This window comes from Phoca vitulina, unplaced genomic scaffold (genome assembly GCF_004348235.1).
Source record: "Phoca vitulina isolate PV1807 unplaced genomic scaffold, GSC_HSeal_1.0 scaffold3, whole genome shotgun sequence".
Taxonomy (NCBI): Eukaryota; Metazoa; Chordata; class Mammalia; order Carnivora; family Phocidae; genus Phoca; species Phoca vitulina.
The window spans coordinates 49,082,737-49,226,915 of NW_022589706.1; positions in this window are offsets into that span (position 1 = coordinate 49,082,737).

Consider the following 144,179-nt stretch of genomic DNA (forward strand, 5'->3'; position numbering starts at 1 on the left):
ATACTTTCATTAACTAAGTCATCTTTACAGAAGGGGAAAGCAGAAAGAAGATATAAATTAGAGAAAATAAAGCACAGTATCATTTCTGTGCTCCAATGGCACAGAGAAGCCAGTTGAAAAGGATAATACTATTAGTTGATTAATTGTAGAACCCAGAAAGTCAGCACACTTTTATTTTAGTTAAGCACATTGTTCTAATAAGTGTTTTCTGGGGATATACTTTATAGGGAAAAGAAGTCAGTCTTCAAGATACCTTGTTTATCTATAAGCTTCTGAATTCCTTTTTTCCTTCCTCTTAGACAATTTGAGTAGTTGATATTTTTCTTCTCAATCCAAACCTCTTTGTTTAGATGCCTATACATTACTGTCTTCCACTGGGGAGAACTGGAGTCAACACATGATAACACAATGTTTGCCACCAAAGTGAGGGGGAAAAAGGGATAAAATAGTTAATGGTGTGTGTCTTTCAGAATTATGGTAAGAGAAAACAAAGTGTGAAACACTTGTTTAATGCTCCTTTGTACCCTTCTCCAGCCAACTCTGATTGCCCTGCAAATTTACCTGTGGAACTTCTTCAAACTATAGAAATAATTCTGTAGAAATAAGGTATAGAATAATTCTGATTATACAATAGGGCTGGAGTAGAACACAGATGTGTATACCCTTTTTAAAACTCTACAGATGATAATGACATGAAACTATAATCATGGTTTGTGAAGGGAACTTATGTGCCTAATTATATATCTAATTCTTAGACTAATAACACCCTATCAAGTTGTCCAGCGTATTATTGAACTCCCTCGATGACAGTGAACACACTTTCCAAAGCAACCTTACCCAACTTTAGAGAGTTAGGGTCCAAGAAATTCCTTCAAAATGAGTCTTATGACGACTTTCAGAAACTGGTTCCATGTCTTTCCAATGAAGCCATTTAAAACAAATCCGATTCACTTCATCCAAGATGGCCTTTCAAATTTTTCAAGTAGGTTCACTTCTGAAACACCCTTTTCCAGACTTAAAACCTTCATCTCCTCAACCTTTTCCTATATGGCAACATTCCCAATCCATTCCACCAGCTCTGTTCTTGCTATCTGAACACATTATGGTTTGTCTGTATCTGCTCTTTTTTTTTTTTTTAATTAACATATATTATTTGTTTCGGGGTACAGGTCTGTGATTCATCAGTCTTACACAACATCCAGCAGTCAAGGCACCTTTAGAACAGATGAAATCCTTCATATGAAAGCTCAGAATCTAGGAGATCAAAACTAGTTTTCTCTCAATCTAGATGCTATCCTTCAATGAATGTATTTTAATATTTTATTTGTACTGCTCTTTGTGGCATCCATATCACACAAATAGTTCACATTTAACCCAGGTAACCTAAAATTCCTAAATGGACAAACCACTTTCCACAAATTCATACTTGCTGCCAACTTTTGGCCCTAAGAAAAGGATGTTCCACTTATTACTAAAAATATCTATCATATTAGAGTAGATCTACTGTTACTACATCACCATTTTGGATTTTGTTTCTCTCATCATTTGTAGTCACTGTTCCTCTCTGCTTCAGTGCCATCTCTGTATTCACTCACATCACTGATAAAAGTGCTCAAGAGGAGCAAAACTCCGATGGAGCTCAGGGCACTGACATCAGGAATTGTCCTCCAGATGGTGACATGAGTTAATTGGTTGAACAGTGCTGATTATTTCCTTTGAGTATATTTCTTCCAATAGCAGTTAATTTCTTTAGTTGTACTAGGTTCCAGTCCACATTTTTAAACTATTTCCAAATCGCCATAGTAAAAACTTTCCAAACATTCTGGTCCAAATATTCTAAGCTTACCATATTATCCTGATTACTCTTTCCATGAAAAAAGCAAATGAAGGCCTAACTTGGGCCCACTAATCTTTTGATGGTTTTTAGCAAATGCCATTTTCCACTCACAGTGCACCAAATCATTGCTTTAATAATCTCTCCCAGAGTCATACCCAAATTTGATGATAAAAACCTACCCCTGTCAACATCAGGCATACATACCTAGGCTATCCCCATGTTTCTTACAGTTTCTCATTATATTTTATTATAATTTTTCATGTATCTGTGACCAAAGGCAAGAGCTGTATCCAAGGGACAGTGCCAGACATATGAAGTACTTGTTGAATGAAAAAGTGAAAGAAAAAAAAAAAAAAAAACCCTCACTCATTTATAGCAATTAAAATTGGAGGCATTGAAAAGATTTTAGATAACTTGTGTGGTGGAAAGACTAGTCTAAGGTGGTACCCATGATGCCCACCTTCTGGTATTTACACCTTGATGTAAGTGGAATCTGTGACTTATGTCTAACCAAGTGGATACAACAAAGGTGATGGAGTATATTTGTTTACAAGCATACAACTATATTACATAACATTGTAATGTTCATCTTGTAAGGGACTCCCACTTCCTTGATGGTTTTAAGGAAGTAAGAAATCATGCAGGGTAGACCTACATGAAACTGAGGGCAGCTCCTAATCAACAGTCAGCAAGAAACTGAGGCCCTCAAGCCAATAACCCACAAAAAAATTGAATGCTGCCAATATCATGTGAGCTTGGAAGCAAATCCTTCCCCAATCAAACCTCAATTGAGATCTCACCAGTTGGCCTCTTGACTTAAGTCTTAGAAGTGACTCAGCTAAGCTGTGTTTTGACTTTCAAGCCACAGAAACTATATATCTAAATCATCCAGGAAACTTTGTAATTATATACATGTACCAACCTCAAACTTCAGAGTACTTTGAAAAAAAGCCCCCAGGGGATTCTGATGTTTACCACTGGTGGAGAACCCCTGACCTAAACTAACAACCAATTTTATTATAAAAATTAAAAAATGAAATTATGTAAGAGTAGTACCTTTCTTAGTATGACAGTGCTAATGACTAGCAGTCAGGACTTACTCTTCCCCTTTCACACTAATACCTTTATACAGACCCTATGTACTGACTACTCTGTTCACAAACACATGAAGGATCTCACACCTTTAAATAAAAAAAAAAAAGTGGGGGAGGACTTTGTCACAACTTCCCTGTATTTCTATTCTGTTCACTCTTTTCAAAGTTCTAGCCCTGTAACTAACTGCCTTTTTACCACTCACTCCCATGCTCTATGCCTTTTGATCTTACTAAATCCATTCACTAAGATACCCATAACCTCTTATGATCCACAAGATAGCAGCTCACCCTGCTTTTTCTTCTATTATGATGGCACAGCCCTAAGTGATAATAAAGAAAGAAAAGATGAAAAGATAAAGAACAAAGATTACTGCCCTAGACTTTCCTTGGTTTTGGCTGGTTTATGCAACAGGATACCACTGAAGGGGGCAGGAACTACCATCAATCCCAGCGTTTACTTAATAGTTGACTTTACCACCTAGCCCCCTTGCCTTCTAATGATTAGAGAAAACTTTGTTTTTCTCAGCCTTACCAAAGAGTAAGTGGTCCAGAAGCTATTTTTTAAGAAACGATAAATACTATAGAAATAAAACTTTGGAAGGGCTGGGCTAGGGACAAATATTCGGGAAGTCTCTTTCCCAACAGGCCAGGCCTCTTATTTTCCTATCCTGAAGCATCTCTGTGGTCTGAGGCCTGCAGCAGGGAGAGGTGAAGGATGGTTCAGACATGCCTGGCAGTCTACAGAACCCATGTAAAGACAGTATTCCTGTTGGTACAATTTCTTTCTTTGGCTAAAAAGGTCATCTCCTCTTATTTAAGTGGTAAGTGGTAGAAATTGTTAATTTGGGTTTGGTAATATTACATTAATTAGAAGGGAGGGAGTAAATCAAATCTAAGACTGTAACCAGATCCCTCCTATAGCCAGGCAGGAACCAAGAGAGAAAGCATCGCCTAATGAATGAGGTGCTCTAAATGAATATAAAGGGCAGAAAAGATTCTGATTCTAGTAATGTCCAAGCAGAGTATTCAAGGTATGCTTTATTCTTAACCAGTTGTGCATTCAGTCTTTGCTTTTCCCTGAAGACTCTGCAAGTTGTACTGAAGTATGCCTATCAGTATTCCACTAACAGACGCATGTCTCCACATTTTTGCGATTTTGCTCACATTTATCATAAGAATCTTGGTCTCCTAGGCCCATCTGTGACCTCTTGGTCTTGATTCCAGAACCACCTTTCTTATCTGAGATTATAGATTTTGAGTCCATCTAGGTCATCCCTGCTTATCATATAATACCCTTGCCTCTGGCATGCACCTGCCTTTCTTGTAAAGCAATCTTTTCTTTACCTTCCTTAGGTCCCTTTTACATGGCCCCATTTTTAAACAATTCATGCCATGCATGTTAACTCCATCTTGCCAGTGCAACTCGTACCCTTTTACTCTGTAAAAGCCCCTTTCTTATCCTGAAGCAAGAGGCTCAGAAGTTAACACTGACAAAAGTTTCTCTTATATCAGTGTCTGTGGCTGCAGTGATGCATTCTTCACCTAATCTATCTGATATCTGTTCTCTCAGCTATTCTGAAAGAGATAAGCTATTCTATTAACAAACAGGGCAGCCTGTGTCCTCCTGGTTATCCTCAGACTGAACCATATTTCCACTAATCAAATTGTGCTCCCTCATTTGGAGAACCAGAGCTTGAACGTGAGAGGCTTCCTTCTAAACTTATAATCACTCTTTCCCTATAAATCCACTCAGAGCTGACCTCAAAACTATAATTTCCCTCTCAGGTCTCTGGATTCTTTCTTCCCTGAATCCACTTTGGTTTCTCTCTTTGTCTCAAGGTTTGTATATACCCCAAAGTTTTGATAGGATCCAAGTTTGTCTCTAAAAGGATCCCTCCAGGGATGCCTGGGTGGCTCCGTGGGTTAAGCGTCTGCCTTTGGCTCAGGTCATGATCCCAGGGTCCTGGGATTGAGTCCCACATAGGGTCTCCTTGCTCAGTGAGGAGTCTGCTTCTCCCTCTGCCTGCCACTCCCCCTGCTTGTGTGCTCGCGTGCTCTCTCTCTCTCTCTGACAAATAAATAAATAAAATCTTAAAAATAAATAAAAAATAAAATAAAAGGATCCCTCCAGTATAACATCAACTTTTTCCAGATATTTCTGATTTTTCCTTCATTTAGTCACTTGGAAAGATTTCCAACTCCCCTCTGTCTCTCCATTCTTACTGGGAAAAGAGAACTGCTTTCTACCACTGGTAGCTTAAAAAATAATAATTTATTTTTTAAACCGCCATGTATAACCATTTGCAACATATTTTTAGAACATCATACCAGATTAAATATATATTTTTTCAGATTAAATATATTAAAATAATCTTCTTCCAATAAATGAAAAGTAATATATGATTTCCATTTCAAATTAAGTCATTTAACAAGTCAAAGCCTTCTAATCCAAGACCATGGGTACTGTAAAGAATAAACAACTTACTGATGAAGCCAACACAATAGTGAGGAGCACTGTCCACTGACCCAGCATCTGCTGAAAAAACAGGCACACAGGAGAATGAGAGGGAACAGAGGAGTTTGCATTCCCTGATTCTCCTTCTCTACCCTTCAGGTGATCCCAGGAGTCACATCATCGATAGCATTTCCATCAAGATGAGACTCTCCTATTCGTGAATGTGGCATACAGGGAAAAAGTTAGAGAGCTGCACCTAATAGCAAAACAAATCCAATTATGTACCAGCGATTTTAATGCCTGACCAAGATTGAAGTGGCTCACTAAACCTCAGACTGTAAAGATCCAGGGAGCATGTTTATTTATTTATACCATGCCTCCCTCCAAATAGGATTTGAGGCAGCTCAGTGAGCATGTTAATAATGCTTATTCTCAAGACCCTATTTACCATGTTGTGCTGCAGTAGATATCATTACCCCTGTTTGCTCTTAGAAAATCTGACTTTTTGGAAGGGTTTTTTGTGGAACTTTCTGAAATTCAGAAGGGAACTTGAGGACTGATTTCCTCTACTCCTGCAGGATTGTGAGCGTGGGAAGGAAAGAACCAAAACATTGGGGTGGAGCCACTACAGGAGGCAGGGCAAAAACGAGCATACAGGGGTTTAGGGTCCCCAGGGCAGTGTTGGTACAAAGAGGTCAGTGCCCACAGGAGGCCCCCACCTGGAAATGGGACTTTGAGAATTTTTTAATGTGTTCCTGACACCAGAGAATGATGTTTGTTATGGTTATTAAAAATCGTCTTCTTGACCCAGCGATGAGGGCACTGTACAGTTTGGAAGGCTCTGCTGTCTAGAAATGAATGTTTCTCATGTTTCTGGATAGGAAAACCAGTCAAGAGAGAGAAAGCATTGACTGAGAGCTCACTGGGTATCTGCTACTGTGCTCGGCATCTTTCATATGAAGTTTCAACTGATCCCCGTAAAATAATCTGCTGATTGGAGCCATTGCTATGCTTTTGTAGTTGAGTTGCTGAGAGGGGGAGCTACTTTGTCAGAGAGGCAGCTGATAAGGGATGATGCTAGAAGTAAGGCTTGAATCTCTTTGCGACCTGTAGGTGTCTTACCTTTCTGCTAACCTGATTGATACCCAACACAGCACTGAGCATGCAGTAGGCACAAAACTTAGGTTTGCTTGCAAGAATGACACAAAATTATAAAAACAACTCATTCCATCGATATTGACTGGGTGCCTACTACATGCCAGACACAATGAGTCAACATAGAATAAATTCAACACTAGAATTGCAATTGAAATGTAAATCAGCTTTAATCTATGAAAATGAAATTAGGCCAGCAGGGAGGCCATAAATGAGCCTATTATAATACATCCCATAAGAGGAAGAACAGCCAGGAAAAATGAGGTGAAGGGATGATGAGATAATGTAATTTTAAAATTGGCTTCTGTTCTCCTGAAATACTTTTAAGATTTTACTGCAAAATTACACAGTCATCAAGAATATGCCATTTTTAAAAGACTTTCTCACTTGGGTCAGTGAATAAATAATAATACATGTTTAAAAATGCATGACTATTCATTAAACCATTGACCACTTCCAGCCTATTGAGTACATAAGTATTTTAAAAATTACTTTAATACATATTTACCCAATAGACCAGAAAAGTTCCTTTGGTACATGATGTGCATTTTAAAAGCTGCCTGCATAAGGAGTTATCCGATCTAAACCAGAGTCTGCTGCCAGCTACATAATATGCATTTTAAAGAACAACCTAATTATGTGCTTACCCAAGAGAAAAAAGTTAATACTGAGGGTCAATAATTATTACCTTCCTTTACTACCTTTTATTCTTTTCTGTCAAATAAAATAGAGAAAAAGAAGTTTATATCTACCCTCTTGTCCATTTTATCTTGACAACTCTCTCAATGCCTCTCTCACCCCACCTTCAAAAAACAGAGAGAGAGAGAGAGAGAGAGAGTGAGAACAGAAGGGAAGAAGGAAGAAGAAAATGTTTTGTTTTGTTTTTTTAAGAAAACGATGTGTAATTAAAAGTAAGTTCTCTGAAACAAAAAATACATTATATGTTAAAAAAAAGAAGAAGAAGAAGATAGTAGGAAGTGAAAAATGAAGAGGGGGAAATCAGAGGGGGAGACAAACCATGAGAGACTATGGACTCTGAGAAATAAACTGAGGGTTCCAGAGGAGAGGGGGGTCGGGGGATGGGTTAGTCTGGTGATGGGTATTAAAGAGGGCAGGTATTGAATGGAGCACTGGGTGTTATACGCAAACAATGAATCATGGAGGGGCCTGGGTGGCTCAGTCGTGAAGCATCTGCCTTCGGTTCATGTCGCGATCCCAGGGTCCTGGAATTGAGCCCCGCATCGGGCTCCCTGCTCAGCTGGAAGCCTGCTTCTCCCTCTCCCACTCCCCCTGCTTGTATTCCCTCTGTCACTGTGTCTCTCTCTGTCAAATAAATAAATAAAATCTTTAAAAAAAAAAAACCCACAACGAATCATGGAACACTACATCAAAAATTAATGATGTAATGTATGGTGACTAACATAACATAATAAAATAAAATTTAAAAAAAGAAAAGCAGGCTTCCACGGGTTAAAAAAAAAAAAAAAAAAAAGTAAGTGCCTGGTTGATAGCAAATGCAGAAGGTCAAAAATCCATCTTTTAATGTGTACTATTTTCTCCCTTTCTGTAATAATAGGTTAAATTATTCACCAAAATTTTCTAGACTCCCCTGTTTACTTTTACAGAAACACGATTACCTTTCCCCTTCCTCTTTGGTAAGACACAGCGATATAGATTTCTTTCTCATCTCGCACAAAAAGCATGAGGGTCCTCTGTTACTTAGTTATGGAATCTGTTTCCACTGGCATGATATGGGATAAATTCTCAGCAGAAAATCTATTCCCATTCACAAAAAATATAGAATTAAAAGGCATATTTTCAACAAATATACTAATTCCCTAGTTTCTCTGCTCACTATCTTTATTGTGCCACACTGTTATTAGTGATATCACCCCACCAGTGAGAGGTGTTGATGGACAAGATAGCAACCTTCACAACCTCTTCCTAGAAATGACTTCCCCCTGAATTTCTAGTAATGTAAAATCATCCATTTAGCTCTAAAGAGCACACCCAACATGGAAATACCACTTCGTATTTAGGTATTAGATGTCAACTGATTATAGAACAGTGGGTCATATGTCTATAAGTACAGATGGTTCTGCACATACTACTCCAAAGTGTTATTCTCTATCACTCAGTGGTATTTTATTTTTAAAAGTCCGTTTTGAACAGAGGTTTGCTTCCCCTCTTTCCACTACTCCCCCGTTGCTAAATCAATTACATTCTATCTACTACAATTAATAGAGAACTCTTTCACAAATTCTATTTGAGTCTTAAGAATTGTCTACCTTCTATTCTAGATGTGCTTATTTCAATCAATCTAGAGAGATGAATTCAGGTTTGCTAAAGATGGATAAAAAGACTAAAGTCAAGTTATTTTTAAAAATTTATCCCAATAACTTATTATTTATTTTTCCTTCTTTTTATTTTCTAATTGTTAACTCATACCCGAAGAATACCCCAGAGATTTAAAAGCTGGTGAGAGTTTCTTAAATATTCTTGGCAATTTTATAGAGGGGAGAAGTCTTAGAAGAGGCGAAATGGACTATAATTAAAGCCAAGCTTATTTCATATCAGCACAGTAATTAAAATATAATTATTATTTAAAGAAACAACTCTAATACCAAAAACATATATCTAAACTCCCAGGCAACTATATTAATGAGCTGAGTGATTCAACTTTATATAACTATGTTTCTTACTCTTCAGTTGACAAGAATAACAAGTAAAATTGGAAACATTTTGTAAATATAAAGTCATTATTGTATTGCAGGTATGGATATAGATGTATAGCAAAGAACTAAATAAAATTTAAAAATAAGACCAACATCATAAAGCTACACCATCAATGTTCTGATATAACCACTTCTTGTTACTTAGATTGGTTTGTTTTAGATACATCACTCTCTATGAGCAGTAAACTCTACTCAAGGGTCAAGTTCATTTTCTCATTTTATAACAGCTGTAAAATACAGACTGAAAATTAGAACAAACTGGAAGGTGACTTTAGAGCCTCTAGGCTGTTTGATGTGTGTATTATTTTTCTAAGCCTTTGAGAAATACATCAATACTTGTTTGTTTGAGAACATGCTCTCCTTTTGTTCTAATAATTTTTTAAGTAAATTTTGCATTTTTACCAAATTAATTTTGGCCATAATTGGATTCACTTTGACAAAACAAAACACACCTGAGTCTAATGGAGTGAATTTTCTCTGTCACCTTCTGGGTTGAATTGCAGTATTGGGGAAATCAGTTTTAATTTACTTGAAACAATCTTTTTCCATGTTCTTTCTCCTGCAGTTTTCTTCCCAAAGTTGCACTTTGTGCTGTACAACTTCATCTCTCCCTCAGGCATGATATGGTACTCTCTCTTTGCAGAACTAGAAAAGCATGACTTATTTTAAAAGGTGAGGCTCCACAAAACTTTGTTTCCAAAACCTAGTGAGCAAGTGAGTGAGTGTATAACTGAGAAAGATGGGAAAGAGAAAGAACATGGATGCTCAAGATAGTCTTTAAGAGTTTCCCTTTTTATTTCAACTTGGATTGCCAGATTTATAAAATAAAAGTATAAGACTACCAATTAAATTTGAATTTCAGATAAATACTGAAGATTTTCGTGTATGTCCCATGCAGTATTCAGACATACTTTATATACAAAACAAAAAAAAAATGTTTTTTGTTTACTTAAAACTCAAATTTAAGTGGGTTACCTGTATTTTATCTGGCAATCCTATCTCCAAGGCTCTCCTTAGTGTAATATTCAACTGATTTTATCACAAAAAAAGTATCTTGGGGGTGAGCTCAAGCTAAGTACTTCTTTTAATTTGGCCCAAGTTTAGCAACTATTTTTTCCTTCAACTGGAAAAAAGTTTTTAAACAATAAAGACAATCTTGAGATGCAAAATTGATGTCAGATACTTCTGACATCATGACAGAATCATGATGACTGCCATGGGGGGTTAATGTTCAAAACATTCTCTTTCAGGTATCCAAGTTCTGTCTCCTTTTCTAGCACATTGACCCAAAAGAAAGTTCTTTAGGCCTTTCTTTTTCCTGCTTTCCTGTGGGTGATTTTCTCTTTTCCAGAATCCTGTTTTGATTTACTTATAGTGTTCTTTAGTATATCCCTTTGTATAGATTTTTTAGCAGTTGCTTTGTGTATTATATTATATATGTATAACATCATTACCTACAGGGGCTAACATTTTACCAGTGCCAGCTTACCTCCCGTTAAGTCCCTTTACTCTCCTCCATTTACAATATAATTGGCTTAAATATTGCTTCTACATATTTTCAGAATCATATGAGACATATGATTTTTGCTCCAATGGTCAAACAAAATTTAGAACACTCGAGAAAGAAAGTTGACTATATTTATCCATATTTTTGCTCTTTTCATTGTTCTTTCTTCCTTCCTAATGTTCTAAGATTCCTTCTTCTTATAATTTCCTTTCCTTTGCAAACTTCCCTTAGCCCTTCTTTCAGGTAAGGGTAGGTCTGCTAGTAACAAATTCTTTTTGCTTCCATTTATCTGAGAATATCTTGATTTCCTCTTTGTTCCTGGAGGATATTGCCAATGGACATAGAATCCTGGGTTAACAGTACTTTGCTTGCAACACTTGAAATGTGTGTGTGCTACTCCCCTCTGGGCTCCATGGTCTCTTATGAGAAATCTACTGTCATTCAAATTCTTTTTCCCTTATAGGTATGATAACATCATTTCTCTCTCACTGTTTTCAAGATATTTTCTTTGTCTTTAGTTTTCAGGAGTTTGTTTATGATGTATCTTGCCTATATTTCTTTGGGTTTATCCTGTCTGAGATTTGCTCAGCTTCTTGAATCTGTAAATTTATTGCCAAATGTGGAAATCTTTTACCATTATTTCTTCAAATAACTTTTAAGCCCCATACTCATTATCTTCTCCTTTTAGGACTCCAATGACACAAATGTTAAATCTTTATAGTTATAGTTCCCCCACATCCCTCAGGCTCTGTGCATTTTTTTCTGAACTTTCTGATGTTCAGAATGGATCATTCTATTGTTCTGTCTTCAAGTTTACTGATTCTGATTACTAGCCCACAGGAATGAAAATCCCAGCCCCCTTCAGTCTCATCTAACACCACTCTGGAGGGAACCAGGGGTACCCATTACAATCCCGCAGGAACAGAAGTCTAGGCTCTCCACTTGGCCTTTGTTCAGTAGCAGAGTGGGACCACGGTTTTTTTTTAAGTGTTGTTTGCTAAAATAGAGCAATTATTATCTAAAAGTCTTCTATCTTGCTAGGATGACCTTTTTATTGGTCTTCTGGCAAGAAAAAGCAGGCTTTTGGGGGGGAATTTTCTGTCTGCTTTCATTGACATTTCTGGGTTGTGGGCTTCCCCAACCCCAAGTTTAGAATCTATGAGGCAAAAAGAAAACCCAGAGGATTCAACATTCTGTTGTTCCTTAGATCCTGAGATCTAGCCAGTCTGCTTTCTCTGCACCATTCATAGTTTCCTTATTAGAGAGTAAGAGTGAGACAGAGAGACAGAGACAAAGGGAGAAAAATCATTATATCCAGGATTCTTAACTGTATTTAACAGGAACAATAGAGAACAGTGCATCTAGTTCCATCTAGTGCCCAAACCAAAAGCTGGCAAAACATTATTAAAGTGTGTTTTACTTCTCCTTAGTTTTTCCCTTTCTGTAGTCTAGATGGCAGCTTTTCCAAACTTTAGCATTCTCATCAAGCCCTTAAGGTTACCCAAGAGCTCATTATTTTCTCAGAATGGATGTTGCCTTCCATTTTAGTAAGAAAATTAAGAGAATGAGACATGAACCCATTCAGTTTCTCATCCTCCACCTACAAATTATCTATATTTACAACTCTTCTTATGTACTTGCCTTCAGTCTTAGAAGCATCTCTCTTTCTATGTGTCCTTTGGATCTTAGCTTAACCCACCTCTTTTGATGTTATATCAAATGTCCCTCTCTTCCCTACACTCTCAAACTTTGACTTTCATCTACTTCTCTCCTTCTCCTATGTACACATTCATCTCACATTCAGACCTACATCTCCACTAGCTGCATCTTCATTAATCACTCTCTTTTCACAGCCAAGAGTAGACAACATAGTTGACTTCCCTTCTTCTTCCTTCACTCCTCATTAAGCATTGAACCAGGGAAATAGAGGAGAGCCCATACACCCTTCATATGCCAGAACAACATTCCTAAATTTCACCGTAATGTTCCAACATAAGCACCAATCAAATCATTATATTTTAATTGTCAGAAACAAGATAAAACTTCAAAAAGACATGAAACTTACTGTATAAAATTATAAGATTTATGTTATATTCTATTTGTTCTGCAACTAAAAACACCACATTTTGCATCCAAACAGAAAATAAAAAGAAAGACCTTCATCACCATCTAATGAAAAGATCTACAATTATTACATCCAACTTTTCTGAGCTTCATCTTACAAAGTCCTTTTTCATACATCTATGCTTCAACTCACCTCATTCTCATTTCCACCCTCACCATCCCATTGAAGATACTCTCAATTAAGGCCATCAATCTCTTCTTCTTCTTCTATGAAAGGAGCCTTCCAACCCTTATTTTATAGTCTCTGATATGACTGAACACTGTATTTCCCGATTCATGAAATCCCCTTCTCCACTGGTATATTATAAAGACACCCCTTCCTCTTTGTTCTCCTACCTATTCAACACTTCTTCATAGTCATGAATGCTCACTCTTTAAATATGTGTGCTCCTTCACATTCTATATATTTTCCTGGACAAGCCCTAAATATTATGGTTTCAATTACCACTTACATGCTGATGAGTTCCAAATGTTTATCTCAAATCCAAAGCTCACTCTTAAGTTCCTTTTTGATATGTCCAGCTGGATATCCCCCAAAATCAAACAAATTGAAAAGTGAACTCATCATCTTTAAACCTAAATCTGTTCTTCCTCTTTTACTTAATCTTTCAGAAATAACATTTATTTAGTCACAAAAGTCAGGAACACCTAACAGAGTGCCTTAACAGATTAAGGACCTCTTGCTTATAATGATCTCTGTCTTATTATAATTTGTGGGCTAATTTTTATCTCTCGTGATATAGTAAGTTTATCATTGATTTCCTAGAGATAGCATACAATAAAGGTTTGGTGAATTAATAATGAAAAATTTAATTTATCTAGAAAAACGGTGATGACCAGCATTATCAGTTGGGATTACATGGGTCATGCCTCTGCAGGGATTTGTATCTGTGTCCACTGGTGCATCCCACCATTCAAAACTGCCTGACACATAATAGGTGCTCAATAAATATTTGTTGAATGAAAGAATAAAAATGTGTTTTGATAGAGACTTACTTTCCACCTTTTTCATAAGTCCATGACTATAGGAGTGTCCTAATCACAGTGTGCATTAGTTATCTATTTCTAGATACTAAATTACCCCAAAAACTTAGTGGCTCAAAACAACACTTATTACCTCACAGATTCTGTAATTCAAGAATCTGGGTGACAGCTGAGTTGTCTGGCTCTGAGTTTTTCACAAGGCTGCAGCCATCTTAAGGCTCAACTGAGAAGAGCCTTCTTCCTCACTCTCTCACATGGTTGTTAGCAAGATTTAGTTTCTTTCAGCTTGTTTGACTGAGACCTTATTTTTTTTAAGATTTTATTTATTTATTTGACAGAGAGAGAGAGAAGCAGCAGAGGGAGAGGGAGAAGCAGGCTCCCCACTAAGCACGGAGCCTGAAACAGAGCTCAATCCCAGGACCCCAGGATCATGACCTGAGCTGAAGGCAAACACTTCAGCTGAGCCATTCAGGTGCCCCGAGACCTAAATTTTTAACAAGCTCATGGCCAAAAACCTCTTTCATTGTTATTTTGCACATGGTCAACATAGCTGTTTGCTTCATCAAACCAAGTGAGAGAGCAAGAAAGTGCCAGCAAGATTAAAGTCACAACCTATTGTAATCTAATCACAGATATGACAGGCATCACTTTTGTCACATTCTATTCATTAGAAACAAGTCATGAGGGACCAACCACACTCAAAGGGAGGGGATTTCATGAAGGCATGACCACTAGGGAGATAGAGTGGGGGAGTGTTCATTGAGAGCAATGTCATGAGCTGCCTACCACATCATACATAAATACTTTTCTAGGAAATAAGAAATCGCTGTGAGCAGAAACAACAGAGCTTATGGCCACAACTAGAACTACACTTATATAACTCTCAGCCTTGTGAAGAAACAGATACCCCTTTCCACCATTAGTAAATAAACACAATTTTTCCCTAGAGACAAAGAAGAAACCTTCCTTCTCTCTTCTCAACACTTAAAAATGTCTGCAAGAATAAGATTAGCTTAAGTTACAAGTATATTTTTAAACCCTGTAGTCCACATCTAGACTTTCCCCTTCCTTCTCTGCACAGGTCAATCACCTATATAAAATGGCAATGAGATGCTAGACTCCCTTAGCAATTTGGTCAGTCTGACTTGAGCTGGACTCAAAGTTGAGGACCAAAGGTAGAAACAAAGGTCAATATCTGTCTGGCTACAACTTCTCCCAGACAAATGACCTATTGACTAACTCATAGGTAAATCCCCATCAATAGTTTCAAATTTCACATAACCTCAAAGGACATTAAATCTATTCATTTCTGTGTTGCTTAGTATCCACAGTAGATGAAGAAGGATTTAGAAATGATTAGATGAATGGTGGTTGGTTGTAGGAGTCAACTCTATCATTTGTTTGGTGGAATTTGAACAACACATTAAGTTTGGAAGTTAATAGAATCATCTGTGGGAATTTAGATTGTTCAGAGGATTCTTTTGGACATGGATGGTTAAAACTGGTTAAAAAATTTCATAGGCTTCCCTGTATAGCTTCTAAAGCAAAAGCAGATTCTCTGTATACTTAAATAGTAGCACCTACTACTCTTTATTCATTTTCCATTCATACTCTAAAATCAAAACCTTGCGAGAAATTGAGAACAAAGAAGATTTTGAGTTTTTATTGGAAGACAATGAATTTGAGATAACTGATTGTGAGTTAATTGTCTCTGAGCATTTCTGGAATTGCTGCTTGTACATTTTCTTACTGCTGGCAGGATCCCTAATACTGACAGTGGGAACTGTTTCAAGTAAGATCATGCAATTTAGTTTTGCATCCTTTTTTCTAGACCTGTATGTGTGGCAGTAATTGAGTCTCTTTTGCACAGCTGTTGGGGTAAAATTTATATATTAATGGCCTTGCATTTGGGGACACATAAAAGTGGGAGAAATTCAGAACTAAAGAGCAGTTCAGTGCTTTTTATGTCAAAAAAACCTTAAAGGAAATAAGGAAAGAGAGGTACATGGCTCAGAATCTAAAAGAGGAAAGGAGGGTGAGCGCTTTAAGATTCAAAGGCTATAACTTGACAACAACCTAGTATGGCAGCCTTATAATGGGAAGGACTCTGATCTGTGATTGTAATCCTACCTCTACCTCCATTCCTGCTGTGTGATCTTGGGGCTAGGCTTTGTAATCTACAAAATAAGAGTATTGAAGTGCTTGATCTGTAAGAACCATTCAAGCTGTAAATTTCTCTACTGTGACCTGATAGAAGAAACTCAATCAATTTCAGGCCTACAACCTCCCTATCAGTTTATATTTCTTTCCTCTTGGCACATTTCCCCCAGCATTCTCTCCAACTTCCGATCTTATCCTGGGTGAATATTTTCACTCTTCAGCAGTCAAACTCTCTGGTAATTAATGCTGCATAGTTGAGTAGTAATAAAGATGTTAGTTGATAATGGCTGAATGAATGACCCACAAGTAATAGCATTTTAAACATAAATGGACTCTCAAAGACTAACATATCATGACCCAAAAGACTGAAATTATAATGATGAACTGAGAGGAAGTAGAGTTAATTTTTTGAGCTTAAGTAATCATCTACCCTGATTACTCATAAAACTGCCCTGGCTGATTTGTCTAGAGTGAGTAGTTCAAGGTAGAAGAGTTGAAAGAATACCATATTAGCACAGACTTTGAAAGCAGACAGACTTGGAGTTAAGTCCCTGCTCTACAATTTTCTAGCTGTTTGACTTGGAGCAATTTATTCATCTGTCTGATCTTAAATTTTCTCCTATAAAATGGGATTAATAGTGCCCATGTCCCAGAATTATTTTAAAGAATAAAAAAGATAATATATCTGGGACACAGTACCCATGTAACAACTGCTAACTATCATTATTAGCGCTTCTCTGGGAACATAATAATAAACCTGATTTTAAAAATCAAATGATGTTATTTTTACTCTCAAATGGAGACTACAAAAAGCTTTGCTGTTTTATAAAATGAATATACAATATAATATCTCTGTCTATAAAATAATGACACTGGCTCAGCATAACAAAAGCGGTCTGATGATTTTATAGTTACTTGTAAATAATTAATTGTTTGAATACTGCTTTACCTCATGAAATCAAACCTTTCTTTCAATGGATAACTTGAAGTCCCTCATTAATGATGGATAATTTCCCTAAGTTTTCAAAATTCTCTGTCCTACTTAGATAATGTTTAAATGATGGAAATCAATTTAATTGAAACAGAAAAGGACTGACCCCCATGCTATGGATCAAATAGGTACAAATGAGAAACTAATCCAAAACAGAAGCTCCCTGGATCTGCATACTTCATTAGCCTTGGACACTGACTACTCAATATTATTATCCTAGCATTACTTCACTACTTAAATCCCTTTGTGTTTTATTCAGGTCTAAAGCTTTTGCCTTTAAAACAAACTATTGAGGAACTATGGAACAATAGGCTGAGAGAGAGATTCCTCCACCAACAGGGCCTAAGAGGAAGGCTCACACAGACAGACCTGCATGTTCAAAGATCGCCCTCTGGCCTACCCCAGCTTTTTATCTGCAGGGTCCAGAGGGATTCCCCCCAAGTACTAATAGTAAACCTAACACCCTTGGCCCTTCACACCCTCACTGCCTAGTGTCAGGTGAAAACACTAAAACTTCACATCTCCAGGTAAGACTGCCATATTTTTGTCCTGCCTCAACACTGATGGTCCAGTCTAGCTTGGGACCATCAGGACAAATTTCAAAATGCCTTTTATTAATGTTTATGTCTTCATCACAGGAAACCAAGTTCTCTCTGGTCACTTTTCTTCCCTGAACTTTCTTCTTATTTTCCCCTGAGAAAAAGGAAATAATCAGATGAGTTTCACAAGTTTTACTACTCTGCCCACCCATCTCTCTCTTCCTTGTCTCTCATCACTATGAGCTAACTGCCCATGTCCCTAGCTAAGCTTTATTCCTCTATTTTGCAATGAATATCATCAGATCTTGCCTGCTTGAGAATATTGGTCTGGCTGGTTTCTTCTCTCTCTTGCATTATGAAGGCTACTTTTTCTGGTGCTTCTTTTCTATCACCACACAGGCATGGTATTATTTCTCCCATTAAAACAAACAAAAATTGTCCCTAGATTTCACCTACCCTGCCAACTACAGACCACATTTTCTCCTTCTCATTATAGTAAACACCTATACAGAAGTCCCTCTGCCTACTTCTGTCCTATTTCTCTCTCCCTATTTTTATCCCAATAAAGTTTTTGACCCCACAACTCCATGGAAATTCCTCTTACTCTTATGGTTGTCAACATGATTTCATCATTACGAAATCCAAGAGTCAATTTTCAATCCTCATCATACTTAACCAATCAGCAGCATTTAACATATTTGATCATTTGTCCTGGTTTCTAAAACTCCACACTTCCCTGACTTTCTCTTCTCACTCATCAGGTACTTCTTTCAGTCTCTGTGCTAGTTTCTCCTCAGCTCACCAACCTCTTAATAATGGAGTAACCCAGCACTTGGTCCCTGAACCTCATCTGTTTTTTTCTCTATACCCACTCCTTGGTGATTCCATCCAAGGTTTTAAATACTGCCTTGATGCTGATGAGTCCAAATTTAATCTCCAGCCAGCAGCACCTCACCTCACCACTTCAAACTCCTACTTAGTGCTTCTGCATGCATGTCTAATAAGCATTTCCAACATAAAATACCACAATTGAATTCCCAAACTGGTTCTTCTCCCCAGACCTTCTACCACAACCTTTCTTAATGAAAACAGTTCCTTTCTTCCAGTTGCTCAGGCCAAAAACCTTGGAGTCACTCTTGACTCTTCTTTCTCATACACATACCACTTACATTTTACCCCATCCAACACCAAACCCTACCAACTCTGTCTTCAAAATATATCCAGAGTATTACCACTTTTCACTACCTCTGCTGTTATTAATCTGGCCCAAACCACCATTACATCTTGCCTATATTATTGCAAGGGCATCCTAACTGGCCTCCCTGCTTCTTTCTGTAAATTCTCAACACTGTGGCCACAGGGATTCCAGGAAAACATGTATAAATTGAATGGATAATTTCACTCTTCTGCTCAAAAGTCTCTGATATCTCATTCAAATTAAGAACCAGTGTTTCTACAATGGCCTCCATGGCCCTATCTGATCTGCTCCCTGCTCACTCTCATCTCCTATCATTTCTCACTCTCCCATGCTCCTTGCTGTTGGGCACCATGCTCCTCCTCATTGCCAGGTGTGATTTCACATCAGACTGCACTTGCTGACGTCATGTCCTGGAATGTTCTTCCCCCAGATATCCACATGACTCAGTCCTTCACCACCTTATGTATAGTCTTTGTTCAGGTGTTCTCATCTCAGAAAGATTTTCCCTGAACACCATATTTAAAAATATAAACCCCATCTTCCACTGCTTTGTTTTATTCTTTTGCACCTTCACCATATAACATACTACTATTTTACTTATATTCTTTATTAACTGTCCATCTCTATTAGGATGGAAGCTTCTTGAGAACAAGGATTTGTAGTTTCATTTTATTCTCTGCAATCTCAGGTGCCTAAAGCAAAGCAATTGTTAAAAAATGAAAAATTTTTAGATGTTCAGGAAATAGACAACACAGTCTATTATAGTGTTGTTAATAATAATAACAAGCATTGTGTAATGCTTATTATGTGTCAAGCACTGTATTAAGGGCTTTATGTATGTCTGTCTATTCATATAATTAACTCATCTCATCTCTACAATGAATCCACAAGTAGGTAATATTTTTGTCTCTATTTTAGAGATGAAGAAATTATGGTCCAAAGAGGTTTAGAAACCTTCTCAAGATTTTATCGAGAGTATGTGGGAAATCAGAATTTGAACCTGGAATTTATACTTAACTTCTCTAGGTTCTGTTTCCTCTATTAAAACCAGGAAAATAAGATCTTCCTTGTGAGAATTATAGATAATATATACAGAATATAAAGACAATAGCACAATGTCTAACTCTGGCAAGTCAGTACATGGAAGCAATAATTATGCTGCCACTGTTCATACAGAGTAAACTTTAGTACAAGGAATCTGAAAATATCTTTCTAAATGAAACTGCTATGTTATTCAATCTCCCAATTTGTGTTTTGATTGGCAGCACCATACTTAAGACAATCCTTCAAAATCACACAAACGAAAATTAGTCTTTTCTGTCTATGGAAAAAATAAATTGGGGTTTCATTTTTGGTTTTGTTTTCTTAGCTTACCAGCTGTATTATGCAAGCCTATATCAATGTACATGCAGTCTAACAATGCACGCATATTTGTTTTTTAAGTCAAAGGGGGAAAACTTTATAAGCCATCACTATTCATTTTATTTGTCTAAGACTCTAATCTGTTCTTCATTTAAGCTTACAGAGCTCCAGTATGAAGAAATCTTTAAACCCCAGGCCTACTGATTAGCACAAGCTCTGTTCCAGTACCACAGAGGAGACAGAAATAAGGCTTCATACAGGGGCTCTGAAACGAAGTGGGTAGATTGATGTCCCCATTTGCGTTTCAGTGCCCCCAAAATACCTTCACAGCATGTGCAACAGTATGGGGGCTCTACTGAATTTGTATTCTGGAAAACAAACTAAAAGGTCAACATGCATGTATATTTATAATGGAATTGGTATTTGTTAATCAATGAGGGGAAACATTTCTTCTTTTGTAGAAACTTCTCAAACTTTTCAGAGGGGAGCCTGCAGTTAACCTTAGAAAGCTCTTACAAATTACACATCAATATTTTCTAAGGTACTTGGGACGAACAGTTGTTAAACTAATAGTCTATTGACTTTAAAATTTCAATACCAAGACTAAGATGCAATATTAAACTAGTACATGTTTCATGTTCTTTAAAGGGGGAAAATATACTAGGGTAGAAATGGAGTAGAAAAATTCAAAAAACAGAATACATATGTTGAAACTACATTATAGCATAAATTCCTTAGATTGGCAACTATTCTTTAGTTGTAAACTATGGGTAAAGTATGTCAATTTCACAGGCAACAATAATTGTCAACCACCTTTATCAAAATAGAGATTATACCTTAATACAAATCTTCTAGTAAGAATGCGTAAAGCAAGGGCTCCTGGGTGGCTCAGTCAGTTAAGTGCCTGCCTTTGGCTCAGGTCATGATCCCAGGATCCTGGGATCAAGCCCCACATTGGGCTCCCAGCTCAGTGGGGAGCCTGCTTCTCCTTCTCCCTTGGCTGCTCTCCATGCTTGTGCTCTCTCTCTCTCTGACAAATAAATAAATAAAATCTTAAAAAAAAAATGGATAAAGTGGTATTCTACTCCTAACTCCCAATTTTATAGCCTTACAATTGATTAGTCATTTTATCCCAGGTTAATTAGTTCTGAAAGTGTTTGCATGACTCATAGAGATATCTAGAAAAATAATTAATAATGAAAGCATCACTTTGGGAATATAAAATGAGAGTTTCTCAATATACCTCCATTTAGTTTATCAGATCAAGTTGTCTGATAAGACCATTTCTCCCAAATCCATATCATTCATATCAGGTGACTCCTGTTACAGAACACAGCACCTGCACCAGACAGAGTGCTGGGAATGCTGGACCACTAGTTCTCCACCTCTTTTCCCTCTATTGTTTGCTGTGATCATTACATCATCTCTGTTTCTCAGTCAATCTACTCTCATAATCCTTTACAATTTCACCTTTGGAGATTACTCTGCATACTTACAGTTCTAATTTTCTGAGTCCTACCAACACAGAAGAGAATCCCTTGTGATCATTAGTCACATAATCCAAGCCACACTCCCACTTCTGGGAACATCTGGTCACCTTCATGATTTATGGCTTCTTGTAAAGCTTAATCATAACTGAAGTCAGCACTTCCTCACCTGACCTCAGCCCCCCTGCTCATTTATTTATTCTTTCTCAAATAGTACTTAGCACCCACTACTTTACATATGATACTCAATAAATACCAATCAGATTAAATTGAGACTTATCCTTTTCTTTATTACTGTTCCAGTAACTTTGTATTGTAAGAAAACTTCTGAGTTGTAAATGGGTTTAGTTTCAGACATGAGTAGCTTGGAAATTAGTTGACAGAGTAATGAAGCATCAAATTTGGGTTAGTGGAGAAAAACTAGAGTAGGTGAATAGGAAGTAAAGATTAAAAGGTGATAGGAAAAGCACCCAGAGAAGACAAAGCTGATACTGAGGTGAGTCTGGGACAAGTTTTATAACCCATGTGAGTATAGTAATAATAAATTTAAAAGTTTAGTTTGCACGTATTATATGTACAATGTGAACTATGGTGGATGAAGGTCGATGAGCAGGGTGATATGGTACTGTGAAGAGACTATGGGCAAAAGAGAACTTGGAAAGGGGGATTGTTATGAGGTTACAGTTGCAGTGAACATGTGTTATCCAGGCACAGTGATATTCTGTCATGAGAGAGACATTAAGTTAAAAGTTTCTTCCCAATAAGAGGCTTTTGTATTAACAAAGCACAAATGTTTTGTTGTTTCAAATAAGGAGTTAATTTTGATAGCATGAGAGCTGATATAATTACTTGATAATGTGTCAATATATGTTGACTGCCTTCATCCTAAAAGGTCTATCAGCTTACTTTTGGGGGAAATGGAAGAACTAGTCATCCCCTCTCTTAGATTGATAAATAATACCAAAAAAAGCTTCCTGAAATTTGTGCAAACAAAATTTAAATGGAAGTTAGCTGATTTGTGTACATTATTATAATAATCCTATTGGGAGGCAGCTTCCTATTATATTTTAAACATGGGCTTTGGTGCCTGACAAACCTGGGCCAACCATTGCTCCACTATTCATTAGCTGTGTAACCTTCGGGAGATTCATGGCACCTCTCTGGAGCTCAATTTTGTCATCTGTAAAATGAGGATAATCCCCATGCCACAGGGTTCCTTTGGAAATTAAATGGTGTGATGCATATAAGGTAATTATGTAAGTTGAACTTTTTATGACAATAACAATGATGGTGACAATATCATGTTTTGAGTATCAGGGGGGCAACAGCAGCATCAAGGCAAAGGAATCATTCCCGTTTTTCTCTCCCCTTTGAGGTACAACTAATCCAACCTTCATAACTGAAAAAAGAAAAGTGCCTCTGCACAGCATACCAGGACACCCCCAAGATCCATTCAACTGTGCACCAAAAGTGGATGGATTGGACTGCAGTGAAACAGTAGAGCGAGGGAGGTGGGTGGCAGAGGTGGTGATGGCAAAGGAGGCTGGAGCCCATCTGGCAGCAAGTAAGCATGACCTTTCTGGCAAAGAAGGTGGAGGGTGAAGGCAGTGAGTGGGGATCTACCCCACCATACATTTGGCAGCTGGAGAGACCAGCTGTTGTCTCTAAGGAGAGGCCAAAGTGATGGAGGGAAAAGAAAGGAAAATAGGCAAAGAAAACTGGAAAAAAAAAAAAAAGTCTCCCATTGGAGACAAGTATCTCCTTCTGAAGGCAAGAGGGCTGCCCCTAGATCTCTGGGACCTCCCCCACTTCAGGATACCCATAGCAGGCAATGGGCACACCTAAAGCCCCAAGTACTAAGTACATGCCTCCTTGCACACTTCCCTTTCAACTGTGCCACCACCCTTTGCCCCTTTGTGGTGTGTGTGTGTGCGTGTGTGTGTGTGTGTGTGTGTGTTTTAATGCCTGGCTTCCAACCTTAACAGTTAGTCACACTGTCAAAGAAACCAAAAATTTGTTCTATATTGCCACGTTCTGGAAAACAAAAGTAAGGCTTCTAATTACTAACCTGGTAAACAGATTCTGAATCAAAGTAAAGAAAAATCTTGCCTAAATGATAAAGGTGTTTGTTACTTCAAATTCAGTGGCAGAGACACTTTTCATCAACATCATGCAAAATCACAGAATATGGTATCACAAAAAAAAAGGATAATCTTCCCGTAACTAAACCCAAAGACATAGAATATTACAATCTAACAAAAAATTGAAAATAGTTGTTATGAAGAAATTTAGTGAGTACAGGGAAACTCAGAAAGGCAATACAATGCTCGTCGGTGTAAAATTAATGAACAGGAGGAGTACTTTACCAAACATATTTAAATTCTAAAAAAGAACCAAACAAATATTGGAGCAGAAGAACTCAATAAACGAGATGAAGAATGCACTAGATGCATTGGAAATAGAGAAGATAACATGGAAGAGAGAATTAGTGAGCTTGAGGGTAGAAATATAGAAATAATTCAGTTGGTAGAGGAAAATCAAGATTTTTAAGAAGTGAAGAAACCCTACAAGAACTATCTGATTTCATTTAAAAAGCCACATAAGAATAATGGGTACTGGGGTGCCTGGGTGGCTCAGTCATTAGGCGTATGCCTTCGGCTCAGATCATGACCCCAGGGTCCTGGGATGGAGCCCCGCATCAGGCTCCCTGCTCAGCGGGAAGCCTGCTTCTCCCTCTCCCACTCCCCCTGCTTGTGTTCCCTCTCTCGCTGTCTCTCTCTCTGTCAAATAAATAAATAAAATCTTTCAAAAAAAAAAAAAAAGTAATGGGTATTCCAGAAGGAGAAGCAAGGGAGAAGGAAAGAGAGAGTTTTTTTTTAACTTAACAATTTTTTTATTATGTTATGTTAATCACCATACATTACATCATTAGTTTTTGATGTAGTGTTCCATGATTCATTGTTTGCGTATAACACCCAGTGCTCCATGAAGTACATGCCCTCTTCAATACCCACCACCTGGCTAACCCATCCCCCCACCCCCCTCCTCTCCAGAACCCTCAGTTTGTTTCTCAGAGTCCATAGTCTCTCATGGTTCATCTCCTCCTCTGATTTCCCCCCTTCATTTTTCCCTTCCTACTATCTTCTTCCTTTTTTTTTAACATATAATGTATTATTTGTTTCAGAGGTACAGGTCTGTGATTCAACAGTCTTACACAATTCACAGCGCTCACCATAGCACATACCCTCCCCAATGTCTAAGAGAGAGTTATTTTAAAAAGCATAGGGGAGAACTTCCCAAACCTGGGGAAAGAACTAGATTACAAGTCCACAAAATGAACATCTTATTATTCCAACACAAAAAGACCTTCTCTAAGGCACATTATATTAAAATTGTCAGAAGTCAACAATAAAGAAAAAATTTTAAAGGCAGCCAGGGGGATAAAAAAAAAAGAAAAAAAGAAAGTAAGCTACAAAGGAACCACTATTAGACTATCGGCATATTTCTCACTAGAAACTCTACAGGACAGGAGACAGTAGACAGTAGAATGACATATTCAAAATATTTAAAGATAAAAACTGCCAGTCAAGGATATTCTATTGAGCAAAATTAATCTTCAGATATGAGGGGTAAATAAAGGCTTTCTCAGACAAACAGAAGCTGAGGGAGTTCACCACCACTAGAACTGCCTTATAAGAAATGTTGAAAGGAGTTCTTCATGCTGAAACAAAAAAACAAAAGTACACAAAATTCTGATTAAGGTGATAAATAGTCAAAATTAGATTACTGTAAATGTTTTAGAATATTACATTAAACTCTTAACTATAGCATAAAGTTTAAAGGAAAAGAGCATTAAAAATAACTATACCTTGATTAAGTCCCAATAGTTCATTTTTGCCCTTGCTTCCCTTGCGTTTGGCGATGTTTCTAGGAAGAAGTTGCTATGGCTGAGGTCAAAGAGGTTGCTGCCTGTGTTCTCCTCTAGGATTTTGATGGATTCCTGTCTCACATTTGGGTCTTTCATCCATTTTGAGTCTATTTTTGAGTGTAGTGTAAGGGAATGGTCCAGTTTCATTCTTCTGCATGTGGCTGTCCAATTTTCCCAACACCATTTGTTGAAGAGACTGTCTTTTTTCCATTGGACATTCTTTCCTGCTTTGTCAAAGATTAGTGGGAAAAAAAGAAAAAGAAGATAGTAGGAAGGGAAAAATGAAGGGAGGGAATTGGATGGAGAGATGAACCATGAGAGACTATGGACTCTGAGAAACAAACTGAGGGTTTTAGAGGTGAGGGGGGTGGGGGGGGATGGGTTAGCCCAGTGAGGGGTATTAAGGAGGACACGTATTGCATGGAGCACTGGGTGCTATATGCAAACAATGAATCATGGAACACTACATCAAAAACTAATGATGTAATGTATGATGACTAACATAACATAATAAAATTTTTAAAAATTTATGAAAAAAAAAATAAAAAATAAAAATCTAAGTTATTTAAAAAAAATAACTATACCTACTACAATTTGCTAACACAATCACAGCATAAAGAGCATTTGCAACATCAAAAATATAAAAGAGGAAATATATATATACATATGGAAAAGTAAAAGGATGAAAACTTCATAGGCAAATGAAGACAACTTGCTATCAACAGAAAAATATTTTATCTGTGAGATGTTTTATGTAAACCCCATGGTAACACAAATCAAAAATCTAGAGCAGACATACAAAATATAAAAAGGTGGGGGAGACTGAACAAATCGACACCAAAAACCATCAACTTACAAAGGTAGACAGAAACAGAAGAAAAAAGAAACAATGGAGAGACGAAATAACCAGAAAGCAAAGATAAAATGGCAGTAATAAAACATTATATATCAATAATCACCCCGAATGTAAATGGATTTTACTCACCAATTAAAAGGCAGAGTGGCTAGATGGATAAAAAAACAAGACGTAACTATATGCTGCTTACTGGAGATTCACTTCAGCTCTAAATACACACAAAGGCTCAAGATGAAAGGATGGAAGATGATATTCCAAGCAAACAAAAATGAAAAGAAGGTGGACTTAGCCATACTTATATCAGAAAAAACAGACTTCAAGCCAGAAAGGGTAATAAGACACAAAGAAGGCCCTTATATAATGATAAAGGGGTCACTACATCAAGAAGATATAATCCTAAATATATGCACTCCAAACACTCAAACACCAAAATATATTAAGCAATTAATAATATAACTTATTAGAGAAATAGATAATAATACAAAAATTGTAGGGAACTTCAATACCCCACTATCAGCAAAGGATAGATTGTCCAGACAGAAAATCAAAAAGAAAACAAAGGAACTGAACCACACTTTGGAACAAATGGACTTAATGGACATATGCAGTACATTCCATCCAACAGCAGCAGAATACACATTATTCTTCTCAATTGCACATGGAACATTCTCCAGAATAGATCATATAATAGGAAAAAAAAAAACTTAGCAAATTTAAGAAGATTGAAATCATACCAACTATCTTCTCTGACCACAATGGCATGAAACTAGAAATTAACAAGAGGAAAGTGAGAAGATCAACAAATACTAAATACAAATACTAAAACTAAACAACACACTTCTAAGCAACTACTGGGTCAAAGAAAAAAACCCAAAAGGAAAATAGAAGATTATCTCAAAACAAAATGGAAACACAACATATCAAATATTGTGGCGTACAGCAAATGCAATCCTTGGAGGAAAGTTTATAAAAATAAATGCATATATTAAGAAATTAGAACTCAAATTTAAAAACCTAACTTTACACTTCAAGGAACTTTAGAAAAGAGCAAACTAAGCCCATAGTTAGCAGAAGAAAAGAAATTATAAGGATCAGAGTGGAAATAAATGAAATAGAGACCAGACACACTAGAAAAGATTATCAAAACTAAATTGTTCTTTGAAAAGATAAACAAAATTGAAGACCTTTAGCTAGACTAAGAAAGAAAAGACAGAAAATTCTAATAAATAATATAGAAATGAAAGAGGATACATTACAACTGATACTACAAGAAATACATAAAATCATGAGACTACTATAAACAATTATATGCCAACAAATTACATAACCTCAAAGAAATGGATACATTTCTAGAAAAACACAAACTATCAAGACTGAATCAGGAAGAATTAGAACATCTGAACGGACCAATAAAGAGTAAAGAGATTGAATTAGTATTCAAAAAGCTGCCAACACAGAAGTCTCCATGGCCATATGGCTTCCCCGGAGGATTCTGCCAAACAGTTAAAGAGGAATTAATACCAATCTTCCCCAAACTATTCCAAAATATTGAGAAGGAGGGAACACTTTCAAACTCATTTTGTGAGGCCCCATTATTTTGATACCAAAACCAGATAAGACTACCACAAGAAAAAAAAAAAAAAAAACTATAGACCAATATCCCTGATGAATATAGATGCAAAAAATCTCAACAAACCGAATCAACAACACAATAAGAGAATTATACAACTTGACCTGGCGGGATTTATCCCTGGGATGCAAGGATAATTCAACATATGCATATCAATATACATAATACCTCGCATCAATAAAATGAAAAATAAAAATCATATGATCATCTGAGTATATGCAGAAAAAGCATTTGACAAAATACAACAGCCTTTCATGATAAAAAACCTTTAACAGATTAGGTATAGAAGGAACATATCTCAACTTAATAAAGGCCATATATGATAAACCCACTGTTAACATTATACTCACGGGAGAAAAATTGAAAGTGTTTCCTCTAAGATTAGGAACAAGATGAGGATGTCCACCCTCACTACTCCTATTCAATAAAGTACTGGAAGTCCATGCTGGAGATTAGGCACGATGAAGAAATAAAAAGCATCCAAATCAGAAAGGAAGAAGTAAAATTGTCATCATTTGGTGATCATATAATCCTATACATTGTGGGAATTCACAGTGCTGGATAGATAAAATCTGACTTGTATATGCCTCCCTGGATGAGAATGTTGAAAAGCAAAGGAGGACTGCCCTGGAACACTGGGCCTCCTTTGAAGTTTCTTGGTTAAAAGCAGCCAGATTCTTACTGTGGCACACAGCTCTCATCTAGGTAGTAAATATCTAAATTTAAAGAAAAACAGACACCTATAGTGGTCACGTACTTCACGAATTCCTCACCTGCTTGCCTTGCAATCACCTTGCAACTACTGCTTGCCCTTATCACACACTGCCCCATATATTATTGTCCTGATCATTAAGGTTACACGTTCCTTCTTATTTTGTGCTTGCGCTTGGTATATTGATAAGACCCCAATAAAAGCAGAGACAAAGCTTAGCTTGAAGCCTTTCACCACTAGAGCATCTGGTCCCCAGGCTTCTCCTTTCTCCTACTAAGGTGCCTGGAGTAATTTTTTCATTCACCATCTCAGGGTTTGCTGGCCAAACCCAACAATATATAGAAAATCCTGTGTGTTTATAATTTACAAATAAAATTTATAGAAAGAATCACCAAAAAAACTGTTGAGTTAATCAACGATTTCAATAAAATGGCAAAATACAAAATGCAACTGAATTGCATTCCTTTACGCTAATGATAAAGGATCTGGAAGAAAAAAAAACCCATCCCATTACAATAGTATCAAAAACAATAAAATACTTAAGATTAAATTTAACCAAGAAAATGAAAGATCTGTGCAATGAAAACTACAAAACTTTGCAAAAAAAAAAAAAATTGAAGACACAAATGGAAAAACATCCTGTGCTCATGGGTCAGAAGAATAAATATGGTTAAAATATCCATACTACCTAAAGCCATCTATAGATTCAATGCAATCCCATCAAAATATACTACAAAGCCACAGTAATAAAAACAGTATGGTACAAACACAAAAATAGACACATCATCCAATGAAACAAAATAGAAAGGCCAGAACTAAACCCCAGCATATATGGTCAACTAATATTGGATACCCAATGGGGAAAAGATAGTCTCTTCAACAAATGGCACTGGGAAAACTGGAGAAACACATGCAGAACAATGAAATTGGACCCCTATCTCACACCACTCACAAAAATTAATTCAAAATGGATCAAAGACTTAAACATAACCCCTGATACCAAAAAGTTCCTAAAAGAAAGTATAGAGGAAAAACTCTTCAATATTGGTCTTGGCAATAATTTTTTGAGCATGACACCAAAGCAAGAACCACAAAAGAAAAAATCAACAATTGTGACTATACCAAATTCAAAGCTTCTCCATAGCAAAAGAAAAAATTAACTAAATGAAAAGAGAACGTATAGAAAAGGAGAAAATTTTTGTAAGCTATATATCAGATAAGGGGTTAATATCCAAAATATATTAAGAAGTAAGTCAACTTAGTAACAAAAAAAAAAATCTAATTTTGGGCGCCTGGGTGGCTCAGTTGGTTAAGCGACTGCCTTCAGCTCAGGTCATGATCCTGGAGTCCCAGGATCGAGTCCCACATCGGGCTCCCTGCTCAGCGGGGAGTCTGCTTCTCCCTCTGGCCCTCCCCCTCTCATGTGCTCTCTCTCTCTCTCTCAAATAAATAAATAAAATCTTTAAAAAAAAAAATCTAATTTAAAAATGGAAGGTATGTGCTATGGTGAGCACTGTGAATTGTGTAAGACTGATGAATCACAGACCTGTACTTCTGAAACAAATAATACATTATATGTTTAAAAAAGAAGAAGAAGAAGAAGAAGAAGAAGATAGCAGGAAGGGAAAAATGAAGGGGGGGAAATCGGAGGGGGAGATGAACCATGAGAGACTATGGACTCTGAGAAACAAACTGAGGGTGTTAGAGGGGAGGGGGTGGGGGGATGGGTTAGCCTGGTGATGGGTATTAAAGAGGGCACATACTAAATGGAGCACTGGGTGTTATATGCAAACAATGAATCATGGAACACTACATCAAAAACTAATGATGTAATGTATGGTGATTAACATAACATAATAAAATTTTTAAAAAATGAACAGAAGAACTAAACAGACATTTCTCCAAAGAGGAATCAAAATGGCCAACAGACATATGAAAAGATACTCAGCATCAGTAGTCATCAGGGAAATGCAAATCAAAACCACACCTATTAGAATGGCTATCATCAAGAGATAACAGGTGCTAGTGAGACTGTAGTGAAAAGGGACCCCTTGTACACTGTTGGTGGGAATGTAAATTGGTCCAACCACTATGGAAAATAATATAAAGAAAATTTTCTCAAAAAATGAAAAATAGATCTACCATACAATCCAACAATTCTACTTCTGAGATACCCAAAGAAAATGAAAACAGGATTTCAATGAGATCCATGCATTCCCATGTCTATCTCATCACTATTTACAATAACCAAGATATGGAAACAATCCCAAAGCCCATCAAGGATAAATAGATTTTTTTTAAAGATGTGGTACATACACACTATGAAATATTATTCAGCCATTAATCAGGAGAATATCTCCCCATTTGTGACCACATGGATGGACCTTGAGCACATCATGCTAAGTGAGATAAGTCAAAGATAAGAACTGCATGATATCACTCATATCTGGAATCTAAAAACGCTAAACCTGTGAAAAACAAAAAGTAAAATGGTGGTTACCAGGGATTAAGGGGGTGGTGAGGAGAAATAAGATTGATGGTGTTTAAGGGCATAAATTTTTAGTGAGTAATAAATAAGCCATAGAGATCTAATGCACAATATACCGAATATAGACAATAATATTGGACTATAATTATGTAATACGATAAATATTGTTATATTGGCAATCATATTTCAGTATACAAATTTATCAAAGTAACACATTGTACACCTTAGGTTTTTTTTTTTTTAAGATTTTATTTATTTATTTACAGAGAGATTGAGAGAGAGAACAAGCAAGGGGAGCTGCAGAGAGAGGGAGAAGCAGGCTCCCCACTGAGCAGGGAGCCCAGTGCAGGGCTCAGTCCCAGGACCCTCGGATTATGACCTGAGCCGAAGGCAGATGCTTAACTGACTGAGCCACCCAGGTGCCCCCACAGTGTACACCTTAAACTGATACGATATTACATGTCAAATTTACTCAGTAAATAAATTCAGATTATAAGCAAATGAAAAATTTTTAAAGATTTTAACACATATTTTGAGAATTAAAACAGCTAAGTATACAGACCCAAAAAGGAATGTTTATTTATTTATAAAATATACACTTGTAATACTAATATGTCACGAGTATTATATAACAGATGCAAAAATAGAAAATTTTAAAGGATAAAATAAAAAATAAGTTAAAAATAAATGGAGTATCTGAAATGTAAGCCTATTTAACCCCCATACCACAGACTTTGTCTTCTGTCTACACATAGGGAAAGTTCTCAAAAGGAGGGCAGTGCAGGGCTTGGCATGTTGGCATTCAGGTAGCACACAACTCTAAGGTATTACTTCCCTACATTTTTGACTTTTGCTAACTTACATAAGTGTGAAAGAGCAGGAATAGAGATCCTGAAGCTTCCAAATGAGACTTGGAAAGAGGAAAAGAAATCCTCCTACATAAGCACCAACACTTAAGTTTGCACATATGATCTCACACACATGCTCAAACACACACACATGCACACATGCATGCATACACATACACACGTGCACATGGCTAAGCCCTGGCCAGTCCTCATGCCCTCAGGTCTTAGAACTCAAAGCTTAACTTCCAAGGAGTCTGGAAAATGGGTGGCAGAGCGGGTGTTAAGAATGTGTGCAGTCTCTCTCTGTATACATCAAATAAATAAATCTTTTTTTACAAAAAAGGAAGGTGGCATCTGGGTGGCTCAGTCAGTTGAGCAACCAACCCATGGTTTCAGCTCAGGTCATGATTGCAGGGTCGTGAGATTGAGCCCTGCGTGGGGCTTTGCACTCAGCAGAGGGTCTGCTCGAGATTCTCTCCCTCTCCCTCTCCTTCTGCCCCCCCCAACTCATGCTCCCTCGCTCTCTCTCTCTCTCCAAGAAAAATAAATAAACCTTAAAAAAAAAGAATGTGTGTAGTGCTAGTGGCATGTACACACGAAAATTAAAAAGATATGACTGGGCAAGAGAGTGAGTGTGTGCACACAGCCAGCATTACTGCTGCACGGGGCTCTGCAGATTGTAAAATAATATAAACAAATCTGACTAAGAAAAGGAATCTCGAAGAGGAGCAAGATGGAGGAGTAGGAGACCTGGATTTCCTCTGGTCCCAGGAATTCAGCTGGATAGGGATCAAACCATTCTGAACACCTACGAACTCAACAGGAGATCGAAGAAAAGAATAGCAGCAACTCTCTGAACAGAAAAGCGACCACTTTCTGGAAGGTAGGACGTGCAGAGAAGTGAATCCGAGGCGATATTCAGGAGCATAGATGGCGGCGGAGGGGGCATCCATCAGCTGCTATCAGCAAGTGATAGAGCAGCGGAGCACAAAATCGGAACTTTTAGAAGTCGGCTCTGCTGAGGGACCCCACTCCAGTGGCTAAGCGGGGGTTGGAAACCTCGCTGGGACAGTGTGGTCTCAGGACCCTCAGGGTCACAGAAAGACCAGGGGTGCCTGAGTGTGGCAGAGCTCTCAGGTATGGGAGCGGGGAAGCCGGCTGCAGAGACGGAGCCGAGGCGCGGGCTCTCAGCTCAGGGTTGCCATAAACCGTGATCCGCAGCACAGTCGGGCCCCTGCTCCTCCAGCAGGGACCCAACAAACGGCAGATCCAGGGAGACTCCCCTTCCTCCCCTGGGAAGAGAGGCCCAGGAGCGCACCGCAGGGATCTGCTGGGTTTGGAGACTCCACGCGGGTTCGGGTGCCAGAGTTAGAAATGCTCAGTCACAGGCCAGTGAGCACAGAGTGCGGCCAGAGACCGGGGAGACGGGAGTGATTGACCGGTTTTCTCTGGGGGCGCACTGAGGAGTGGGGCCCCGAGTTCTCGGCTCCTCCCAGGCGGAGATTGGGAGGCCGCCATTTTCACTCTCGTCCTCCAAAGCTGTACAGAAAGCTTGCAGGGAACAAAAGCAGCCGAGATCACACCCCAGCAGATTACTTAGCCCGGACCCGGCAAGGGTGGGGCAATTGTGCCTCCGGCAAAGACATTTGGGAACCACAGCAACAGGCCCCTCCCCCCAGAAGATCAGCAAGAACAGCCGGCCAAGACCAAGTTTACCGATCAATGAGAACAGCAGAACTCCAGCGCTAGGGGAATACTGCACATAGAATTCATGGCTTTTTTCTCATGAATCTTTAGTCTTTCAAAGTTAATTTTTTTTAACTTTTTCTCTTTTTTTTTGAATTTTTCTTTTTCCCTTTTTCAGCCAACATCTTATCAATCCCTTTTTTAAAAAAATCTTTTTTATTTTTCATTTTTAGAGTCATATTCTATCCCTTCATAGTAGTTAACCTTATTTTTGGTATATATATATATAAGTTGTTCTCTCTTTAAAATTTTGGGATACAGTTTCTTCTAACAGATCAAAATATACCCTAAATCTCTAGAGTATGGCTTTGTTCTAGTCTCCTGCCTGATCACATTCTCTCCCTTTTTTTTTTTAATCCCCTTCTTTCTTTTCTCAACCAACTTCTTATCTTAAATTCCATTTATAAAATCTTTCATAATTTTCATCTTTACAGTCATATTCCATCCCTTCATCGTATTAACCCTTATTTATGTACATATATAAGTTGTTCTTTATTTAAAGTTTTGGGAGGCACTTTCTTCTAACAGACCAAATACACCCAAAATCTAGTGTGTGGCACTGATCTATGCACCAGCCTGATCATATTTGATCATATTTTGTTTTTTTTTGTTTTGTTTTTCTTTGTTTTTATCTTTTTCTTTTTCTTTTTTTTTTCCTTTTTTCTCTCTTTCGCTTTCTTTTCCCCGGGTTTCAGGGCTTTTCTGATTTGTTTAGTGTATATTTTCTGGGCACGTTGTTACCTGTTAGCATTTTGTTCTCTCATTCATCTATTCTCCTCTGGACAAAATGACAAGATGGAAAAAATCACTTCAAAAAAAAGAACAAGAGGCAGTACAGACATTACTAAGATGTTGGAACTAGAGTTCATATTGATAATTTTAAAGATAGTAGCTGGGCTTGAAAAAAGCATGGAAGATATTAGAGAAACATTTCTGGAGAAATAAAAGAGCTAAAATCTAACCAAGTCAAAATCAAAAAGGCTATTAATGAGGTGCAATCAAAAATGGAGGCTCTAACTGCTAGGATAAATGAGGCAGAAGAGAGAATTAGTGATATAGAAGACCAGATGGAAAATAAAGAAGCTGAGAAAAAGAGAGATGAACAACTACTGGATCACGAGGGCAGAATTCAAGAGATAAGTGATACCATAAGATGAAACATTAGAACAATTGGGATCCCAGAAGAAGAAGAAAGAGAGAGGGGGACAAAAGGTATACTGGAGCAAATTATAGTGAGAACTTCCCTAATTTGGGGAAGGAAATAGGCATCAAAATCCAGGAGGCACAGAGAACCCCTCTCAAAATCAATAAAAATAGGTCAACACCCTGACATCTAATAATAAAACTTACCAGTCTCAGAGACAAAGAGAAAATCCTGAAAGCAGCTCAGGAGAAAGAGATCTGTAACCTACAATGGTAGAAACATTAGATTGGCAACAGACCTATCCACAGAGACCTGGCAGGCCAGAAAGGACTGGCACGATATATTCAGAGCACTAAATGAGAAAAATATGCAGCCAAGAATACTATATCCAGCTAGGCTGTCACTGAAAATAGAAGGAGAGATAAAAAGCTTCCAGGACAAACAAAAACTAAAGGAATGTGCAAACACGAAACCAGCCCTACAAGAAATATTGAAAGGGGTCCTCTAAGCAAAGAGAGAGCCTAAAAGTAACATAGACCAGAAAGGAACACAGACTATATACAGTAACAGTCACCTTACAGGTAATAGAGTGGTACTAAATTCGTATCTTTCAATAGTTACCCTGAATGTAAATGGGCTAAATGCCCCAATCAAAAGACACAGGCTATCAGATTGGATAAAAAAACAAGACCTGTTGATATGCTGTCTGCAAGAGACTCATTTTAGACCCAAAGACACCCCCAGATTGAAAGTGAGGGGGTGGAAAACCATTTACCATGCTAACGGACACCAAAAGAAAGCTGGGGTGGCAATCCTTATATCAGACAAATTAGATTTTAAACCAAAGACTGTAATAAGAGATGAGGAAGGACACTATATCCTACTTAAAGGGTCTGTCCAACAAGACGATCTAACAATTGTAAATATCTATGCCCCTAACATGGGAGCAGCCAATTAATCACAAAAGCAAAGAAACACATCGACAACAATACAATAATAGTGGGGGACTTCAACACCCCCCTCACTGAAATGGATAGATCATTTAAGCAAAAGATCCACAAGGAAATAAAAACTTTAAGTGACACACAGGAACAAATGGACTTCACAGATATATTCAGAACATTCCATCCCAAAGCAACAGAATACACATTCTTCTCTAGTGCCCATGGAACATTCTCCAGAATAGATCACATCCTAGGTCACAAATCAGGTCTCAACCGGTACCCAAAGACTGGGATCACTCCCCGCATATTTTCAGACCACAATGCTTTGAAACTAGAACTCAATCACAAGAGGAAAGTTGGAAAGAACTCAAATACATGGAGGCTAAAGAGCATCCTACCAAAGAATGAATGGGTTAAACAGGAAATTAAAGAAGAATTTTAAAAATTCATAGAAACTAATGAAAATGAAAACACAGCTATTCAAAATCTTTGACATGCAGCAAAGGCAGTCCTAAGAGGAAAGTATATAGCAATACAAGTCTTTCTCAAGAAACAAGAAAGGTCTCAAATACACAAGCTAACCCTACACCTAATGGAGCTGGAGAAAGAACAGCAAATGAAGCCTAAACCCAGCAGGAGAAGAGAAATAATAAAGATCGGAGCAGAAATCAATGAAATAGAAACCAAAAGAACAGTAGAACAGATCAATGAAACTAGGAGCTGGTTCTTTGAAAGAATTAACAAGATTGATAAACCCCTGGCCAGACTTTCAAAAAGAATAGAGATGGGGCACCTGGGTGGCTCAGTCATTAAGCGTCTGCCTTCGGCTCAGGTCATGATCCCAGGGTCCTGGGTTCGAGCTCCATATCGGGCTCCCTGCTCAGCAGGAAGCCTGCTTCTCCCTCTCCCACTCCCCTTGCTTGTGTTCCCTCTCTCGCTGTGTCTCTCTCTGTCAAATAAATTTTAAAAATCTAAAAAAAAAAAAGAAAAGAAAAGAGAAATGACCCAAATAAATAAAATCATGAATGAAAGGGAGAGATCACAACCAACACCAAAGAAATACAATTATAAGAACATATTATGAGCAACTATATGCTAACAAATTAGATAATCTGGAAGAAATGGATGCATTCCTAGAGATGTATAAACTACCAAAACTGAGGGCGCCTGGGTGGCTCAGTTGGTTAGGTGACTGCCTTCGGCTCAGGTCATGATCCTGGAGTCCCAGGATCGAGTCCCACATCGGGCTCCCTGCTCAGCAGGGAGTCTGCTTCTTCCTCTGACCCTCCCCCCTCTCATGTGCTCTCTCTCTCTCTCTCTCATTCTCTCTCTCAAATAAATAAATAAAATCTTTAAATAAATAAATAAATAAATAAACTACCAAAACTGAACCAGGAAGAAATAGAAAACCTGAACAGACCTATAACCACTAAGGAAATTGAAGCAGTCATCAAAAATCTCCCAACAAACAAGAGCCCAGGGCCAGATGGTTTCCCAGGGGAATTCTACCAAACATTTAAAGGAGAATACCTATTCTTCTGAAACTGTTCCAAAAAATAGAAATGGAAGGAAAACTTCCAAACTCGTTTTATGAGGCCACCATTACCTTGATCCCCAAACCAGACAAAGACCCCATCAAAAAGGAGAATTACAGACCAATATCCTTGATGAACATGGATGCAAAAATTCTCACCAAAATACTAGCCAATAGGATCCACCAGTACATTAAAAGGATTATTCACCACGACCTAGTGGGATTTATGCCTGGGCTGAAAGTTTGGTTCAACACCCGCAAATCAATGTGATACAATACATTAATAAAAGAAAGAACAAGAACCATATGATCCTCTCAAAAATGCAGAAAATCATTTGACAAAGTACAGCATCCTTTCTTGATCAAAAGTCTTCAGAGTATAGGGATAGAGGGTACATACTGATCAAAAGTCTTCAGAGTACAGGGATAGAGGGTACATACCTCAATATCATAAAAGCCATCTATGAAAAACTCACAGTGAATATTATTCTCAGTGGGGAAAAACTGAGAGCTTTCTCCTTAAGGTCAGGAACACAGCAGAGATCTCCACTATCACCACTGCTATTCAACATAGTATTAGAAGTCCTAGCCACATCAATCAGACAACAAAAAGAAATAAATGCATCCAAATTGGCAACGAAGAAGTCAAACTCTCACTCTTTGCAGATGATATGATACTTTATGTAGAAAACCCAAAAGACTCCACCCCAAAACTGCTAGAACTCATACAGGAATTCAGTAAAGTGGCAGGATATAAAATCAATGCACAGAAGTCAGTGGCATTCCTATACACCAACAACAAGACAGATGAAAGAGAAATTAAGGAGTCGATCCCATTTACAATTGCACCCAAACCATAAGATACCTAGGAACAAATCTAACCAAAGAGGCAAAGAATCTGTACTCAGAAAACTATAAAATACTCATGAAAGAAATTGAGGAAGACACAAAGAAATGGAAAAACGTTCCATGCTCATGGATTGGAAGAACAAATATTGTGAAGATGTCAATGCTACCTAGAGCAATCTACACATTCAATGCAATCCCTATCAAAATACCATCAACTGTTTTCAAAGAAATGGAACAAATAATCCTAAAATTTGTATGGAACCAGAAAAGACCCTGAATAGCCAGAGGAATGTTGAAAAAGAAAAGCAAAGCTGGCGGCATCACAATTCCAGACTTCAAGCTCTATTACAAGGCTGTAATCATCAAGACAGTATGGTACTGGCACAAAAACAGACACATAGATCAATGGAACAGAATAGAGAGCCCAGAAATGGATCCTCAACTCTGGTCAACTAATCTTCTACAAAGCAGGAAAGAATATCCAACAGAAAAAAGACAGTCTCTTCAACAAATGGTGTTGGGAAAAATTGGACAGCCACATGCAGAAGAATGAAACTGGACCATTTCCTTACACCACACACAAAAATAGACTCAAAATGGTTGAAAGACTTAAATGTGAGACAGGAGTCCATCAAAATCCTAAAGGAGAATACAGGCAGCAACCTCTTCGACCTCAGCCACAGCAACTTTTTCCTAAAACATTGCCAAAGGCAAGGGAAGCAAAGGCAAAAATGAACTATTGGGACTTCATCATGATAAAAAGCTTTTGCACAGCAAAAGAAATAGTCAACAAAATCAAAAGACAACTGACAGAATGGGAGAAAATATTTGCAAATGACATATCAGATAAAGGGCTAGTATCCAAAATCTATAAAGAACTTCTTAAACTCAACACCCAAAGAACAAATGATCCAATCAAGAAATGGGCAGGAGACATGAACAGACATTTTTCCAAAGAAGACATCCAAATGGCCAACAGACACATGAAAAAGTGCTCAACATCGCTCGGCATCAGGGAAATCCAAATCAAAACCACAGTGAGATACCACCTCACACCAGTCAGAATGGCTAAAATTAACAAGTCAGGAAACGACAGATGTTGGCGGGGATGTGGAGAAAGGGGAACTCTCCTACATGGTTGGTGGGAATGCAAGCTGGTGCAGCCACTCTGGAAAATAGTATGGAGGTTCCTCAAAAAGTTGAAAATAGAGCTACCCTACGACCCAGCAATTGCACTACTGGGTATTTACCCCAAAGATACAAATGGAGGGATCTGAAGGGGTATGTGCACCCCAATGTTTATAGCAGCAATGTCCACAATAGCCAAACTATGGAAAGAGCCAAGATGTCCATCGACAGATGAATGGATAAAGAAGAAGTGGTGTATATATATACAATGGAATATTATGCAGCCATCAAAAGGAATGAAATCTTGCCATTTGCAACCACATGGATGGAACTGGAGGGTATTATGCTGAGCAAAATATCAGTCAGAGAAAGACATGTATCATATGACCTCGCTGATATGAGGAATTCTTAATCTCAGGAAACAAACTGAGGGTTGCTGGAGTGGTGGGTGGTGGGAGGGATGGGGTGGCTGGGTGATAGACATTGGGGAGGATATGTGCTATGGTGAGCACTGTGAATTGTGTAAAACTGTTGAATCACAGACCTGTACCTCTGAAACAAATACATTATACGTTTAAAAAAAAAAAGAAGAAGAAGAAGAAGATAGCAGGAGGGGAAGAATGAAGGGGGGGAAATCGGAGGGAGAGACGAACCATGAGAGACTATGGACTCTGAGAAACAAACTGAGGGTTGTAGAGGGGAGGGGGGTGGGGGGAATGGGTTAGCCTGGTGACAGGTATTAAAGAGGGCACGTTCTGCATGGAGCACTGGGTGTTACACGCAAACAATGAATCATGGAACACTACATCAAAAACTAATGATGTAATGTATGGTGATTAACATAACATAATAAAAAAAAAAGGAATCTCTTTGAATTCAAACAAAGGTGTTAAATGGGTGCATGGGGGTCCTAACCTTGAGGCCAGACCCAGAAATAGGACACAATACAAGAAGGAAAGAGTGGGAAACCTGACAAAAGAAGCAGGCAAATCAGGCAGCAGCTCACAACCAGCCAGCAGGACAACAGAAGGCAGGAGACAAGGAGCACAGAAGGGATACTTGGGTGCCCCTGAAGAATGTTGTATCCTGATGCTGTTTTCCCTGACTGCCTCTGTTCAAATCCCTGTGCAGCCACTCACTACACTGTGACTATGGACAAGTTTTTTGAACTCCAAGGGCCTCAATTTCCTCATCTGCAAAATGGAGATGAAGATACTACATTTGTCCTAAGGTTTGTGTATGTGTGGTAATATGTGTGTTAAATAAATTAATACATGTCAGGCACATAGAAATAATATTCAAGAAATGATATCATCATCAGGATCGTGTTTATTATTTTACAAGCGGTTTGTTGGTCAGTTCTCAAAGCTATTGATTGCCTTGTACCAAAGCCAGTCCTTCTGCCTGGCTCCTGTCCGTGCCATGAGAAATCAGTAAGCACCACTACGTCTCCCAAACCCACATGTCCTAAGTGATCTTCAGGCAGGACCAGAGAACACTGGAGAGGGACAGGCCCTGACAGACACCTGGAGCCCCAAAAGAAAACTCTCTCCTCTTTTTCATCTCCATTTTCCAAGTCAGGAGGCAACAGACAATATCCAAAACCATAAAGCCACTCACCTAGGACCTTGGCCAGGTACCCAAAAGTGAGTGCATGATGTGCAATTAATCATGCACAGTTTTACAGAGTTGAATACAGTACTATGAACTGCCATTTAAGTATTTAATATTATAATATATTAAAGGAATTGTCCAAAGAAGCTAACATTTTTGTTAAAATACAATGCAAAATATGGTCTCTAAATTCCACTTCTGGGGCAAAACACTTTCCAGTGGTATCATGGTAAGAAAAAATTTTAAACTAAAGGCCTTTGTTAAGAAGCAAATGGGGTAGCATCAGTATATCCCACACTAAATCGAAAACAATGTTTCCTGTTTAGGAGATCCGGATCAACCCTAAATAACACAAGAAGCTTCTAGAACTCCTCCAAGTCACAATGAACCTAAAGTAGAAGCACAGGATTATAAGTAATAAACAAGCTTCCCACGGCAAATGTGATACACATCAGAGCAAAACCCCCATGGCGTCAGAAATAATGATGAAGCACCACCCATGTGGGCAGGGTGCTGCACCGGCTGTCAGAACAGCATGGTGTATAGATAGAATCCACAGAGTAATTGTGTTTCAGTATAGTCACCGGGCACGCTATGTACCTAGGAATTGTGGCAGGCACCTCAGATCGCATTTTTAATGACTACTCAAATGAAGACAGGATGATTAATGATATACTTTCTCGTTTTTTTTTTTTTTTCAGTACCAAATATGAAGCCAATCCGACATAAATACTCTTACCTTGCAGACTGAGCAACAATCTCTCATGATATACTCCCATAAATCAAACAGGATTGCATGGTAGGAACAGCATAGCTCTGCCTTTAATTCTGTTTCTGTGTGTTCGTGTGAGTGTGCGCTCCCACATGCAAACAACGAAAAGAGAGAAAGAGAAATGGGGCTGCCATCTACCTTGTAAAGTCCTTTTAACTAAAAGTGACTAGTGTTATAAGTGTTCAGTGTTTCTGTTTTCCTTCAGAAATAAACGCAGTATTTATAGGCTAGCACAATGCTTACTACAGGGTACTTTTTCCACAAATACTTGTATAAAAAATAAGAGAGGCAGAATAAAAGGATAACGAAGGAGAAAGTAAAGAAGAAAATGGAAGTGAAAAGGAAAGAAAAATAACCAGAAAGGTTTTCAAATCATCCTGACCAGCAGAAAGGCCAGCTATGTGTGCATTTCTCACGGAGTAGAGCTCAGAGTGTTGGTGGAAAACCTGTAGCTATTATCACACAATTCCCTGGTGAATTACATGAACTGTGTGAAGATCCACAAGGTCCCCTAACTGGTCAGTGGCAGAGCTAGAACTAAATTGCAAGTATCCTAGCTCCTAAATGCTTTGAGATACTTAGGTGACAGTTTATGTATTACACACTACCTAACCCTTTCCAAGAGCCTCCCACCAATCTGATCTTGTATCAGAGGGCAAGACCTCAAATATCAATTCTAATTGTTTCCATTAGGCAGTTACATTGAGTTGGTTTCAAATGTAAAAAACAACTGAACTATTTCTGTCTCTTCAATTGATTTCCACCATTTTTTCTCCTGTAATTCAGGAAACTTTCTGACTTCAGTTCTCTTGGGTAGGAAACAGTTCTGTACTTCCATTAGGTACTTCACGACTCTGTCTTGCAACCCTTTCAGCTTCACTGTTTCAGGCTAACCATAGTGTTCTCCCCCATCAGCAAGTCTTTGTAATGTGGCAAACCATTAGGGTGACTGATACAGGTTACAGAGTGGTGAACTAAAGTGGATAGAGAAAAAAAATTAGTGTCACAAGTCATTTGCATCCATTATTCTAATGGATTTTAAAACAATGAAATTATTTTTTATCAACGCATATTGAAAATGTGTGCAGTTTAGAAGCCATTTGATTTTCATATACTCTATATTTTAACATTTAACAATGTGACAGTCTAAAAATGGTACATTGTCACAGCTGAAAATCACTTTAGAAATCCTGAGATACCAAATTAAGTGTGGGGTAGGCCACATAAAATTATCTTTGGAATTGTAGAGCAATATTGGTTCTCAAGGACTTTGATGACAATATCATGATCATATGACCCATGTAACTATTCTTTTCCCATGTTACTTTTCTTAAAGTATAAACTTCTCATGAATGTATTTTCAAGCCAAAAGCCTACAATTGAGGCTAGATTGATTAATGAGACTTAAATCCTTGATTCTAATTCTCTAGTGTTTAGCCAACCTATAGTTTTCAAGTTTCTTATTTTCATATGTCTGTTTATCCCCTCAGAGTGGGACTTGCAAAAATCCTACACTTTTCATGAATCAAGAAATTTCTCCAGGGTCACTGAGAAGGGGAGAAAATAAGTTCTTCTAGAAAGCAGGATCCAAGTGATGCAAGGAAATAAAGGAAAGATTAAAATAGAGAATGATAGAGATAAAGAATAAAAATGAAAGTGAAAGACTGAATTTGAAATAGTAAGTTAAAATAAGTAAATATTAGTATGTTCTATATACATATGAAGAAATGAATTAGAAAATACAGAATAGAAATAAAAACATGGAGGAGATCATGAGAACAAACCACTGCTGAGCTACCAGTTGTATCACTCCTGTGAATCACACTAAAAACTTCCCACCTCAGCCCTATGCATTACATTTGTGATGGATCTGTCCATCCCTTGAGACCCCTGACACCAACCTCAGAGCACAAATTTAAGGAGCCAGAATATCTGCTCTTTGACAAATTGATGACCAGCTGATCCTTCCTTGCTTATAATGACCATATTTCTAAGCCAATGCCCTACTATAAGCCCCCCCAGCCATTTATATTCACCATACATTCATCCTAATTCTGAAAGGCCCTTATCTTCTAAAAATTTTTCACTACTTTTCTCCAATCCCATCTACTGTGCACCCCATAACTTGCATTCCATGATTAACAAACTTCCCAAAATCTTTTACCTCTTTAATGAATTTTCCTTTTATTACATGGTTGTAACTGAAATCTTTGTTTACCACTTGAGGTAGGCATTACTAATGATCAGCAACATGTCTTATCTTCTTCTCCTCCCTGAATGTTTATGTATGGGTACCCCCTTGAAGTTAGGTATAACCATGTAACTTTCATGTCCCAGTGAAATGTGAGAGGAAGGGACATTGTATTACTTTGGAGTATTTAAAAGCCAGTATATGACTCATATTTTCTTCCTTTAGTGTGGTATTTGTGGAAGTTTATTTTGCTATTCAGGTGAAATATGAAAAAATGCAGGAATACTGAGCCACCCCATGGAATACAGAGGTCCTAGAGAGTCATTCAACGTGACAGTGAATTTTCTGTGCTAGATTTTAGTTATATAAACCCTAAGACCTAGATGCTGTGTGTACCTATCCTAACTAATACACTTCTGAGTAACAACATCTCTTATTGAGCTCTCTCATGAGCAGTGTGTTCATTTATGCATTCTTATATGCCTCAGAATCTAGATCCCAAATCTGTCATCTCCTCTCTCCTCTTCATAGACCATTATTCATTTGAGAATCATGCCATTTGATAACATAACCCCTGGAACTTCATGTCTTACATGGCCTATACTCAACCTGGATGCTTTCAAAGTTCATATTTATTATCAATTCACCAACCCATCCCATCAGTTATTTCACTGTCCCACTTCATTGATCCCAACACCATTTCAGCCCCACATTCTATAAGTGTACATGGATTTTTCATCACCTGGATCAGTGTCTCCTCTGAAATAATGGATTCACTCATCTCACTTTCTAAACACAGCCTCTTATCCTCCAAGTTCATTCATTTAATCATTTCCTATGATAACAATTCTTCAACTTCATCAGGATCCCTAGTTTATCTCTTTTTGTCTCTTCATCATATTGACTATTGACCCTATGGGGTTTTTTATCCTAAGTAATTCTAATCTTTATGATTTTGCACATATTCTCAGAGTCCTTTCTTCATTTTCCTTTCCTTCCCTACACCCCCCAAAAAAACACCTTACTTTGAAATAACAAAAATGTCTGTTTTCTCTGTACCTTCACCTTATAACATATCTATAAATAGACTGACTCAACTATAAATTTGTGCTCATGAACATCAAATGAATTTTCCTATACTTCCTGGAAATACTATTAGTTCTTCTGAACTCTCTCTCATTCTTCACAAAAGTTCACATTCTCCTGAAATCTCAATTTGACTCATTCTTGCTTTTTTATCACAGAAATGATAAGAAGGGAACCCCGTTACATTCCCAACCAAAAGCCCACAAAGGTACAAGCATTAATAATCAATCATCCTTTTCTTTGTCATTTACTCTGTTGCTTTTCTCCACTCCTCTCTGTATCTCCAAAATCTTCCTTTTCTAACTCCTCATTAGCATTTAACTATGATCACAATTTTTTTCTATTTTATAATTATTTAACCACTAAAATTATCTCTTATAATTCCACCTAAAGTACTTTAATCCATATCTTGAATGCTGCTAAATGCAACAAACTTCATCATTTAACAGTATTTTTATACAGGTGGCTACTTTCCGTCTTGGATTCAATTACTCCAAACACTTTCTTGCTTTTCCCTTAATATTTCTGCCTATGTAATCTCAGCCTAATTCACAGAATCTTCTACTTCCAGTTTTTTAATTGTCAGTATACATTTAGATTTCATTCTAAGTGCAAAATCTCTTAATCCATACACTCTTTCTGGGTCATCACATTATACATTCATAATCTCTACTATCTACATAAATTATATATTAATGGTTAACAAATACTTACCTAGAGAACAGACCTCACTTCTAAGGTCCCTCCAACTGCTTACTACACATCTCCATGTAGGTGTCTCATAGGAATGTCATATACAACCTAAATAGACTAAACTTTTGCAATAAACCAAAATGATCCAAGAAACAAGAAATAGAGCACATAAGGCACAAGGAATTTCCAGATTGATGGTTAAGGAAGAGCAGAGGATGCATCTGTGTAAGAAACATAGAGTTGAGCCTTCCCAACTGAAATGGGAAGACAGAGGCAGAAGGAGACAACTCCAAGATGAAAATGAAACTGGTAAAATATCAACTGTGTTTAAAGAACTTTAGAAGAGGTCTCTGTAAAGAAAGTGGAGATTAATTATCAAAGGATACAGAGAAAATGAGACGAATTCCAACATTAGGCAGTCAAGAACTCCAGGAAAAGCAAAAAATTAACAAGAAACATAATCATGGAACACTTTTTGAGTCATCTGTGAATAAGTTATATTATAAAACTATAAATATTGAATATTTATATAATCAAATATTATAATACAACTATATTGAAAAAATGACATAAATGGGAGGCTAATAAATAATATGTAAAACTGAATAATCAAGAAATATCAATATAGGGGCTCTTGGGTGGCTTAGTCAGGTTAGTGTCTGACTCTTGGTTTAGGCTCAGGTCAGGGTCATGATCTCATGGGTCATAAGATCGAGCCACACATTGGGCGCTGTGCTCAGCAGGGAGTCTGCTTGAAGATTCTCTCCCTCTGCCCCTCCCCCCTCTCATAAATAAATAAATCTTTTAAAGAAAAGAAATATCAATATAAATAGAGGCCATTTATCGGAATAATCAATCAACTAAAAAGATGTGAACAGGGTTATACAAGGTAGTAGAAACCAGGACTGCAGAGGATAAGGCAGATGAGTATTATTAAATATTAGCCTACTGTTTTTACTTGTTAAATAATGTACATGTACTATTTTGATAAGCTTTTAAATAGTAATAAAACTTTAAAAATATATGTCTTGCTTGTGTCTAGATGCAGTTGGTGTGAGGCACAAATCATTACCTAGGTAAGAAAAAATAAAATACTAGAAAAAGAGTAGACATTGATAAATAGCTGTAACACATTAGTGCATGTAAAGCGAGAGAGTATTTGATTGGTTAATTGGATAGTTTGGAAGCCTAGGAAACAAGAAACAGAATAAAAGTATGCATAGGAAATGGTTGCTAAGCTCCTTAAGGGTAGATAATATGTACAATTTGCTTTATTTACAGTAGGTAATCTGAAATCATTATAGAAAGACTTTAGTAAAATATATGAAAAGTAGCTGAAAGGACATTTAGAGCAAACTTCAATAATTGATGAAACCTTTATGATGGTAACTGAAACTTATTTTCTGAATGTTTTGGGAGGGTTGGGATGGAGGATAACTATCATTGCAATATAAAATGCAGAATGCCCCATTATATTTTAATTTCAGACAAGAAACAGACTTTTATATCTGGGTGCCTCAAACACTGCATTAATTTATTTAGCCATTCAGACAAGAAAAAGAAATAAGAAGCATCTATATTGGTAAAGAAGTTATACTGTCACTATTTTCAGATGACATGATACTATGCATAGGAAGTCCTAAAGATTCTACCAAAAAAACTATTAGAAGTAATAAACAAATTCAGTAAACTGGCAGGATATTTTGTGGCAGGATAAAATTAACACCCAGAAATCAGTAGTATTTCTATACATTAACAAAGAAGTCACAGAAAGAGAAATTTAAAAAACAAAACAAAACACCATTTACAATTACACCAAAAAGAATAAAATATCTAGGAATAAACTTAACCAAAGAGGTTAAAACCTGTACTCTGAAAACTAGAAAACACTGATGAAAGAAATTGAAGATGACACAAACAAATGGAAAGATATTCCATGCTTACAGATTGGAAGAATTAATATTGTCAAAATACCCACATTATCAAATGCAATCTATAGATTCAATGCAATCACTATCAAAATACCAATAATATTTTTCACAAAACTAGAACAAATAATACTAAAATTTGTATGGAACCACAGAAGACCCCAAATGGCCAAAGCAATTCTGAGAAAAAAAGAGGTCTCACAACTCCAGATTTCAAGATATACTACAAAGTTGTGGTAATCAAAACAGTATGGTACTGGCACAAAAAATAGACACATAGATCAATGGATTAGGGTAGAGACCCCAGAAATAAACCCACATATGTGTGATGAGTTAATCTATGACAAAGAAGGCAATAATATACAATGGGGAAAAGATAGTTTTTTAATAAATGGTCCTGTGAAAACTGGACAACTACATGTAAAAGAATGAAACTAAAGTGCTTTTTAATACCAAACACAAAAATAAATTTAAAATGGGGGCACCTGGGTGGCTTAGTTAGTTAAGCATCTGCCTCCACCTCAGGTCATGATCCCAGGGTCCCGGGATTGAGCCCCACATGGCGGGGAGGGAGGGGTGCTCAGCAGGGAGACTGCTTCTCCCTCTCCCTCTGCTGCTCCCCCTCCTTGTGCTCTCTCTCTCTCTCTCTTAAATAAATAAATAAAATCTTATAAATAAATAAATAATTTTAAAATGGATTAAAGACCTAAACATGAGACCTGAATCTACAAAAATTCTAGAAGAAAACACGGACAGCAATCTCTGACATCAGCCATAGCAACATGTTTCTAGATACATCTCCTAAGGCAAGGAAAACAAAAGCAAAAATAAATAAATAAATAAAATAAACTATTGGAACTACATCAAAATGAAAATCTTTTGTGTAGCAAAAGAAAACATCGACAAAACAAAAAGACAACCTACTGACTGGGAGAAGATATTTGCAAATGATATATCCAATAAGGAGTTAATATCCAAAACATATAACACATACAACTCAACAACAAAAAATTCTGATTAAAAAAAATTGGCAGAAGGGGTGTCTGGGTGGCTCAGTCGTTAAGCGTCTGCCTTCGGCTCAGGTCATGATCCCAGAGTCCTGGGATCAAGCCCCGCATGGGGCTCCCTGCCCGCAGGAAGCCTGCTTCTCCCTCTCCCACTCCCTTTGCTTGTGTTCCCTCTCTCACTGTGTCTCTCTCTGTTAAATAAATAAATAAATCTTTAAAAAAATGGGCAGAAGACCTGAATAGACATTTTTCCAAAGAAGATATAGAGATGGCCAACAGACATATAAATAGATGCTCAACATCACTCATCATCAGGGAAATACAAATCAAAACTACAATGAGATATCACCTCACACTGGTTAGAATGGCTAAAATCAAGAAGACAAGAAATAAAAAGTGTTGCCTGGGATGTAGAGAAAAAAGAAACATCGTGCACTATTGGTGGAAATGTAAATCAGTACAACCACTGTGGAAAACAGTATGGAGATTTCTCAAAAAAATTAAAAATAGAAATATCATATGATCCACTATTAGGTATTTACCCAGGGTAAAAAAAAACACTAATTCAAAAAGATGTATGTGTCCCTATGTTTATTTCAGCATTATTTACAATAGCCCAGCTATGGAAGCAACCTAAGTGTCCATCAAGAAATGAATGGATAAGGAAAATGTGGCCTATACACAATGGAATATTATACAGTCATAAGAAAGGATGAGATCTTGCCATTTCAGACAACATGGATTGGACCTAGAGAGTATTATGCTAAGTAAAATAAGTCAGACTGAGAAAGACAAATACCACATGATTCCACTCATAGATGGAATCGAAAAAAATGAATAAACATGGGGTGCCTGGCTGGCTTAGTTGGTAGAGCATGCTGACTCTTGATCTCAGGGTTGTAAATTCAAGCCCTACATTGGATGTAGCTACAGATTACTTAAAAAAATGAAATTAAAATTAAAAAATGAATAAGCAAACAAAAAGTAGAATGAGAGATATAAATACAGAGAACTGATGGTTGCCAGAGGGAAGGGCAGAGGGGGATGGGCAAAACAGGTGAAGGGGAAAGGGAGATACAGGCTTCCAGTTATGGAATGAATAAGCCACAGGAATAAAAAACACAGTATAATGAATAGAGTCAATGATATTGTAATAACAACAGACAGATGGCAGCTATACTTGTGGTGACCGTAGCATAATGTATAAACTCGTCAAATCTCTAAGTGGCACACCTGATAATAATGTAACACTGCGTCTCAACTATACTCAAAAATAAATAATCTTAAAATACAAAAAAATTCATTTGTTGTTTATCTAAAATTCAAATTTAACTGAGAATCCTATATTTTTATTTGCTAAATATGGCAACCCAGGTATAAACCAGTTGTTAAAGACCCAAAAGATAAAGATAAATACAAATATTCTGGTCAAAAGTAAGAAATTATAATAGCTAAAGTTTTTTAAATTCATTTAAGAACCTAAAAATGAAGAGCAGAGAAACATTCTAAAGGAAAAACCTTGACAGAAGAGTTCCCCTTACTCTGGGTGAAAACCAAAACAGTGTTTGTTTTTGTATAGTGATGGTAGATATTCTGACTAGATGAACATCATCATGAGACCACCCTCCTGTCCCATATGCAAAAGAATCAACCCTCCCCCTAATAAACACATCTAAGTTTCTAGCAAAGAGCAATTTATAACAGGGAGAAATTCATGAGTTCCAAGCAAATTAAAGTCTAAAGCCCGTTGGCAAACCATGGTCCACTGGCCTGTTTTTGTAAATAAGCTTTTACCAGAACACAGCCACTACCCATTCATTACATACTGCCTATGGCTGTTTCTATACTACGAGACTTGAATAGTTGTCACAAAGCTAAAAAAATTTTCTACTTGATCCTTTATAATAAGAAAAGATTTTTTCAGCTGTTACTCTAAAGGCTACCTTGACCAGCAGAACACAGCAGAACCAGGAAACAAGAAGCTCTAGACAGGCCTAAAACTAACTCTTCCTTTCAATAGCCAAAATTTCAGTGTGAGTTCTCATCAGATTAAGAAGACATCAGAGTTAGAAGGAGTTAAACGGTGGTTATTAAAAACAGTTGCAGATTAAGGATAGTTTATATCTGGTCATCCATCTTCAAGTGATATTTTCTCTTGTTTTTAATATCTACTACTTCAATTGTTTGATTTTATTAAGATGTAATCCACTAGATCATATACATTTTTTTCAACTCTTCAACTGGTCTTTCTTGGCAAAGAACCTGCTCTTCAGTTCATATTCAAGACACTTTACTTGGCAGCAGTGGGTGACACAAAAATACAGGTAATATGGTCTTGGAATGGAAATGACAGGTAAGATTTAAACAAAGTAACTTTATAAATTCGACACATTTCAATAGTAGCAAGTGTCATATTATATCAGAATTATAATTTATTTTTCATTTTTAACTGTTTAGTCAATTTGAGTTTTTATGAAAACATAGCCTCAGTATTAAAAATGATAAAGCTGTGGGGCACCTGGGTGGCTCAGTCAGTTAAGCCTCTGCCTTCAGCTCAGGTCATGATCCCAGGGTCCTGGGATCCAGCCTCATGTCAGGCTCGCTTACACTCTCTCTCTATCACTCTCAAATAAATAAAATCTTTTTTTAAAATTATAAAGCTGTTTATAGAACGAAATTTTCTCATTTACTCAAAAAAAAGTTTTAAAAAAAGTTTAAGTAGTATGTTCACTGAAATGTCATAGGGAAGAAATCTGTTTTCTACTAAGTTGCACAGATGTAGATGCGTCTTTAAAAATTCCTACACAATGAAGAATGGATTTCTTTTCTTCCACATTTACCATGAACTTACTCCCTCATTAAAATATGAACTACCCCAAAGGAGAGAACCTGTTAGGTTTTAATTAACTTCTTTAAGTTAAATAGTGTAATCACTTAAAATCATTTTATAAAGGCAAAAGATTATTTTTGAGAGAAAAATGGCTTTGCCTTTTCTCTTTATAAGATAAACATAATTATCAAAAATTACATCAATATTAAAAGCTTATGTGTTTTACATAAGTGTTTTTTTATGCTAACCTTTTTACTTGTTTGAAAAGCTTTCTTGAGATATAATTAATAAACATATAATTTGTCCATTTAAAGTGTACAATTCAATATTTTTATTTAATATTAATAATATTTAATACAATATTATTGTTATTTACAATACAATATTTTTTTACAATTTCAATATTTATTTAGTATTCACAGGCTTATGCAACCATCATCACAGTCTAATTTTAGATCATTTTGTCTTCTCAAAAAAAAACAAAAAACAAAACAAACAAAAAAGCCCAGACCCTTATTCGCCTCTGCCCCACTCCACCCCCAGCCTTAGACAACCACTTATCTATTTCCAACCTCTACAGATTTGCCTATTGTGGACATTTTATATAAATAGGATCATACAACATGAGGTCTTTTGTGACTGTCTTTTCTCACTTAGCTTGTTTTCAAGTTTTATTTATTTTGTGGCATGTATCAGTCCCTCATTTCTTTTTATCACTGAATAATATTCCATTGTATGGTTATACACATTTTATTTCTCCATTCATCAGTGAATGCACATTTGGCTTATTTCTACTTTTTGGCTATTATGAGTAATTCTGCTCTGAACTTTCATATGCAAGTTTTTTGTGTAGATATATGCTTTTATTTATCTTTGGTAGATACGTAAAAGTTGAACTGCTAGGTCATATAGGAACTCTGTGCTTAATATTTTGAAGAAATGCCAAACTGTTCTCCAAAGGGTTATACCGTTTTCACATTCCCACTAGCAACATAAAAGAGTTCCAGTTTTTCCACATTCTCATTAATATTTGCAACTGACTTTTTTTTATTATATCCATCTATTGAATATGAAGTATTATCTCATTGGAGTTTTGATTTGCATTTCTCTAATGACTAATGATGTTGAGCATCATTTCAAGTGCTTACTGGCCATGAATCTTCTTTGAAGAAATGACAATTCAGATCCTATGTCCTTTTTCTAAATTGATTTATTAGATGTTTTTATTATTGAATTATAATATAGATAGATGATAGATTAGATACAAGTGCCTTATCAGATATGACTTGCAAAAATTTTCTCATTCTGTGGATTGCCTTTTCACTTTCTTGATGACATTGTTTTCAGCACAAAAGTTTTAAATTTTGATGTATCCAATTTATCTGTTTCTCCTTCTGTAGCTTACACTCTTGGTATTGTACTTAAGAAAACATTGTCCAAACCAAGATCATGAAGATTCTTTTCTTCTAAGAGTTTTATAGATTTACTTCTTACATTTAGGTTTATAATCCATTTTGTGTTATTTTTGTATATAATATGAGGTAAGGATCTAATTTCATTCTTCTGCATGTGGATATTCAGTTTCCCAGCACTATTCACTGAAAGATTATTGATTGAATTGTCTCAGCACCACTGTCAAAAATCAAGAGATTGTAAGTGTGAGTTTCTTTCTGGACTCTCAGTTCTATCTCATTGATCTATATGTCTATCCATATACCAGTACCACACTGTCTTGATTATAGGTTTGTGTTAAGTTTTAAAATCACCAACTGTGAATACTCCCACATTCCTTTTCAAAATCGTTTCAGCTGTTCAGGTTCTCTTGCATTTTCATAAGAATATTGGGATCAGGTTGGAGTGGAATTCTTGCCCTTTGAGCAGTGGCTAGGTAGAAGAGGGGAGATCCAATTCCCTCCGTGCCCCTACCTGCAACATGGTGCTGTGAAGGATGAGAAATGGCAACCTGTCCCTCCAGAAATGAAACTTTAACCCTAGACTGGGAGCTAAAGTGAGAAGGAGCCCCTGTCTTCTTGGGTGTATACACATGGAATACAGCTTCCTTAACATAGAGCAGGGATGCTGGTAGGGGGCAGTGTAAGGAAGCAAATAATGACTTCAACGCCACTACTTTTTCTGCCTGTCCAAAGATTTAGTAGATTTTCTTGAATTAATTTTTTTCCATTCTCTGTATTCCTTAGGACAGTTTTAAAATCTTAATTTTTTTATCATTTTCATCAGTAAATTGTTGTTTGTTAAGGAGAGTCTACCAAGCTCCAAACCCTCCCATTCTAAATTCTTTTTGTTTTTTTAATTCAATTAGCCAACATATAGTACATCATTAGTTTTGATATAATGTTCAATGATTCATTAGTTGCATATAACACCCAGTGCTCATCACATCATGTGCCCTCCTTAATGCCCATCACCCAGTTACCCCATCCCCCCACCCACCTCCCTTTCTGCAACCTTCAGTTTGTTTCCTGGAGTCAAAAGTCTCTCATGGTTTGTCTCCCTCTCTGATTTCTTCTCATCCAGTTTTCCGTCCCTTCCCCTATTGTCCTCTGCACTCTTACTTATATTCCACATATGAGTGAAACCATATGTTGGTGGGAACGCAAGCTGGTATAGCCACTCTGGAAAACAGTATGGAGGTTCCTTAAGAAGTTAAAAATAGAGCTACCATATGACCCAGCAATTGCACTACTGGATATTTACCCCAAAGATACAGATGTAGTGAAAAGAAGGGGCACGTGCACCCCAATGTTCATAGCAGCAATGTCCACAATAACCAAACTGTGGAAGGAACCCTGATGTCCTTCAACAGATGAATGGATAAAGAAGATGAGGTTCATATATACAATGGAATATTAGCCATCAGAAAGGATGACTACCTACCATTTACACTGACATGGATAGAACTGGAGGGTATTATGCTAAGTGAAATAAGTCAATCAGACAAACTCTGCCATTCTAAAAGTCCCTGCCCCCTTTGCATAAACTTTTAAAAATCTACTTGATTATAACATTGCTTTGAGTTGAGGAGTAGCAGATATTATTTCCATTTTTCAAATAAGGTAAAACAAGTTAAATGTAGAAATCAAAATTGTACACCAAGAAATAGAATGCCTGTCTCCCAACCAACTGGTTTTATCAGTTCAAGCTGCCTCTAATGGTAGAGTAAGTCTAGAGAAAAAGTTCAAAGAATTTAATTTACTTTCCAAAATACACATGATTCTGTGATCCTGTGTTTTTACTTTGCCATGAAAATGTTCAAGAACTTTGCAAAGATAGCCAGAACTAGCCAGGTAGCAATTTTGTCAAATGTTAATTAGGTGTAACACTTTACATGTTTAGAGAGACTCCTCCTTAATAGAAAACATGTCGGAAACAGATAAATCAGTGGTAATCGACTAAATTGAAAATGTAGGCAAGTATTCTAATGGTTTTTCTGTTGGTTACATGTTACACAATTTAAAGAAAGCAATGACAGACAATCACAGATGCATATAGACAGCTAAACTCATAGGGCAACCTACTACTTAGAGAAAAATTATAGGGTCAATCCAAGACAAAATTGTGATGTAGGCAATTTTTTTCTTCTTCAATGCCTTTTTTCCTCTGCTCTGATAACAATTCCATTTTCTCCAGCTCCAAGTGTTTGATGAGTTTGTATTCTTCTCCATTATCTCAAAACTTGCATCATGGCCATTTGATCTTAATAAGTCACCCATTTAAGTCATTTGCATCCTTACTTAAGCTTGAATTAAAGACTGTAATTTCACCTGTGTAACTTTGGACATACTCAAGGGAGTAAGAGAGAGATTTTGGAATGCAATGAAGCTGTCTTCCTTTAGAGCTGAAACCTCTCACATGTGGGTGGTTTCCACTCTACTTACGCATAAGGATTGCTCTACAAGAAAGACACCATTTCTGCTTGTATAACAGAATCATTCCCCTGAATTTACAGCTTCAATCCCCCTATCAGTCATTGTGACAGCACTTCACAGCAGTACAACAGGAGAGATTGAAGACAAAGACAACTGGTCTGCCTACCAGTCAGGTGTGATTACAGCTCTGTACATCAATGTTTAGACTACAAGACAGTGTGTATCATCTTTATCACAATGAAAGATCAGATAAACTATTTGCTGTTCTTCATTATCTGGGGAAAGCCCAGAAGAGAACACATAGTGCCAGTCATATTATGTGTCACCTTTCTTCCACTGAAAAGTAAAATTGGAAGACAGAAATAAAAATTTACCAATTCAGGGAATCAGAACTGCACTTCATTCTGCAATTAAACATCAGGGACCAACACATTTTTATTTTAGTTCTTTGAATATAAAATCTATCTAAGAATATGGGGAAAAGGACATTTATTTCCATCTCTGGTCAAGTTCAGTATCAGATAGGAAATATTGAAATGTGTTAGGAAGTTGTCTTCACTTAGCATTTTATTATTCTCTTTCTGAAAGATTCAACCTAAACAGGATCCTGTTTGAAACCTACCTGGCCTGATTATGTAAGAATCCCACAAAGAAGAATGTAAAGCTAATGGAGGATAGAAATGGAGTCCATAATGTCATTTGAGTCAGTCCTATTACCCATCTACCCAGGAGTCTACAATAACCATGTCACAAACAGAGTGATATAAGAAAGCATGGTGGTCTTTTTTACTACTTAAATAATCTTTTTATCTTCAATTTTCTAATGATATACTTTCAATGTCAATGCAGGATAATTAGTTGACCATACATTATACACCTCTCTGGCTTTTAAAAGTAATGATATTGAATGAAGAATGTGATTTTTACATGTTTTAATAATTTTAAGATTATTAAATTTTTAGTCTAGGTTTATAATTGATAATTAGTACCACACTCTGTATATTTGCTCAAGCTCAAAACCTAGGAGTCATCTTGTTTGTCCTCATGCTTATGCACCCCACATCTAATCCATCAGTAAGTCCTGAGAGTTCTACCTTTAAAAGATATCCCAAATCCAGCATGTCTCCCCACAGAGCCACCTTCATAACTCAGGCTATTCCAGGAGCCTCCTATTGCTTCTCCTTGCTTCTGCTTTTGTTCCACTTCAGGCCATTTTCTACACAGTAGCCAAAGTAAACATTTTAAAATAAAAATCAGATAATTTCACACCATTGCTCAAAACCTGCCAATGTCTTTCTTCAATTTGACTTATATAGAAGAAAATTCAAACTCCTAATCATGGCCTAACAGCCTTATATACTCCAACCTCTACCACTTCTATTCAAGCCACACTAGCTTCTTGCATTAACAAAATGGGATTTGTATTTTACAGGCTAAATACCACAGTGATTTTGTGTGAGGTCTTATGCATTATAGAATTCTTCTGTATGATATTCCCTTTGAAAAACAACATCAAGTAACACCTCTTCAGGAATAAGTAGTGCATAAAAGAGTGATAAGTCCTCTTATTAGGTGATAGAAATATGAATGAGAATCTCCTAACACATACACAAAACCACCAAATAGGAAAAATGTTATAAAATAACATTGCATGCACAATTCTTCACACCCACTGGCATCCAATTAGATCACAGAAGTTGTTTTTCAGAATCATCATTAACTTATATCTGATCAGTTGGCTACCATAATCCAATTTAAATAAAAATGGTTTATTTTTTAGAAAAGCCATACAAATCTGACAATCATATGGTTATTAAACCTTTGCTTAATAAGCAATAAAATGTTGAACAGAAAATATTTACCGTATTTGCAGATGACATGGTATTATACAGAGAAAACCCTAAAGATGTCACCAAAAAATTGTTGGAACTAATGAAACAATTCAGTAAATTTGTAAAATACAAAAGCAATATACAAAAATCTGTTGTATCTTTATACACTAACAAACTATCTAGAAAGAGAAATTAAGAAAACAATCAATCCCATTTACAATTGTATGAAAAAGAATTAAAATACCTAGGAATAAATTTAACCAAGGAAGTGAAATTCCTCTATACTCTGAAAACTATAAGACATTGATAAGAAATTTTAAAAGACATAACAAAAAATGGAAAGATATTTCGTGCTCATGGATTGAAAGAATATTGTTAAAATATCCATACTACCCAAAGTAACCTACTACCTAATGCAATCCCTATCAAAATCCCAATGGCATTTTCCACATAAATAGAACAAACAATCCTAAAACTTGTGTGGACCCACAAAAGACCCCAAATAGCCAATGCAATCTTGAGAAAGAAGAATAAAGCTGAAGGCATCACGCTCCCTGATTTCAAACTATATTACAAAGTTATCCTAACTTGAAACAATATGGTATTGGCATAAAAACAGACACATTGATCAATGGAACAAATAGAGAGACCAGAAATATAACCATACATATATGGTCAATTAATTTATGACAAAGAAGGCAAGAATATACAATGGGGAAAGAACAGTTTCTGCAATAAATAATATTGGGACAATTGAATAGCCACATGTAAAAGAATGAAATTGGACCACTATCTTACACCATACACAAAAATTAACTCAAAATGGATTAATGACTTGAATGTAAGATGTGAAACCATAAAACTCCTAGAAGAAAACACAGGCAGTAAGCATCTTGACATTAGTCTTGGCAACAAGTTTTTGGAACTGACTCCAAAAGAGAAAATAATTAAGTGGGAGTACATCATACTAAAAAAAATCTGCATAGCAAAGGAAACAGTCAACAAAATGAAAAGTCAACCTACTGAATAAGAGAAAATATTTGCGAATCACATATCTGAGAAATAGTGAATATCCAAAATATATAAAGAACTCCTACAACTCAATAGCAAAAAAAAAACAAATAATCCCATTTAAAAATGGGCAGAGGATCTCAATAGACATTTTTCCAAAAAGACATACAGATAGTCAACAGCTTTCTCAAAAAAACTGAAAATGGAACTACCATATGATCCAGCAATCCCAATTCTGAGTGTTTATCTGAAATAAATGAAAACACTAACTTGAAAAGATATATGCACTCTTAGGTCCATTGCAGCATTATTTACAGTAGACAAGACATGGAAACAACCTAAGTGTCCAATGACAGATGAAAAAAGAGAATGTGATATACATGCAATAGAATATTATTCAGCCATAGAAAAGAATGGAATCTTGCCATTTGTGACAACATGGATGCACATTGAGGGCATTATGCTAAGTGAAATAACTCAAACAGAGAAAGCAAATACCATATGATCTCACTTATATGTGGAATCTAAAACAAAACCAAAACAACAACAACAACAAAACCCAAGCTGATAAATACAGAGAACAGAAAAAAATTGGTGATTAGCAGAGGTGGTGGGTGGAGTAGGGGATGAAATGGGTGAAAGAAGTCAAAAGATACAAACTTTCAGTTACAAAATAAATAAGTCATGGGGATGTAATATGCAGTGTGGTAAGTACAGTTAATAATACTCTATTAAATATTTGAAAGTTGCTAAGAGAATAGATCTTAAAAGTTCTCATCACAAGAAAAAAATTTTGTAACTATATAGGGTGACAAATATTAACTAGACTTATTTGTGGAAATCATTTTGCATTATATACAAATATTGAATCATTATGGCTTTTGTTTGTTTGTTTATTCATTTTTGAAGCAGAGAAAATGTTATTATCATAAGAGAAGCCTAATGAGAATTATCAGATGGAAGCTTAATCAGAGGGGAGCATTCCCAAATCTGCCTTCCTGAAGGTAGAGAGAACAAGTTTTTTATACTCATAGAGGTTGAGATTACATACAAATTGGTGAAAAGGGCAGGGAAATATGACTATTCATGGGTTCACAAAGAAGGATGGAGCATGCACATTGAGCAAACATATATGTAACATACATCCCATGTTCACTTTGAGGTAGAGACTTAACATCAGAACGAGGGAAAATTCAGATTATCTTAAGACAAGGAGAAGGGGCTATGGGCATAAACTAGATGGGGTGTTGGGCTCCTATCTCAGGTAAGAGGAATGCAGGACCTTGCTTGTTCATATGCTGGAACATGTCAGTTGACCTTGGGTCCAGGCTTTTGCAGAGACAGCTAGTGTGTTTGTTAGCAGGGTCAAAGAGGTGACTGTGGCCTTGCTTGGAAAACCAGTGACACACTCCCTGTAAATGGTGTGCGAGAGTGCTGGGTGGGGAAGCCATCCTCCATTTGAGGGAAATGCCACAAAAAATTTCTCCAGGATCCCCATCAGCATCTCACACTGAAGACTAGAGAAAATGTGCTTCACTTCCAGCAGGGGAGGGGACAAGTAACTATTTGGAAATAGACCCAAGGCATTCTGTTCTTCTTAATGAGGCCTGCCCACAAGAGAAACTATTTTACCAAACTCTCAAATCATTATGTTATATACCTGAAACTAACATAATGTTGTATGTCAATTATACCTCAATTTTTAAAAAAAGAAAAATACTAATACTAGTATTAAAATCCCTTTAAAAAAAAGAAAATATGAACATTCATCTTAATCTTACATCAGAGGAATAAATTAGGCCTTTTAAATATATTTTTATCACACATTATCAATTGGGGTAAATACTTTGAAGTACAATTGGATTTCCATATATAGGGAAAAGATTCCCTTATGAATATTAAACAGAAGTTGCTTAAAATCTACTTCATACTACTTTAAATACAATGTTTAGCACATATTCTACTTCTTTTTTTTTACATATTCTACTCCTTACACATGCTCAGAAGTTTTTAATCTGTGGACATTACTACCGTAACAGTATACCCTCTTTGTGTATATTTATAAAATGTTACCTAATTATTATAGTTCTAGCTCCACTCTGGCTAATGTTTTAAGAGTAAAATTGTTACTTCACAACTCAAAAGTTAAACTTAAAAAACCTAAAGTATATACTATTTCTTAGAGAGAAGAACTATAATTCTCGAGCTGATAGGAATTGGGGAGATTTATTGATACTCAATCCAGCTTAAAATAAAGTTGCTGTCCTGTCCTTTCCTATGGCTTATGTCTCTGACAGCAAACATAATTAAAGCTATAGAGAGAGAAATCACCAGTTGTTCTGAATCAGTGAAACGTGACAACGAAGAAAATAATGCTAAAGCTTTTTTTTTTTTAAATCCCAAGTACTGATTCTACCCACAGTCCCCTTTTCTTCTGTGTCATTCTTAACAGCAGATATAAATACAGAACTAACATGAATCAATAGAAACGACTGGGGAGATAGAGAACAATTTAGGGAATTTTTTGATGTATTATGGTTCGCACACATGCAATCATCCAGCAAGCGTGGCATTCTCCTTAGCTCTGATCCACCAGCACCTGCTCCCTCTTCTAGTCAGCCCCATGGTTTCTCTATCTCACTTCCCTCCCATAAACTGAATGTCAGTTCAGGTGCCAGAAAAAGTAGGGTTAATACTTCAACATCTGTTTCCTACTAAAGTCGCAGAAATCTTTTGTCAAGTTGCCGGCTCCTTGGCCTTGCTAGCAAAAAGTGGATACAAGGAGGAAGACTGGTACAGTGAAAAGAGGCTATTTTAAATTTCTGTCATCATGATTAAATATGATTTTCTCCAAAATGCCCTAGGGGCTCATTTTGAATGAAATCTTCTCCTGGGGGCATGTATCTGGTTCACTGGCATTACCTTTCTATATGCCAGGGATATGGCATCTTTAAAGGAATTAAAAAGAGTTATCATAACCATGAATTCAGACTGTGCTGTATTCAGCTTATATAGAATATGTATATTTGAAACCACTACGAAGAGTGTGGTTTTCCTGACCCTTGTTTGAGCAGCTGCATGATGTCTCAGCAGTCTCTTAGAAGCAACACAGAAGCCGTCGGCATGATTCTGCCACTGGCTCTTAAACTCAGGAGCGGGCAATTGGCTTGCACTTACTTTAGAAAGCCTGGCAGGTCCACTGAGTTTGCTCACCACTGTGCACCTCTTGTAAGTCTCATACCAGTGAGCTCAATTATTATTAAAAGCCCTAAATATAATTAATCCACATCGTCATGCCACCGTATCACCTTTTGGACTAATCATTCCTCCCATATTACAGAAAGCCTAAATACTCCATGATATTGCCATTACACTTTGGATAAGAACTGAAATTATGTCAATTATTTTTATTTTCATATCTTATAAAGATGCAAGGTTACAGACATTTTTCCCTATTGGCAGATGATATAAATCCAAAATTCCAAGAATGATTTGTTTTATTCCCTTTGATTTGTTTTGTTATGTATGTGTCTATGGTGGATAAAAGAAGTGAAGATTGGATTTCTGGACTTGGGCCTTGCACTTCCTTACCATGTAACCCCACAGAAGTCACCTTAGTTTCATTTCTTTATCTGTAAAATGGAAATAACAATACACATCCTACCTATCACACAGCATATAAAATCATGCTAGGTAAATGTCAGGTTTTTGCTCTGAGTTAAAATGTGAATAAATATATGTTTATAAAATATGCATTTTTATTGAAAACATATATATTAGTAAAAGGAGTGTTTTGGCAAGAAAGCTGGCTGGCAACCAAAGACTCATGCTGCAAATTGCTAATTCCAAGTGGTTTGGCAGAAAGTCCAGACAGAAATCACATACCTCCCTACAATGATTAAATTTTATGTGTCAGTTTGGGCCCTGGTGCCTACATATTTGGTCAAACATTTTTTCTAGATGTTTCTGTGGAGGTGTTTTTTGGATGAGGTCAACATTTCTATCAGTGGACTTTGAGTAAATCAGATTGCCCTCCATAGTGTGGGTGGGCCTCATCCAATCAACTGAAGTCCTGAATAGAACAAAGACTGACCTCCTCAGAACAGGAAGGAATTCTGCCAGTAGACGGCCTGCAGACTTCAACTGCAACATCAGCTCTTCCCTGGGTGTCCTGCCTGTTGGACCTACCCTGCAGATTTTGGATCTACCAGTCTCTATTATCATGTGAGCCAATTCCTTAAAATAAAGTCCTCCCTTTCTCTCTCTCTCTCTCTCTCACTCTCTCTCTCTACACACACACACATGCACCCTCAGTTCTGTTTTGTTTCTCTGGAGAACCCTAACTAATAGACCCCCTAAAATCTATATGGGATGATTGACTAATCTTGGCCAAAGGAATATAAGAAAAGTGAAGTGTGTCACTTCTGCAGTGAGGTATTAAATTACCTGGTGTGCTTTCTCCACTTTCTCTTCTCCTCCTGTGGCATATTTGGAAGCCACATATGGAGGATGGCTACATGTGGTACACAAGATGGATGAAGCCTGAAGATTGGCCCAATAAGGGAGGTCTGTATTGGATTTCATGTGCATGAGAAAAATATGATTGTGTTAGGCAACTGAGATTTAGGGATTATCTGCTAGAGCAGCTGGAACTAGTTACCCTGACTGATACAGGTATATTTTATTGTGTACAAATTGAACCAAAAAGGAAAAATTCTGCCTTTTTTTTTTGGAGTGCAAAAGAAAAAAGCAGCTCCTGACACCTGGAAACTATCCTGAACACTTTCTCACAGAATACCAACATCAGACAAAGCACTCTCTGACTATGATATCAAGACAGAAACAAGACTGTAACGAATAAGGCATGGGAATCAAAGGCACAGCATAGGGAACATAGTTAATGGTACTAGAATAGTGTTGTTCAGTGACAGATGGTGGCTACCCTTGTGAGCATAGCATAACTTAGAGAGACGTTGAATCACTATGTTGTATACCTAAAACTAATGTAACATTGTGTCAACTATACTCAAATTAAAAAAAAAAAAAAAAACCAGAAACAAGACCACTCTATAATCATGTCTGAACACAGAGAAGAATGTAAACATTGTCCAAACCAGAAAAACCATCCCACATCTCCCTGTCTTGAGTAATATGAGTGAATGCTGCCTAGTTTTAGCTTCCCTCTAGTCTCCCCTCCTTCTAAGTAAGATATACTAAATACCCAATCAGAATTAGCCCTGATTCCTGAAAGCATCCAATCCAGAACAAGGCCTCAGAACAAAGATTTAAGATTCCTGACATCTTACCCCAAATCACCTAACCAACACTGAAATCCTACTTTAAAAACCTTTCCAACACTCCTACTTAGGTGTCCTGTGATTTCCCATGACCAGTTGTGTGGTCCCCCTCAATGGCTCATTACAGTAAGCATAAATCCAAATTGTCTAACTACAGGTGTGTTCCTCATGGTCTTTAGCTGGAGAGCATCAATATGGGCAATAATTGTACCCTCAGAAAATACAGAAATTGGACAAAATTATTTCTAAGACCATTTATTTGATTCTAACTGCCTGTGGTCATGCTGATTTTCAGAGTGGGTAGATGAAAACAGCTTTGCTCTAAATCACATAGTGAGACTCTATAATCAGCAACAATGTTACATTTGGATTAAATTGTTTTTTTTGTTTAACTTATTTTTTTCTGAATTTTTAGATTGGATCAGGTCCAAATACTTATTAAAAGCTTGTTACTTTATATTTGATTTTCATTTATTGAAGTCTTTAATGGAATACACAGAGAATTAATTTTATATTTTGACAAACCAATTTTTAAGTTTATTTTTCTTTAATAAGACTTAGAGAATATTACCCTCCAGAAAACTCTAAATTGTCAAACTTGGAATTAAAACTATGGGAGAAAGTTAAAAAGACTTGAAAGATAATGAATTTGGGCTCCAAGTTAAGTATGTGTTAACATTTATTTCAAAAACATCATTCCTGAGTTTTTTGAGTTTTTGTATGAAAATTTATTTTCCACATCAGGAAACTTAACGTGTGTGTGTATGTGTGTGTGTGTAACAAAGTGTTTCACTCCTCTTCTAAAAAAACTGAAATTCTTAAAATCTGTATTCTCAAACTCTGCTGTGACTAGAATCTACCTGGCAGACTTTTTAATAATTGGCTTCAGGACAACTGGAAAGCCTTTGGCTATGGCAAAATTAGATCTGTATCTCACACCATCCACTAAGATGAACTTCAGAAAGATCATATATTTAAAGTAAAAAAAAAAAATTAAAATTTTATGAGGCACCTGGCTGGCTCAGTTGGTAGAGCGTGCAACTCTTGATCTCGGGATCATGAGTTTGAGCCCCATGTTGGGTATACAGATTACTTAAAAAAGATCTTTTTAAAAAATAATTAAAATTTTATATGAATTGGAAGAAGATATAGATGAATACCTTTTCAACCTGAGATCAGGGAAACCTTCCTAACTATCTTATTACCCAATAACAATTCAAGAAAGAATGAATAATTAATAATTTAGAAGTATTCTGCAGACCAGAAACCCTGTACACAAAGTTAAAATGTACATAAAAACTTGGAGAAATTATTTATAACTGATAAGGGGATGGGATGGAAAGCCAGCATAAATGATATAATAAGAGCTCCCCAAAACCTCAGATAAAAAGAGCAACAATCCAATAGAATGATGAAAGAATATGAATAGTAGTTCACAGAACAAGAACACAGAAACAACCTTTAAAGAAAAAAGTGGCCAATCTCACTTAATAAGAGAAATTCTAAATACCACTATAGTGAGGAAACATTGCACACCTATCAGATTGGCAAAATCTAAATGTTTGACAATAAATCTGTTAGGGAAAATGTTAGGAATAGGAATGTTTATCAGTTTCTGGTGGAAATGCAAACTGCAACAGCCATTAAGATAACAGCTTGGCAATATATAGAAAAAATATGGAATTAATAAGTGATTATAGCAAGGTTTCAGGATAGAAAGTTAAAAAGTCAATCAACCAACTATGAACAAGTTGAATTTTGAAATCACAAACACATTATCATTTACATTAGCACCTCCAAAAAATGAAATACTCAGGTATAAATCTAACAAAATATGTACAAGATCTATATTAGAAAAACTGCAAAGCTCTGATGAGTGAAATCAAAGAAAAACTAAATAAATGGAGACTATATTCCATGTTCATGAATAGAAAGACTCAAATATTGTCAAAATGTCAGTTCTTCCCAACTTGATCTACAGATTCAGTACAATCCTAATCAAAATCCCATCCAATTATTTTGTGGACATCAACAAACTGATTCTAAAGTTTAAATGGAGAGGCAAAAGATTCAAAATAGCCAACACAATACTAAAGGCAAAGAACAAAGTTTAAGGATTGACACTATGCGACTTCATGACTACTATAAAACTATGCAGTATTGGTGAAAGAACAGACAAATAGATCAATGAAACAGAATAGAGAGCTGAGAAATAGACCCACATAAATAAACTGATCTTTGACAAAAGAGCGGCAACACAATGAAGATAAGATTGTCTTTTAAATAAATGGTGCTGAAATAACTGGACATCCAAACCAAACTGGAGAGCCACATGCAATAAAAGGAAACTGGGCCAGTATCTTACACCATAGACAAAAATTAACTAAAAATGTATTAAAGACCTTAATGTAAGACCAGAAACTATAAAACTCCTAGAAGAAAACATAGGAAGGAATTTCTCTGATATCAGTTTTGGTGAATTTTTTTGGATCTGACTCCAAAGACATTGGCAACAAAAGCAAAAATAAACAGATGGGACTACATCAAACTAAGAACCTTCTGCACAGTGAAGAAATTCAATAACAAAATAAAAAGGCAACCTACTGAATGGGAGAATTATATTTGCAAGTCATATCTAATAAGGGGCTAATATCTAAAATACTCAATAACAACAACAAAAAATACCCAAACAATTCAATTTAAAAATGGACAGAAGATCTGAACATTTTTCCAAAGATAGCACACAGATGACCAATAGTCACATGAAAAGACACTCAACATCACTAAACATCAGGGAAATGCAAATCGAAACCACAATGAGATATCACCTCACACCTGTCAAAATGGCTATTATCAAAAAGACAATAAACGGCAAGTGTTGGTGAGGATGTAGAGAAAAGGGAACATTTATGGACTGCTGGTGGGAATGTAAATTAGTACAGCCACTATGGAAAACATTATGGAGGTGCCTCAAAAAACTACAAATAGAACTACCATATAATCCAGCAATTCCACTTCTGAGTAAAAACAAACACTAACTTGAAAACATACATGCTGCACCCCTATGTTCACTGCAGCATTATTTATAATAGCCAAGGTATGGAAATGACCTAAGACAACATCAATAGTTGAATGGATAAAGAAGGTGTGATATAAATATCCAATGGAATACTACTCAGCCATAAAAGAATGAAATCTTGTCATTGGCTACCACATGGATGAAACTTAAGGGCACTATGCTAAATGAAATAAGTCAGAGAAAGACAAATACCGTATGATTCCGCTTATATGTGGAATCTAAAAAACAAACCAAACAAAATAAAACTCATAGATGCAGAGGACAAATTGGTGATTGCCAGAGGGATGGGGTATTCTAGGACGGGCAAAAGAGGAGAAGGGGTAAAGAGGTACAAACTTCCAGTCATAAATAAGTCATGGAGTGTAATATACAGCATGGTGACTCTAGTCAATAATATCATATAGTATATTATATAAGTTAATATGGTAAAAGGAAAACTAGGCATTGTGATGATCATTTTATAGTGTATACAAATATCAAATCATTAGGTTTATACCCAAAAATAGTATGTCAATTATAAAAATTCAATTAAAAAAAACTGGCAGTACTAGTATAAGAATAAGTGAAGAGAGAAAATGTGTGATTTGTTTTCTTCCCTCAGGATTTTCATAAATCAGAGGTGGGGTTGGCATCAGCTTGTTGTCTGATTGCCACAGGAAAATTAAAGGCATGAATAGGTTTTGTTCTTGCTTTTATAGCCTGTTCTCTGACCTGTTGTTTGTTTTACATGGAAGCATCAATAGCTTATGCATCAACTTAAGACTACTGTTTGTTCAATTTTAATAAAAATAAATGTCATTTAGCAGTCTGACTCTCTTTGCTGGGACTAATAATACCCAGAAATTAGCTTTCATCAGGAAAGTGCTACTCAAATCTTCATGTTGGCTCACTTGTTAGGCATCTATCTTGATGTGTCCTTCACATATCCCATTGTCCTATAAACCTAAAGTGATGACTGGTGGTCACATAAGCATTGGAGAGGGAGAAGAAATGTCATTGGGTAAAGGTCCCACTAAAATTTCAGAGAAGAAACTATTGTCAAAGTCACTGTTTCAACATTTGTGAAAATATCCATAGTCGGTAAAATTCGAACAACAGATTTGTTTTAAGAATATCTGTATTATTCTCTGTAAGGTTGCCTTATTTGAGATGGTTTAATAAGTGAAAAAGTAAGCCAACAGTCTAAGTTAAGGAGAAAGCTCTGAATTGTAGGCATAGAACATTGGAACATGTTCCTTTTGGATTAATAGCTAAGCAAACTTGCTCCATGGAGTAAGCAAATCAGCAAATAACTTAAGCTCTATTGAGAGTTTTAATAGGAAATTTAAAAAAAAGCAGGCATTAATAAATTATTTGGGGGGACCTGGGTGACTCAGTTGGTTAAGCAGCCGACTCTTGATCTCAGCTCAGGTCTTGACCTCGGGGTCATGAGTTCAAGCGAGCCTATGCTGGATGTGGAGCCTACATAGAAAAGAAAGAAAAAGAAAAGAAAGAAAAGAAGGAAGGAAGGAAGGAAGGAAAGAAATAGGGAACATTAGACTTAAACTGCACTGGCAAATTTATCACAGACTGTCTCATAGGTAAATCATTTTGCAGATGAGAAAATGAGATCAAATGAAATTAAGTGATTTGTCTTGGGCCATTTGCCTATCTAATTGATACATCAGGGCAAGAACCCAGCTTTTCTGAATCCCTATCACACTAAAACCATCTACCTATGAATCAGGCAAGCAGTGGTCATAACCCCTTAGCTATACTCCAGGACAGAAACTGTTCATCTTCCCAGCCCCTCCCAACGGGAAAGACCTAACTGAGTCCCTAAATTTAAGCAGGCAAAATATTTTAGATGGTTGGTTATACAGCACCAGTTCTAGAAAATGATATATTTGGCCAGGATATGGAAAACAACAACTATAAATAAGATGCTTCCTACCACCAATAACAATACTCAAGCCACAATATATATCAAAATATATTGAGATGTTTAAGGTCCCTGATATTTTAGGATTACAATAAGATTTACCTGATTACAAGAAGATGAGTAATAAAATATAATCTCTACACAGTACTTCACAATTTATAAGTTATTTCATATACATTGTGTTATGAAGCCATCTGATGTGGGATTTAATTCCTACTCATCCTTCAGTTATTAGTTTAGAAGCTCCTTCTTTTGGGAAGCTGTCCCAAACCTCTATAGACCGAATCAGGTGGCCATGTGCTTCTCCAGCAATTCACTTCCTTGTCTCATATGTCATCTCTCCTTTTGAGTTCTCTGGACACAGAAACTGTTTCTGTCTCATTCACCACTGTATGCTCAAAACCTAGTAGAATCCCTGACACATATTAAATATTAAATGAGTGTTTGCTGATGAAGGAATAAATGAGCAAAAGAAATATTCTAACAACTTGGGAGTAAAGGGGAAAAAAGAAGTTTGAAATGTCAAGAGTTTACAATAGAAGACCGCTATATAAGCTGAGAGTCAGGTTCTCTAAATGGGTCTTTCCTCCATCTCTGTACCAACAAATTTTCTAAAACCTCCAGACATTATCATAATGGCTTCCGTAGCTGCAGCTCTAATAGAGCAATGAGAACAGAGCAGGAATGCTGATGTCTTTAGCGTGTGTGTGTGCGTGTGTCTGTATATATTCCATCCACAAAATATCTTTAAGTCAGAAACTGCCTGAACGCTTCCTTTCTAGCAAATGGTACTACTGCTATTCAATAGGAACAATTTGCTTTGGGTACATTTTGTACCATAGTCATATACATTAGCTCCCTTTTATCAAATATACAGAACACACTAGAAGAAAGATGGTAGGGATTATCTCCTCCCTATGACTTTGTAAACCTCACATAAGGGCTTGAAGGTCTGGGAAGTGACAGGGGATTTTATCTTCAACAAAATAATCACAAATGTAGTTAAACCAACTACACTCTGGAGGCCCATACTGATTTGTAATGGGAAGTAAAAGTCACATGGCCCTTGTCAGAATGTGGCTTTTTCAATCCCAGGATAGCTGATCAATAAAATAATTTTGGCAACACTTAGGCTAGAATAAAATGGCTAACAGAAATGTGGACTATAACTAACACCCAAATTTCTACATCAAATAAATGATACTATTTTCCCCACTTTCTTCCCTCCTATACTCCATCCCTCTCCCTGTTTAAGCCCTCCCAGGAATCATCTGTCATCCCTGCAAACTCAAATGTCTGACTTTAAAAATACATGTTTATAAAATACTCATACTACGTTCTGCCTCTTAGACTCCCTTGAAATAAAGCAGCCGTAATCTCTGTGACAGTTGCCACCATTAATGCCGATCATAAAAGATGGTAAAGAGGCAGAAATGCTGATTTACCATTCATTTCTATGCTCATATATCCTCTTTCTAATAAAAATCAGTGAAATTATTACTTTCTGAGAGCTTAGCACTTCAACATTTGTATTTCGAACCTCCTCTACTGTAAGATTTCCATGTTCCCTGTGCTATTTTTTTCTTCCCAAGGAGCTGCCAGTGTAAATGTGCAACACTTGGGCTCTACAGCATACTGAGCTGAAAGAACATATGTCCACATCCATTGTGGAAAATTTGGTGTTTAGGGAGCAATGAAGCGAGCTATAACTCAGACTTAGAGATAAATGCTGCTTGAGACTCTAGTTCTGTTTATAGATATAATTTGAAAAGCTTAGATATCTTTCCTGTAAGAATTTTTACTCCCAAGATTTGGGTTAAAATAGTGGAGCTACAATGTTTGATGTGAATAATACCTTATTCTTAATTTCTCCTTTATTTAAGTTTTATCTAACACATTAATGTAAATGAAGTCAAACGCACTAAAAGCATATAACAATAAGGTATACCAAAAGCTGAAATCATTGGCATATGTATCTGAGTAAGATGTAGGACTCCGAAAACACATGGTATTAATTTGATTTAGCTTAATGCTTTATGTAGTATTTTCACTTAAGTCAGAATTATATTGTAGAAACAATGAGATTTTTTAAATGAGCTTTGACCTAACCATATTACCAACTGTAAAACTGTATCCCCTCCAGAAAACCAGAATCATTCAATGGGAAATGATCACTTCCACCCCACCCTACCACACCTCCCTACATACACATTGAATCATGCCTACACACTCTTGCCTTAAAGAAACCAAAAAGACAAAGACCCAAAATAGAACATTGTTTCATATTACTTCAATACAATCATATCCACACCCAAAATACAAAGTCATAATGTCAACTCCACAACTTGTTTATTTCATTTATTCTTTCCTTTAGCAAATGTATATTGAGTACTTACTAGGTAAAATTCAATCTGCTAGATTTAGAGATATGATGAAGAACAAAACAGATACAATGTATTTTATCTTTTAAGAGTAGAAATTTAATAAGAGATAAACTAAAAAGTAAAGTTACTTGAGATTGTCTTCAGGGTCATAAAGAAAAGTATAGTATTATGTGATAGAGCACATTGTCATATTCAGAGGTACCTTGTCTCACGTATTAACATTGTCTGTGCCACTTGTCTCCCCAGTAAATTTACCATCACTGCCCCTTCCTAGTGATTGAAACACGATTTTAAGCTATTCTAATAAAGCTTTTATTCAATTCTGTCTGAAATACTCTAGAAGGGAGTTACAAAAATTAAAGTTATCAATGTAGACTCAGAAGACAAGACTGTGAGCTCTTTGGAGGGAATGGGATTGAGTGTCAAGCACATAGCAGATAATCTGAATGCATGGATAGAGAGATGGATGGATGAAGAAGAAAATCATAAAATGAAGGGTCCTTCATTTCAATACAAACAACAAATAATAACTAAGTGTCCACTGTGATACAGGCATAGATTTAGAGCTCAAAGACATATAATAATATTAGTAATAATTAGCATTTACTGAGTATTTACTAATTGCCAAGCACTGTACTAAGAATTTTTACATACATTTCCTTGTTGAATGTTCACAACCACCTAATGTAGCAGTTATTGTTATTTTCATGTTGAAGATGAGAAGTTATAAAGAATTTTTTTTAATTTCCTTGCCTGAGGTCACATAGTTAACAAGGGATTAATGTCTGGACATCCACTCCATTCTTCTACATCTTATTTTGATAGAAGTCCTATATATATAGATCAGCTTACAATCTATTGAGGGGGAAGGTTCCAGATAAAAATGCTAATAAAATGTAAGGTAAATACCATGAAACACTATAAATGAATAAATTTTATGTTGTCTCAAAGAAGTAAATATCACATCTAGTTGATGCTAAGGAAATCTATGGCCCAAAGACTCAATGACCGGGGCGCCTGGGTGGCTCAGTCGTTAAGCGTCTGCCTTCGGCTCAGGTCATGATCCCGGGGTCCCAGGATCGAGTCCCACATCGGGCTCCCTGCTCGGCAGGAAGCCTGCTTCTCCCTCTCCCACTCCCCCTGCTTGTGTTCCTGCTCTTGCTATCTCTCTCTCTGTCAAATAAATAAAATCTTTAAAAAAAAAAAAAAAAAGACTCAATGACCACACTCAGCAACACAGTCTAGGTCCTACCAAAGCATATTCTATGAAACAACTTACTCTACTAACTTCTTTCACTGTTTCAACGGAAATACACTATTTCTCTTTCTTCATTTAAAATTTAGCTAATCTTTCCTTTATCTGTTTATGGGATGTTTTGTACATATTTTCTACTATCATCATTTGTTTCTAGATCTACTTCCCCCAATAGATAAAGTTCCCTGCAGGTAAGGACTCTCCCCAGGCTTTCTCCCTAACTCACTGCCTAGAACTGGTATGTAGCAAATAGCCAATACACGTACATTCAATAAATAGTAAGGTGCCTTAGGGGCCAGAGAGATGTAACACAAGAGTATGGCCTCGATTTAAATGCATTAATTGTAACTCAACTCTAGTTTGAATGCCTTAATGCACAAAGACTTTTGAGTTGACAGGCATTCAGGCATTATTTTAGTACAATTTCAAATAGACTATTACTGTACTATAATGAATAGAAGGCTAGAACACTTAAAACCACTAATATTTTCTCCAACATTATACATAGATCTACAAGGAGGCAGACTAAAAATGGCAAACACGTGCCACATGTGCTATGATATTCCTCTTCTACCTGAGAAGAGACACTGCTAATCAATCATGACATTCATTTCTTCTGAGCTTAAGCTGATCCTTAGCATCTTTTCAGGGTGACATTCTAGCAGTCAGCGCCAATCGACGGGCACTTCATTATCACTTAACACTCACTTGTCATGCTTGACCTGGATCAAGTCACATAATTTTCCTATCTGTAACATTTTACCATTTAGGACTTTTCCTTCCAGTGAGGAAAGAAAGCACTGGGGTATCTCAGGGAAATCTTAGATAACCAGGGCTCCAGATTTTATTTGAGCCAGCTGGGTCCCAAGAGCCAGTCTATAAACATTGCTGATCTGCAATTGATTTTTCACCACTTTATGGGGAAAAAAGTAGAAGAGAAAAATAGTGTACATACTAATCTGGCGGGCTGCATTAGAATCACCTGGGGAGATTTTTAAATATATAGATCACCAGTCTTGAGTCAACATCTCTAGGGATTAAGTCCAGAAACTGTGTAAATATATGTATACTATGAAGTGCAGTCAGGGTTAGGTACTGTTGAATATTTGTGTCTGTAAGCATATTTTCAATTGCGTATTTTTGAAACAAAGTAGTTTTCTAAAACTGTGTCATTTTTTTTTTAAGATTTTATTTATTTATTTCACAGAGAGACACAGCGAGAGAGGGAACACAAGTGGGGGGAGTGGGAGAGGGAGAAGCAGGATTCCCGCGGAACAGGGAGCCAGATGCGGGGCTCGATCCCAGGACCCTGGGATCACGACCTGAGATGAAGGCAGACGCTCAATGACTGAGCCACCCAGGTGCCCCTAAATCTGTGTCATTTTTATCATTCTTAAGTTTTATCTTTCATTTATGAAATAATGAATAAATAGTAGTAGTGAGGGTACTTTGGATTACTTTTTAATACCATATTAAGCAAAATAGAGTTGGAACTCCTTTATGTCCCTTTTTTCTAAAATTTTGCTGATCTTTTTTAAACCTAAGGTTCTGAAAAACACAGATTCTAGTGATACCCACTTCTCAGATTAGACAAGTTTTCACGTTCAGAGTGAAGTGGTGAGTGGAATAAGCCTGCCAGAAATCTATTCTCGCTCAAAACTGAAGAACCTCCTGGGAGATAACAGCACAATAGGGAAAAAAAAAAAATGTCAAGAGGACAAGCTAAGCTCAACAGCAGATCCTTCTTCCAGGAAATGGGGGGGTGATGATTCTGGTGTATGTCACACGCCTGGCCCGGGCCAGCTTCAGGCATGGTCTTTAAGTCTAGGTGCTGTGCAGTGCAGTTATGAGAGTAAAGGAAAAGGGAAAGGGGCAGGTCATAACTGAAGAAATAAGAAGAGCCAGGTTCTTATTAAAACCTCTGTTAGAGGGGCGTCTGGATGGCTCAATCAGTTGCGCATGAGACTCTTAATTTCAGCTCGGATCATGATCTTGGGTCATGAGATTAGCCCCACTTAGGGAGTCTGCTTGGGATTCTTTACCCACCCCCCACCCCCCACTCACACTCTCTCTTAAATAAATAAATAAATATTTTTAAAAAAAGAAGACTGGACACTGGACTTACTTAAAAAATAAAACAAACAAAAAAACCTCTGTAAGAGGGGCGCCTGGGTGGCTCAGTCATTAAGCGTCTGCCTTCGGCTCAGGTCATGATATCAGGGTCCTGGGATTGAGCCCTGCATCGGGCTCCCTGTTCCGCGGGAAGCCTACTTCTCCCTCTCCCACTCCTCCTGCGTGTGTTCCCTCTCTCGCTGTCTCTCTCTGTCAAATAAATAAATAAAATGTTAAAAAAAAAAAAAACCTCTGTAAGTTATTGACATTTGGAAACGTCTTTAACAGTGTAGCTTATAAAGGGGCAGAGGCGTTCTCCCCACCTTTCCATGTGCCACTGAGTAGCTTGGGCATCTCAGAGCCTTCCTCATACCTGTGGCAGTGGCAGCTTGTTGGGAGACAAAAAGGGGCTGCCATGAGCAGGGAGAAATCACAGTGCTTCGCCAAATAGGGCGGCAGAGCCTAGATCGGGGATCAGCAACATCTGAGAAATGGCAGTTCTGAGGGGTGACAACAGTGTCCAGCAGCAACAATGACGCCTCGCTGGCACTGTGAGGTCCAGCAGCTGTGTCTCCCATGGAGTGGCGCTCAGGGAATACCATGTGGTTTGCTATGAGCATTTATGAGAGACCTCCTAAAAACACTTGAGATAAAGAGCGAGAGGTCCTTGGAGGGGACTCAGGACTGACATTAGTAGTCTCTGGCAAGAGCCCAAGAAGTTTTTGATACATGATCTGTTACCCCATTTCAAATCCCAGTGTAGTGCAACCCACCAAGCAATAGCCTCTGGAAAATGAGAATGTAAGCCACATTAGCAAATTCCGCAGGAGCATGCCCTCACAATCCTCCAGGTTCTGAGTTTCTCTTTTGGTCACATACACACAGGGTCTAATGAGTCCAGGGAAATTAGAAATGACCCTAGTAAAGAAAACATCAAAACTAATTCAAACCATGACCCAAATGACCCCAGAGAAAGTATTTTTCACAACTACTAAATTTTTATACCAGAAATAAATAGGGGTGGCTGCCTTTCCCACAGTAATTCTCTGTCCAACATATGTGTATTATCCCAATTAGTCTACCAGAAAGAGACCTCACAACCTAATCAAAGCCGTGGGCTGATATAAACTCCTTCCCTGGTTGTAGCAGTTGGTGCAAGAACCAAATTAGCATTCTTTCCTAGCTTTTTTTCAAACAGGAGCTAAGAGAGAGGACTCTGTTTTTATTGTTTTGTTTTTTCTGATGGAGAGCACATGCCACCAGAAAGAAAAAAAAAAGTTCATCTGCAGCAGGAACAAATGAGGTTGACACAGGAAGAAGCAAAGAGGGGAAAATGGAGAGGAAGTGTACAAAGGTCTTTAAGGCCCTAGTTTCCATCTCTGAGGTCCTTAAAACTACCATGGTTCTGATAGCAAATCAATTTGACTAAACAGTCCCTGAATAAGTTCCCTAGTTTAAGTTGTTTCTGTCACTTGCACCAAAAAAAATTCATGGCTGAAGTATTAGTTAAGATATTTTCATCTACAAGTAAAGAAAATTTATTAATAGTATCTTAAACTTTAAGAATATTTGTTGGGGGCACCTGGGTGGCTCAGTCAGTTAAGCATCCCTACTCTTGATTTCAGCTCAGGTCATGATCTCAGCATCATGATCGCAGGGGTCGTAGGATCGAGCCCCATGTCAAGCTCCATACTGAGCATGGAGCCTACTTAAGGTTCTCTTTACCTCTCCCTCTGGCCCTTCTCCCCTCCCCTCTCTCAAAAGAAGAAGGAGGAGGAGAAGAAGAAGAAGAGGAAAAAAAAAAAAAGAACATTTATTGTTAACAAGCCTATAGGTGATTCCATTTTCAAAAATGCCATCAAAGACCAAGCTTCCTTTTCTCCTCCTACTCTTTTCTCTTTCCTACTCAAAGTCTAGGATTTTGCCTCAAGTTTGTATCCTCATGGTCACAAGATGGCTGCCAAACCAGTAGGCATCATGTCATCACAGCACGCAAAGCAGGAAAAAAGAGAAGCATACAAATAGGAAATTTTTCTTAAGAGGGAAAAATATTTCCCTGAAAATCCCCAGCAAATTTCTTCTTACATTTCATTGGTTGGACGTGCAAGAGCCATAACTGGCTTATGCCTCATGATTTATACCCATGACTGGGTACTTTGCTAGTAGCATTCTGTTAGCAAGAAAGAAAGGGAAATTGATGTTAGAGTAAGCAACCAACAGTGTGTATCCCAAATCTACAGTGATTTGAGGTTCAGGTGTATAATTGTGGTCATATTTCAATCTAGATTCTTGAATGATGGTGGTGGTGATGATAATGATGATGATGATAATGATGGTGGTGATGATAATATTTCTAACTCTGGACCAGGACTTACTCTAAGAAACTTACTTAATTATTAAAAACAATTCACTGTAACCTTACAATATCCAATGAGATACATATTATTACTATTACCATCATATAAGCTATGAGGAAAGAGGTATCTTAGAACTAAGTGAATCATACAAAGCCACTGTTGAGATTTGAACTCAGGAAGCCAAGTCCTAGAAATGAAGTTCTGTTACAGTGTATTATACCAGTCTGTTCTCTCCAAAATCAAATGTAATAACAGTAAAGAGAAAATATGAAGTTTTGTGCACAGGAAAAGTACTGTTGTTAAAGTATGATTTCTCCCTAGGCTGACCTTGAAATTATAGATGCTATATTTCCAAAAAGAATATATTAATTCAAAATGTAGATCATTTCCACTAACCTCCTTTTTGGTCCTTTCTATGCACACAAATAACAGGGTATAGGATCAGAAAATCCTTTGTACAGGGAAATACGGAACAATTCAATTAATAATTTCAATTTCATTTGGCATTAAAGGTGTTTTAAAAATAGATATCTTTATCTCAATGAAAGCAAGACCATTAAATGAAAAGAAGTCCCTCCGAAGATTGAAAACTCAATGACACTAAATTAGTCAATGGATTTAAAGTTACAAAGACTTAAAACCCAGGGAAGATTTTATAGGGTCTTTTATCCAGTGACTTTGGATAGTGGTCCTTGAGCGAAAGACAAAATCCATTCTAAAGAGGCATGAGAAGCTAAAACTTAAAAAAAAAAAAAAGTGCTCTTACAATTGTAAAAAGACAGATGACAGTGAACAGTGTAATATCATTTTCCAAGCAGAGTGCATTAAAAACAGAGGGGAACAAAGTAAATTTAGATTAAGCCAATCTAAAAGTGAGGTAAACAGAATTTATTAGAATTTAGGAATCTCGCTTTCTGTTCTTATTCTTAATGATTTCAACTGTTAGTCATACAGGCAAACTTTTTAAAAACTAGCATAATTCTTGTCTCAACAGTTTCCCTTTAATTGACTCTCTGGTACAATGTCAGCCAATCGTTTTCTAAGGCTGATTAACTTCTGCTCCACTGTGTGAACGGTGACCAAGCTGTGTCTCTATAGCCCCTGCCATTTCATACCTGAAGAGGCAAAGGAGGTGACTGCCTGCTGGGTTGGTATAATAACTGGGGAACGTAAAAATGAAAATTACCTTGAAATCTTCAATAGAGAATAACTTAATAACTTCTACTTAGCCACATAGATTACTTCTTTCCTTCCGTCTGATAGAAAATGGTAAGAGGACAAGACTATCAATATAATCTGATACATTAAATAAAACAAATTGGAAACCTAATGTTCAACAACCAAGGTTGCTCAAGCCACTCTTACTGCCTACAACAGACAATTCAGTTTGGTTCCATTATTAGCGAGTTGGGTGGAGAAAAGAAGTTTGCTTCAAGTATCAATTAATTCATTCAAAATCAGTACCCTCCCTTGTCCAAGCACTGAAGGAGAACCAAGGGTAGAAGGAAGACAGACCCCAACCTCGACATCAAGTTAGCCATACAATCCGGAGATCAAGAAACCAGAAAACCACCCATCCCCTAAAACAGATACAAAATTTTACCCTAAATTCAAGAATCTGTACATCCTATTGACCATGCATATGATTTTTTTTCTTAGTTTTTCTTGGGTATGAAAAAAAGACATTTTCATATTCCCATGAGATTTCAAAAAAAAAGAATTTAATCACTGAAATCATCTCCCTAACATTTTCAGCCAAAACCCCCCAAACAAGATCCCTTTACTGATTTTTCTGTTACTTTGCTTCTAGTCAACACTAAAAGAAATGCAAATGTTTAATCTACCAACCAATCACCTGGATGTCAATGTAACAGTCCACCTGTTATCTAGTACTCTCTAAGTATCTAGAGATAGCCAAATGCTTGGCATCAGATCACTAAAGTATTTGAACAACTCACCAACTCTTAATTGTCATCCTGAAATTTTAGTTTAAAGTAGAAATTAAGGGGCACCTGGATGGCCCGGTCAGTCGAGCGCCTCAGTGGCTCAGTCAGTTGAGCATCTGCCTTCGGCTCAGGTCATGATCCCAGGGTCCTGGGATTGAGCCCCATGTCAGGCTCCCTGCTCAGCGGAGAGCCTGCTTCTCCCTCTCCCTCTGCCTGCCGCTCTGCCTACTTGTACTCTCTCTCTGTGTCCAATAAATAAATAAAATCTTTAAAGTAGAAACTAAATATCAAGAAATTTTTTGAACTCAAATCCCTCATGTTTTAACTTGATCCCCTTCTTCTTCTTTTGTTGTAATGCAAAAAGAATATGCTTATAATTTTCTATATCCTGGTCTTGAGAAAAGACAATGGTCCTATTTATTGAAATTTATAATGTTTTGAAATTTATGACAGATGGTAAATCTACCATATTATTGAGGTTAACATATTTATCCAACAACTTTTCAAAACCTATATGGATTGATACTATGTTTCATACTTGGGATGCTATGGTGAGGCACAGTCTTATTCTCTTGAAACTTCTAGTCTTGTGGGAGAGAAAGAAACATAATCACATAGAACTATGTAGAACTGTGACAAAGGATTTTAAATAGGAAGTACCTAGCATTATAAAAGCCTAAAGTAACAGAATATGACCTTTTGGAGGAAATGAGAGATGGATTCCTAAGGCAAATGATCTTCAAGGTAAGAAAAGAGGAAGAATTGATAAAGGAGAAAATCAATGTCCCAGTCAAAGTTAAGAGTATATGCAAAGGCCCTGTGGCAAGAGAATGCATGATATAAGGCAGTGTGGTCAGCAACCCCTACGAAAATAATCAAAAGTATTTTCATAATAATATGTTACTTGTATGTTTCACTATGATTCTCTCACTGATGTGCTGTGAAACTTTCCAGCAGCAACATGACATGTGATATTGCAACAAATTAAACGTAGGAACAAGGGATGCCTGGGTGGCTCAGTCGTTAAGTGTCTGCCTTCGGCTCAGGTCATGATCCCGGGGTCCTGGGATTGAGCCCCGCATTGGGCTCCCTGCTGACCGGGAAGCCTGCTCCTCCCTCCCCAACACCCCCTGCTTGTGTTCCCTCTCTCGCTGTGTCTCTCTCTGTCAAATAAATAAATAAATAAATAAATAAATAAATAAATAATAAAATCTTTTTTAAAAAAAGAACAGATATGCAATTCTGTCATTTATCAAGCCAGATATTAGAGAAGTTTAAAGAAATAAAGCAAAGCTACTCTTCTTACTCGTTTGTTTACTTAGAAAAATATAGTTAGTTCTTATTTTAAAAGTGAATGTGTAGGGCGCCTGGGTGGCTCAGTTGGTTAAGCAACTGCCTTCGGCTCAGGTCATGATCCTGGAGTCCCGGGATCGAGTCCCACATCAGGCTCCCTGCTTGGTAGGGAGTCTGCTTCTCCCTCTGACCCTCTCATGCTCTATCTCATTCTCTCTCTCAAATAAATAAATAAAATCTTAAAAAAAAAAAAAAAAGTGAATGTGTAATAGCTAATTAACATTTTTAATGGATTAATAAACACTTCATAATTTTTTTAGTTTTCATTTCAAATTATGCTAACCATCAATAAATAAAATACACAAAGAAAAGCGCACTGCCATCCTCAATACAGCTTAAGATATTATAGGGAAGGGATCCAGAAATCAAAAAATTTGAAACCTGCTGATTTGAAGAAATTAAAAAAAAAAGACTGTCTTGCTGAAGCTGAGAGAGAAGGTCCCTCAACAGAGTACTGCTTCCTCTTGTTCTGCCCCCTCTTGCCAGTTTCCCATCTATTTCCTCTCAATTTAGCGCAAAAACTCACCTTGTCTGTCACAAATACATAGATACGCATAACCACTTGTATGCACGTATGTGTGTATGGCTGTGTGCATGCGTACATGAAGTATGGAAGATGAACAGTAGTTCCTTAGTCCCCAGAAGCAGGGCTGGCCACATCCTTTCCAAGGCCCCATGCAAACTGAACATGTGGAGCCCCTATGCAGAAAGCAAGAAAGTGCTGTAAAGGTATGAAAGTACAATGTTTTTTCATTCTTCGATGATCTCTCTCTCCTCCAGTATTTATTATTTGCTATTTAATGCCATTCTAAGAAAATTAAAAATTGTAATTATTAACATGACTTTTACTGTGCATTTTTCTATCATATAGTGCCGGTTTTAAATGCAAACGCAAAGAGCACTCACCTCACATGCAAAGTCACCAAATTACACCACATACTTCATAGTTCATACATGCATAAGTCATTCCACCGGAATAGTGGAAGTACTGCCACTATTTTTACTTCAATTCTTGATACACACATATTCTACCAATATACCCACTCTTCCTTTATTGGTGACTAAGGAAGGACTGAAAGTAAAAGAAACTGTGGGTACCCTCTTGCCTTTTCTTCTGTGGCATCACTTTGAGTGCAAGCAGTTGGCTAATGCAGGGAAGTGCCATGAGCAAGAAATGATAGGGTTGCTTGGTCATCTGAGTTTCCAGAAATTCCATTGGCTTTTTTCCTGCGTTTGAAGCAAGTTCTGGTTCAGATAGAAAGTGTGGTATCCTCACTCAGTGTGGTAGTTAAATAATTCCCCCCAAAGATATCCACCTCCTAATCCCCCAAACCTGAGAGTATGTGACCTTACATGACAGGAGGGACTTTGTAGATGTGATTGAGTTAAGGATGTTATGACCGAGGATGGTCCTGGATTACCCAGGACGGCCCAACATAATGCTTACAAGACGAAGGCAGGAGGATCACAGAGTCAGAGGAGGCAACATAACAGAAGCAGGGAAAGAAATTGGAAAATGCTCTACTGCTTGTTGTAAAGTTGGCAGAGGATGCAGCCATGAGGCAAAGAATGTGGGCAGGCTCTAGAAGCTAGAGAAGGCAAGAGAAGAGATTCTCCCCTACAGCTTCCAGAAAGAGGCTGTCTTTGATTTCAGCCACCTAACACACAGTTCAGGCTTCTGACGACCCGAACTGTAAGAAAATAAATTCATATCACTTAAGCCACTAAGTTCGTGATAGCTTGTTACAGCAGCAAAAGGAAATTAATAGCCTAAGTCACAGAGGTACTCGCTTTGCACCTCTCAGAATCCCACCCAGGATCCTCTGCTCATGGAATATCACAAAGGTAACACACAAACGGGGCCGTGAGGGACAGAAGGCACGCACACCCTGCTCCTTCACGTACGTGCTGCATGGTCCCACCGGACTTCACTTACACAAGTTCAAAGATAAAATTAGGAGTTTCAAGACAGAGACAACAGAAAATTAAACCAAGCATGGGCCCTCCAAGTACAGGCCTCTGAGCGAACGCACAGGTTGCTTGCCTGTGAAGCTAGTGTTGCCAGAAGGCATGGTCTCCAAAAGTAAAGCAAACTGGTAGGAACTGAGAAAAATATAGTACCAATCACGGTACTTGCCAGTACTCAAATCTGTTGTGTTTTTTTAATTCAAATTTTAGATTCTTTTTGGAATAAAACAGGTTCTTCATTGTTTACAAGGCTATTTCTGAGTTGTAAAATTTTCTTTCCATGTTTCTCTCTTTTTACCGTGTCTTGCCCCCTGCACACCCCCGCCCATTCAGTGCTGGCTGCCACAATCAGACAGACACAAAGCACGAGGACTCTGTTCTTATATCTGCAGGGGAAGACTTAGTCACAGACAGCAACTGACCCACGACTGTCAAATCAAATCGAGTTTTTGCAATACAGGTTTCCAAACCCTGCTCCATTATTCTTATAAACACACACATACATGCACAAATTTCCAGGTGTAAAGTCCAGAAGTAGGTACTTTTTAAAGCTCTATGATGATCACTGCTGTTGAGAACCACTGAGAAACGCCATTAATTTAATGTTTCAGGGAACAAAGAATGAGAAGTAGGAAAGGGGCCAAGACCAGTAGCTTTGAGAAGCATTTTCAACAGCCACCCAAATAGGTAGTGAAGCTAACAGAAGCCAGGTACAAGTTGGCATGCTGAGGTCTTGATATTTCTTTCTTCATAAGAAATGGAATGTTCAGGGGGGAGGAGGTGAAGGTGGTTTTAAAAAATTAACCAAATCTGAGGGAAAGGGAAAATTATCTTTGAAGACTCAGAGAATGAGCAAAGGCCTGAATCTGATTTAGTTGAAGAACCAAAAGAAAAGTTTCAGAAACCTTTAAGGAACCTTCAATAGAGTGCGATAAAAGGTGGCCGGCAAGGCCAGGGATTCTAAGGAAAATAAAACAATAAAATGTAAGGACAGTTAAATGAGAAAACACAAAGACAATGAAGTAAAATTTAAAGGAAAATAAATAAAACCAAAGGATGTTTCAAGAAAACCAAAATTACAGTAGCCAAACCAAAAATCTGAATACTTTTGAAAGAGCATAACTGAGCATGAGGAAACAAAATGAAAATGATATGAGAAAACATTACAGGTAGAGACAGAGAATTAGAATCAACCTGGCAATTACGGGTCTTTTCAAGAAACAAGATTACTCATCATCAAAGTAACAACCAGGACTGTGAAAAAATAAGGTAAACCAAGAAAAATAATAAAAAGAGATGATTTTTTTAAATGATTCTGGCAAACTTTTTAAAAGGAATGCAATCAAGGAAAAAGCTCTACATAATGTCAGAGAAAACAGATTAACCACTAAGGAATAAAAACCAAGTGGACTCTGACATCTCTTAAATTACATAACAGAAAAATAATAAAGCAATATACCTAAGATTTTCAGAGAAAAGAACTACGACCTAATAATTAGGCCCAGCCAACTGTGATTCATTCATGAAAACAACAGAAAGATTCCAAGACGTACAGGAGCTCAAAAATACAACCTCTCTGTGCCCTTCTCGAAAATTTCCTAAAGATACCGAAATTAAGAGTTCAAGAATAAGAAAGTTAAGATGTAAAGACAAATAGTGCACTTTGAGAATAGTTTAATAAAGTTAAATTTAAATAACTGTTGTTAAGTTGCAGTAAAAGGTTGAAGACAAATGTCAAAATAATCATTGAAAGGAGACATAAAAGGTAGCATGTATTCAGTTAATGGCTGAGATTCAGATCATATTAACATAGATGAGGACTACAGCTTTGTTACTACAGAAGATAAAACTAAAGGAAACAACCACAATTTATAAGACTAACAAAAAACGATGAAGGACTTAAGATAAAATATTTGAGTGTAGTACAAAAAGCGTGTTTTCTCTATTACTATACAAAGATTCTCATATTCAGTTGAGACATAATCCAAATATAAGCTGCTTCCAAGAGACATACCTAAAATAAAATGGCACATTTGTTTTTAAAAGATAGGCAAAGATTTATCAAATGGAGAACAAACTGCCTGTAACCACAAACTTAACAGGATCAAGAACTGACTTTCCTACATTAACATGATTTTACTATTCCAGTAAATTCTTGTCAAGGAAAATAAAGTTTCAAATAACATTACTGTTTGTTTCATGAACTCTTTAATATCCATTTATCCAAACAATAGACTGATCAACTTGCCTCCTCCTTGGGCATTAGGGTGAACATCTCCCTTCTCAGAAAGAGATTTCTTAGATAAGAATACTTCTTTGTTATCAAACTATTTACTCATCAAGACTTCCTTCAAAACTTTCATCTTGCTGTGCCCACCAATCCTAAATTATAATATCAAAAACTGCACAATTCTACTCAGATCCCTGCATTGAAGACCCACCTTAAACCAAACCACGAAACTCCTTAAATATCCACCCATAGGTGGTTTCCTTTTTAACTACAATGAGTAAGAAACTCGTCTTCACTTGAACGATGTGTCATTTGAGTGCTTTTTTCCCCCCTGAGTTGGCGGTCAACAAAGTAACTTCAAAAAGGTTAGCACTGATTATCAGATGAACTAAATGATAAATAAAAATGATGCTGGATCTGGGCACCGGGGTGGCTCAGTCGGTTAAGCGTCTGCCTCATGATCTCAAGATCCTGGGACTGAGCCCTGTGCCCCTCAGGCTCCCAGCTCAGCTGGAAGTCTGCTTCTTCCTCTCCCTCTGCCCCCCCTAGATCTGTGGCTCACAAAATGAAATAAAAAGAAACGCATCAGGTCACACATCATGAATACTCTTGTTAAACATGCATATAAAAATGACTGGGAAAAAATACACCAAAATGATAATAATAGTTATCTCTGTGTGATCAAATGACAGCTGATCTTATTTTCTCCTTTGTGTTTTCTGCAGTATTCTCTACATTAAGCATGGATTATTTTATACTAAAAAATATTATTTTACTAAAACAGCAATACTGAGACTTTGCTCAAATATAGACAGGAAGGCTTCCCAAAACAAATCATGAAAACTAAAAATAGATATAGCCTACAAAATACTGACAAAACCAATGTTAATGAGGCTTTCACCTGAGACGCATTCAACTGGCCTCTTATTCCAAGCTCATTTTGTGTGTAAAAGTGAGAACAACAATCAGAAACAGAAGTTAATTACAAAGAGAAAAAACAGTCTGATGCAAATAATTATCCCAAGTAGAAAAACAAAGCAAAGTCCACTTAAAGGGACTAATATTTTCTCAAAGAACAAATCTAGATTAGTCAAATGATTTGAAATTCCCCAAAAAAGGAAAAAACATAAAGACATAATATCAAAAAATACAAAAACCGAAAGATACCCCATATTATGTTTCTATCTAGTATGTTTCTATCCTCATCCTATCCTCTTCATTTTTGCATTTTTCTTTCTATTGCCAAGTGGATCTTTGTTGGCACTTTCCCTTTCCAGGTGTGATAGGATTTCTTGTTCTCAGCAGCACAGCACATTGATCCATGGTGAGAGTCAGGGCAGTGGCTCTCCCCTGATTTCCATACCTGCCTGGTGTTGGGGGCCTCAACAGGGGCCCCCAGTCTTGCATGTGGGGCAATAGGCCCAGATGGTTGAACACTTAAATGTGTTAAAGCCCAGGACAGTACTTTAGTCCACCCAGCCAAAGTGGTTTTACCTGTTAACAGTTTAATTTGCTGCTCCATTTTTCCTTTCTACCATCCTTGCCATGTGTGGGTTATAGGAGATAGGACTTCCATTTCACGTCATGTTTTCTTGCCCAGTCTTGCATATCATGACCTTTGTTTGAAATGTGACCCCTGGTCACTCTTTATTGTACAAGGGTAGCCATCCACGGTACTCAGTTTTTCTAATACCCTAATGGTGGCAACCTGGTTTGCACAAAGGCAAGGGAAAGCTGGGGTTAGGCCAGATGCAGTGTTGATACACACCAAGTGGGAGGGGGCCAGTATAAAGTTTGCCAGCCCCTCACCAGTTGGGAACTCCGATGGATGGCCGCAGACTCTTGGCAGTCACCTTGGATGTTATGTAGGATTCACAGGACACGTTGTTACTTTATTAACCAAGTCACCATACTTCAAGGGCAATCCAGCATCCTTGGCAATATGCTCTCCTCCTCCGGAGCTGCGATGGCCACTCTGTCTATGCACCCAATCTACTGTAGCTACTGAAGGGGCGGTAGACAGGGCTCTTACCAGGTTAGGGCACCAGCTTCCTGACTGACAGAGGACTAGCAGTTCCTTATGGGCTACAACGTGAAAAACAGTGAGGCACCTCAGGCTCCTGGGGATGAAACCGAATGTCTTTCCATATGCAACTTGACCCCCCAAGGGCTTATTTATGATCATCTACCCCTCAGCTTCCCATTGTCTGAGCCATAGGGTTAATCCCTTTAGAACAGCCCGACTGGCAGTTCAAAGGCCAGGGCTCATGAGTGATCACCTGCCAGACCACTTTGAGCTCAGCCCTCTAGCTGCCGTGTGAGAAGATCTACCTGGAGGAGCACTGTGTCCACTGCTAGGACCTGTTGCTTTACAGGGCTATATAGGCTTTCTTACACCTTCCAGACCCGGGACCAATATCCCAGGGATATTCTCCCCTTTTGTTGTCTTTGTCATAGTGGCTGATGCATACCTTCCTGAGTCACATTCACATCTCACTCAAATGGTAGCTCTGCTTGGGAGATGCCCAGAGCTTTCATCTGCTTCACTAGTAGTTGGCTTTCTCAAAGATGGCTTTCTGCTCTGATCCCCAATCCCACATGTGTCCTTTCTTTACCAGGTGGCAATAAAGGATGGGGGCACTATGCCAGGTGGGGAATAAAATTCTTTCCAAACCCCCAAATTTCTACAAAGACTTATACCCCATTCCCATACTTTGGGATTGGAGAGGTTTGCACCTTACTGATTACAGATTTTGAAAAATCAGTCTTACTAGATCAGACAACACCCAAAACCTTACTGTGGTGCCCAGGCCTTCAATTTTCTATAGGTTCATTGCTCATTCTTTCCCTCACAGATGTTCCAGCAAAGCCTGCAGGATATCCTGCAGCAGAGGCAAATCTTTACATGTTAATATTATATCATCCATGTAATGGGCCCATTCTACTGATATGGGAAGGAGAACAGAGACAGGTCCCCAGCTATCACCCCAGACATGGTGAGGCTATGCAGATAACTTTGGGGAAGCACTTGAAAGGTTTGTTTCTGTCCCCCCTACAGGAAGGCAAATTAATCTTAGTCATCAGAAATCTGTCAGTCTTTTCCATGAATTCTTGAAGATAAAGCACTTTTGCAGGAACACCTTTTCATCAAAGCATCAGAGTAAAACAATAACTGTCTGCAAATGACAACGGACTTAAAAATGGCCATGGTTAAAGATCTGAAGAGACTCATTATAATGCAATGGATAAGGGAACTTCTACAGCAGCCTGTATTGTAAAAAGCCTTTTCCCTTTATTTTTTCCCTTCAGTCTCTGTGGGCAATGTTTTGGTTATCTCTTGGGATGTTTACATTTCAAAGACCTAAGATTTACAACTTCAAGGGACAGAGAACGCAAGTTTCTCCTAGGAGTTTTGGCCTAATTGCTATTTAAAATTTTCCTTTGTATTAGAGGTCAGAAGACTTGGGGCATTTTGTCTATTTCCTTCATCAATTACCACATCTTCCTCTTCATTTTCATCACTTTCTCAAAGAATCCATGCCTCTTAGCGTCCTAATCAGGCTTTGTCACCAGTGCCCAGATCTTAATCTGAGGCGTTATATGCCCTCCTAAACTTTGCCAAGCAGCATGGTAAGGCCTGTAACTTATTATCCTGCTCTCCCACCTCCTCTGCCGGCCCCAAAGCTAGCAGAGTGGTAGACACTCCCACATCCTTCTTAAACCTCAGCTCCCCTTCTGACTTCCTGACCCAAGCTTCAGCCCCTGGCTGGGCACTGGTGGCCAGCAGAACTGCCCAGAGTAGAGGCCAGCCCGCCGCAGCACACATTCGTTTCCTTTCTTTGCCACACTGTGCTCTGTGCATTTCCTCCAATAAGCACAATAAGACTGGCTAGCGTTTTCAGGGCGTTCCCAAACTCACCAGGTGATCACAAGCATCTAACACAGGGGCCACCCCCTCCCCACATAGAGATTGCTGGCTATCTTGAAATTTCCCCTTTGGATGCTTCAACCCCCAAGGCCCATTTCTAGAGTTTCCTGGCTGGCTGGCCAATTGCTGGTTTGTAACCTTCTCAGGAGCTTCCTGGGTGTAATCTGAACCTGGCCCCTGTATTCAGAGGTCAGGGAGAGAAGAAAGAGGCAGGCCACTCCAGGTTGGTCGGTGGCCTTTTTGACAAGCCAAGGGAACTTACATTCGAGACTTGTCTTGTGCAGCAGCAAGATGAGGGGATCCCTGCACCCGACCCCACCCTCACCCTGTCAAATCTTAAAAGTTCTTAAAGAGGCCTCACTTAACAGGATTCAGCCACGGATACCACACAGGGGTTCTCAATTCAACATCACTATCTCAAGCAGATGTCCTTGGAGCAGTTTCTGGCAGCGGGAAAAGCATGCAGAACCAACATTCCCAGAAGAAAGGAGAGGGAAAGCCTTTGATTACCCGGGTCCAGCTCACAGGTCAGTCAGTGGTTATGGCTCTTCGACAACCTTCCCCAACATACTCCCATATTCTAAGTTAGGTGCGAGATCAACTACATGAAAATTACAAGAACAATAAAAAAATTAAAAAAAAAAAAAAAAGAAAAGAAAATTACAAGAGATAGCTGAAAGACAATTTGTCAAACCTTAGCACAGAGTCTCCTAAAATGTATAAAGAGTATGCAAGTTAAAGCAGGAAGAAAGACAAATTCTATCATTTTCCCTCCATCAGCCCTCATTCCCCCATGCAGAAATGGAGGCAAGTATTTGAGCAGCTCTTAGAGAACTTGATACTTATCCTCTGAATTTCAAGAAGACACAATGGTTTAACTTTAGACACACCTCTGAAAAATGTTATTAGGGCAAAGACCACTGCAATAACCCAGGTATGAGATGCTCCGGGAATTAGCTACTCTTACTTTACAAAGAGAGAAAATTTATTTTAATAATTTCATTCAACTGCTCTACCTCCATATTTATTCATCAGTTGGTCTTGACCTGTCCTATCCTCCTACTTACCCACTCCAGTTTACCCAAATTTAATTCAGTGCTCTGCCTCTTCTACATCCAAGTTTTTGCCTCAAGCTATTTCATTTGAACAGTAAATTTCTTTTATCCTCTATGCCAATTCCTGGCTGCCATTTTGCCTACCCATCCAGTAAAGCTTGAACTTGTTTTCTATCACTGCAAAGCTGAAGGATATCATTTACATTCATTAAGCAGTTCTCCATAGGCTTCTAACTGATACAAACAACTTTTCCATTGAAGAATAGAAATGCTTTCCCCACACACAAAATATGAAAATGGCTCTGTGTCCATTCCGACTTCAAGATCTACGTCTCCATTGGATCATAGTTCAAATAAGAGTAGACCCCCTAAAGAGTTCCTTATCGCATTCTCTTTTCTACATTTCAATTTCTCAAATAACCTTGTCCATAAATTCAAAGGATAACACTCAGAAGAGTGATAATAAGTGCCCCCAATTTCAAAGATAAGTAACTGGGCTGTGTACAACAGACCCTTTTATCCTTGTGGTTTTATTTTGTCCAGTGTCGGGTCAAGAAAGAATCAGACAGGAATTCATTCTGACAAAATTTTACTTTAGCCAGTTTGCATGAAGGGAGTAAATTAAAGAATCAATGAGAACTACAGCTCCATTAAAACCATAAATATAAATTAGTGATATATGTGCCAGAAACAGATTGAAAGGGCACACAGGTTTGCTTGTGGAATTTGGGTGGGTTTTTTTGTGGGGGAGAGGGGGCGTGTTGCTTTGGGTTTTTTGTTGTTATTTTTAACCATGAAGATCTCATAATCTGGATTTCAGTTACCAAACCAGTGGTATGACTGCAAAACAGACCTGCCAGAAACCTTTTGTAACTGAATTCTGGCATCACGCAGACTGTCATGTAGACAACTGAAGTTTCAGAAACTTCTGTTTTTCCACAAACCTATGAACTGTGCCTTTCTCCAGTATAAGCTCAAAAGCCAGGAATTTGATCCATTAGCCATTTCAGAAACACAAACACCACACTTCACAGAAAAGGAACATATGCCAGAACAGGTAAACATTTAACACTGTAACAGAACAGCCTAACATACTCCTTTTGTCAAAGGTTCAAAACAGTTTAGAGGCATTCCATATGCAGGAGATCAAAAGCATTTTTAAAAGTCACTTTAACCATGTTTGCATTTACAATGAGAGTTATAGGGATAAGTTTATTGAAAAGCAAAAATATTTCAAATATTAAAATTAAAAATAAATAAGATTTTAAAATACTTTAATCTCTAAGGAGATACAGCAAATCATAAGATAAAATGTGACAAAAAAGGAGGACCAGAGGCCACATGAATCGGCGGAATAATGAGGTGTGGGCAGAATGGGGTAAAATGCCACAGGGGCACAAGTTTCTCTTAGGAAAGACTATAAACAGCTCTCCACCAAAAACCTGGCTTGAGTTAATGCTAATTCTGAGTTAGCTGGAGAGCTAACCGTTGAAGGAGGAGGACAGGAAAGGAACGAAGTGGTATGTGCTTCCGGACAGCAGTTTTAGCTTCTGGCTGGGAGTCTGCAGGCTGCCGGCCTACCTTATACCAAACTTGCCAGCCTCAATCATCACTTAAGCCAATCTACCTATACACCTACCTATCCCTCCTACTGGTTCCATTTCTCTTGAGAACGCTGAGACAGAAGCCGTGATTTTCTTCAAAATCCTAGGCAACGGCAATAGCGTCTATACACAGAATCCCCTTCTGCCATTCAGGATCCTCAGACTGGCAAATTACAAGGTCAAGTAAAAGATATTCTAGGAGAGCTGATTACATTATAGTCTAGACTTGCTGAAGAACAGTTTCTTGCTTTGGACCACACTCAAAACTGGCAACCTAATGGGATTATTGGGTCACAGCAGAGGAGCAAAATATGTTATGTGTTGCCTGCAAAAATCGATAAAGCCTATCAAGATTTGTGGTTGTAGGTGCATGCATGTGCGTGTGTATATGTAGGTTAGGATTTACAAGGTACATGGATTTGTCTTTTTCTTTGAATGGGATATCTTGGCATGCCCCATACCACTGGATTCCCAGAAAACTTCACCGAAGTGGCAGATCCCTAAATTTACATGGAGTTTAAATCTCATCCTATGGTAAACATAAGTCTTAGAAAAGCAAGACATGTAGGTCAATACTAATCAAAGTGCAGTCTGGATTGTCAACTGTTACTGATCCTCCATGAATATAGAAATTGAAAGTACTTAGAAATGTTTATTAAAAAAAGAGAGAGAGAGAGAGAGAAAGGTTCACAGTAATATGCCAGAATCTAATTTTTAAAATGGGATTTTTATTGTCCTGCCTTTTTAATTTTTTTAGTAGTAATTCATTTAGTGGTAATTTATTTTTATTGTATTTTACAAAAGTATTGGTCTGAATAGATTAGAAATTTTTTTTAAATGGTCCACCATCAAAAAAAAAAAAAAAAATCCACAAAAAACAAAACAAAAAAATGGTCCATTATCTTTGATTGTTTAAGAAACACTGAATACCTGTTATTTTCTACTCATCAGATTCTATTAGCTTAATGTCATCCATATGGTGGACTATTTTGATAGCCTAGAGAGTGATACAATCATCCTACGTCCTGTGGAGTAGGTTGTGACAGAGGGTCAGAGAGATGACCCAGCCTCGAAGTAAGATGTGTACCCCTGTTCTTGTCAGGTTAAGAGCAAACTGCTTCTGGTGCTCCCTGTTTGGGGATAAAGAGAAAAAGAACTCACTGGGATTATAGCTGCATATCAGGGACTGTGTTGATTCTAGCAAAGAAACTAACTGGAATTACTACTTGGTTAAAATAATCTGCTTTCCTTCTCTGAGGCCACCCCCATATTCATCCCATCTTTGGTGGTATGACTAATCTCTGTGATTCTCTCTCCCAGAGACACAGCACTGATTTTGATTTACTACTTTGAAAAGGAGGAGCAGTTTGAATAGTTTTTACTTGGCCTTTAATACCAAAATAGCCCTTAATTCATTCATCGCCTGATCCTCAATAAGACCCACTCTGATTTGAGGCCCACAGTGTTTTCTAGATCTCCAGGGATTATCATTATTTGAAAGCCACTGATCAATAATCCTTAAAAGAACTAGTTTTTTTTTTTCTTTTTCCCAGCGTTCAAGTGTCAAATGGCAAATCATTTGGGGAAGGCTAGGAAAAAGAGCTAATGAACACACTTACAAAAGTGTTGCAGGTATTTTAACCATGTGCCAAGCAGCTGTGGGTGTGAGAATGTTCTCAAACTGAAGATTTGGATACGGGGCCTTGATGCATCAACTCAAGTCAGTTTCCATTCAGCAGTCTTAAGGGATTGTTTTATTTCTTTAGTTATAAAGGTCAAAAAAAAAAAAAAAACTTAATAACCTGCCCATTTGATTCAATGTAGAAACCATCAACAGTTTTTCCCCCACAAAAGTCCCAGCAGTCAAATCATTCTAATAATTATCCTTACTCTATTCCCTATAGAATTGGCTGAATTGTGTCCCCCCCACCCAAATTCCAATGTTGTAGCCCTAGCCCCCAGAACCTCAGAACGTGAATGTATTTGGAGATAGGACCTGTAAGAAGTGATTTAGTTAAAATGTGGCCATTCAGGTGGGCCCTAATCAAATCTGACTAGTGTCCTTATAAGAAGAGGAAATTTGGACACACAGACGCTAGTGATGCACATTAATAATTCTGCACTCAATCCAATGTGTGGGCTTTTCCCCCACACTACTCAGCAATTCTCTGACATAGCTAGGTGTCCCACAGTTCAACTCAGTTCTGACACTACGTACCCAGAGATAGCATCAGATTTCACAGGTTCGGAGCTCAGTCCTACAAGACTGTACCCCACCATCACACACACTTAGATTTCCATTGCAAGTCTAAGATGTCACCTGTGCTTCTGAGTGACCTGCTATAAATCAGAGGTCCCAATGACCCCCCTGCTTGGGTTCGGTTAATTTGCTACCTCTGCTCACAGAACTCAGAGAAACTTTACTTACTGGATTACCAGTTTACTATAAAAGGATAATTCAGGGACAACCAGATGGAAGAGAAGCGTAGGGCTAGGTATATAGGAAGGAGCACACAGTTTCCATGCTCTCTGAGCATTCCATCTCCCAAGTCTCCACGTGTCCCCCAACCTGGAAGCTCTCCAAGCCTCACCCTTATGGGTTTTTATGGAGACATCATGACAGAGGCATAATTGTTTAACTCTGGCCATTGGCAGTTGAGGCAAGCTCCAACTCCTCTCCCCTCCGCAGAGGTCTGGGAGGTGGGTCTCAAAGTCCCAACCCTTCAACCACATGGCAACCAGCCCCCATCCTTAGGTGCTTTCCAAAAGTCACCTCATTAACATAAACTCAGGTGTGGTTGAAAGAGGTTTGTTATGATTAAGATACCTTTATCACTATTACTTAGAAAATTCCAAGGGCTTTAGGGGCGTTACACCAGAAACAGCAATGAAGACCAAATATGTATTTCTTATAAATCAACGGTATCACACACATGCACAGAGAAAAGGCCATGTGAGGACACGACAAGAAGGCATTCATCTGCAAGCCAAGGAGAAACTAAACCAGCTGACATCTTGATCTTAGACTTCTAACCTCCAGATCTGTGAGAAAAAAAAAAATGTGTTGTGTAAGCCACCCAGTTTGAGGTATTTTGTTATGACAACTCTAGCAGACTAATATATCTACTAATGCACTTTTTAAGAATGCTATCTCTCCCTTTACCAATGCATTTCTTAATGCCTTTATGAAGGCAACTTTCTCTGAGCCCTTTCAGAAGACACAGGAGGAAGAGGTAAGTAACATATGATAAAATAAATTTTAATATTCTCATCACCCTAAATCTTTGTATTATTTATTCCACACAACATTTGCCAAGTCAACTTTATTTGGTGTTGAATGAGTTCAGATTTTGGTCAATCAACCAAGTAAAAGATAAGGGTTAACTTGTCCAAGTCTAATTTTCTGCAACAGGGTGGCCTCCTATAAAGTTCCATAGGAATTGTCTATGGTGAAGCATGGAAAGCTAGCATTTCAGTTAAAATACTAAGTTGCCACTTAAGACAATTGGCCCACCCCATCACAGTACTGACATTCTGAGACTTGGATCACAACCCCAAGATCACACCAAGGGAGGAGGTAGTGATCCTTACACCTGAATGCTGAAGTAGTAGATGATGGCCATTTCAAGTTGTTAGAACAATTCCCATCCTTGAGCTGGCACCCTAAATGCAGAATCTCTTGTAAGTCTACCCATAACCTTAAATGTAGCCCCACATAAAGATATATCCCCTCCTCTCTGGTCTAGCACACTTAGAACCGATTCTTTCCCATTTTTCCAGATGTCTGCTGATATTTAGCAAGTTTTTTTATGTTTAAGCTTTTTCTACTGGATCGGACTTTGTACATGCTCCTGGGATATGCTGAGATTGACTTATGTCAAGGTATTAAAGAATGGTAGGGATGCAGCATGAGGAGAGCTGACATGTCCTTTCAAAGTAAAGGTCTCAAGAGATGTCATCCCAAGTTGTCCAATGAACACAACCACTTAGGCAGGAGGGAGGGTCTGCCTCTGATGGTAAGGGAGGTTCAGAGGAGTTTGGTTGCTCAGGCTACCCAGATTCATTTTAGTCTAATCAAATATTCCCATTCCAATTCTCAGTGTCCCAGTCTTTCCCAATCAATGTCCAAACATTGACACGGCCCCCTCCAAAAAAAAAAAAAAAAAACCTGGTAAAGCTGTGAATTCAACTTATGTTATAATTTAGCAACTCATATGATCAGATTGCAGTGATATCAGAGAAAAAAAAAAATTGGAAGGTTCCGCCTCACAGCCATACCACCCCATCGTCTTTGCGGTCATCATTTCTATTAGAGGAGTCTCTCATGAAAGTCCCTCAGTCTTCTAAAGCCTGCATCCCATAGACATTTTATCCCTGGGGACCCCATGTGATAATTTAGGGAACTCTTGCACAGTATGCCACTGACTACAAGGATTCAGTTTTCTGGTAGTAACAGAAACATTGCTGCCTTCAAATCCAACCAAGTCATATAACCAATCCAAATTCCCATCAGTCAGAACTTAGTCCAAGAAACAGACTTAGTATTTTTAACAGCCTGGAATTTAATATAGGGAATCACATGTTTACAAAGTTCTAACAAAAGCTGGTGTATCAGAAGTCAGGGGGGTACCACTCGGAATTTTGAAGACAGGAACACAGTGCAGAAGTTCCACCCAGGAATCAAGAAATTGCCACCACCAACTCCACAACTCTCTCTCGACACCCACAGAGCTACTGAGCAGACTCTGAAACACTCAGCCAGGTACTCTAGCTGCCTTCTGACACATTTCCAGGACCTTGCTTGCCCACAGAAGCAGCAGCAGGATTAGGACCTCTGCCTGGCTTCCACCTTCCAAATCTCTCTTGAATACATGCGACTGCCAGAACATAATTTCCTTCCAGAATTCCTGCTGCAATGGATTCCTGAAAATACATTTTTAACTTTCCAACTAGTGTAGTACTGGAAGACACATAAAAGAGTGAGCACATAAGACTCGAGTGTCAATTGACTAAATCCAGCAGAAGTTCAGCCACTTAGTTCTCCTGGCCATCCAGACACTCTCTTCAATCCAGAAGGATTCCTGCCTTCTTCTCAGCCTTGGCTTATCTGGAGCTGTCCTCACAAGAACAGCAGTCTCAGAGCTGAGTTAAGGGGTCGCTGGTTTTTTATTTTTTCTCCTGTTTTCAAACATCTCTTTCCCAGCCCATTTACAATAGTCTCCTTTGAAAGAAACAGCAACAACTATAGTCAACCCTTAATGGCTCACAAAGTTGCTTTGTTTTTGCAAGCTAGCTTGCAAGCCTGGACTTGAATACTAGCACATATTCTGTGTATTATAGGAAAAACATTAGAAAGAGGCTGTATTAGTTTCTTAAGGCTTCTACCACAAAATGGATATCTTAAAACAACAGAAATGTATTCTCACACAGCTGAAAGCTAGAAGTCCAGAATCTAGGTGTCATGCTAAGCTCTCAGACACTGGGTAGAATCATTCTTCTGCTAGCTTCTGGTGGTGGCCATCAATCCTTGGCATTCCTGGGCTCACAGAGTCATCACTCCATTCTTTACCTCTGTCATCATACAGCATTCTTCCCAAGTGCCTATTCTCCTCTTCTTATAAGGGTGAACCCTACTTCAACATGAGCTCATCTTAAATTGATTACATCTGCAAAGACCCTATTTTCAAAATAGGTCACAGTCACAGGTACAAGGAGTTAGTACATAAACATCTCTTTTAGAAAGGCACAATTCAACCCATAACAGAGGCAAAACGTAAGTCTCACACAAAGGGTCAGTATAATCAGCAGCATGAACTTTCCCCAGAATTTCAAGGAAAATAGCAAGTGAAGGTATGTCATGGCCTCCAGTGTGATCATGGGCTTGGGTGACTTACATTCTTATACACAATTTTACAAATAGAAAGGTGTAAAAGATGGCAAATTTGTAAACTGATTTAAAGAGAGATTATTCCTGAGGAAAGAAGAAATCCTTCATCTAGATGATATAACTCTTTACAGAGCACTGATTTTAATCCAAGATAAATATAAAAATTACTCTTTAAAGGGACTGATTTATTGTGTGAATATGGATATCCAAAAAGATCAGATATCAATTATTATATATTTCATATAGACCTTTTTTTAATTTCCTAGCTTCCAAATCCAACCTCCATTTTGACCTACTAACAAAGGTGCAAAGTTTGTGATTCATATAATCACTCAACAAATATTTACTGAACATATACTATGTGCCATGTGTTGGATGCTGGGGTTTCAAGGTTAATTAAAGCATGGTCTCCACTCCCAAGATAACTCTTAGCAGTCTAGCAGGAAGAAAATGTGTGCCAACACACAATTCGAGTGCCATATTATAAATGCTACAGAGATACTAAGTACAGGGTGTTGTGGTATCAAGAGAACAGATAAATAACCCACACTGGGGGTGTGGTATTCAGGAAAATCTTCACACCCAGAGAAAACAATATTAGAACTGAATTATAAAAAGTGCCAAAGAGTGGGCAGAGGTGTTTTAGGCAAAGGAAACAGTGTATGTGCATACAAAAGTGTGAGAGACAGCACAGCACAATCTGGGCACTGCAAGAAGTTGAGTATGACTGCATCTAAATGAGAAGTGAGGATGGCAAGGGAAGGGGGAAGGCAGACGGTAGTTATAGCTGAAGAAAGGAGCAAATGATGAGAAACGTCCATGACAAGTGCAATGAAGAATGCAGTCAACTTAACCAGTGCTCCACAGTATCTGTTCTCTCCTGTGGGCACATGAAAGACCACACTTTCCAAACGTTGGGTTTAAAGGAATCACAGGGCCTGTTCTGGCCAATAGGCTGTGACAGAAGTGATATATGTCACTTCTGGTTCAAAGCACAAAAAAACAATGTGGCCTCTTCACGTGCTCTCTACCCTTACTACAGCTACCAGCAACATTCAGATGGTAGAGCCTCCACCAGCCTGGATCCCTGAGCAACTGTGTGAGGCAGAACATTGCCCCCCATACTCCTGTACCACAGGGGACACAGAGAATGAATAAGACTTAAAACGTTTGCTTTGTAAAGCCACTGAGATTTTCAGTTAATTTGCTCCCACAGCATAACCTAGCTTTAACCTAATGAACACAGGGTACAACTGCAAGAACATTTAATCAGGACCATTGTTTAACAAGACTTGTATTTTAGGGGTGCCTGGGTGGCTCAGTCAGTTAAGCATCCGACTCTTGGTCTCAGCTCAGGTCATGATCTCATGGGTCATGGGATCAAGCCCCCCCCCCCACTCAGCAGGGAATCTGCTTGCTTGAAGATTCTCTCCCTCTGCCCCTCCCTACCCCCCTCACTAAAATAAATAAATCTTTAAAAAGAAAAACAAGACTTGTATTTTAGAAAACTCACATTGGCTATGAGGTAGAGTGTAGACTAGCAGTGCCAAAGATGGATACGGGGAAACAAATTAGAGGCTATACTAATAATTCAGAGTTAATTGGTGTTGTCTCCCATGTCAACCAAACTTACCTCCTTCCAACTAAACCTCACAATACCTAGCATTGGGTCATCCTGGGCCACACCGTGACACATGAGGCTTCCTTGGGCCCAGCCCTCTTCCAGAATCACTACATGTAGAGATTTCCTGCCAAACTCCTGTACTCATGCAAAAAGCCTACAACCAGCAAAAGAGCCTGGATCTCTAGTTAGAATAAGAAAATCTGTGCTAGTAGAGAAAGTACATATAATGACTTGCCCTAAATTACTCTGAAAACTTCTTTTGTGCAGCACTTACTCCTAACATGTAGCATTCTGAAATTCAGAACAGAAGAATCAGAGGGAAGAAAGCCCTCAGGTACAATTCACTGTCTGCCTATCCATAAATTGTTCAAAAATCTGGCCGAGATTTCCCTGAGCATCACATAAAACATAAAGAAGTTACTGAGATTAAGATACTTTAGAAGCCAATATAAAACGATCAATATGTTTGGATGTTTGGTGCTAACAAATAAAGTGCACCACAGTGACACCCCACACAGTTACTAAACCAGTTGGAAATCGAACATACTCGGAGATAACTCTAGTCTGGGATTTCAATCCCTAGGCTACTCAGCTAGCGCGATGGTGAGTCTCTTAGTGACCTTGGACAAGCCACCCACCTTCAATGTCTCCATTTCCCTTCACTAGCTTAACAATGAGAAGATTACTTTTCCCCTCAGAGAGATCATGTAAAAAGTTGTAACAGAAGCGTTTATTAAGCATTTTGGATGTCTTTCATACCCGGAGTCTGAAGTTCAAAGCAGTTCCATATATGCCTAGACAGGGACCCATAAAGGCATTTGGTCTACACCAAGGGATGACTCTGCCATGTGTTACCATTGAGAAATAAAGGACTTGTATTAAAAATGCATAATTTAATCAAGAGAAAACCACTAATCAGTAGGAAATATGCAATTGATGTTATGGGATTTTTTCTAATGTTCATGTTATTAAAGCTGCCACAATTTCTCATGGATCTATTGAAATGAAAATTAATGTGAAGGGGAAGTTTTGAAAGATAAAAGGAGATCAAACCATAAGGTCCTCAGGAGAGCCTAGCACTCCTCTGGGGAAAATACAAAGCAAAAGCAGCATAATGACATTTGTTCTTCCTCCAGTTCAAAGTTACAAATCTGCAAGCTAAATTTCGCACTCCTTCAGAGGTCAACAAACCATGTGGTCATTCTATGAGGGCCCAAACAGCACGGAATATACAGGCCATCTGTAATACAGCAATGGTTTGTCATGGACTCTCCGACTCGTGTGTAGAGCTGGCAAAATCTCTGAAAATTCTAAGTGATCCTATCAAGCCTTCCTACGGGTTAATAATTAGATACAATCTTCCAAACAAGACTTTATGGGATGCAGCAGGGAGTCCTGTTTGAATCCTATTCATTCACAAACGAGCACATTTGACAATTTCATTAGAACTTAACTGATAGGAGAGTTGTTTAGATGTTTAGGGCTAAGCCAAGGAGTGTGTGTGTGTGTGTGTAGCTCTTTCTCTTTTGTATTGTGTTCACTGAGAGAAAATTCAGATCAATGGAAAAGGTGGAAAACAGTAAGAACAAAATGGTGCCCAGCTAGTTAAATGGTGCCCTCAGCTGGAACCATCCCAGCAACCATTGCAGATTTTGAGCCCAGGGAATTGGGGCTGGAGGAATATCACATTGACAGCTGTTGGGCAGGGTTGATTTCAGGGGTGGGCAACACTGTTTTGTCCATAGCACTTCTCCTATATTTGAAGAACATAACTTTAGAGCTGAACATTTGAAAAAGCCTACTTATCACGATAAGTGGGCAGCACTGATGAAAATAGTCACATGAACTTTCCTTAGCTGCACTTAAGCGTCTACAGTGTGTACGTTCCAGGCACTAAGAAAATTGCTAAAATGAACTGAAAGCAGCCCTTCACACCAAGAAACTATTCTTCCTCATTAAAGCCTTTGTTTTTAAATAGGTCTGTCTATGAGAATGAGAAGAGTGAAGGCAGGAGATGGGCAAAAGAAGTGTGCTTGCCACACCAGGAGGGATGAAAGAAGAAGGTAACAGGGAGGTACTTGATAGGAAAGTGGGGGTCCTAAGTGCAAAAGGATCTATTTTCACAGTTTGCTAATTGGTGATCCCAAGACTAACAATTCATCTTAAATGTGGCTACCCACCCTTGCTTTGTGAGGTGATGAAAATCATATAAAAGAATAGCTTGCTTTCTTAAAAATCTCAGAGCTCCCGGGGCTAAAGTAGAGCTTGGCATTCTCAGGTGTCAAGTGGGTCTTGTGTGCATTGGTTCACAGAGCCATACTTTCCCTAAAGCTACAGGAGATTTTCAAGGCGTGGCTGAGGTGCTCTGCCTTCTGCCTTTCTATTAGGGATACTTTATGAGTGAGGTTTTAGGTAACTGTGTTGGTTTCTTGGCAGAAACAGAAATTATTCCAAGAATCATGATTCTATTGTCACTTGGTGATCTTTCTATTTCCAGGACACAAGTTCTTAGAATTATAATTCCTATGTGGTCCCAATTCATTCCAACTCTTCTGACAGAGGCAGGACTATATATCACAGGCCCAAATTTCAGAATTAGGATAACAACTGACTTTCTCCACCTAAGTGCATGGTAAATGAGACAATGCTAATGACTATTTAATGATTTTTTTTAATGTATTACATTAGCAATGTTTAACTCTGAAAGAAATGGGTGTAACCTTTTTGCCTATATTGCATTTTATAAACTGGTAATAGAAAAAAATTTATCTTACTGTATCCTACCTAACAAATTTTTATATTTCCTTTCCATTTTAAATTTTTGTGTATTTTTGTTTTGTTTTCCCAATCTTAAGGTCCTAGAGCATAGAAATACTCACAGCATAGAATTATATACATACTAGCTGCATAAAAATAGTATTCTTTTCTAATCAAAGAAAATATCTATATTGGTTAAATCTAAAATAGAATATGGTAATCTTTTTTTCAGTTTGAAAATAAGGTCAATATCTATTGCAACTTAGTCTTCACTTTCTAAATATTTTTTCAGTTCCCACCAAGGCTACTTTATCATTTCTCATGGCATTTTATGCCTTATGCAGAACTTTGCCACAATAATCTTAAGGGGGAGAAATTCTTCCCATTTCATAGATGAGGTTCCTAGGATATAGAGATGTTAAATAACATGGCCAAGGTAAGAAAGCAGTGAAATAGTAGAGCTGGAACAGAATCCAATGTGACTGAATCTTACTACGTTGTCCTACTCCCTTCCTCCCTTCCCTCCCTCTTTCTCTCTTCTTCCTTCTTTCCTTCTTTCTTTCTTCCTATTGTTTTAAAGCCTTCTTTCTTTTAACATGTAGAAGCTGTAAGGATTCTAGAGGACTTAAATTTATTTTTCCATTAATATCTTATCAGAAAATTAGAAGGAAAGAAAAGAAGGAAGAGGATGGGAGGGGTAGGGAGGGAAGGGGAGAGGAAAGTTGGGGAGGGGAGGGGAAGAGATGGAATGGGATTCCTTTCCTTTATGATAAAACTCCTTGAAAGTATTCTCTGTACTCAGTATTTTCAATCTTTTCCTTCTTTCCTCACTGCTTCTCTCTAACCAAGCATGCCCTCCATCACACCATGATACTAAAGCCAGCATCCAGGTCCATCCTGTCAGCTCAGAACATTAGGGGTCATGTCATCCCCAGCCACAGCTGACCAATCAAGGAACACACAGACCTAGGCTCAAGGGTTGAGAATGTCTGCTTATCATTCAAAGGAACCTGTAGGACAGGTAGTTCATCAGCGCTACCCTAGAGATATAATCACCAAAGGTACCAAATGAAATCTCCAACATAAAGAACAAAGATACTTTCTAGATTTCTAGTCTCTTGAGATGGAAAAGACCTCTGGGGACCAGACTAAGTGGCACCAGGGCACCTGCTAGCGTGACCTCCTCGGCCTCCAATCAACAGTGTCCATCTTTTCAGGAGACCTCTGCCCCTGTTAGCTAGGATACAATGGGGAGTTACTTAGAACAGAGGGCAGAAAGCAATCAGTAGAAGGAAGGAGGAGGAGGGGATAAAAGCAGGGAAGGAATGTGTTTTTGTTTTGCAAAACCAGCAATTCCTGCCAAGGAGACCCCCAGCTAGGTGTTTCACCTGATACCCCATTACATGAACCAGTTTAAGCCAGCTTGGAGCTGAGAACCTGTGCAGAAGCCCTCCCGAGTTGCCTAAAGTTACTTCTAACTTATTATAATACTAATACTAAGAGCTCCTTCTATTGGGGTGGGGGTTCAACATTTTTTAAACACACAATGTATGCACTAGCATGTTGACATGCTAGGCATACGCAATTGAACCAAAGTGCTTAAGTAATATAGAATATGTTTAAGTTCCTTAATGTATATGCAAGCTCCTTGCCCCCAGCCCCTGATACAGTGACTAAAAGCTTCCTGTACTAGCCCCACAGGGAGACAGTGCTTTGAGAGCTATCTCCCTGTCTCCTTACTTGTAACAAGAAATAAAAAGTTCTTTGCTTTCAGCACTCCCCTGGGTTGTGTTCAATTAAATGCACCTCAGGTGGCAAGTTCAGTTATAATACTGATCCACCAAGGCCCTCCACATGAACAATTCTCAGACGTGGTGGCAGCATTTAGCTGACCCTTAAGCAGCATTTGATACTATTGGTCATTCTGCTTTAAAGCACTTTTTTCACTTAGAGCCTCTGACCTATCAAACTTCCCTGGTTTCCTTCTTCCCTCTCAGGATACTTTCCCTCCATCTTCCTTGCTATTTTCTCATCATTTCCCCAACATTCAAATTTGAATTATCCAGAGCTTAGTTTGGGGACATTTTTGTTTTCCTATCTTGTGATTTCATCCAACCTCATGACTGTAAATGCCATCCACGGGCCGATAACTACCAAATTCCTGTCTCCAGCCAAGATGCTTCCTTGAATACAAGTCTAATATATCCAAATGCCCATTGACATCTTCATTTGGATGTCTAACAGACATCTCAAAGTTAACATGCCCCAAACTGGACTTTTGCCATTTCTAACCAAAATCTGCTTGCCCCCAAATCCTTCCCCTCTCTGTATCAAGCCAAACCCTTGGCGTCCTCCTTGATTTCTTTCTTTGTCTCGCACTATACACACAATCCACTAGCAAAACTTGTTAGCTCTACTTTCAAAATATATGCAGAATATAATTAGTTCTTAAAACTTCCTCTGATGTCAGTCTGATCCACACTGCCCTTACATCTTGCTTAGGCTGTTGTAATAGCCTCCTAACTGGAATTCCTGCTTTCACCCTTGCCCATTTTTAGTCTATTGTCACACAGCAGCCAAAAGGATCCCTTTAAAACATAAGTCAGTTGTGAGCGCCTGAGTGGTTCAGTGGGTTAAGCCTTCGGCTCAGGTCATGATCCCAGGGGCCTGGGACTGAGTCCCACATCGGGCTCCTTGCTCAACAGGGAGTCTGCTTCTCCCTCTGCCCCCCCCCCCCCATCAAGCGTGCACATGCTCTCTCTCTCTCTCTTGAAAAAATAAATAAATAGGGGTGCCTGGGTGGCTCAATCAGTTAAGTGTCTGCCTTCGGCTCAGGTGATGATTCTAGGGGCCTGGGATCGAGCCCCGCATCAGGCTTCTTGCTCAGCAGGGAGCCTGCTTCTCCCTCTGCCTGCCACTAACCCTGCTTCCCCTGCTTGTGTTCTCTCTCTCTCTCTGAGACAAATAAATAAATAAAATCTTTAAAATAAATAAATCTCAAATATATGTATATTATATATATGTCAGTTCATCTCTCTGCTCTGCTCCAAACTCCCAAACAACTTCCTATCTTGCTCAGAGTAAAGCCCAAAGTCCTTACAGAGACCTCAAGGCCCCACACAGTCCAGTCCTGCATCCCTTCTCTGGCCATGTCTCACTAAACTCCTCTGTCCTTACACTGGTCTGCCTGCTACTATTCCTCAAAGACACAGGCACATTCCTACCTCAGGGCCTTTGCCCTTGCTGGTCATTCTTCCTAACATGCTCTTCCCACAAAAATCCACACGATTTGCTTTCTTACCTCTTCAGATCTTTCCTGAAATCTTCTGAGTAAGGGCTTCCTGACCACTCTCTGCAATTAACAACCATGCCCATAATCTTCCTCCTCTTGTTTAGTTTCCTCCTTAGCACTTGTCACTATCTACCATAGTATACATTTTCAAATTTGTCTTGTTTAAGTTCTGTCTCCCCAATTAGACTATACCGAGTGCAGGGATTTTTGTCTGTTTTGTTCACTACTCTATGTCTTACACCAAGAATAAAAGTAGACATTCAGTAAATACTGTAGAAGGAGGCAGAAAAGAGGAGGAAGGAAGCAGAAGGGAATGAGGGGAGGAAGAAACAAACAAAGGAAGGATTGCAAGGATCATTAAAGCCCTAGCTCCTCTCAGTGTGAAAACAGCTTCTAAGTCGTTTATGACATTTAAGTCACGGGTGGCATAAACCCACTCCATTGCTTCCTGAGTAGATCTAGATAAATAGAAACCATCAGCCTCTGAAGAACAAGTGGCATCCTCTTAACTAAATGCACTTTTTAAATGCCCATATGAACCAATTAAAATATGAAGTGGTTCCAACTTCCAAAAGCTTTGTTCTTAGACAACAAACTAGGAACAGAGGCCAATGCCCAAGCTGCTCCTCTACCTCACGCCATGTTAAGTGTGATGTTGGCTCTAGACAAATGTTAAATTGCAGCCATACCCCTTTTATTTCCCAAAACTAGGTTTTGATTTATCTTACTGCAGATCTTGAGCGTCTGGAATTTTCCCAAATGAACTAAAATTCCTCCATCGGTAAAACTACTGCTCATTACCTGTGTTAATCTCATCTCTTTCTCGGCATTCGATAACCCCATCTGTTGCAATTCCAGCTGTGAGAAGGGAGAAGAGCAAGAGACTGAGCAGACCCTAATGCAGAGACACTGTGGGTTAGCAATAGCTCTTTCACGGAGAAAAAGGAAATTTGTAACTAGCAGTGGACACAGCTAAAATAACCTGGCCAAATGTAGCCTTAGTGTTAATCGCACAGATTTTACAAGTTCACAGTTCATTATTTTAAAAGTTCATATTTATACTTTAAAATGTCCAGTATAATTTACTGATAAATTTATTTTTGTAGATATATTTATTCTATAATGCCCTGTAGTATAAAAGCAGACCTTACTTCAAAGTGCATATGACCTAATTCTCAACAGAAAGCTGCCAGACCTCCATGGGACACCAAAGTTCTGAATATGGGTCTGCAGAACTTTAAGGAAACGCTAGGCATAATATGTCATTTGGTAGATGCCCAAGAAATGTAAGTTCCCTCTCTGCCCTTTCAAAGGAACAGCCAAACCTGGCTGAGCTCATCTGTACTCTCCTGACAAAGTTTCTCAGCAATTCCATTGTTGGAAGCCACACCGGGTGCTACATTCCTGCCCCCTGCTGTCTTCTGAGAGCCTTCCTGGGGCTCTGGGGAGCTGCTAAAGCATTTTCTTCCTCTTTAGAATAGAATGATAAACCAGGTTGTAGTGATTCAGAATGACACTTCAACAAGCTCAATTAATATCCAGTAGGCAAGGATATGATTTGTTTCAAATTTGCCCCTATTCAAAAGGGGAGGGCTGTGCTTGTGGAAGTGGAGGCTCTCTCAAGATTTGTTCCCTCTCTGTGCTCTCAAGCTGTCCCTCTCTCCCTCCTTCAAGAAGTGGCTCTGCAGACAGGGATCAGGGCAGTGATATTTAAAACTGATCCGTTCTTTACTATCAATATTTTCATAAGTGAGGCCAGAAAGAGAACTAGGCAAAAATAAGAAGTATGCTAATTTGTCTTCAATATAAGGTTGCCGGTTAAAATATGGGATGCCCATACAAGTTTAAATTTTAAACAAACAACATATCTTTTTTGCATAGGTATGTTCCAAATATTGCATGCGATGTATTTATACTTAAAAATTATTCATTTTTTGTCTGAAATTTAAATTTAACTGGGCATCCGTACTTTTATATGCTGAATCTGGCAATCCTACTTCAGAACCCTCTTCTTCCTTTTCCCTCATTCCCCACCCCCAGATCCTCTGCACTGAAAACTTGTCTGGGATCCGGGGCCACCCAATCCAGCCAGGTGGGAATGGCAATCCAGGAAGGCTTCACAGAGAAGATGGGACCAAATTAGGTCAGGAAGAATATACATTATACTAAAGAAAGATTAAGGGGGAAGAGAGGACAGTTCCAGGCAAAGGGAATGGTATATGGAGCTTAAAAATCCATGCATGTTATAGAAACTACAAATTGCAGTATTACTGGAGTATGAAATATAGGACAGAGAGGAGCAGTGATGAAAATTATGAAATAAGTAGGAGCAGATCAAGGCCCTGAGTGCCAAGATCAAGGGCCTGTTGCTGCAGAGCTCTTGAAATGTTTTAAGCAGGAGATGATGTGATCCAATTTGCTTTTAAAATAAATTCTTTGTGACATGTGTAAAAACTAGTTGTGCAGAGGATAGAATTAAAGGCAGAATCACCTTTCAAGTACCCAGGACAGGCTGGAGATGATGAGAAGCTGAACTGGGGCTGTGTGAGAGGGATGGCGAGTGAAGAGACAAACTTAGTAAATATTTATGAGGAGAAAAGCACTAGGAGGGTCTGATGACTGTTTGGAATGATGGGAGAGGAAGGAGAGAGATCCAGGACTGCCCCATGGGCTCTCCTTGGATACCGCAACTATGGTAAAATTCCAGACACAATGGGGGCAGGTTAGGGAGAGTACTGGAGGGCTGTTAGGAGCTCAGTCTGGAGAAGATTATGTTAAAATACGTACGGAATATCAACAAGGAAATGTTCTGTAATTATTTCAACACATGAATCTAAGACTCAGGGGGACGAGGTTAGAGATAAAGATGTGGTATAGGTATCCACATAAAAATTTATGTTTACCAATTAAGGTTATGTTGCTTGGATATAACGTGGTTTTAACAGAATTAAAAGTAATTTCTCTGGATCTAGAGGTGCAGAGTCCGGGGCTGATATGGAGACTACGACCCGTCATCAGGGAGCAAGGCTTCCAGCTTTCTGCATCACCATCCTCAGTACATGGTTTCCAACCTCAAGGTCACTTCCTGGTCTAGTGTGGCTCTTCAAGCTCTGCCCATTATGGCTGTATGATCCGCAGCTGAAAGAAGGCAAGGAGGGCAGGAGAGGACATTTCCAGCACCTTTTAGGAGCCTCCCCTGAAATCTCGCACACCACCTCTGTTCACAACTCCTTAGCCTGATCTTAGCCATACAGCCCCACATAGGTATAATAGAAGTTAGGGAGTAGAATGTTTTAGCTGAGCCCATTAACTCCCTGCACGAAATCAGGGTTCTGCTAACTAAGGAAGAGAGATGAGTAGATATTGATTCAACAAAGAGTAATCTCTGTCATATGATGGAAATGGATACGATTAAGGAAAATTTGAAGAGTAAAAATATAGTAGGTGAAGGCAGACCTAAAGATTTAAGGACTTAAGGGAATGATTTAAGGGGCAAGCAAAGACTGAGAAGGGAAAATAGTAAGGCGAGGGGAAGAACCCAGGGAAGGAAGTATCTTTTTATAGTTTTCCAAGTAGTGATTCATTAAGCCTTCTACAGTAGAATCCGTATTGCATCCTTAAGATTTATACTGATGCTTCTGGGTTTTTTAATTGATTATTCACATTCCCAGCTAGAGTTTTATATTACACACTTACTTATGCCTGATGTCTGTGGTCCTATAGCTTCTTCCAAACAGGCACCTTTGGAAGCCTCATTAGCTCCTTGAAGCCATCAGAATATGCTGGAGCAGCAACTTACTAGATAATATCTTCACTTTCAGATACTGAAATAATTTAACTCTATGGCTCATTCAAAAGCATTGGGTTAATGAGAACATTAAAAGTAACAAACAATAGATATCACACTGGAATTCTTAGCACAGAGCAGAAGCAGTTATACTGATATCTCTCAATAAAATAAAGAGTTCATTATTAAAAGTTGTCTTTAAAACAAAATTCCGATATTCAAACCATATTTTTCTCATTCACTTGTGCTTCCTATGGAAAAAAATCAGCCCCAAGACATATAAAACAGAACTACTCCAGAGCCAAGTGTCGCCTCCACTGATGGGAACAAGGAAATGAAACAGGAAAGAGGAAAAGATGTCATTGGCAATAGTATATAGGCTTATACTCTCTAGATAGAAAAAAGAAATTAGCGAACCTGTCAATGAAAGGCAAAGCAGGGCTAAATGTAGGCCAAATAGGAGAAAAGAGACTCACTATCATTGTTGTCTCCCGAAAGCCGTCATGAGTGAATTTTCAAAATATGGTAATGTCACTTACATGACCATTTCTCTATGATCCAGGGCAGTCAAGAACAGTGTCTTCCAGCTAATTAAGTATTCCAGGTGTTAATAAAACCTTACACATCTGTGGTAGACTAAGGTGACAAAGTAGTCTAAATGCAATATGTAATTTTAAGTCCCTGAAGGATCTCAAACCTCCTGAAGTTTTGAGAAAGATGATATTACATAATCCCATTTTACAGATAGAAAAGCACATGCAAAGGGGCTATCCCCATCCTAAGATGAAAGAGGTATAAATGAATTCTCACTCCCGAAGTCCTATAAGCCTATGAGAACTACACAGGTATTGAGAGAGAACATTAGAGCTCAGGCTTTATGCCTCCAAGATCTCTGTTCCCTCAGAGTATCACAATGACACTTAACATATATGGTTCTTGCGGGTTGTCAACATTTAACATGATCAGTAAAATGCCCCAAGCAATAATTTTACCTCATAGTGATGATAACAGAGCATGTTGCCGTATCACAGTTCCTCAGAAGCATCCTTATAGAGATCAGCACAGGTATAGGTGTGTACAGGGAAAACCTTCGTCGTCCTCCCAGGTTGCCTCCTCTATGCTCCCACAACTGCGAGACTTGCAACACTTCCGACACCAGATGTGGGAGGCATTGTCGCTGCAACAAGCAATTCTCTGTGACACTAGCTGCGTGTCCTACAATTCAATTCAGTCCTGACACTATCTACCTGGAGACAACATCAGATCTCACAGGTCAGGGGTTCCCACAAGGCGCCCCTCACAACTTCAGAGCCAATCACAAGTCCAGGTTATCACCTACACTCCTGGCCAACTGGCTACACTTGGGAGGTTTCCACGACCCCCTCCTTGGGTTCGATTAATTTCCTGGAGCAGTTCACAGAATTCAGAGAAACAGTTTATTTACCAGTTTACTTAAAAAGGATATAATAAAGGAGACAAATGACCATCCAGATGGAAGAGATGTGTAAAGCAAGGTACGTGCAAAGGAGCATTTCATTTCCCTACCCCCTCTAGGAGCACCTCTCTCCTAATACCTCCACAGGTTCACTAACTCAGAAGCTCTCCAAAGCCCATACTTTTGGGATATTTATGGAGACTTTATCACACAGGCATGCTCAATCATTAATTCCATTTCCAGGCAGTCTCCCCTCTCTAGGGAATATGGCATGGGGCTGAAAATTCCAAGCTTTTAATCGTGGCTTGATCTTTCTGGTGACCAGTCCCCATCCCCGAGCCCACCCAGAGATACCTCATTAGAACAAAGACACTGCTATCACCCAGGAAATTCCAAAGGATTTAAGAACTGCAGTCAAAGATCAAATATTAGAACAAAAGAGGCTCCTAGTGCTCTTATTACTTCAGAAATTACAAGACTTTTTAGAAGCTCTGTGCCAGGGGCGCCTGGGTGGCTCAGTCGTTAAGCGTCTGCCTTCAGCTCAGGTCATGAGCCCGGGGTCCTGGGATCGAGCCCCGCATCAGGCTCCCTGCTTGCCGGGAAGCCTGCTTCTCCCTCTCCCACTCCCCCTGCTTGTGTTCCCTCTCTCGCTGTGTCTCTCTCTGTCAAATAAATAAAATCTTAAAAAAAAAAAAAAAGAAGAAGAAGCTCTGTGCCAGGAACTGGGGCAGAGACCAATATATATGTTCTCTATTATCTCACAGGGTGTATGCAGAAACACACGAAAAAGCTCTGATTAAAGCTCTCTTGGGTAACAAAGAACCCATTATTTTTAAATTTTCACATTTAGATATTGTTATGTAATTAGAGGTCTCAGGAAACTAATATTTAGAAACTTCGATCTTGCCCATGACTGATGTTAACTTTTATCCTCCTAGTTAAAAACTTACAACATGGTTTCTTCCCTTTCCCATCCCCTCCCCCACCTGAAGGTCTTTCAGTATTTGATTATGACACAGTTACACAAAGCACCCCTGCAAGGTGGTTTACCAACCCCAGACTTTTTATGCAGAGGTAGTGTAGAAACACAAAAGTAACAAGTGCAGTATTCTCCAAATTGACACTATCTCTAATTTCAGCACCAACAAGATCATTCACACACAGTGCATTACTTCCTGGCACCCTCCTCCCACGCTGATTCCAGTTATAGGCTTAACGTCTGTTCCATAACCATTGTTACAATCCATGGCAAGTACTAATTTCCAATTGCTTTTATAACAAATTACCACAAATTTAATAGCTTGAAACAACTGTTATCTTACTGTTCTAAGGTCAGAAGTTTAAAATGGGTCTTAATGGATTTCTTAGTCCATTTGGGCTGCTATAACAAAATACCACAGACTAGTTAGCTTAGAAACAACAGAAATTTATTTCTCACATTCTGGAGGCTGGAAGTGAAAATCCATCAGCCAGTATGGTTGGGCAAGGGCCCTCTTCCAGGCTGCAGACTTCTCGCTGTATCTTCACATGACAAAGGAACTAGGTAGCTTTGTGGGGTCTCTTTTATAGAAGCACTCTTCCCACTCATGAGGGTTTCTCTCTCAACACCTCCCATAGTCCCCACCTCCTAGTGCCATTACATTGGGTATGAGATTTTCATATATGAATTTGGGGAGCCACAAACAGACCATAGCAGTGGGCTCAAATCAAGATATCAGCAGCACTGCCTGCTTTTTGAAGGCTCTGGGGGAAAATCCATTTCCTTGCCTTTTCCAGCTTCCAGAGGCTGCCTCCATTCTCCAGCTCATGGTCCCTTTCTCTATCTTCAAATCCAGTGGTGGAGTATCTTACAATGTCCAACTCTAACCCCCACTCTCTCCTGCTTCCCTCTTCATTCACAAGGACCATTAGGATCATATGGGCCCACTTAGATAATCCAGCATAATCACCCTATCCCAGGATCCTTAACTTAATCACATCAGCAAAATCCCTCTTCCTAGGTAAACTAACACAGTCACAGTTGTGGGGATGGAGACATGAACTTCTCTGGGGGACCATTATTCTACCTATCACAATAGCAAAGAAAAACTGGTGAGAGAAATTTACTGGATCATCTACACTATTTGAAAAAGAAATTAGACCATTACTATCATTATGTCTTTAGTAAGGACAAGGTTTCCTATTTTGCCAGTCACTTCAAACAGTTAACCATTTCCTACAAAGTCTTAGCTTATTCCCAAAGAAATAACATGAACCATAAAGGGAACATGGTTTTATATGGTTCTTAAAATGTGCAGCCTTAACCCAGCAAACCTTAACTTTTGTTTTTCAAAAGTGAAAGGCATGACTAAGATCATTCCTCTGCCATATTATCAAAGGTCTTAGGACAGAAACTAAAGTCTTTTATTGTGATTCTACGCATTGTCCACAGAACTGGACAATAACCTCTACAGAGGAAAAATATCAGAGTTATAAAAGAAAAAAGATTATCTGCTTTACTTTCTACATTTATGCAGGTGAGAGAATCTATTCTGGCCTTAAACTTCTCCGGAGGTTTCTAATTTTTCTTGAATGAACATTTGTGTGTATGTGTGTATGTGTGCAGTTTGTTTAAAAGATCTCCAGAAGAGAAAAAATAATTTAGCTCAGTAACCTTTTCAGATAGAAAATAGCTTTGATTTTTCTTACACCGACTAATCTCTATCTGGCTGTCAGAGGATGCTATTTAAGTAGAAAGCAAGAAAAAGAGGTCAGAAACCCATCTCGCTCTTGCTCAGAATAGCAATAGAAAAAGAGGAGAAAATACCAGGACAGTTCTTACCACTCTTCTACCTGATACAAGAGAAAATCTCAGTTTAAGGCAGAATGGATTTTAGCTCTTTTACTAATTTTATTCATGTCCCAAAAAAATGAACAAAATCTTGAAAAATGTACACATATTATAGTCAATGAGATATACATAGACAGAGATATTACTCTTATTCTAAATGTCTTGTGCCCAATGGTCTATATTCTTAGAATCATAGAAAAGATGTAGTGCATGGCAGAGGGTGGGGTTCTGGGCTTCTAAAACAGGTTTCATTACCTGCTACCTGTATGAGCATGGGCAAATAACTTGACCATTCTCAACTTTGTTTTCGCATCCCTAAAGTGTTGATAATAACAGTACCTATCTCACTTCACTTCAGGGTTGTTGTGAAGTACTCTGTGCAATGCCTGGCACCTACTAAGAGCTCAATAAATGTTAGCCATTATTATAATCTAAATGGTACTCCAGAATCAGAAAGAAATAGATCAAAACAAACAAACAAACAACAATAACAAAAAACAAACAAACATCCATCTGAGCCCCAAACTCAATCTTAGGATACAGAAGAAACTTAAAGAAATGCATATGAATTGGTGAATAATTAGTCAAATTTTTGTTCAAGTCCTATTTTGGCACTGCAGGACACCTCTTCTCAATTTACTCTTCTCATTGAGAAATCTACTGAGAAGAATTTTCATCAAAGATTTCATTGCTTTGATGACCTGAGTAGAAGGGCCTGATAAGGCATGAAAGAACTGAGAATGCCTGCTTCATTATTATTAAGGAATTAACCCTTAAATATCTAGGATTACAAAAATAACCACCAACCACTGCAGATTGGTTAATTAGAGAAAATCAAGCAAAATTGAGGTCTTAGTGACTTAAAATCTGGTATGGTCTCAGAACATAATTAATATTCAAATGCAACAAAAACATAGCAAAGAGCTCAGGCATACAGAAGGTGATCCATAAATATTGTTACATGAAGAGTAGGAAAGATGGAGGCAGAGAGGGAGCAGGGTGGGGAAACGGAGGGAAGGAAGGAAGGAAGGCAGGAAAGGAGGGCTGACTCTTTCTCCAAAGACAGAGGATGATCCATAGCCAATCTTGTTTGTCCCTTCTTGCTTATTCCAAACTTCACCTTTTCCAGCCTCCCCCTTCACACACACACACACACACACACACACACACACACACACACACAGACTTTCCAATCCAGACAAAGTGTAGTCTTAAATTCATGGGGGTCATCCAGAAATTGATCTTAGATGTGTGAAGCATCCTTACACAAGCCATTCAAGTTTCTACATTTAAACTTGAACTGCTCTCCCAAAACTAACATCCTCCATAACAAAGACCTAAATCTATCTCTCCAGCAGTCCCTGACTTAGCAATGGCCCATTCATACAAATGGCTGTCATCACTCTAGTCCTATGCTCTATTTTACTGGAACATAAAAGCAGTCCAGAAAACATTTATGTGCTCATAGAGAACCTACTGGTTTGGAAGAGAAGGCAAAAAGAAGTTAATAAAATGTAGAGGCAGCTTTAGCAACTCTCACCCTGGGAACAGATTCCCAGGCAAAGTTAATCTGCCCTAATCAGTTCTCTTCTGCCCGATACCATTACTAAGCCTGCCTGTTTGTAGTCTCACCTTGTTCCTTTGCCTAAAATTCTATGAATTAGGTATTCATTTGGACTATCAAGCACTCTCCTTAGCAATGCAAATGATTCACAAAAGATTAATGAGCTTTCAATCATGAACATATTCATACTGCATTAATTCAATCAGATTGCCTTCCTCCTAACTCCTGGAAAGCGTTTGAATTCAAGAGTTTTAATTACTGGAGAAAATATGAAGACAATTAGAGGCATTGAGAGCTTTTTGTTTCATTTATTCATCTATTCTTTCATTCATTCATTTAGACATATTGAATGTTTCTAGGTGCCAGGCCCTGTTCTAATCACTGGAGCACTTAGTGGCCAAGGGTGGCCCTTGGGGAAGTAGGGAGTGGTCTGGAGGGGGGTGTTGTTGTGCCAGTCAGGGGCTTAGTACAGAATGAGGGCATAGAGTCTGTAATGAGAATTCCTTCCAGGACAAAAGTATTAAATTGAGGTGGGGTGCCTGGGTGGCTCAGTCGGTTAAGCCTCCGACTCTTGATTTCCGCTCAGGTCATGATCTCAGGGTCATGAGATGAACCCCCCTCCCCCCCGCGTCTGACTCCACACTGGGCGTGGAGCCTGCTTTAGATTCTCTCTCTCCTTCTCCCTCTGCCCCTCCCCCTCCTCATTCCCCTTCCCCTCGCGTTCACTGGTGTTCTCTTGCTCTCTTTCTCTCTCTCTCCCCCTCTCTCTAAAATAAATAAAAATAAAAATATTAAATTAAGGCGAGGAAAGGAAATAGAAGTGTGATGGACAATTTTTATCTACTTGAGAAATTTGTCTCATCCAGGAAAGAGAGAAAAAAAATTTTTCCTTCTTTTACTGTTTCCAGGACACAAAGCATAACAGAAATAATATAATTTACTCACCTTCTGGGTCTTTTGATAAACATTCATTCTGAGTGGTAGAGAGACTTAGTATTGATTTTATAGCCTTTTAAGGTGTTTTAAAACTTTACTTGCTTCCATTTTAAACAACCCTACAGTTACACTACTCCCAAACCATTATGATCCTGAATTCCTATTCTGATACTTGTATTGGTGATGACCTCAGAAATTATTAAAGGATATGGAGGTGAATCTCAAACACTAAACACTCGAGAGTGACATTCATGTTGCATTACATTTATTTTTACATTGCTTTTCCTCTCTGACTTATTCTCATCAATCGTTCATACTCTCCATACACCTGCCTCTAGCTTGCTTCCGATCTCATTTGCGGCCCTACTCCAGACAATCCAGCCTGTGCAAGCCATGTGTGAAACAGGAGTGCATGGCAAGCCTGACAAATTCTCCTGTAAGAAAAGCACATGAGTCTTAAGGCATGAATTTTGTGACATTTATTTTAATGCTCAGATATTTTCCTACATAATTTCTCTGCTTTGTTTTGGGTAACTGAGGATGTCAGATAAATGACCACCAGTTAGAAATAATAATGTTGGAATTTACCATAATGAAATCAAAAGGGAAGTTGACAGTGGAAAAGCTAACTCATTTGTACAGTGATCAAGATATATTTTGTGTTCTTTAAAAAAGAAAATTCTTACTTTCATCTGCCTTTACTGTATTCCCGTTGTCACATTCATGAGTGACAACTGACCTATAGGAACAGTCAACTTCAGCAGGTCTAAGGACAAAAGCCGGTTTTCAGTTCAGAGGTGGAAGAGGTGGTGTTACATTTGAGGTGTTCAGAGAAAGTTTTTATTCCCAAAATATCTGTCTTAACCAACAGCTGCTTCTCTTTTAAAGCTCTACCTGGCTTAAAACTTTTACTTCTTATTATTAGGCAAATGTTCTTGGGATACTTTTGCTTTCTAAATTAAAAGTCTCAATATTCTCTTTAGCACTCTCCTTAATAATGCAAATACTTCCCAAAAGGTGATGGGCATCCAGTCAGGAACATATTAATTTTGAATTAGTTCAATCAGGTTGCTTTCCTGCTAACTCCTGGAAAGCATTTGAATTAAAGAGATATTTGAGGGGCGCCTGGGTGGCTCAGTCGTTAAGTGTCTGCCTTCGGCTCAGGTTATGATTCCAGGGTTCTGGGATCGAGCCGCTCATCCGGCTCCCTGCTCCGCGGGAAGCCTGCTTCTCCCTCGCCCACTCCCCCTGCTTGTGTTCCCTCTATTACTGTGTCTCTCTCTGTCAAATAAATAAATAAAATCTTAAAAAAAAAAATAAAGAGATATTTGATTCTGGAGAATATATATTTCTCAACTTATACTTGAACCCTTCCTCTTTTGTGAGAAGACTGTAAACTGTCCCCCAAAATCCTTCTCTCATTCTTACACAGAAACAAAACTGTAGCAAAATCCTGTGGCTGGCTAGACATTTCCTACCTCCCTTGCTGAGAGGTGTGACCACCTGACCACGCTGGCAGGAGTGATATGCATTTCCTGGCCAGTGTCTTACAACAGGAATACCTTCTCCATATTGTTTCCCTTTCCCTCAGAAAGCAAATGACACAACGGAGACCCACCACCCACAAAACAATGCCATAGGGAAGCAAGAAAACACAGGATCGAAGAAACTTAGGTCCTTGAATGTCCTTGTGGAAGAGAGACGCCTAGCAAACGAGCTGCCCTACAATGTTACATGGGAATAAAATAAAGGGTGATTTTATTTGAGCTATAGTATTTTAAGGTCTCTTCGTTGGAGCAGTTTAGCTTTGTTCTCACTAATACATCTAGAAGCAGCTCCATTGTTTATTCCTCCCTCTCCCGACTACAACTTCACCCTGACTCTTCCCCGTCAGCATTTGTACATGTTAAGAATACTTAGAGTAAAAAACAATGATTTCTCAAGTCTCTTTCTTCTTTCAGTCTTTGCCAAACCTCATCAAAATACTGTTTAGGAGTGCCTGAGTGGCTCAGTCAGTTAAGTGTCCAACTCTTAATTTTGGCTCAGGTCATGCATGATCTCAGGGTCATGAGATCAAGCCCCGCATCAGGGTCTGTGCTGGGCATGGAGCTTCCTTAAGACTCTCTCCCTCTCTCTCTGCCCCTTGCCCCCTACCCCTCTCTAAAAAAATAGATAAATAAATATTGTTTAAACTAGTGAATATACGGCTCTGACTTCATTAAGGCTAAACCTTTGTCTTCTCACTTATATGGCCATCCTTGCCTCTTAAATTCATTTACCTCATCATCTGTGACACCCTAGACTATCCTCATTTCCTTTGCTTCTCTGGCTACTCCTTCCCAGGCTCCTGGTAGGTTCCTATACCTCTACTTGAATGTGAGGAGAACTCAAGATTATGTCCTAAGCCCTCACCTTTCTCCATTCTTCAATTCACACTCGCCCTACTGAATTTCTCCCACTCTGGCAGCTCTCAAATGGGGAGCTACAACCCAGATCCCTCTCCTGAATTTCTGGCCCTTTATGCAATTGTCAGCTGTCCTTTGAATGACCCAAAGGCCCTTCAATTTCAATATATTCAAACCCAAAGTCCTTATCTCCACTGCCCCCAGCGAATCACCAAGTGCGGGACCTCCTCATTATTTTTTTGACTCTGTTTACTTCTTTTCATCTCAAATAAGACCATCTTAGTCAGAAAGTGTATTACAGTGATTAAAAAGATTGCCTGAGTTCAAATCTCAGTTATACCACTAACCATGTGACAATGGCATGTTTCTTAACCTCTCTATTCCTCAGTTTCATCATCTGTAATATGGGGGGATTAAAATAGTATCTACCATATCATCACAGCATTAAATGAGTTATTATATATAAATATACACATTATGTATAAAGTAGTTAGAAAAATAAATAAATAAAGTAGTTAAAAGAGTGACTATCACATATTAAGGGCTAGTTAAGTGTTAGCCATCTTTTTTTTTTTTTTTAACTGATTTTATTTTTAAGTAATCTCTACACCCAATGTGAGGCTTGAATTTACAACCCTGAGATCCAGAGTCACATGCTCTACTGACTAAGCCAGCCAGGCACCCCAAGTGTCAGCCATGATTGTCTCCTGCAGAAATTACTGTAATAACCTCTTGATTTCATCATCCGGAACAATTCTCTCTCCCTCGCCAACACTAAACTTAAGACGCAATATCTTCTTCATCTTCAGATGGCTTCCTTCCTAGTACCCGACTCCCATGCTTTGTGCTCTTACCAGTTTGGCCCTGTTCAAGCTCCTCTAACACCCTGTACTTTCCAAGGTGCTGACATGTAACAATAAGTGCTGTCCACTTGCCTTTTCTCTGCTCCTCATTTAAGCAGGAATTAAATGCATATTTGAATTGCTTAATTAAGAATGCCTCTGAAACAATGTATTGCTTGCTCCCTATTGTATTTGCATTTAACAGAATTGATTCCCAACTGATACCCTGTTGGTTCTTTTGTGCATGTGTGCCATGCAGAATCCTTGCCCTCTGCATTTAGGAATTCTATTTATGCTATGATATTCTCTGAGGATATCACTTGCATTTTGAATGCAGAATCTTGGACTCTGGCTCTTATATTCTGTGGCTCAAACAAAAGATCACTTCCTACTTTACATTTAGAAACAATTCCAAGGATAGAGTGGCCTTGCTTTAGCAGGCTCTGGGATAACCATTATCCTAACTGATTAACTCAAAAATATTGTGTATATATGTGGCAGGTGGAAGAAATATGTGAGCTACAAACCCCAAGTCACTGTCCCCCTCTCTCAGATCCAAAGTGTTTAGAAAACTCTGGGATCAAATTTCTAAGAGTAAATGCTCTCCGCAGGTTTCCATTTTCACTGAGCTGACCAGGAAAAGGTTTGGTCAGGTTGTTTAACAGCCACATACATTCTCCTTCCTTATCCCACACTTTAGGCTACTCATTGTACCTTTGTGGAACCACCTGCCCTTTGTTATCTATTTTCCCTTGTAACCCTCTTCATCTGCCACTGACCACTCCTAATGCTTTGAGTTTCAGGTCCAACGATACAAACTTCCCATAATGTTCATTTGAAGTAACATTTGAATGCAGCTTTCAAGTTCGCAAGTTCCATAAGCCTTATCTCATTTAATGTAAGAGGCTACGCAGCGCAGTGGCCAGAAAGCATGCCCTAGAGCCACACTCCCCGGTTCATAATCCCTGCTCAGCCAATTACTAGCTGTGTAACCTTGGCTGAACCGTAAACCCAACCACACTGAAAAGCAATAGCTAAACCCTCTCTATCAGCTCATATTCCATGAGTAAAACAGCACTGGCTTTACAGCATACCTTGTAAAAGAGACTAGGTCCAAGAATCCTAACACTTTAAAAGCTCAGAATCAGAAGTTAGCTATGACTTTTCCTTCTCCCCATCTTCCCAGACCCAATTACGAAGTCTGAGTGATTCTATTATTATGCTGCTTGTATCTCCCCTTCTCTTTCATTCCTACTGTTACCACATTAGTTGAGACCATTATCAGTTCCCACCACCAGGTCTCCCTCTCTCTCCCATTCCCTCTTCCTAATTCAACTCTTCATTACCAAGAGAGTGGATGGTATGAAAAAATAGAAAACACCCTACAATTTTGTAATTTATTTGAGAAAATGGCATCGTGCATTTATGAGAAGATAAATTGCATGAGGTAATAAATACAAACAAGAGGGCAATGGAAAATCAGAGGAGGGAGAAATCACATCCAGCTTAGGCAGTCAGGAATACTTTATGGAGGACATGATCTATCTGAGCCTTGCTTGCTTGCTTGCTTGCTTTCATAAATTTTCATCCAACAACTATTAATTGAGCATCTGCTTTGATAGTGGAAAGACATCTTAATTTTTCAGTGCAAATTAAAAAATACAACACTACATGAATACAGTAAGTTTTCAAAGATCCTTGAGATTGAAAATTCTATCACAAATAGGAGTCACTAGTCTATATGAAGCACATCAGCAGAAATATTGTTGAACAATCACTGTTATTTTATTTACAAAACAATCAAGTCTAAAAGTAGTAAGCATGATGTAAGAAAAAGACAACTGCCACAAAACCACAAAGGTGGCCAGCACAGTTTACCTCAGGACTCAGACCCCATTGTTTAGGTCATTATATTTGCTTCAGTCTTATTTGTTTATTAATGAGTCACTCCTTGTTTCCCCCACTCAACTTATTTTATAACCAAGAAATCCCCTCTGGTTCAGTAGTAGTGGGTGTTCACAGTGTCTGTCCTGATTGGTTGGTTTCAGTGTCATATCAGTCACTGAATATTTTGAAGATCATACTTGTATAGAGGCATGAGTTAAAATATTAAGACAGTGAATATCAGAAGAACAGAATCAAAAAAACATCCTGGCCTTCACCAAAATTGGGAATTTGTTTCTTGTTCTCCGTTCCCAGTGGGCCTCCTCACTGTACTTTCTCTTGCTCTGTAAAATCAAGTTCTCTTCACCTCTCTATTCCCCCTCCCTCCACCAAACATTGTCACAGACAAAAATCTGAAGCTTAATCAGGATAAGGCATAAACGACTGGTAATCATTAATGTTTCACACCTTCCAGGGTGTCCTACTTTTTAGCAAGGGACAAAGCCTTCCTCAAACAATAGCTATAGTGAGCATTGTGTGGACTAAACGCTTATTGAATGAAGAGATCTACTAAATGAAAAATAACTCAATATGCTTTAGGAGAGTCTTTGGGGGAAGTAACAGGTTTTTCGAGGATCTTTAAGAGCCTCCTGTTTGATCTACATCAAAAGCCAATTTCAACCAAAATCTCTTTTCATAAACCCTAAGAAGATGTGCCAAAATGAAAAAAATAATGTATTTCTAATTTCCCTCACAAATTCTCTAGCTCTGAGACTGCTCTTAGAAAACGTAAACACAAAAGGAAGCCTTCACCTATCTGGCTCTCCATCTCAAGAATATCTCTTGAGTAATATGACCAGAATAGCCATGGATTTAGTTCCTATAGTCTTTGTTGTTCCAGGTTCTCAACCAGGTTCTCAACTCAATTCAAATACCTTTTGAGCCTCATTTGTCAGAAATGGGTTTAATAGCAGTTAAATTCAGTTTGGCTCACAGACAAGGAGCAAAACTAAGCCAACGCCACTAATATTGACAGGGGACATGAGCAGTACAGAGACCACACAAGTCCATTTCCAGGTGTGGCAGGAGTGGGGAGGCTGGTGCTGGAGACTAAGGATGGGATATTGGCTGGTATAGGCTGATCAAATGGGCCATACAGGTGACAGAGAATCCAATATCCTATCTGCCAGGACAGACTGTTCTCCCAAGGAAAGCCTAAGCAATGTTGCAGCTGCTTGGGCACCTTTTGAAGTCCCCATCGTAATATCCAAGACAACCATCCATTATAAAATATCACCCCACCCCTGCCACTACTCTTTAGCTCCCTTGTCCTGCTGAACATCTCTTGGTTAGCATTCTCATCTCTTATTTGTTCAGTGTCTATCTCCTCCCATAAGAATGTAAATTCCATGAGAACAGAGACTCTATTTTGTTCACTGGTGTATATCCAATGCCTGCCTGAAACATACAGTAAGTATTTTTTTTGAAATGAACAGGAAGCGTGTTACCTATGGCACTGAGACTGTGCCTTGGATTCCTGGGTTGGATCTCCACCAAAAATAGTGCCTTGGATTCCTGGGTTGGATCTCCACCAAAAATAAAATAACCTCTTTTCCACTATCACCAAGGAACTTTTGCTCTGCTTAGCCAGCCCATTACTACTTTTGTATATACTTCTTGGGAGAAGTTCTGAAAAAGTAGACAATGTCTAGGAGCCCATCTTTACTTCTTCTGCCACTACTCCCCACTTACCTGTAAAATGTAAAACCTGGAATCAGATTTTTATCTTTTTATACATATGACATTTCTTTTCCCACATTCACCTCCTTTCAAGACTAGAAAGGAAAAGACAAGGTAGAGAAAGGAGAATGGTTTAATCGGAAATGATGCTATTTGATTCTACCCATGCCTGCCCTGTTATCCTCTGTGGAACTGAGATAGTGTAATTTTGTGATATAATCTGACACTATCTATACCATTCTCAATTATCATACATAGACTGAGTTAATTAAACTGTTGAGGGAAAAGTTGCCCGAAAAAGTTTGAATGTCCCATCTCTGAAGTCATTTCAGATATCTTCCAAGAGGCTTGATCTCTTTAGCTCTAAACTGAAGGTATTGTTTTACTAGAAGGTCTCTGAGGGGTCAACTAGCTCCAATGAATTAGGACTATGTGTCTGGAAATAACACCAGGAAATTAAAAAACAGTCTCAAGTGAATAATGGGAGGCTTCAAAATACGTTCTGGATGTCATAATGGGATTTGTTTGAATGTAATCTGTCAGATATTCATCTTAAAACTCATACTCTCTACCTAAGTCAAATGTCATCCTAGAGCTAATTTGTGAAACTTGATAAAGTTTGGGCAGTAGGATCTTCAAAAATATTATTTCAGTGGAATCATTTTATATGTTAACTTTGAAAATGTCAACAGCAGGGGCCAAGTGGAGGCGCTCAGGAGGTCTATGCATTTGCCATTTCAAAGGCTTAGCTGTCAGTGTAAGAGTAGGGGGGCAGCCTGCTGTGCTCCATGTTCTGAATAAACATTTCCAGAAATATTTAGCAGATAATAGGGCTCCCACTGGGGCCGTGTGTTCAAAGGCACCACATTGAGCCACCTACCATGAAAGACGTGGATGCCAAAGCTGAGAGTGCTCTGGATTTCAGACTGGGTACCTGCTTCCTCTATAGGACTTCTAAACACACAGAGCCAGGGGGAACCAGAAGCCCATCTTAAAGGGAAAGTGCTTAATGCTTGGCAGAAGAAAATAACATAATGGTCAATGTCTGAGTAATATTCAATAGCCTTCCATCATGCAGCAGGTCTGTGAAATAGTCTGACAACTCGAGAATTGAGGGCCAGAATTCACTGCCTGCCAGACTAACACCCATCAATTTGAAAAGCTCTGAAATCCATCTTGACTTTATTCAAGAAAACTGGTTGTGGTTAAAGTGACAGTGATCCTTTTTCTCCCGCATTTTACATCTGGAGACATTAGTTTTTAGTTCTGAATTTGATCAGAAATGTAAAAGCGAACAGATAAAATTGAGACATGATCATTTTGGTTAGCTTTATGAGAAGAAAGATAGTATATGGATGTTTATCCACTTTAAATCTTCTGTAGAATGAAAAAGGCCCACACATGCACACACACACACACACACAAGTACTACTGTACTTTGTAAATAATAATGAAAACATAATGTGTGATTCATACATGTTCCACAAACTCTTTTGATGACCTACAGTGTTCTAGTCAAGCAATGTCCGAGTACTGAGGATTTTTTTTCAAGTGTTGAGGATTTTTAAATGCCTGGGATCAGATTCCCGTCATCAAGAAGCTTGCAAACTAGTACAAGAGAAAGGCATGTACTAGAAAAAATAGTAAACAGTGCAACCAATGCCATCAAGGTTCAGAAAATGTGCTGTTGGAACCACAGCAGAGAGTTGCCTTCCAACACTGTAGGAGGACAGTAAAGGTGTGCAATAAGCTATATTACACCTGTTAAAACCAATATCCAAAAGATCAGTGAAGGTAAATACTCCTGTTCACTCTTAGATAACAATGGCGAAAGAAAGGTTTTCTGCTATGTAACTTCTTTAAACCTTTCTTTTTCAGTTTCACTTCTTTTGGAGATGGAGTTCTTTATTTTGCTCTCCTCTCCCAGGAAACCTTGAATACCACATTTTAGTCATCTTTAAAAGAAAGCCTTTCAAAATGTGTTAAAACTGAGAAACCCACCCGGGTGTGGGGGGGAAGTGTCCTGCTGGAAAAGTTTCTCATCCACTTGCCTTTTACTGACCTCTAGTGGACACATGTTGCTATGTCATGGAGAGCCAATAAACTTAAACATAGAATTGTAATGCTCTTGAGTCATATTCAATGAATTCCATCACCCATCTTCCCTTCTTCTGCCTAGATACTTAAAAACTTTTTCCACTCCCTTTTTATGTCAATTTCAGCACAAACTTGGATCCAATGCAACCTCATGATGTACAAAATACCCTTCCACACGTGGAAGTGCAAATAAGAAACGTTTTTCCCACAGTGCTGATTTCATATCTTAGACAAGACAGTGGACCTTAATAGCAATTATTAGAGCAGGGAGTCCCATGAGATTCTAGCCAGAAATTGTAAGAAATTCTTTCTTTTTATATGCCTTTCTTCCCAAACAACTAATTTCCCTACTCATCCTTATCTCACCCGAAAGAAAATTACATTCAGCCTAAGTTTCAGCTCAAGAGTTTATTGCTAAACAACAACAACAACAAAAAAACAACAACAACAACAAAAAAAAAAAAACTCCCTGTGATTTGTATGGCAATTGGAAGGGGAAAACTCCCTCATTTATACCCGCTAGATGCCAGCCCCTTTGTTCCTCTATACCATTTCTCCTCAACTACTTTCCATAAAGAAGAAATAAACTTGATCTATAAAGGCGTTAATAGATTTGATTACATTTGTATGGCAAACGGCTGGGTCATCGTGTCAGCAAGGGTATTCTAAATGTGAATGCAGGGGCTGCTTGCTACTCAACAGACTGGAAGCTGAGACAAGACCATGATAAGGACCTTAGTGTCACGAATTTGTACAGTATTTGGAATCTGAAAATAGATAGGACCCTTAAAATAGTAATAATTAAATATAATAATTTAATAACAGTGGAGGAAAGAAAAAACGAACATATGTAGGAATCGCAGCACTCAGGGTAACCAAAGGATAGAAAAATAAATCTATGTGGTAAGACTGAGACGACTTCTTGTAGGACCACTGGGTTCCAGGTAACACCAAGCCCCTAGTACATGTCCACCATGTGAAAGAAGGCTCTTATTTTGCAATAGCGCATATCAAATTCTATAAATCTTTCCCCCTCACCTCTCTCTATCCTTCTTCCTCTCCATCTCTCTCTCTCTCTCCATCTCCTCTCATCCCCCATTTGGCTGGTACTTTAAGCATAGTTTAGTCTAGCTCTTGGATAATCCTCAAGTGGTCCCAGCTTAGAATGCAGTTTCCCCTCAGACAGTCTAATTACAACTCAATAAATTCTTAACACAGCAAAGAAGGGCTGTGCTGTAGGTACAACACAAATTAAATAAAACTTAGGAGAGTTTTGCCTTAGGGATTTTGTCATTCAACAAGAAGCTGACAGCAAATTTTTCTTTGTCTGCCTGAGGTCAGGCACAGTTCTGCTTCTACCTTCATGGATGGAACAATAGGTTGTGTAGATACAAAGTATAGAAGAATGTTCCCAAATAGATTTCAGATAACCTTTATAAGTATAACATTTTTATCCCATTATTTAAAAATCTACTGTAGTTACAGCAGTTTTGATCTCCAAAAGAAATAACTGCATTTTAACTAAGGGGATTAGCAAATCAAACCTGAGGAAGCCTTTGTAAAGGAAATCTTAGGTCCCAGAGATACTTGCCCTTTGAAAAATCATTGAGTAATTACGGCTCATTATGTTGAAAAGAAGGCAGCTTAGTGAATGGTTTAGAAAGTAAGAGACCTCTCAGGCTGATGGGTTTTTTGGGGTTTTTTTTCTTGTTTTGTTTTTTTTAATTACGTGAATTCAAAATGCTACAAAAGAAGTCAAGAGATTCACAAGTCACTTGCTCCTCTTTTGGCTTTCGAGGCAAACGATGTAGTGTATTCTCTTCCACCCAATAGACCTTCTAATTACATTTTGTTATATTTATGCACAGTGCAGATTTTTCAAGTCCTCACTCAGGGCCACTGTTGGATTACCCAATAGCTAAACTAAGAATATGCTTAAAGTCCAAGCACCAAACAAGAGCACCCAAGTAGGGGTGGGGGGATTTTTAAGAATTCAATATGTGAATTATACATTTCAAAATCAGTAATAGATTTACCATGGAGGAAAAAAATGGAACTTTGTCAAATACCCTTACACTATTATTATTATTACTACTACTATTACTATTAGCAGCAACAGCAGTATAGCATGATTAAGAGCATGGACTCTGGAGTCAGTCCATCTAGGACTGCATCCCAGGTCTACCATGAACAATAAAATAGACATGAGAATAGTACCTATGTCATAGGTTTGCTCTAAGAAGTGAATAAATTAATTTTTTATTATGAATATTTGATATTCAATAAATGCTGTGCAAGTTTGCCATTGCTATTCCTATTCCTCTATAGTTCAAACACTGTGGGGTTTTTTTTTTAAATAATTTTTAGCACATAAGGGAGGGGAAGGGGCAGAGAATCAAAGTCTTGCATTGCTCAGAGCTTCTAAAGTCATAGTCTTGCCTTGCTGAGGATAATGACAAATTGCTGACTCCACACATAATGAACATTTTCTTGCGATCCATTAAAATTAAAGGATAAATTCTTAAAATCACAGATTTCCAGATCTAATGTCCCCCTTGATCCAAAGGAAAAGTCATACACTTTAATAGGATAATAGTTGATATTTATGGTACAATAATAGAACAGCTTCACATTGGACCTTATTTCTGGGTACCTACTGGAACTCTGAGGGATCTCCAAAATTAGAATGTCTCTTCCCTGCCCATGTTTCTCAAATTAAATAATTTGGGAAGTAAAACAAAGAAATGACAGAAGAAGAATCAAAATATCACCTTTAATACCAAATGAAGGCAACTTGGAAGATGTGGCTTAGACCAAAAATAAAAACTCACCAACCTGGTCACTGGCAGAATTGGACCTGGAATGCCTCCCCAGGAGTGGTGGGCTGGTGGGGACCTGGGGCTGCCTGTCTGTCCATCAAGGAGTACAGAGGCCCCCTGATCTCTGGGCTTCTCCTAAGAGGAAGAACGATGGAAGCAAGGACTTAATTTTGACATTCTGCATTTACCATTTCTGAGGGGATACCCAACTATGCATAAGGTTTTCATTTCCATTCCCTCTTGAGGCCTGTGTTTCTGGCACTTAATACTAAACAAGATAAACACTCTACCTAATGACAGAGCATCCACACTTCTTTATGAACAGACTTTTTCCATCTTGTGACAGAGAAGTTATAGAATTACTTAGGAGAAAGACACCTGGACCCTGGGGAATGGATTTTTCTCTTAATTAACCAATAGAGAGCCAGCTGGAGACAACTAGGTGTGGAATGACTCTTGGCCTATGGCCTAACCAGGTGAAATTCAAAGTGAGCCCCTCACAGTTGCCTTGTTGGTGTTGAATACAAATGGAATTTGGGGTAGCAGATCCAGAACTGCCTTCCAAGACCTGGCATCAATAATTTAAAGCTAGAAACCCACTCATGTTTTATGATAAAGGTGAGCAAAGCAAATATAGTTCTACCCCCAAAATACCCCCAAAAAATCCTTAAAGACTTTTTTTTTTTTTTCCTGTGCTTCAGCTGCCCATGCTTGAAACTAAATCTATCCTTCTAAGAGCTTGGTCCTATTTCTTCCCTGTAGACTGATTCAAAAACAGTCTATTCCCTCCTTTCTCTTCAAATGAAGATGGCTATCTTTAGAAAGACACTTGTAGCCCTTTAAGCCATTTTTTACGTGGCATGTTGCTGAGTCCTTCAGCATCCTTGACTCCCTCTTTGGAACAAGTTCTTATGTGTTTGTGTTTTTCTAAAAGTATGATCCTGAGATCTGAATGTGATACTGTAGGTTAGAAACTTATTTTTTCACAGTTCTGGGGGCTAGAAACCAAGATCTAGGTGTGAACAGTGTTAGTTTCTTCTGAGGCCTCTCTCCTTGGCTTGGAACCATCACCTTTCCCTGTGCCTTACATGGTCTTCCTTGTGTGTGTCCACATCCTAATCTTGTCTTCACATAAGGACACCAGTCATAATGGAATAGGGCCTACCTTAATGACCTCATTGAACCTTAATTACTTCTTTAAAGACTCTATCTCCAAACACAGTCAAATTTTGAAACACTGGGGAGTTAGAACATCAACACATAAATTTTGGGGAGACACAATTCAGTCCATAATAAAGGTAATTGTGTAATGAAAGGAAATAGTGCTAGAGTCACATGATATCATTCCTCAATAAATGCTTGTCAAATACCTGAATCAGATGGTGGACCTCCAGCCCCAACCCTCAATCAACTCTTCTCTAAGTTTGTTTGTTTGTTTTTATTGTTGTTGCTGTTATTTGAGGGCAGGGATTAAACCTTACTCTTACAGCCCCAAAGAACCTCTATAGACTCATAGAAATAACTGATCAAGAAGTTCCTCTTAAATGAAATTAAAATAACTTTAATTGAATCAACCTAATGTTCTTCTTGCCAAAGGAACTCAAGAACCGTGGTAAAGACCCCCAATCCAATCCATTTTCCAACTCTTTTTTTGCTTTCATTATTTTCCATTCTTTCCTCTTTCACAGCCCCTGTTGCTGTTCCTTCTTGTCATGTCCTCTAACAGAGCAAACTCGTCAAACATCTCCCTATCTTCTAACCTCTTTGTAGCCCTTGCTTTCCTCCTTCCCGCATGCACTTGCCAAGGTGTTGAGGTGCTCTGTGTTGCTGATCAGTGACTAATTTCCTTTTTATCAGGAATAAAGAAACGCTTAATTGCCTCCTGCAATACCACTGGCATAATCCTGACACTAACACATCACAATGAACAGGAGGCCCATTAATAAACATGCAGTGCTGTGAAGAATTTCACTGATCCCTCTCCAGGTCATTAAATCTATACATGTTTGATGGGCAATAAAAGAGAAATGTGGAATGGTAATGGCAGTTGTAGGAAGCTGCTGCCGTCCTAGTCTGCCTTAACCACAAGAAAAGTCAGGAAATGCTCCACACATTGTTCTAAATACGTATGTATTCAACTCATTATTACTAATTTCAAATGCCTATGCATATTTCACAGGCAACTGGTTCGTAAATAAAACCCAGGCTGAAATTTCAGCACAAATTCTTTCAACTTGAAGTAGGGACATGGTATCCAGTTTGATTAAACGAGGAGGAGGGGTGTGATCTAACTAGAAATGTTTCTGTATGGGGGTGACTTGGAGGGCAGCTGCTAATCAAAACACATTTCTGCTTGTCACCTTTTATGATATAAATAAAGGATGTTGCCCTATGTTAGTAAGATATTAAGCAAAGTCAGATTCTAATTCCAGAAACAAATCATCAAGCCAATAAAGATAAAACAGACTCAAATGTCTATTCTTTAAAGCTAAAATCAAAGGAATAATTCATATCGTAAGACAGGTCAAAATTACTGTAGACATTTTATTTCTATTTCTTACCTCACAGATAAAGTCAAACATAGAACTATACATCATAAAATGGAATGGCTAAAATACCTAATGTCAAAAATCAGTGAATTCTACCATCATTCCACAGTGGTGGCTAGCATTGAACCAACAGAGACAGAATCACGGCAATAAGCCTTTGGCAATGGAACATTCAATATTTGAGATTTCATATACTCTTCAGTGACCCCAGAACTCCATGATTTACAATAATTTTTAATTTTGCTGAGACTGAATTTGAATCATATCCCTTCCCTACCCCTGGCCCCCCCCACCCCCACCTCCAGCTCCCCCACCCCCACCATGAGTTTGACAAGGTGAAGTAAATCACAAAACTAGTGAATTTACCTGGCCACTCAGCATCTGTTCATTTGTTCAGCCCTGATGTTCATGTCCTCTTCTTTCATCTGTAGTAACTCTCACAAAATATTTTTTTTTAAGATTTTACTTATTTATTTACTGAGAGAGAGAGAGAGAGAGAGAGCACTTGGGGGGAGGGGCAGAGGGAGAAAGAATCTTCAAGCAGATTCCCCTGAGTGCAGCCCGACAGGGGACTTGATCTCACAATGCCGACATCATGACCTGAGCCAAAATTAAGAGTTGGGCGCTCAACTAAGTGAGCCACCCAGGTGCCCCATATCATGACATAATTTTTAAAAGAAGACAAGGACGACTTGTTGGGAGCTAGGAAAAGGGAGTGTGGCTTATGTAAAATCTGACCCTGAAAAGAAAACCAGATGGTAAAGGTAAAAACAGAGTGCTAAGAGAGATGTAACATTTGCCATCAAATTGCAATTATGATGGATTCTGCTTCATCTGAGTAAAATCTGAAATGTGGTTTAAGATTATGACATGAATGCACCCACCCTCACCTTCATTTCAAATTTAAAAAGATGAAGCCTGAACCTATTTCAGTGAAAGCTTGAGCCAGAATGAAGGTTGATTTATCTGAGTGAGAGAATACCGTGGAGGGTTTCACATACAGAGTCTGGGGCCAGACCGCCTGGATTTGTTTCCAGCTCCATCACATTTTGCCATAAAATTTGATTTTATTGCCTCCTCCTCCAAAATTAGGCACCCACAAGCAGTTATCAAAAAATCCCATCTTACTCTGAGAAACAAACTGAGGGTTCTAGAGGGGAGGGGGTTGGGGGATGGGTTAGCCTGGTGATGGGTAGTAAAGAGGGCACGTACTGAATGGAACACTGGGTATTATACGCAAACAATGAATCATGGAACACTACATCAAAAACTAATGGTGTAATGTCTGGTGATTAACATAACATAATAAAATAAAATTTAAAAAATAAAGTCCCATCTTTTTGTTTTCTGTATCTTATCAGTAGGGTAATGATGGATGTGAATTGGGGTAACATATGGGAAATGGACATTTAGCCATTATGTATGTATTTTAAAGGTAAATACCAGTCCCAATGTTCATCTCTAAATCTGAAAACAGTGTCTGTGTCTTTAAAACAGGGGTAATAATGGGACCCACCTGAAAGAATTAATGTAAGGATTAAATATGATCATCTGTGGTCAGTGTTGGCAATGTCTGGCAAATAGAAAGCTCTCAATTGATGCTATCTGTATCATTAATATTATTATTAAAATGGAGAAATGGGGTTTGAGGGAATTGTTTAACCATTTTAGCTATTCTTCTTCTTATATTTTTTTAGTAAGAATTGCCACACTGCTTCAGTTCTAAGACATAGATTTCTTCACACTGTAATGTTTCTAAAATCTAGATATAATCACACACTTGATGTGCATATTTGATATGCTGTAATGTTGTTTCTCTGTAAAGCTCTTTTTAAATTGGTGCATCTTATAATCAATAGCATCTTAAAACTGAATATTAAAAAAATATCCAAAAAGAGAGTATTATGGTACATGCTATTAATGCTGTTGAAATACTGTGAAACCCAAAAAAGTTTTGTGATAGGTCACTGACAACTATGAAGTTCTGCTGTTCTTGAGGTATGATTGTGTTATCAGTATCACAACTCTGTGTGTGCTGACTGATGTTTTAAACCAAATAATTCACACTTCAAGAAGCAGACTTTCTGTGAGATATTAGCCTGTAGTTACACATAAATTTCAATAAATGCATTTTTTATAACCTACTTATGAAAAAATGCTTATTTGGCACACAAAGAGCTCATGTCCATAATCTCTAAGTCCATAATCTCTAAGTCAATAGCAAGCAATAGGGTCAGATCCTTTTTTCTTTAGTCTGTTTTGAAATTTTTTATAAGCCATCGCTGTTTTATATCTGATTTATTTGATAACTAGTAAGGAACCTGGGTAAATTATTCACTTAAAAAACAAAGCATATGGATAATCATCTAGACTGACAAAACTCAAGGATTTATGCTTACTTTGGAAAACCTTAAAGAAGGGTGATATCTCAAATAATCACACTCACAGATTTTCAAAAATAACAACTTCCAGGGGTGCCTGGCTGGTTCAGTCGGTAGAGCATGCAACTCTTGATCTCAGGGTCATGAGTTCAAGCCCCACATTGGGCATGGGGCCTACTTAAAAACAAACAACCAAAAACAACTTCCAAACAGTTATTCCATTCCAAATATGCCTACAGATAAACAAAACTATTGTTTATTAAAAATAGTTTCTATTTATGATACGTGTTTAAACCATGTTAAAAAGTTTGGAAGAATTGTCTCTTAAAAAAAAAAAACACACATAGACTGAACAAGAACAACTAAGCCCTGGCAGCTCTCAGCTTCCTTGACTTTGAATATAAAGCTCTTCACAACTGCAAGTCTTAGGAACAAGTGGTAAGGAAAAGTGGGTAAGTTCCCCAGAGAAAGGAAAGCAATTGGAAATGGAAAGTTCTAGAGATAAGGTGACCATAGCCTAACTGAACAAACTCCAACCATGGGAAAAACAAGGGAAGTTATCACTGCCTTATTACAAGGAGAGTTTCTAAGACAACTCAGAGGGACCACTAGGGAAATTGACTGAATTCTGCTTCTGCAGATGGGCTAAAAGCTGATCTCTAAAGATAAACAGTTAAATGTCTGACCATTCTCTATCTGAATACATACTAATAGCTTTTAACACCAAAGTAAGAATGCAACCAAACTGCCTGAGTTGGAATCCTGGCTATGGCCCCTTCTAGCTATGTGACCTTAGGAAAATTACTTTACACAGCTTCTCTGTGCCTCAGTTTCTTCATCTGTAAAATGGATACTAATATATTACCTATCTCATAGGGTTGAAGTAATTGAATAAATCAATGTATATTAATGCTTACACTAGCGCCTGACACATTCAAAGCACTCAGTGTTTTGTATTGTTAAATGTATAGCTGTTTTGTTCCTTCACATTCTGCTTCAATTGGTATCTTCTTTCATAGTTTATCAGCATTTGTAAATCAAGAAATATTAATTCACATTTATTCTGTAAAATAATGAATAAGTAATCCTTTGGAAACATAATACATATAGCATGGTCATATCTCGAAGTATTAATCTAATTGTGCTCTAGGTATTCCCCTCCCCCTTTCTCTTACTTGTAGCAAAGTGCTATTTTTCTCATCAAACACACTAGAGCAGAAAAAGAGATTCAAATGAGCATTTAGAACAAATGTCAGAGAAAGATTCTGGATCTCATCCAGAGTGCCTCCAAAAGACTAGCTAATTCTGGGCAGGAGGAAAAGGGAGAAAGAAGGATCGTGTTTCACACTGGAAACAAAGGACAGACCAGAGGGATGAGAAGTCCAAAGTAGGAAGGAGACAGAGAACATTTATCACAGGTGAAACAAAAGTGAAGAAGAAGGGCCTCTGAAGATGGGCTGTCCTCCAGCATGGACAATCCCTTTATTGTCCCATGAGGCCCTTCTCCTGGACCCTGCACTTAAGAGGACCCCTCCCTGGCCATTCTTCAGCTGTGCTACCCCACTAAGATATGGCACATGGAACCTGAACCCCTTCCCTTTTCTAGACCACAGTCCAAGGACCCTACTGTCCCAAAGCTGTTTCCAGGACCTATACCCAGCCTCTTACCCAGGTAGACCCAAGCGGTGGCCACAGGGAAGATGCTTGCATGGATATGGTCAGAGTTTGGACTTAGAGGTTAAGATGTCAATAAGAATGTACATCAAGCCCCTCACAATGGAGGATGGAGCTGGGAGTGGGGAGAGAAGGCGGGGCTAGATGCACGCCAGCACTTGGGGCTGTATCTTCCCAAGCTGCAGGATTCTGGTGTGGAACTCCAAAGAGTATGAGAATTCTAAATCAGAATCTGGTCCTCTAGTTTGCCAGGGGCTGGAGAGTGAGGAAAAAGAGATGTTGGTCAAAGGGTACAAACGTTCAGTTTTAAGAGGAATAACTTTAATTCCTTTTAGGGGGTGTAACGTACAGTGTGGTATACTTGGTATACTTGGAAGTTGCTAAGAGATGAGATCTTGAATGTTCTCACCATAACAACAACAACAAAATGGTAATTAGATGAGGCAAAGGATATGTTGACAAACCTTATTATGGTAAACATTTTGAAATATATAGATGCATCAAATTATCACATTGTATACCTTAAATTTACACAATGTTATATCAATAAAACTTTAAAAAAGATAATATGATAGAACATGTTTTATTTACCACTTTGCCAACTTGATTTATAACTTTCAAATATTTAGACTTACGGTTTATGCGCCTTCATGGGTGTTCTTGTTCTGGGTCCCACAAACGTTAGGGTCATGCCCTGTGAGTAGAAAGGGGATGGCCCTGCCCCGACACATGCATATCATAATTTTCTGCATACTAATCAAAGGCAATATATCACTAGAGTATAAGCCCCAAAAAGCAAGTATCATATCTGTTTTATCCATTGTTATATACCAAAGGCAAAATAAAGCTCACAGGCCAAATCCAGCCCGCTCTCTGTTTTTGTCTGGCCTGTGAGCTAAGAAAGGCTTTTACATTTTAAATGGTTGAATAAAATCAGAATAATATTTCATAGCAAGTAAAAATTACATGAAATTCCTATTTCAGCGTTCATAGATAAAATTTGTAAGCTACACTTGTTTGTTCAAGTACCATCCGCAGCAGCTCTCGCGATACAACAGCAGAGTTGAATTGTGACCAGCAATCGTGTAGCCCACCAGCCTGTTATTTGCTCTCTGGCCCTCCACGGAAAAATCTCAGACTCCTGCTATATACCCAGTGCCTTTTAGAAAATCTGGTGTATAATTGGTTTTCAATAAATGTTTGTTAAATAAATGAGTGTCACCTACAAAGTTTATCAGAATCACTGTCAGATGTCAGAACTGCATTCTTTCTCAGAGGACTGGATTATACTATCACATAGAATAAAATTACATGGCATAACCCCATGTTATAAGTGATAGACATATTGAAATAGAAACCTGATTTAAAAAATTGTTTGAGGGGTGCGTGGGCGGCCCAGTTCGTTAAGCGTCTGACTCTTGGTTTCGGCTCAGGTCATGGGATTGAGTCTGGCATTGGGCTCTGTGCTCAGCAGGGAGTCTGCTTGAGAGTCTCTCTCCCTCTGCCCCTCCTCCCACTCGCACACTCGCACGCTCTCTCTCTCTCAAATAAATAAATAAATAAATCTTAAAAAAATTAAAAATAAAATTTAAAAAATAAAAAATTGTTTGATACACTTGGAAATACAGGCAGTTTCTCCAAGATGCCTTACAGTGTAGCAAAACTTGGTAAATTTACCAAAGTCCAGGGCTTAGTGACTTTATGAAGATGGCAGGTTCAAACCTGGTTAGTCCTAAAAGGAAAGAGAGAGAACCACGTCTCAGCAATGGGATCCAGAAAGTCAGAATGCCCATTCATTAATTAATATTATAAAATACAACTGTTATGCCCACCAGAATACTATTATACTCTCCCTCTATTGGAAAACCAACCTGGAAGAAAAAATTATGAATATGATATTAGCTGGTTCAACGGATTAGTGACATCAGACTGGATCGCCTGTTGTATTTGTTTCCACAGGTGTTAGAGATTATTCTGTGTGATCTGAGGCTCCTTTTCTCCTGGTCAATGCTTAGATGAGAATTACCAGCCCTTGCTGATGGGTATCTCCCTTGTCTATGCTTCCGTGGCTGACCTACTTCCCCTCATTAATTACATGCACTGATTCCGTCACCCTGCAGTCAATTCTAGGAGACTTGGGAGTCACTTTGACTTAAGTTGACTTTGCCTATCTCTGCTCTAGTTTATTATATATGTGTCAATTTTATAGATTAACATGAAATAGGAAAGATTGTTTTCCAAGTTCCGGCAGAGGAATGAGAGAGATAAATAACTCACTACACTCTGCCCTATACTGTCAAATGCTAACACACTGCATACACACATATTGTGTGTGTATCTACATATGACCCTTTTGCCCCATGTATATACATAGAACAAGAGCTTGCAAATTTTTAATCCCTCTGGATATACATGTAGAAGAATGTTTTGTTGCAGTTGGCATTGAAGCTCTCAAGTGATTAATACTGGATTTATATAAAGCTACAACAACTAACTTTCAAAAGGAAAAAAACATTATAGCTACCATAAATGGTGTGTCAATAATTATAAAAAGCCATAAATGTTTTTATAAGTAGCAAATTGTATTTAGAACACTAAAGGATGATAAAATCATTGTAGGACAAGCCAAGGCATTTAAGCAATTATTCAGCTGCAGTGATGAGCTAAGTGTAGCTCCATATTTAAAAGCAGCCAACATGAAAAATAATTTTAAATAACGTTAGCTAAAATTTCCCACTGCTTTCCATGTGCCACACATTTTAGGTATATTGCCTTTCATTTAATTCTCACAGGTTTATGATATAAATGCCAATATTTTCTTTATTCTTCCTCATAAGAAAACTGAGGCTGGTATTGTGAAATGATTATGTTTCTAGTGCTTGATTCAGACCGTCTCAGTTTAGATAATTAAATTTACTTTTAAATTATTAAATTTACCACCACTTACTAACTGTGTCATCCTAAGCAAGTTATTTATCCTCTCTGGCCTCCAAGTGTCTCATTGGTGAAATGAGATATTTGTAACTGCCTCTTAGCATTGTCATTAAAGACAAAATTAGATAAAAAGATAAAATGGTGAAATAATTAGTAAAACATCTGGCACATAATACATACTCAGGAGATTTTGGTGTTATTATTAGAAAAGTTAAGTAACATTCATGAAGTCACAAAATCTGCAAAGTTACAGGAGTGAGATTAGGACCTGGGCTCATTTCATTCACGGGGCGCCTGGGTGGCTCAGTTGGTTAAGCGACTGCCTTCGGCTCAGGTCATGATCCTGGAGTCCCTGGATCGAGTCCCGCATCGGGCTCCGTGCTCGGCAGGGAGCCTGCTTCTCCCTCTGACCCTCCTCCCTCTCATGCTCTCTGTCTCTCACTCTCTCTCTCGCAAATAAATAAAATCTTAAAAAAAAAAAAACATTCAAACCCCAGCACCCTTAATGCCTGCACTCTGAAGTGTTCGTTTACGGAACAACTGATGAGATTACATTAAATGATTTCTGGGACCCATGAAAGTCTATTCTTCTTCTTCAAAGATCTCAAGGTGGCTTTTAGTTTTCTTCACCCCAACCAAAACCAACATACAAGAGGAGAGGAAGGAAAGTGACAGGGACATGTATATGTTCCTTGGGTAGACTCTACAGAAGGTAGGCCAGAGTGAGGTGCCTGGCTGCCGCCCAGAGCGATCAGCCTTACAGGTGAGGGGCCCTAGCATCAGGCAATTATCAGGTGCACCACTGGAGGTGAGGATGGGAGCCGAAGGGGAGCTGCCATAGTGACAATCAGAAGTCAAGACAGGACCTCACGTAGCACTAGCTGATTAAAAGCTCTTTTGCCGTTTTTCTGTAATTCGTTTCCACCCCAGCACTCTCCCAACCCCACACACCACTGATGGGGCCCAAACTGACAGACCAAGTCAGGAAAAAGGAATGGAAAGTAGACCATGACCCTCTCCCCAGGGCATGTTCCCCCAGAGGTCAGGCCAGGGCTGGGAAAGGGAAACAAAAGTGAGTCGAGCAAGGGAGCAGACTTCTAGATTAGCCTGGGTTGAGTATTTTACACCCTAAAGTGGCTAGAAAGTTATGAAATCCCTCCCTAAAGGTCATTAACAAGCGTGAAAGGGAGAATCATCAAATATAACCAAAGGCACTAACTACAGAAAAACAAAACGGTTTCTTGCTTGCATCCCACCAAATTCAGGTAGTTTAATTAACTATAACTACAATTTTATAAAATTATCAGTGTGTTTCTCTGTTTAATGTTCTTGTTTCCCACTAGACTATATGCTCCATCGGGGCAGAGCTCAGCTCTGACACATAGTGGCCCTCTCATCAATATTGGTTAAATAAATGTGAATGTGTATAGAAGTTAACTCTTCTAAATTTTCACTGGAAATTTTTCAATAGCTCAGATTAACAATCAAAAGTATGCTTTGTTGCAACCACATATGAAAGATATCCTAATTATCAGATTAATCAATTAAAAATTAGACTTTCGTGGATCACCACATCAAAAACCAATGATGTATTGTATGGTGACTAACATAACACAATAAAATTAAAAAAAAAATAGACTTTGAGGCATGAAAAGTAACTTGAAAAAAAAAAGAAAGTGAGAATCTTCTGCCTGAGGATTAATTTCCTCTATAAATGCTATTTTAAGTATAAGTTTGATACTCCTTGGAAGGAGAGGACTGTGGAGAAACAGCATAGAGTTAATTTGATGGAAAGAAAGCCTCCAAAAAGTGGCTGATGTTTGTTCCAGAGAAAAGGCAGATGGGGTGGGAGGTGGAGAGAGTTACTTTTTCCTGTACTTCCCTCTTCTCCTTACATCCCTCAAGGTGATATTTCATCCCAGAGTGATCGAAGTCCCTGAAATCTCAAGAACAGGCAAACCTTCTTTTACAAGCAACAGTAAAAAATTTTGAGCAGCTAAGCATGTTACTAGGGAATTAATAATAAATCTGTACAGATTGATATTCCCCTGAGATAAAAGGAAAGAGAAAATATTAAAAAACTGAAGCTTCTGGCAAATGAAAAACTAATGGAGTGTATATCTCTCCAGGGAAGGAAGGACTCTGTGCTTGCTTTCATTCCCAAGACTGAAGCCTGCCCCGTGGGCTAATGGGCGGGGTGCTGGTCTCATTCCTGATGCTATGACAGCAATAACTTCAACCCAACTAAATAGCATAGCGCAATAAGAGCGCAGTAGGCTTACATTAGAACACCAGTTCTACCATTACTTAGCTGTGTGACTTCAGTTAAGTAACTTAGTGTCCTTGAGCCTCAGTCTACAACAAAAAGTAGAGATAATATCCACTTTATAATGTAAGGAGAATTAAACAGAAGCACAGGCATGTTGGCTAGGATCTAGTAAGGATCAGTAAGCTTTTGATTCTTTCCTTTTAATACAGTACATTTTTTTAGTTAACTTTATCCAAAGAGCCTCTTTACTCACATAAACTACTTACTAACTCACATACTACTCTAATAACAATTCAAGGTCCAAAACTTCAGGAGATCTTTCTTACTCAATTTCATCATATCATATTCAATAGACATCAGTTCCTTGAAATTGTTGATCATGCTGCTTTGGATTTTGTCTCCTTCCGTAAGCCCCCCATCCCCACTGTCATTGGTATTAGATTATAAGAGCTGTGAGGCCAAGGTATATATATATTTTTTTTCACTATTAAACCCTGGCATCTAACACAGAATCTAGCCAACATTCTGTAGGTACTGAGTAGATATCTATTCCCTGAATGGATGAAGGTAAGATGTATTCATCAAGACAAGCTCACTGCTGCATCAAACAACCCCAGTAGCCTAGTGACTTAGGGCAAGGTGGGTCAGCATGGGGCTGTGCTCTGCACAGTCCTTCACATACCAGGATCTTTCCATCTTGTGTTTCCACTTCCTCCAGAGCCTCTGAAACTTCCACTGAAAGACAGAACCAATAAGAAAGATTTCCAGGGAGATCTGGGGGGCCCTGTCTGGAAGTGACATCCATCACTTTCCCTCACATTCCATTAGCCAGAACTCAGGCATATGGGCCCACCTACCTGTACAGGAAGCTAGATAATGTCATACAACTATGTCCCCAGAAGGAAGAGGGGGACCCTAGCAGGACTCTCTCACCTGAGAGGTCAGTCCATATGCGCTGAGAGACTAAGTGACCAGCATTAGGAATTAGACAGACAGTTGTCATCAGCCATAATTGCCAAGTTTTGAGAACAAGATTCCAGGAGCCAGGCAGGCTTGGGAGGAAAGGGAATAAACAGAGTAGAAGAAACCAAAATCCAAAATAAGAGGCCAGGACTGAAAGTCAAGACAGAAGTTTTACAACTCCAAAGACAGTGGCCAATATCGTAGCTCAATGTCATCAAATATCAATACCAAACCAGTGGCAGCAAAGTTAACTACGTTATACCTGCTTCAAGTCCATCATATTCTGGAAACTGAAGCAGGTTGGGTTTCATGGGAGACCAATGTGCCTCAGTATGCAGAATTAGGAATTCAGAGGCAAGGGACTGTCAGTAATGCAAACAACCAATGAAAGAGGGGTCTATAAGCCCTATTCACTAGATATGATTGGGAAAGATATGGATCCTCCAAAACCTTAAGCCTCTGCATTCCTTATTCCCTATTATACATATGTAGATCAAGGGGTAGATTCTAAAAAAAAAAAGTCATATTTTCTGGAAGGAACAGGCCTTATCTTAGTTCAGACTGCTATGAAGAGAGATACCACAGACTGTGTGACTTAAACAACAGGCACTTATTTCTTACAATGCTAGAGGCTGGGAGTCTGAGATCAAGGTACCTGCATGGTTGGGTTCTGGTGAGAATCCTATTCCTGATTACAGATGCCCGTCTTCTTGCTGTGTCCTCACATGGTAGAGAGTAGAGAGAAGCAAACTCTCTCCTGTCTCCTTAAAATGACACCGATCCTATTATGGGGCTCCACCCTCATGACCTCATTACCTCCCAAAGGCCCCACCTCCAAAAACCATCACACTGGGGATTAGGCTTCCATATATGAATGGGGGGGTCTGAGAGGGGGAGCACACAAACATTCAGTTGATCGCAGTCCGTAACCTGGAGGACAGGTACAAGATCCCCTGCGTTTACCCTGGAGCAGGGGCCTGCGTCTCCAGCCTTCATGCTGATGAGACATCCTGGCTTGGACAAGAAGGTCTGGTCCCCTGTGCAGCTGTCCTGAAGCAACACCCTTGACAGCACAATGACAAGACCACTCTCCATTCTTGCTTTCAGGTTTCCCTTTTCAGCACATTTTCCCCCTGCCAAGCATAGTAATTAGTGCTTCTTTGTGGGCTTAATTGTAAATTTGTTTTGATTAATTAGCCTCAGAGCTGACTTGGCAGTTATTGAGACATTGGAGAGAGTTTTGGATTTATGTTGTGTTCAGACCCCTGTACTCTCTGGAATTCCTCTCTCTGTCTGCAGCAAAACTTCAAGTTCAAAACTGTCTATGTTAGAGAATGTTTTATGTGTCTAATTAACTATTGGTCACTTTGAGGTAAGTACAAAGATAAAATCTCACCATCCTATGTAAGGTGATGGATGTGTAACTTTTTATAGTGCCATGGACAAGGAACTCAAGAATCAATTTCTAGACTTGGGAACAATGACAAAATTGTCTAATATATTAATTTGTGCTGTGACACATTACTCATGATGTACCCTTCCAAATGGTTCCTCAAAATCTTAAAGCCTCCTCTTGCACCGAAATTTTCTTAGGTCTCTACTTGCAGAAATCAATGTGAAAACTGAAGCTGGTAATATTTAGCCCAGCAAAGCAGAGCCGAGAGTCACAATAAGATTTGTGGGAAGACAGTCCAACCAAGAGATTGAGGACCTAGAATCCAATCTTATCCCTTACACTAACTAGCTGATTAGGACCCCCAGACATCCATCTGAAACGAACCTAAGTAAAATAGGGAATGTTTTAGCTCATAAAACTGAAAAGTCCAGGGATTGGTCTTCAGACACAGCTAAGTCAAGATCAAACTATGTTACTAAGGCTCTGTGTCTCTCTCTGTCTCCTGTGCTTGGCCTCTATTTACTGTCTGCATTGGCCTTATTCTGCAGATTGTGCATTCACGGTGGCTACAGCCAACAGCCCATAGCAGCTCCAGTACACATGGGTCTTACAACTCTCAGTCTCGTTAAAAGAGAGTGTCTCTCTCTGAACGTCCGTAAGCAAAATCTGACATTAGTCTCTGATTATCTCACTTGGGTCACAGGCCCACCCCTGAACAAATCCTTGTAGCAAAGAGATTAAATAATCTGAACTATGCAGGCCCTATCTTATCCCCTTTCCTATGGTAAGAAAGACAAAGGGGAGGGGATCAAAACACATGATAGAGTCATAACCACATGCAGTGGGGAAACGTGGCCCAAGAAATGAAAGATCAGGTGCTATTACCAGAAACAAAGGACGGATAGAATAGACAAAGAAAAACAACAGAAATCTGCTACATCACTTGTTTTAACGCATCACTTATTCTATCTGGAAAATAGGCATAAGAATATCTCTATTCACATTACTTGGAAGTACAAAAATAAAGCGCAAAAAAAATGCCTCGAAAAAAGGATTTCGGGGAGAAAATATTTGTTAAATTCTTTTAAAAGAATAAATTACATCTCTTCTACACTGCTATTGAAAGTATAAATTTTCATCAACACTTTGGGAAACAATTTGGCATTGTCTTGAAAAACTGAATATTCATAAAGCCTACAACCCAGGAACTTCACTGCTAAGGGCCAGAGACAGAGTGATCACATTCCAATATCTACTCCCTTGCAGTTCTCACCCTCCCTCTCTTGCATTGGTTTGGCCATATGGCTCCTTTAGGTAAAGGAAGTGTGTCTAGAAGTCATCTGTCATTTGTGAGGTTGAAAGGCCCAGTGCAGTTCTGCCATGTCCATTGGCCAAGGAGGTCTCATATTCTTGAAGGTGCATCTAATGATGCATAATAATGTAGCCTCTATCAGCCTGGGTCCCTGAGACTCCTTGACCAAGAAACCAACCTTTGTTGTGTTAAGCCATCTATGTCTAGGGGTTAAATTGTTATCACAGCATAATCTGCTTACCCCATCTGACACGCCTTAAGAGATACTTCTGCACATGCGCAAGATGATCATAGCAGCAACAGTTCATAATAGTAAAAAATGTGCAACCTAAATTCCCAATGACAAATATGATAGATTTAAAAAAAAATCATGGGATATTTGCACAGCAATATATTACTACAGGCAACATGATATTTGAATTTTAACAACATAATGTCAAGTGAAAAAAAGAAGTTGGAGGAGACACCATATAGTTTGATGCATGTCCTTTTGTAAAGTTTAAAAATAGGCAAAGGAAAAGATTATTTAGGCCTATAGATATACATGGAGTTTTGTCAAGCAAGAAAAAGATCGTCACAAAAATCAGTATGTTGGTGACTCCGGGAGGTGACACAGGAGATTGGAGAGGAAGGAACACATAGGTAAATACAGTTATTGGTAGTTGCAATGGACTAAATATTACTGTTCCCACACATACATACACAAAAGTCATATTGGTTTGGTTTGGTTTGGCTTTACTCGGTTTTAGGAGGATGAACCTATCTGGAGCATGACAATGGAAGCCACAGAATCTTATCAAGGGAACTAATTGCTCCAACATTCAGTTTTCAAACTTTTCTCCTCTATGTGGAAGGGGCAGTCATTGGCAAAACCGGGAAGCTGTTGGAGTCTGTCTTTGGCTACCCAGTCTCCTAAATGTGTGCCCTTTCCCCTTGATATTGGCTCCCTCAACCCCTTACTTCAAGATACCTTTTCTCTTCATCTTCTCTGCACTCTCTCAGCTCCCAAAACATGGTTTTAACAACAAGCTGGAGCTGTTTTTCTCTGTGATATATAATCCTTCTCTCCGCTCTCTAAACGCTTTCCCAGGGCGATCTCAACAAATATGCCATCGACAGCCGGTATATGCTGACAAATCCCAAATTGACACAATTCTTTCCTCAGTAACAGAATGGTAATTCTACTCATTTGTCATCTCCATTTGGTGTCTGACAGACACCTTTAATTCAAAACAGACAATATGCACTTTTTAACTTTCCCCCGAATTCTGTTCTTCCTCTTACTTCCCCCTTTCTGATTAGTGCCACCACCAGTTACCCATTTTCTAGAGCCATGACTCTGGAGTGAATCCTAGACAATTTCCTATCTGTAGATACCCAGGATAATGTGGTTATCTTTCCCCTGGGACACCAGCAGCAGTGGCCAGGGCAAAAATGAATGACTAAAGAAGATATGAGGACCGTTCTTGAAGAGATGTGAATCACTTCAAAGAATCCCCATAAATAGTGGATGGGGTGTGGGTATTAAAAAGACCAGGTTCTGTAACTATAAACAAGAGGAAACAAGAGCTACAAACAAGAGGAATTTGAGTTGATCAAATTTGACCAATAGATTAGCAAGACCTAGAAATCAAATTCCACAGTTTGGGTGTTTGTTTCCTCTTCTATAATGTAAATCTCTGGAAATTATGAGCTGAGCTTATCAATCTTCAGTTTCTCAGGGCCTGTGGTGCGTCCCAATATAAATTAGATACTTGACACTGTTTACTATTTAAATGAATAAATCAGTATAAACTGTAACTTTGCCAGGGCTGTTTACATTTGTGTGATTGAGGAAATTTGGTGGTATCTGAGTCCTTGATGGTGGAAGGAAGACACTCCTCAGTGAGCCCACATATCAGCCCATTCCCAGTGAGAGAAGCAGTTCAGAGTAGGGCTTTTGATGGCTTGTCAGCAAGTCATCTTGCCTTGTACTTAACCTATTTTGTAGCTCCACATAAATAAGCAAACAGCATCAGAAAGAAAAA